Here is a 121896-nt window from a genome sequence, read left to right as displayed (position 1 = left end):
GGTTTTGGCTGCTTTGGAGGCGCTAATCACTACGCAGACTACGTAAAAGAACAGCTAATGTACATTTTTACCTAACTGTTAGTGCCTTTTAACTGACTTTCAAATAAGAAATATCAACGCCACAATGCTTAATCTGCTCAGATGGTCTCATTAAATAATCCACCTAAATCTGAGCATGACTTTGCCTTTTTACTCACCCTGCTGTAATATTAATTTATTAGGCCTCAGATTATCTTGCAAGATTCACCATCTTACACGTGTTTCCATTCCAGTGATTTCATTTGCCTTTGGGTTGTATGGGCGCCACATGGTTGTTTGTCATTAGAGGGAAAAATATATTAAATACACAAAAAATCTATTTTTGCTGGGGCTGTGAGAACTTAAAAATGGACGCTTTAAAACGACAAACCGTGCCCGCTCCATTACGAGCCTTCTGTTTATCGTAAATATTTGGAAATGATCGGGTAAAAAAACACGACCATGGCTACGCCTCCACTGCATGTTTCAGCCAATAGCGTCGAGACTCTTTTAAAGGTGTCAAGGGGCACGCGGTGGAGTCTCACTTCCTGGTTGAAGATGGCGGATGAGAATGAGACAGCACCGATGCCGGAGAAAGAAGATGTAGAGGATCACGCACACTGCAGCGACTGTGAAAATGAAGAGCACCACTTTGACGATGGGTAAGGAGGCAGGCTTACTCGGTCGGTGGCGTAAAATACGTCACGGCTCTGGAGATTTTAACAAAATTAACTTAAACTAAACCTCGGTGAGCAGTCAGGATAGACGGCCATCCTTCGACGTTGTCCAGCCCATTTTCTTTCATCCTATTGGTTAGTAGCAACGTTCGCTTGCTTGTTCTTTCATCCGATTGGCTGAGAAGGATGTCTTTTTCAAATATAGGCTGGACTTAGCGTTTTCCTAAGTATATGGTTAGAAAGGAGAAAGCAAAGTGCGTTTAGAAGCCAATTTTACACCAAGACGCATGTTTCTGTTACTCATAAAACTTGCAGAAAAAATAAACGTTTAATTAAATTGATAGTTTCCGGTGTTCTTCGCACGCCGTTGCTGTGTTGACGGTAAAGGATGCAAATCACGTTTACGCCAGCTGACATGTAGCGTATTAGCTTACATGCTAGCGTACCTGGCATTGTCTGTGTGTGTGTGGATTCGGTGCAAGATCAAAAGTGAAACAAGCACAAACGTGCATGCAAAAAGCACTCAGCTTAAACATAATATACCTGGGCCCCGGCGTTGTGAAGTGAGGGCTTTGAATTCCCTCTTTAGTCACAGAATTGTTCACGATCTTAAAGCAGCCTAGCTCGGTTGCTCTTACTCAGTACAAGCTTTGATAGAAACCCTGGTTTTTCCTTATTGTATTTTTTTTTAAAGAGTGAAGTGGTGTCACATATGAAACGGCGTGTCCGCAAAGCAGCTGACCTTTGTTTTTAGTAGAACAAGTGGAATAAGAATGCGTGTCTTTAAGGTAGTTTTCGCAAACATCTGATCACTAACTGGAGGAAATCTGCCCCCATAGCCACGCGTTTCCGTTTTTAGAGACACAAAGAAGCGAATAAAGATAAAATCTGAGAAAAGAATAAACCTAATGTTGCAGAATTCTACCTCAAACCCACGTTGCTGTATGGCTAAAGTAGGGTGACCATATTTTGATTTCCAAAAAAGAGGACACTTGGCTCAGTCATGAAGAACTTGCTTAAAGAAACATATTTAAAAGATGCCTTCTCTGTGCAGTTAATGGATTGTGAATTGTAAACTATGTCATATAGCTTTTACAAGTCAACAAGTGCAAAAAAAAACCTTAAAAGCCCCTGAATTAAATAATGGTACAGAAATAATGCCTCATCTGCATAAGAAAAATTACCAGTACTGGGTCGGTACGAGGGAAATTTCTTTTGCAGTTTGTCTGAAAAGATGCACTTGCGCTTTGGGATCTTTTAAACAGTTGCTGTGCGCTGTCTGTCCCGTCTGTGAGCGCAGAACAACTCACAAAGCAGCAGTTTGGGGATGATGTCACACACATGGGTCCTCTGTTGGAATATAGGAAAACCTGGCCTTTTTTTAATCAATCTCGAAAATCCCCCCGGACAGAACGTGAAAAGTGGACATGTCCGGGGAAAAGAGGACGGTTGGTCACCCTAGCTAAAGTGAAACATATTCCCCTGCAGGTCTTTGAACCTTCCTGCACTCAGAAACAATTGTTTGGCCCCTTAACTGCTCTACCCTGTTGAAATGGAAAGTGGGAGAACAAACCATTGAATGTTTTGTTGTCCATTGTTCCAGTCACTTGCTGGGCTCTTGTACATACAGTACATAAACACACACGCACAGATACTCTTCTTCTAGATGTCATCTGATTCACCATCTGTGCTGGTGTTTCAAATACAGGCCGCGTACTGGCCTGCATTTCTCCCCTCTTGGACACTAATGAGATTATCCTGTGTAAGTATGTTGCCAGAAGATGAAGTAGCTGGCTGGAGATATGTGGCTTTTCTGGTTGGAGCAGATCAGAAGAGAGGGTTATTCTGAAAATCTGCACTCACTTCTAAACATCCTGCAAACAACTTGGGAATTTCTGTATGTTTTAGCTGAAGGACTGGTTGTTAGTTTAAACACACAGCTACTCCTCAGCTAACAAGGCTTTGCATCAGCAATGAAATGTAAATTGTGTTGGAAGTGTCGGTGGTTTAATAATCTTGGCTGTTGTTTAAAAGCAGATCGCAGAAAATACATTTCTACCATGATTTTCTTTTCTTCTGAGATCAGTTTTAAAAGGATGCCATCTATTTCTGTCCTGTTCCAGTGAGAGGGGTCTTGGGGACGACACTGGCGCCAAGAAGAAGAAAAGGAAGCAAAAAAAGAAGAAGAAATCTGGTGCCACAGAAGCAGCTCAGGACCCCCTTGCCAAGGCATGAATTTATGCATTTCTGTCTTAATGGGTTATAAACCTAACCTAAAAGGAAAGGAGAAACGGTCCAGTTAAGGTGTAAACTACTAAAATCACAGTTTAGATACAGAATGGTTAAAGACTGTTTAGATAGGATCGACTTCTATTTGTTGTTGTCTTGTTTGATGTATATTTGTGTTTACTTCCCAAACAGGTGAATTCGTTGCCAGCTGATAAGCTACAGGAGATCCAAAAGGCCATTGAACTGTTCTCTGTTGGCCAAGGTCCAGCCAAAACCATGGAGGAGGCCACTCGGAGGAGTTACCAGTTCTGGGACACACAGCCTGTGCCCAAACTAGGTATGGTTACAGATGGCGTAGTTCTGTTTTTCATGCCAATATGTAGCTTATAGGTCAAATCTTTAGGGATTGATAAAAGAATGTTTTTGTTGTTGTTGTTGTTTTGGGGTTTTTTTCTGCATGTGGACAAAAGTGGGCTTACACAGATGGTCAGTTAACAGAGTGACCAGAAGGGGAAAAAAGGCTTGTACTTATGACTCAAGTATGCAAAAGCTCGGTACAACAGCATTATTTTGCAATCTGTTGGTGAAATGTGCCTGGAATTGTGAAAGGAATTGATGATTAGGCATGGTTATGAGGAAGCTGCACATCTATTTCTCCCATTTCAAAATACCGCAGATGTGCTCTTTTTGTTTGCAATCTGGTGAATCGGGAGGCCATTTGAGTACACTGACCTCATTTCATGTTCAAGTATCCAGTTTGAGATTACTTGACCTTTATTATATGACATGGTAGCCTACTGGAAACAGCCATCAGAAGATGGGTACACTATGGTCATAAAGGGAATCACATTGTCAGCAACAGTACTCAGGTAGGCTGTGGTGTTTAAATGTTGTTTGATTCTGAGGGGACCAATGTGACCAAGGAAGCTTTCCCCACACTGTTGCTTCACTGCCAGTGTCCTGAGCTGTTGGCAACATAAATCTATGCCGAACTCTGACCCTACCATCTGAATGTCACAGCAGAAATTAGGACTCATCAAACCAGGCAGTATTTTTCCTGTCTTCTGTTCTGCAGTTTTGGTAAGCTGAATTTTAGTCACAGTCTCCTGTTCGTAGCTGACAGGAGTGGCACCCACTGTAGTCTGCTTGAAGGTTTGACTGTTGTGCATTTAGAAATGCTCTGCTGCATAGTTTTGTTGTAACAAGTAGTTAATTGAGGTCCTGGTGCTTTTCGATCAGCTCAAAGGAGTCTGGCTCTATGCTCCTTTGACATCATCAAAGCGTTTTCTCCCAAATAACTCACTGGATATTTTCTGGCCATTCTCTGTAAGTCCTAGAGATGGTTGTGGGGATAATCAGTAGTAGATCAGCAGTTTCTGAAATATTCAGACCAATCCATCCAGCACCAACAACCATGCTACAGTCATAGTCACCTAAATTGCCTTTCCTCCCCATTTTGATGCTTGGTTTGAAATTCAGCAGGACATCTTATCAGTGTCTACCTGCCTACATGCACAGAGTTGCTGTCAGGTAAAGGGCTGATGAGAGATTTGCATAAATGTTGGGAATGTGTACCTAATGAGGTGGCCAGTGGATATGTGCCATTGCTTTCTGGTCTTCTAAGATTGACGGTCTAAAAGAGTGTATATAATTTGCAGGTTTTTGTGCTTTGTCAGACTTCTGTTTACTTTTCCTTCAGGGGAGACGGTGACATCACACGGCTCCATTGAACCTGACAAAGACAACATTCGAGAAGAGCCCTACAGCCTCCCGCAGGGCTTCAGCTGGGACACCCTCGACCTGGGGAACCCCGCTGTGGTAAGAAAGCATATAAACACAAACACTCACAGCAAGCATGCACAGGAGGAATTCGTCTTTCAGTAACAAAGTCCTGGACTCGTGGTGCTTTGCACTACATTTTGTTAAGAAACTAGTGTATTTTTTTTTTTTATTCCAAGTTTGTCCTCTCAGTAATTATGTGACTTGTTTATACAGAAGTGCTTGTTGTTTGGTCAGAGTGTAGTAGCAGTCCAATTAGAAACTTTGTCCTTTTGTCAAATGTTCATTGTAGAAATGTGGTTTGGTTTTGGTTTTTAATTTGGTGCTCTTGACTTTTTAAGATGACTCTTATGTCTCTTATTCTTTTCTTCTCTCTACAACCAGCTCAAGGAGCTTTACACCCTTCTCAACGAGAACTATGTTGAAGATGATGATAACATGTTCCGATTTGACTATTCTCCCGAGTTCCTGCTCTGGTAATTTCTCATATTTAAATATTGTTCAAATATTAATACAAGTGCATAGAAATGTGTGGCATTTTTGACTGACCTTGTCCTCCTCAGGGCCCTGCGACCTCCTGGCTGGTTGCCTCAGTGGCACTGTGGAGTGAGGGTTAACTCCAACCAGAAGCTGGTTGGCTTTATCAGTGCCATTCCTGCCACCATCCACATCTATGACATGTAAGTAAACAGAATAGTTTGGCGGTGGGGGGGGTCAATATGTTATCCTCCGTCCATTATTTACTTCCCAATGGAACATGTTTTGTTTTGTTTTGTTTTTTTTCTATTACTGGCCTATGACTAGTATTTCTAATAGATTGTAATCAGTGTGTTATTCAAATAAATAAATAAATGTCTCATGATTGTTTTTTTTCTGCTTTAGAGAGAAGAAAATGGTCGAGATTAATTTCCTCTGCGTCCACAAGAAGCTTCGCTCCAAACGAGTCGCTCCAGTTCTGATCAGAGAGATCACCAGACGGGTCAACCTGCAGGGAATCTTTCAGGCAGTGTATACTGCTGGAGTGGTACTACCCAAACCTGTGGGCACATGCAGGTGGGTGTGACAGGGATATTTTCTAACCCCAAGCCCTAGGGTTAGATTTCATTCACTGCATAAATTGGTACTTAATGACGTTTCCTTCGTGCAGGTACTGGCATCGCTCTTTGAACCCTCGAAAACTAATTGAAGTGAAGTTTTCCCATCTGAGCAGGAACATGACTATGCAGCGGACCATGAAGTTGTACCGCTTGCCAGAGGTTGTTGGCGATTAACACAAATTTTCAGTCACTTTAGAAATCACCTCTTTCTTCCAGCATGTTTTTTAATGTATTCGTCCTTGTCATCTCTCTTTCAGGCCCCAAAGACTTCTGGTCTGCGGCCAATGACCAAGAAGGACGTGCCCGTGGTGCATCGCCTCCTCCGTGAATATCTGAGCCAGTTCAACCTGGTGCCAGTCATGAATCAGGAAGAGGTGGAACACTGGTTGCTGCCCCAAGAGAATATTATTGACACTTACGTGGTGGAGGTAAAAAATCCAGAAAAAAATCTTTGAGGGGAAAAAAAACCCTTTAAAATTGTCTCCAAGTAACTAAGGGTTACTTTGTTGTCATTACAGAATGATGGCAAAGTGACAGACTTCCTGAGTTTCTACACTCTGCCCTCTACCATTATGAATCATCCTGTGCACCGCAGTCTAAAAGCGGCATACTCCTTCTACAATGTGCACACCACCACCCCCCTGCTCGACCTGATGTCTGATGCCCTCATCTTGGCCAAATCGGTGCATGTTCAATCTTTAAAAACATGTTCTCTGAAATGTTTACTTTCAAAAACCTAATAATTTTTCCTGTTTCTTTATTCAGAAAGGGTTTGATGTCTTTAATGCACTGGATCTAATGGAAAACAAGACTTTCTTGGAAAAGCTTAAGTTTGGCATCGGTGATGGGAATCTACAGTATTACCTGTACAATTGGAAGTGTCCCAGCATGGGGCCGGAAAAGGTGCGTTTCTGAAATGACTTGTTTCTTTTAAAAGATTTCGTTATGGGCTTTTTGCCTTTTAGTGACAGGTTTGCAGTGAAGAATAGACAGGAAATGGGGGATGGAGTGCAGGAGAAGATATGGCAAAGTGCTGCAGGTTGGCAAATGTGGGCTGCTGCATTCCTGTCATATGGGCACCTGTTGTAGCGCATATATGAAACTATCTTAAGGGAATTTTAATGTTTCAGGTTAATTTACAAAAAGATATAATTGTTGTCTGCATTAATTTTGGGTATAAATTGTTCTTGTATCATTGTGTGCTGCTCACATAAGTATTTGCTTTTTATGGTTGTTCATGCAAGAGACTGTTTAACCTGTCACTGCAGTTGGATTCACACTTGTATTGCAGTTTTGCTTGTGGCATCATTTATTTAATTTTTTTAAAGGCTAATTGTTCATGTCTTTGTCATGCATTTAGCTTTTCTGTTACATTTTCATCCTTTTTGCCAGTCTCATGCAGTACTACTACAGATGCCTTACATGTGCCATAGTGACTCCTGCACAAACCCAAGCTACATTTGTGACTGTTTTCGTAACGGCTCCGTTGCTTCTTTTCCAGGTGGGATTGGTTTTGCAGTGACATCCCTTCTAATGCAGAAAGCAAGTGGCACCATCAGGTGAGGAGGTGGCACAATCGCACTGGCCACCTGACAGATGAACTGATGACCTCCTACTTTAAGAATGGAAACCCACCGCCCATTTTTACTTTTTGACCTTTTGAACTTTGACCTGCACTACCGCTGCCAGGCAGGGAGGCAGGGGGGAGTCTTCAGCTCTTCCCTCCTTCCTCGATCACATGGACCTTAAGCCATTGTAGTTACCATCCCAAACAACTGTACATCTGAAAGCTGTCTTGATTGTACCATACACACACTCACAAGAACAGTTTGCACAGGTTACTGGATACCAAACGCTCATTATTGGTGACAAAGCATACCGTAAGTGTAAATAATGTCAAACATAACTGCGAATTACACCCTAACGCATACAGACTAGAGCCTACTGTTTGTTGGAAGTGCTTTTTGCAACTACAATAATTCTGTCATCCTTAAGTTTTAGAGATAAAAATCAAAAGGATCAAAATTATTTTAAAGAGAAAACGGCTGAAAAGGTGAGATAATAAATACCAAAAGTGTACACAAGAATAAGGGCTTCTGTTTTAGAGTTTCCTTGTCGACCGTTTTTTGTCGTTTGTATTTTGCTCATCAGTCGGTTCTGGCAGTAATGGAGGCATTTGAGCAAAGCTTGAAGATGAATTCCAGAGAAGGCATTTTTTTTCTGGAGTTTCTTGTCATTAACTTTCTTCGCCACAGCTTGCTGCACTAACTAGAACCCTGTTACACAGACTGATTAACAGTTCAGACAAAAAAAGTCAATCATTTTCTATGAGGTTAGACTGCAATGGAGAGGTTTAAGGCATTCTGATCAACATTTATAAGCAGGGATACAATTTATAAGGAAAACCTTAAGTTCACAGGGCTCCAGTTGCAAAATCCACCTTAAGAAATCCTTCGATTTGGCTCTCACTGTATACAAGTCTTAAGGTCAAGGGTTTTTTAAGCTCAGTTTGCAGATTTTGCTTGAGGGAACCACACAGGATGTCTTAAAGAGTCAAAAACTTAATGTATAAATGTTGCAAACTGTAATAGACCATAAACAGTTGGAGACAAGTTTACATATTTGATGAGCTGACATCACTGATAAGGTACTTTTCCCTGCTACAAGTCCACAATATTATTAACAATCATAAAATTTTGCACCTCACACATCATATTTAGCTTACACTGACCATGCCATCAGGTAGAGTAGGTGGGTGTTGGAACTGGACCTGTGAACAGCAGTCTGGACTTGCAAGACCTGCAGCGTGGATGGATGATAACTGGGGAAATGCCCCAGTTAAAATATTTTGTAAAATGTTGGTTCTATTTGCAAACGGATGTAAAAAAAAAAAAAAGAATAAAAAATGAATGGTGCAGGAAATGCATGAAAATATGTAGATTTTTCTTTTAGGGTTGGAAGGGTGTAGAGCAGGGGTCGGCAACCCTGGGCACGCGTGCCACAGTTGGCACGCGAAGGGTTAAGTGATGGCAAGACCATAGCTGGACTGGCCATCGGGCATACCGGTGGACCGATGATTTTTTTTTTTTGTAACGGTATAAACAATGAAAGTGGTGGATTGGCCAGATGCTGGTCGGTGTGTAAAAAAAACAAAACAAAACAAAACTAACTCAGTTGTTTGGTGGTGGCTATGGCGGAGCCTCCACAGATTCAGTAACATTAATAAGTGGTGGAGGACAGCAGGTGGATGAGAGAAAGGGGAGGCAAGAGGAGAGACCTGAGGCGGCCGCCGGTCCGAGTGTCAGGTGAACTGAACTTCAGGTAAGAAGTTATGACCTGCAGTCTATCTGGGTCAGATATAAACCAAGTTTAGGTGTAGTTTATTTTCGTTGTGCTGACTTTTTACAGTCAGTTACAATAACTCGTACTGCGTGCTAGCTAGCACCACGGAGTGTCTATACAGCTGGGTGGGTGCTATGATGTTACTGATAGTGAACTTTATTTAATTCATAAGGTTGGTAGAGTTGCCAACCGTCCCGTAAAAAGATGGAATCGTCCCGCATTACGCGTTTGGTGTTGAGCTGTGAAGGGACGCAGTTTGTCCCGGACTTCAGCTAGAATGGAAAAAGACACAAAGGTGGATTTATTCTGTTACGCTGCACAGCTGCCTCTTCTCTCATTCTCTCCCCTCTCTCTCCTGTTGCTACTTCAATCATGAAACTGATCAATCATAAGCTGATCGGCTTTTCTGTCTTGTTTGTTTATCGCCCACTTTGCGCCAGAAAGAGGAAACCGCCGGATGTCGCTAAACAACAGCAGCACGTTTAAGCTTGATCAGCTGTTGTTAGAATTTATTTAATATTTCTTTCTAGTAGCTGATGTTTGCTGGAGCCACAGCTGTAAAACCTGCTGGTCATGATATCGGTTTGGATATCTGGTGAGAGGGAAACATGCTGATGAAACCAGGAGATGTCCTTACTGAATCATCAGAGCTGAACAGGTGATGGAGAAACAAGTTTACCTTTTAGGTGACATGAATGAGTTGAAGGGTTGGGTTGAATATTAACAAACATGCCATATTGGCCCAGTTTATTTCTCTTATAATTGTTGTGAGGAGACCATAAATAGCATTTGTATTTTCTGTTGTACAGTTCATTTGCTGTTGTGGAGTTCTTGTTATGGATAAAAAGTGTCTTTTTTTTTTTTTTTTGTTTCAAAACAGCTGATAACTATTTGCTGATAGCTGCCAACATCTGCGAACAAATATTCCATAAAGTGGTTCTATATATTGTGTAACTGTTCATATAGAGCGTTATTAAGTTTATTGCTAATGCAATCATATGGCACACTGACTTCTGAGGAAATTTTAAATGGCACTCGTCATCAGAAAGGTTGCCTACCCCTGGTGTAGAGCTTACTGTGAGGTTTTGGTAAAGTCTGATTAAATGGGTGTTAAATATAGCTGTACTTAAATAATTTCCTCCCCAAATACACAAATGAGGGTTTTAAGAAGCTTTGAAACATCACACAATGTTCCTCGGCAAATAAGTGTTTTTTAAACATTTAATAAAACGTCTAAGATAAGCTGGAGCGAGGAATTCTGTAACTGCAAAGGTGGAAGGTGTTTACCTTCTAGGGGTAGCAACTTTTTAAAACCTTATTACGCAGAGACAGCCCAATTTTAAGATAATTTTTTAGCATTATTGTAAGGTCCTTACCTTACAATGTAAAGCGCCTTGAGAAAACTGTTTGGTTTTTTTTTGTTTTGTTTTTTTAATAGTTAATTTAATCAGTGGTTTAACAAAAGTAAAACACTGCAAAGAGATGTTGTGGATCATGTACACTACCCTGCTGAAAAGACAAATTTTATGCTTTGGCCATGGAACTTTTACAAATAAGATGAACAGTGCTTTATGTGAATAAAGCAGCAGCAAAACACAAGGACGATAAAAGCAGCAGCAATAAAAACGTAATAAATTCATTAGGACACAGTAAATTTCAACTTAAAAACATAATAAACACCAAAGGAAGCTGTCACGTTGAACTTGACGATAATTGGTCGAAATATAATAACGCGTCCCAAAAGGGAGATTCTGATTGGGCAGTTTCGCCACCTGTCAGTTATGTGGGCGGTACTGATCCGAGCTGTTAAGTAAAGGCTCTGGTTTTTGATGGAACCCAATGAGGAAGTGAACGCCGTGACTGTGCCGAGTGGTTTGGGAAGGGGCGCAATGATGATCGCTGTGGGCATTATTTGTGCGGCGATTGTCATATTTTTATTACATTATGTCTTCGGCGGCCGCGGGCCTGATCCCTTTGAGAAGGACACTCGTGAACCGCTAAAGAAGAGAGTTTACGACAAGAAAGAGAAAAATAAAGTGCTGAAGCAAGGTGAGTAAAAGGTCCATTACACTCGGAGTTATGTAGGTCAAGTGTCAGCCTTTGCATTTGAACTATTCAAGTCAACTATTTGACTCATTCTTATTTATATTTGTTTGTGGATTTTTATAAGTCAGCAGACAGATGCTTAGTCAGAACTGAAACTGGAAGTTGTTGTAAATTTTGCTAATTTTATGCACTCCTACTATAAACATATATAAATAGATATAAGATGAGATCTGTGGGTTTGGAATGGACGTTGCAAAGTTTATAAAAGTGCAAGATTCCTTTGGTACTTTTGCCAAACCAAGACTGCAAAAAAAAAAAAAAAAGGGAGCAGCCTAAAAATCTCAGATAATCTCTGCACAAATAAAAAAAGGAAGAAGGAAATCTGGGCAAAAACTGGAGATCACAGTCTACAAATTTACAATAAACATTACTTGGATATTTTATGTTATTACATTGGGGAAAAAATATGAGGAAAAAAAGTACTACAAAAATGTGTAAATGTCATACTATAAACTAATAAGTCACAAAAAATAGTTTTTTACCCCTCGAGGTTAGAATCCGGGGGCGACCGTGGCTCAGGGGTTTGGGAAGCGCATCTGTAACCGGAAGGTCGCCGGTTTGATCCCTGGGCTCTCTGTCCTGGTCGTTGTGTCCTTGGGCAAGACACTTTACCCTACCGCCTACTGGTGTTGGCCAGAGGGGCCGATGGCGCGATATGTCAGTCTGCCCCAGGGCAGCTGTGGCTACAACCGTAGCTTGCCTCCACCAGTGTGTGAATGTGAGAGTGAATGAATAGTGGAATTGTACAGCGCTTTGGGTGCCTTGAAAAGCGCTATATAAATCCAATCTATTATTATTATTAATCCTATAAATATACCCAGTCTGCTGATTTTTTTTTTTTTTTTTTTACCCCATTAAGCTTCCCATTTTATTTGGTGTTTGGTTTGAGAAATTGTACTAATATAGTAAGTTGTAATAATAGCCTGAATACACCATGGTATGAAAGTGAGCAAAACAGAATATCTGGAGTTTTTGTGAATCTGACACCAATTATGTTTTAAAATGATTCTTATTGGTGGTGCATGACTAGAATTCTCCAATTTATTACTGTTATGCTAAAACCATGCTGGTGATTGAATGGTTTGTTTCCACCTCTTTAGGTTTTGTGGCCAATAGAGTACCGGAGAACCTGGATGCCATCGTCATCGGCAGTGGGGTTGGTGGGCTCGGACTTGCCGTGCTGCTTGCAAAAGTTGGAAAAAGGGTTTTGGTTCTGGAGCAGCACAGCCGGGCCGGAGGATGCTGCCACACGTTCACTGAGAAGGGCTTTGAATTTGATGTTGGTGAGATCAGTGACTCGTGTTACTTTATTATTCCCTAAAATTAAAATATATGTATTTTTTAAAGAGGAGAGAAGATTTGACAGTTTTTGCAATGATGATCTTTGATTTGGCAAATACTTTTCGATCTCGATTAAGGGATCTGAAGTCTCCTCTCTGTGATCTATACAATCATCCCACAGGAATCCACTACATTGGCGAACTGTTGGACCACAAGCCGTTTCGATGCATGCTGGATCAGATCACCAATGGGCAGCTGGAGTGGGAGCCCCTGGAGAACCCATTCGATCACGTTGTGCTGGGACCTCCAGAAAACCGCCGCCGGTACCCCATCTACAGTAGCAGGACTCGCTTCACAGATGAACTGAAGAAGTGTTTCCCAGGAGAAGAAAAGGCTATTGACGAGTTCATGAAGCTGGCCAAGGTAGAATCACAGTTTAGTTTGTGCATCTGCAACTTAGTGACTTTTATTAGCATTGCAAACTTATTTTTTGAGTAATAAGTAGGCTCATATTTTATTGGGTGGACCTTTATTCGTTATTCCAGCATGTGAAGACCTTTCCTGCTGGGAACTATGTGTTTATGCACTTTTATTAGCCAACATCTGTGGATGTTTCACAGATAATCAGCTGGTAATTCAAAGGTGGGATTCATGAGGCAGCATCTTTTTTTTTTTTAGCTGCAACATTACACAACTTCACTCAGACTGAGTTGCGCCAAAGTTTGCCCTTCGGCATGCAAATAAAGGAGCAGATTTTCCTTGGTGCTTTTGGAGGGCACACTTTTTAATTAACCTTCTTCTTCTCAATCGCTTTAAGTTATGCAAACAGTCTTTGTGTCTCTGATTCAGATCTTTTGAAACGTATAACAATAGTTTCTCTCACAAGGGATTTTTCTAAGAGACTCTTTATCTTTCTTGGAACCGTGTCAGTGTTAACTAACTTCTCCCAACAGATACAGCTAAATATTGTAAAACTGATCATTTTTGCAGTACTTTTGGTCTATTTTACTCCACAAAACAAAGTGATCCATTTTTGGGAAATTAGAGCATATCAAATATTGATAGCAATAACAATACATTATTAATTTATCATAACGTTTTATGGAGTAATGAGGAAAGGTGCACTTGGACTGGCCTCATGGCACATGGCACCTTATGGCCAAGTTTTTATGGCCTTATGGCACCACCCATCTGTTTCACAAACGTACTTCTTACATTTGTCCATTCTCCTGTAGAAGTATAGTCAGGAATATATTTCCTTGCTGTTGCCACATGATATGTAATGAGTATGAATATTACGTACATTTAGTGATAATTTAAAAATATTTAATTATCACTAAATGTATGTAATTTGTAAGCACAGGAGACAAGACTACTTTCCTTACACTTTTTTCCACTGTGTGTTTCATGTTCAGAAAACTGGAAACGGAGTTTGGTTCCTCGCTCTTCTGAAGATTCTCCCTCTCCCGCTGGCTAAGTTCCTGGTTCACACCGGCCTAGTCAGGCATCTGTCTTTCTTCTTCAAGATGGCTCCCCGCAGCCTTACAGATGTGGTCAACGAGCTGACAGAGAACAAGGACCTCAGGGCTGTCTTCAGCTACATCTTTGGCACCTATGGTGAGCCCGGCTGTGGTTTTAGTGGTGTAATCAGATCAGTTCTTCGCTATGCTGCTCTCACTGTTGGTTTCCATCTCTGATCTGCAGGTAAAATTCCCAAAGATGCCAGCTTTGCCATGCACAGTTTGCTGATCACCCACTACCTGAATGGCGCCTGGTACCCTAAAGGCGGAGCTAGTGAGATCGCCTACCATATGATCCCCATCATTGAAAAGGCAGGGGGCGCTGTTCTGGTTCGAGCTCCAGTCAATCGCATCTTATTCAATGATGCCAAGGAAGCTTGTGGTGGGTCCTCAGTTTCTCTACACACAGTTAGCTCAACATCCCACAGAGGAGGTGATTCACTGTGTTTGTGTTTTATGGCTTCAGGTGTCAGCGTAATGAAAGGTCAGGAGGAAGTACACATCCATGCTCCTCTGATCATCTCTGACGCTGGCATTTTCAACACATACCAGAAGCTGATTCCCAAAGACCTCCAGACCATGCCAGGTAAGAAAGGACTTTTTTTTAACCTTTATTTGAAGGAACATTGAAGATGTTTTTGACAGTTAAGTGGCAAGATAGTGGACTCAGCTAAGCTTCAGGATCACTCCCATAAACAGTCAACTTGACTGGTCATATTATAATAAGCAGGTGTCAACTGAAAGACCTCTCCAAAACCACACATCACACTCACCACTGAGCTGTTTGCTCTAGTTACAGTGTCACACTGTGTTTACCACAAACAAAGATAGATGCCCATGTGCAGTCCCCACTCTTTCTCAGCAGTCTACCTGCTTTTATACATATAACATTGGACAAGTTACCCAAGAGAGCAAGAGAGAGAGGGAGCTCAGTTTTAAGAGAAGCCATCTCAGATTTTTTGCAGTTTAATCTGGATTACCTTCCCTCTGAGTTGACAAATAGTGAGGTCTTACTATCACCCAGTGCTGACAATAACTGTGATATTTAAAAATATATATATAAATATCTTATTACAAATATAACTTAGATAAATATAACTAACATAACTTTTGGCACAGCTTTCAAAACATAGACTTACTGCATGATAAAAGATCAAAGTTAGCAGACTGTGGGTTTGTGTGAGCACAGTGGCCGGGGATGAGATCAAATTCCTGCCAGAGTTGGCTCAGTCTGCTCCTGGGTCCAGTTACAGTTGAGGAGGTAAAGTTGATCAGGGCTCCAACAGACTTGTAACTGTAACTAAGGATTTTCTTTATTCTGATCAATTAGAAAGCCCCAACACAGAAAAAACGTCTTGCTAACAGTTCCTTTATTTGTATGATTTGCAGCCTAAACCCTGGATTTTCCTAACTAAAACACTAGCGTGTCATGATATAAAACGGAGAAAAGTACCCAGCCCTCACATTTGAGAGGATAAATTTAAGAGATAAGTAAATATCAAAGTTCCGTGTTCGTCCTTTGCTGATTGATTCACTGAGTAATCATGTCAGCACTCAATGGACTTTAAAGTATAAGTACTGATGCTGATGCACAGTGCTACTTGTTGCAGTACTTGTTTTTCCCTCTAATCAGGGGAATGACTCATGCTTCTAACATCAGTTTTATATTGCTTTGCTTTCCAGCTATCCAGAAGCAGCTGAGTATGCTGAAGCATGGTGAAGGTGGTCTGAGCGTTTTCATGGGTATGAATGGGACGAAGGAGGAGCTGGGCCTGAAAGCAGACAACTACTGGATCTTTACTGAGAACAATTTCGATGAACTGTACGAAACCTTTTGTTTTCATTCCTTTTACAATTAGGACCAAATATAAACTTTGGTATTTATAGCCAAATCAGAATATTACAGCATAATAATGAGATACACCAGTATAAATTCTTACTTGTACTTTTTTTTTTTTGCCACAGCAAGAAAGTATCAGAAATGTCAGATTTTTCATGGTGAATGATAGAAAGAAATGTTCAGAATGCAGATGTTGCAGATGCCTAAAGGTAGTTTTTGGTCCAGTCCTTAATGTCAGTATAAATTCAGAAGAGTCTCTTATTTGTATTTTTTTTAAGGGTTGTGAATTATATGAAGAAAGACAGAGAAGAGGCAGCAAAAAATGTACCTCTCCTCTTTGTCGCCTCTCCCTCAGCTAAAGATCCTACTTGGGAGGCGAGATCACCAGGTACAGAATCACGAAATCTCAACCTGATGGATTATTTTATTTAATGTTTTTCAAAAACAGTCTCATTTTTTCTTCACATTAGGGAAGTCTACTTTGAGTCTGGTCACTTTTGCCAAATATGAATGGTTTGAGGAGTGGAAGGATGGCAAGGTGACAAACAGAGGGCGCGACTACACGGAGCTGAAACAGGCATTCATTGACACCATTCTAGAAGTAGTAATGGATGTTTTCCCCAAGATCACCAGAGACAAGGTAAAAACTCTTCCCATGTAGCTTCTAGTAGACAGGTTTAATGATGGAATTTGGCACTTATGTACTATATAAAGCCAAACTTCGGTTACGACCACCTTATTTATATAACTCAATCAAGAATGTTGTGTAAGAATTCTTTTATAATCCGGCAGCCTCGCCTCTGTCAGTGCGCCCCAGGGTCGCTGTGGTTACAATGTAGCTTGCCATCACCAGTGTGTGAATGTGTGTGTGAATGGGTGGATGACTGGATATGTAAAAGCGCTTTGGGGTCCTTAGGGACTAGTAAAGCGCTATATAAATACAGGCCATTTACCATTTAAAATTCTCTGCTGCACAATTTGTTAATAATTGCTCATTTTGAACTGACCATCAAAGCAAAATCACCATTTTAAGACCACTTGTTGCTGAGTGTAGTTCATGAGTTTGATTAAATCCCCACTTTATGTACACACCATCTGTTTATTGTGGGAAAGTTTCAAGGGTGGCTAAGAAGTCACATTGCAGAGCCTCTTGTGTGCTGTCAGAAAGTGGCAAAGAGACGTATTAGTGAAGCCAAAAACAGATTGTTGTTGTTTTGCCAAAGAGTGACAGTGGTGTTGTATTGTGACAGATCTAAGGAGGGAATGGTTCAGGCTGCATAAAGTTGGAGGTTTGAAAAACAGCTAAAACATCTTTCTGAAGCCAAACAGTTCATGACTAATACAATTAGGACCTCTTTACACCACAACGTCGGATTTGAATTCAAATAAACAATATGTTAAACAAGTGCACTTTCAGCTTTAGGCCAAAGGTTTTTGCAAAAGTTTTTGCATTAACTGTTTCAGAGGTTCAGACATAATTAGATAATTGCCTGACAAGCAGTTTAATAACCAAGTGACTTCTGCTCCGTCGCAGATTGTGCAGATAAAAGATTTGGAACTAATTCCAAGGTGAACTTGTTTTGGTAGTTTTTCATTGGAACTCTTAATATGAGGTCACAAGTGAACGAGGTCGTAATTAGGCCAAAAAAACCCAACAAAATAAACCTATAAGTGAGATGGCAAACACTCACTGATAGTTTTTTTTTTTTCATTTGTACAAGGGAAAAGAAAAGTATGGAGAGAAACAGCTCATGATCCAAATAATACCACATTATCTTTCAGAGATGCAGCACTATCGCCGTATGGAACTGTATCACTACTTTTTATTAATAACGTGTCTGCTAATAATAACCCAAAGCATACTGCAAAGACAACCAAAGGGCTTCTCAGGGCAGAGAAATCAGACATTTTTCAAAAACCAAGTCAGTCACAACCCAACAGAGCATGATTTTAGTAACTGAAGACATGCATTTTAGGTTAACTGGTGATCATCTATCTGTGTTAGCCCTGTAATAGATTAGTAACCTGTCCTAACCTGTAGTCCACCTCTTGGCCCATGACAGCTGGAAAATAGGCTCCAGCCGAGCTGTGACCCACAATGGGATAAATGGAAGAAGACAGATGGATGGAAGCAGTCTTGAATTCCTTGTTAAATAGTTCTGTGCAGCCATATATTTGTTTTCTTCCTTGTGCAGATTGAATACATTGATGCTGGTACTCCCATCACAAACACACACTACATCGGAGCCCCCAAAGGCGAGATCTATGGCGCAGATCACGGCATCAGCCGGTTCGACCCTGAGCTGAACATTACAGTGAGAGCTCAGACGCCACTGAAGAACCTCTATCTGACAGGTGTGTGTGAATCTGTGTGTTTAGAACATCCAAACATCCAGTCAGTGTGCTGTGATTTACTTTGCATGTATAACACTTGATGCCTTTGTTTCACAGGCCAGGATGTGTTTCTGTGCGGTTTCGCCGGTGCCCTCGCCGGAGCTCTCACTTGCGGCTCTGCCATTCTCAACCGAAACCTCCATCTGGATGCCATCGCCTTGGCAAAGAGGACAACATTTATTAATTCCAAGCTGAAAGGGGAGTAACTGCCTAACACCATTCAGCTGAGAGAGCGCTTCATGCAGCAATTAATCAGTGCTGTGCTGTGACACTTTTGCTCATCAGTAACATTAAAATACTGGAGAGAGTTTAATAACATAACACTTGGAGAACTCATATTAATTTACATTTCTCTTCTGCGGTTTGGTTAAGTAGTCTGTAATAATGTGGTCCTTATAAAAGCCTACTTGTACTTACTCAGGCTTTAACACAACTCATGTAAATGCTTTGTGAGTCATTCACAAAAACAGAATTAATATCCACTGTGTTGTGTGGTATTTATGCTAATTTTCTTTTGCACATAATGTGCCTAATTATGACATATGTTTGATTTACTTTTTTTCTAAACAGTTCTTTCATTAAACATTAAACAAGGGGTGCAAATAATAAAACCGTTACAACTGTATCTCTGGTGCACTGTGTGTTTTATGAGCAGGTCAGATTAATTTCTCATTGTACTGGGAAGATGGATGGATGCATTTCTCCAATAATTTTAGAAATAGTCCATGTAAAGCAGACCCACTTCAGTAGTAATTATTAGGATCTAAACTCAGCTTTGAGTGAATGACTAAAAAATGGCCACTTGCCAAAAGCTCTTCTTTGTTTATTTGTTTTGTTAATGTCCAACACCTGAACGCAGCATGCTGTGTACAGTGACATTTGACAGCAGCGTGGACACGTGTACCAGGAGTGGGCTTAGCTAAACGCAAGTTTTGTGCTTTCTGATTAGTTGGCGATTAAAAGGGGTGTGATTTTCTCATAATTTCTGTCATGCTGGCGACAGTCACGCAAAGACATTTTCACGTCGTCGCCGGGTGGTGGCGAAAAGGGCGCTGAACACTCTCAGGTAAAATTAAAAAACGACAGTGGCTATTTTAATCTTAATTCAGGGTTTATTAATACATAAAAACAACGGTGTTACAGGTGGTTTGAAGCGGTGCTGTGACAGCTGGTTATTACCGTTTGCAAACCCTCAGTTTACTCGCAGAGCCTCATTAGCTAGCTTACTGTGACTGCCGCTAGAAGGCCGTGTGAGCCGTTGTCACCCTAAAAGTGTGTCTTTCGAGCAAAGTTCAGGTTGATTTATATGGGCTCAAAATGTGGTCATAAATATTTTGTACTTGTAAAAAAGATTTGTATGTGTAAAAAAGATTTGTGTGTGCGTAAAAAAGATTTGTATGTGTAAAAAAGATTTGTGTGTGCGTAAAAAAGATTTGTGTGTGGACTTAGAAAAAAAACCCCAGCAAGTTACAAGTACGAATTTTGACCCTATTTTTCTTCCTTTCATCTGATTGGTCAATGTCATGTCAATCACAAATGTAACAATCCAATCAGAGAACAGATGGGTTTGGCGCTTTTTTGAACTGCAGGTCCTTGAAGGGTGATACAGTTTGAAGCTGGAGGATCTCTATATAAATATCCGATAGCAGCTAGGTCCCCTAACTTTCAGTAGCTGTTGAAAGGAAAAAGTTGTGGTATATCAGTGGTTAGAAATACCATTATTACTTTAGGATTAGTTTAACACAAAGTCAGGGCTGACCCAGGACCATTGCTGTGAGTCACAGTGCGCAGCATAAAAGTCCTTTCACATCAGACGCAGGATGTGCTGCTAATGCTAACTGCTAACTAAAAGCAAAGGATCCAGAATTTGTTACGCTGGCTGCTGGGCTCTGTGGGTTTTTGCAGCAGCTCTACCTGTACTAGATGCACCTGCTCCTTGTCTTTTCTATCTCTGACTTTATGTCCTCTACAAGAGTTTCTGTTTTTTTTGCTGGTTCTTCAAATGTTCAATAAAAACATCTATGCTAATTCATAACGAAGAAAGCTTTGTAATGAAGACTGTCATTTCCAAAACACTGCCCGCCCCCACCCCGCGGTCCGCAGCGCTGTTGAAAAGGCTGTGGAAGTCCCTATATTAAACACGTAGACCTGTGACACAAAAATCACCAAACTCGGACGACCACAGACTGTTTTCCTTCGTGGTGATGAAGGAAAACGCTGGGTTGGCATGTAAAAGGGCATTTATGCCCTTCAAAGACCTGCAGTTCAAAAAAAGCGCCCCTCCAACAGCCAAACCCATCTGTTCTCTGATTGGATTGTTACATTTGTGATTGACATGACATTGACCAATCAGATGAAAGGAAGAAAAATAGGGTCAAAATTCGTACTTGTAACTTGCAGGGTTTTTTTTTTTTCTAAGTCCACACACAAATCTTTTTTACGCACACACAAACCTTTTTTACACATACAAATCTTTTTTACGCACACACAAACCTTTTTTACACATACAAATCTTTTTTACACACACACAAATCTTTTTTACACATACAAATCTTTTTTACAAGTACAAAATATTTATGACCACATTTTGAGCCCACAGGATTTACCCTGAATTTCAAGAACAATGAGCATCGGCACTCAACCTTTGTGCTATGAGCTCTTGGCAGAAGTAGGACAAGGCTACTATGGTAAAGTGTACAAAGCCAGAGAGCTGGGAGAGAAACAGCGCCTCCTAGCGGTTAAGAAGTTCACCATCCACGGAGACACGTCGGAATCCGGAATCCCTGCCTTCATGATCCGAGAGGTGGCGCTGATGCGCAAGATGCAGCACTTTAACCATCCCAACATAGTCAAGTAGGTTTATATGTCATTTACAGTCCTAATACAACACAGTGTGACATAATCTTTAACATGAAACATGAGTTCAAAGAAAGGCCTGTTTTTTTTGTTTTTGTTTTTTAATCTATTTATAAAAAGAAAAAAAAAGCATTTAGTGCTTCAAAAAAAAATTTAATGTTAAGCACTATCACTCAATATATAGTTTTTTTAATTAACAAGACTGGTAATTACCAAAATCGATTTGATGTTTCTGCAGTGCTTAATTTACCATTATGCACGAGCTCTTTAATCCAAATGCTATTTTTAATGCTAAAATATAATTATTGTTTTTAGCTAATGCATTTTCATATTCAGTTCAGTTCAGTTCATTTTATTTCAAACATTTCAAACATATACTTTCACAATCATTACAAAATATCATTCCATTATTTGTTTGAAAAGGAGTAGGCAGAAGTATTTACTTATTTGTCTCTACCCCCTCAAGTTTTACCTCTCATTCATTTAATTTTCTTTTAGTCTTAAATTAAACAAACAACATAAGAAACAAAATAAAGCATACATACAAACATACATAAATCAAAAACAAGAAATAAGCAAGCCCCACCACAGTATAGTTTCTTTCATATGAAAAATACAGAATGTGTAAATTTGCAGATTCACAAGTTATGGAAAAACAAACAAACAAACAAAACCCCCCAAAAGAACTAAAACACCATTTCCAGCAACATTACCATCCTGGGTTAATCCTGTTTTCTTCATTCTTATACTTATTTAAAATTAGGTTTTTATAGTTAAACTGGTTTATGTTTTTACTTTCTTTTATTTCTTCTGTTAGACTGCTCCATGATTTAACTCCTGCAGTTGAGATAGACATAGTTTTTAAAGTTGTTCTAGCACTTTGTATTTTTAAATTCCATTTCCCTCGTAAGTTATACCCACCTTCTCTTTCTATGAACAATTTACAGATTTCTTTTGGAAGCAATTTATTTCTTACTTTATACATTATTTGCACTGTTTTAAGCTTCACCAAGTCTTGGAATTTAATAGCTTGCATTTTGACAAAGAGTGCATTTGTATGGTCCCTGTACCCCACATTATTTATTAATCTAATGGCCCTTTTCTGTATTATAGTTATTGTTTGTGTGTTACTTTTGTATGCGTTTCCCCAGAAACATACAGTAGCTCATATATGGCAGTAGTAAAGCACAGTATAAAATGTGCAGTGCTTTCTGATCCCCAGGACGCCAATGCATTGTCAACACATATTTCTACTTTGATGTTTCTCTTTTGTTTTCCAAATAACATAAATCTGGTTTTATCTAGATTCAATGATAATTTATTTATATCAAACCACTTCTTTAATATTGTTAATTCAGGGGTGGGCAATCTCAGTCCACGAGGGCCGGTGTCCCTGCAGGTTTTAGATGTGTCCTCAAACCAACACAGCTGATTTAAATGGCTAAATTAGCTCCTCAACATGTCCTGAAGTTCTCCAGAGGCCTGGTAACGAACTAATCATGTGATTCAGGTGTGTTGACCCAAGGTGAAATCTAAAACCTGCAGGGACACCGGCCCCCGTGGACTGAGATTGCCCACCCCTGCGTTAATTCCTGTGTGACCATCTCCAAAACCTGTGGCAATTCCACACCTGAACACAGTATATTTGTGTCATCTGCAAATATTACAAACTTTAAAATCTGGAATACTCTGCAGATATCATTTATGTACATAATAAACATTTTTGGACCCAGTACTGAACCTTGACGTACTCCACAAGCTATATCCATCAAATTAGATTTATATTCATTTATTTGTACATATTGTTGCCTATTCCCTACATAGCTTTTTAACCAGTACAAAACCACTCCCCTAAACCCGTACCTTTCCATTTTTTTATTAGAATTTCATGATTAACAGTATCAAACGCCTTCTTTAGATCTAAGAAAACTCAGAGCGCATACCCCTTGTTATCCATACATTCCGTTATCTTTTCCATTAAATCTATCAATGCCAAAGCTGTTGATCTGTTGCTTCTGAACCCATACTGACTATCTGTCAGTAATTCATATTTTTCCACAAAACTGTGAAATCTTTTTATGAAAAGTTTTTCCAGTATCTTAGAGAACTGGGAGAGTATTGACACTGGTCTATAGTTTGTAAAATGATGCCTTTCACCGGTTTTGTAAATGGGAATAACTTTAGCAACTTTCATTTTTTGTGGAAAACCCCCTTTTTGAAACGACAAGTTGAATATATATTTTAATGGTTTTACAATACCATCAATAACTGTCTTTACTGTTACCATATCACTATCATTCCAATCTGTACTGGTTTTGTTCTTAAGTCCTCTAACTATGCCATGAATCTCTTTCTCATTCGTAATGAAAAATTATTTACATGATATTTTTTCATGAGTTGCTACATTTGAATTTTTTACACTAAACACACTGATGATACACTTTTACATGTAAAATCTAAGTATGAGATGCTATTTTTCCAGTTTGTTAGACCTGATGTTATTTACTCTGTAGCTTCATTCTGTAGCCTCTGAAAGCTCTTCGTGTTACATGCACTATGCTTGATTTGTTCCTTTTAATTTTATGGGAACGCTTACAGGGTAGCATTGGAAAATCATTTCATGGGTATCTGTGTACAGTCTTTCAATCCTCTATTATTGTTAACATCCTGCCACAACTCCTGTCTAGCCTCACTTTAAACATCCCTTTGTCCTGTTAATTTCAAGCTTTCCACAATTCTAAATTGATTTTTTGACATTTATCCTAAACTGGTTTCATTTTACTTGCGCACTAATTGTGTGCATTGACTTGTTTCAACACTACTGCTGTATACTACTCTGCAGGCTGTTGGATGCATCTGCTGTACCAGTGGGTGTGAGCCTGGACCTCACACTGGTCCTTGAATACATTGACCAGGACCTGTCTACCTACCTCTCAAAAGCTCCTGCTTCTGGACTGAGCCGTGACTGCATAAAGGTGTGAGTCATGATCTGATATTGCTTTGCAGTCAAAGCTCACAGCTTGAGATAGAATCGTAATTACTGCCATGCTGCTCCCAGGATGTGATGCAGCAGTTGCTGCAGGGCCTGGACTTCCTACACATGAACATGGTGCTGCACCGAGACCTAAAACCAGAAAACGTCCTCATCAGCAGCCGTGGAGAAGTCAAGATCGCAGACTTTGGACTGGCACGGATCCTCACCTTTAATATTGCTCTTACCCCAGGTGTAAGTGAGACAACAGAAATTTGATGTTAAGCATTACGTTTCACTACAATAATCCTATCTTAACACAGTTTTCTTATACTCGGCACTGTTCTTGGGCCTGAGGTGAAAAAAACGCATTCCTTTTCTTTGCTTCTTCCACCCCCGCCTGTAACTTTATGTCTTATATTCTCTCCCGTTTCTGCTCAGGTGGTGACACTCTGGTATCGAGCTCCTGAGGTGCTGCTGAACTCTGTTTACATGTCCTCGGTGGACATGTGGAGTGCTGGATGCATCTTTGCTGAGCTCTTCCTCTTGAAGTAAGAGCCGCTCAGATTTTGTATCGCTGGAAGACATATTTGACGCTGGAATGTTATTCTAAATTTAGAGATAAAACCTTCTGTACAGTTGTGAAAATAGAGATGAAGTTGGCGTGTGATTTGAGCTGAGCTTTGTTCCCACAGGCCGTTGTTTCAGGGATACACAGAGGTGCAGCAGCTGCAAAAAATCTTCCAGTGAGTGTTTTTGTTTTTTGTGTATATCTTTAAAAAAAAAGGGGGGGGGAGCTTCTTTGCTCTGCACTGCCTCTCTGCTGTCATGCAGGGTTGTTTGTAACAATAATACTGAAAATGCACCAAGAAACACAGGAAGCGGTCAAGCATTTGAATTTTCATCCCTGTGGTGCATGTCATCGTTGGTCCAAACCCAAACCAATAGGGATAAAGCCAACCCAGAACCAAAGTAGGCCTTTCTATTGATGGACTGGGGGCTGCTGGAGGTTAACTTTCTCATTTCTTAGTTTGCTTAATCCTTTATTGCTCTTCTTGGGTCTTAGTCTCCCCACAGAGATGGAAGCAGAGGAGGCAAAGAAGAGACAAGGTGAAATTAGAAACGTCTATAGTCAAAGATGCGGTCAATGGCAGTTTTACCAGTTTTACAGCTGACTGCAAGAATACGCAAGACAATTTGTCAAAACATTAGTAACCCCCTCCTCTAATCCATGCAAGCTATCCTCCTCACCAAAAAGTTTGTAAATATATCCAAGTTTGTTTACCTTTGTTGTATCAAGGACAATGAAGAGAACTTTGACTGTTAACCCTGTTGATTTATAACATAGTCACATGGGCTGTATGCAGTCTTGCTTTTGTCCAGATGCAACTTTGCAAACTTTAGCCGTGGTTTTTAGAAAGAAGAGGGAGAACCCTTCCATACAAATCATACCTTTTCTGATTGCACCATACTCTGCGTTTTGTGCTGCTGCACGGTTGTTCCTTGCTTTATGTTTTTCAGGGTGATTGGTTTGCCTGTTGAGGAGGACTGGCCCACAGACAGCCCGATCTCATATTCAGTCAACTGGGGACCTCAAGGCTCTCTGACCAAGCTGCTGCCCAACCTGGGCCCAGATGAGGATGACCTCTTGTCTGTGAGCAGATCTGTGTTTGTGTGTTCACGTTGCACTTATGACAGCTGTGTCCACATCCCCTCCGTAATCACTCGTTCAACAAAGTATAAAAAATAGAATAGTTGAATTTGTGAAAAAAAGGGCATGAGATGTACACAGCCCTGCTGTCAGCGCTATGAGGCTGTTTTTAGTCAGAGCGGTGCATATTTAGCTTATGTTGCCATGGCAAACATGTTTGCCACATAATGTTTACTTTGTTTATCATCTTAGTTTAGACCGTTTATATTTGCAGAGCATTAAAAAGCAGCAGAGTTAAAAAACAAGTTATTTTTTCAGGACACATTGATGCCACTGCATTTAAACTCAGGACTGAAAAAAATGTGCGTCATTCTGATGGAAACGTTACATTTTAAACCAAATGTCAGAGCAGTTCTGTTCCTGTTACACAGCTTGCAGCCAGTGTTCCCTTATCCACGCTCTACGGAGTACCCAAACTGCTCAAAATAAAAAAAGGAAGTTAATTAATTAAAAAAAACCTTGTCATTAATTATTATGCCATTTATTAAATTAATATTAAAACTCACGATAATTTTTTTCTAAAATTTCTACTTTTATATTTATTCCCTTTCTTTCCATTTTATTTTGTTGAATTTTTTTTAATTCAAATATATTTGCATTATTCCGCCTAATTAAACAAGGCTGTTTCATCTCCTGAAATTATTTAAAGAATAGCCCAAAAGTTAACCTACTGATAAACTTTGAATGACGGCCCCTTATTTGCATAAAGAAACAGAAGTGCATTAAAAATTATAAAATTTAAAAACATTTGAAAAAAAGTACAAAAAGGAAAAAAAGAATACATAAATAAAATAAATATATAAAAATAAATAAACTATTTAATCGAAATATTAATTATACAAATTAATAGTAAACAGTATTGTAATTACACTCAGTAAAGTATTGTACTAATTAAATTTTTTAAATATTTATTTATTTGGCATTTTTGGTCCTCCATACTTGTGCAGTGCTTTCTTGCTTGGTTTTGTGTCTTAATATAAGTAATATTTTGTTCTTTGTGTTGCTGATTTGAATAAGTGATAATTCAAAAATTTGAGATTAATCAAAGGCAACAAACAACTTTGAGAATGTGGTTTCACAAAGTAGTAGGGATAGTAATTGTCTGTAAACTGTTAGTAAGGTGTAACATCTCCTCACCTGCAGCAATGTTTGGTATTCAGACCGAGTCGCCGCATCTCAGCCGCCAAAGCCCTGGCTCATCCTTTCTTCATGAAGCCCTGAAGATCTCGGTCGAATGAGGAGAGGAAGAAAGAGCAATTCAGCTGCTGCTGCTCTGAGCTTCTCCCACCTACATAATAGTTTTGTGCCATAAAATCCACCGTCAACTTTGTTCAGAGTTGATTATTGTCTTTGAGAGGTTTTAAACTGCAGTCATACCATCACGAGAGACTGTGGTCAGGTCTGAGGTTTCCACCTTTTTATACATCAGTTAAATTAGGATGCCTGACTCGCCGAATATGGATGTTATGGCACACAACCTTGAAGACAGTAGGTCGTATTTCGATAAATTCGATACATTTCAAACATGAAGCGGTTTTATTTTACACTGTTATAATTTCTTATTTCAACTTCATGTGTTTTGTGCGTGTTCTTTGATTCACAGAGTGTGCTTGTTTTTTGTTGTTTGGTTTTACTGTTTCGTTACATGCTTCAGAAACCTATTATGAGCACCTTTAAGTTTGTTGCTGTTTCTTTTCCACAAAAAAATCGTTCTAGAGTTGATTGAAAAGGAGGAAATGTCACACTTATTTTTTTATAATTTTGTAAAAAATATTTACTGATAACTGATGGTGTAATCAGTATAGAGCACACTGGTATTTATGTGTGTATTAACAGATTGTTTTCTTTTTCTACATAAGTTGCACTGTTCATTTCAAAAGCATTCCTATAAATAACTGTCTCTTACTGAGTTTGAGTTTGAATTTTGTTCCTTGCTGTGTGTTCCACTTGCACTTTCAAAGTGCGAAGAGAAGGGGGCGCTGTTATAACACTTTTTTCCAACAGGAAGGGAGCCGTTACAGTGGAGCCTGCCTTCACATTTACAGGTTTCACAGTAGGGACAGGTTAAAGGAAAGCCCTGAACTTTTGACCCCTACCGTGCTCTGGTATATTCAGAGGAAACACTTGTACCCTTTAAGGGAAGAATCACTGCAAACTAATATTATCCTGAATGATCACACTTATCCTTTGGAACATTTACATCATGATGGGAAAATTCCTTCCAAGATGGCAATGTCCTCCAGGGAGCCAGTGGTAGCTCAGAACCTTATTAAAACCCTTGATGTTGTTTTATCTGCTTACAGTCACCTGTGTGCCGGTCGGTGAGATATAAATCAGCCTCTCGCCTCTCTTGGATGCTCTTTTTAGGTGTAGGTGGTGAAGTTTTGAAGATCCCTGAGAGGAGCAGGTAGAGAATCAGCTTACTAAAAATGCATCCATAGGGGTCATTATGAATACATACAATTAAGAATGAACTTTTTTCATTTATGTATATAACTAATTATTTTCCACTTTGATTCAGTTAATTTAAGGATTGACGTACACAGGGTTTCTACATTACACAGCAGTTTCACTTCACTGCGTTCAGCGGGTTTGCAGTAATTAATATGGGGAATTTGTACCACGCAGGCGCAATATAAGACATAATTAACATCTTCAAATCAGGTTTTAACAGGTGTACATTCCTGAGGTTATTACTTCAAAAGTGAAATAATAATAAAGCAGACATAAAGTGAGTCAAAGGCTTCAGAGGTCATTTAGAGGCTGCAGCGGTTGTTAGAAACGTCTCTCACACAGAGCAAGGGGCGTCCCCCTGTGTGTCCATCTATTTATATTCTCCCCCCTTAATACGGTGCGCCATCCACAGCTGCCGGTGCGACTACTTTTGGAGCGACAGATCGTTGGGGAGGGACCGCCGGGGCTGAGGAGGGATCTCGAGGCGAGCAGTGCATGTAAGTACAAATGAAATACTTAATTCTGCCATTCTCATCTTCAAAAGTACAAAATCCTAGCAGGAGGCAGCTTGGAGAATATTTCAAAGTAGGTCACTTGTTGCCTGAGTCACCTGTTCAGTCTGACTTGGGGAGACACGGGTTGTGCTTTGCACATTAGGGAGAATGGTTATAGTCTGGGTGTTCATTCACTTTAAATGCCCCGTGAGTAAAAAAGTTTCATGTGGAAGATTAAATATTGCTGTTACGCACAGTTTACGCATTAATCTAATGTCTGTGCCAGAAAGTTACTTCCGAAATGTACCAAAAAAAAGATCGAGTGTCCGTATTCAAAGTGCTGGAAATTACTTCTTGTCGTATAATCCGTCAAACATACGTCAAACTTATCTTTCATGAATGATATCAAGTCACAAAGTAGTGACCTTTATTTATCTAGCTAAAAAGTTTCATTGACGTTACAACTGGCCATAAGCGCCAAAATCTAAGATAATAGTTGTATGAAATACTTAAAGTGGGGGGGGGAAAGGACTGCATTCATTATAATGTAGGTACAATACCGTAGAGCAGGGGTGTCGAACTCCAGGCCTCGAGGTTTTAGATATCACCCTGGGTCAACACACCTGAATCACATGATTAGTTCATTACCAGGCTTCTGGAGAACTTCAACACATGTTGAGGAAGTAATTTGGCCATTTAAATCAGCTGTGTTGGATCAAGGACACATCTAAAACCTGCAGGACACCGGCCCTCGAAGCCTGGAGTTCGACACCTGTGCCGTAGAGTCATAAATATAAATGCAAAACAAGTAATTTCTTGATTTTATATAAAACCCCTTCTGCTGATTACAGTCTATTTACCAATATAAGCAAAGACATTACGCATAAAAAACACGGAAACACTGGGAAATCACTTTTTGGCACAACACTGGATTCATGTAAAACGTAATATTTGCGTCCTGTAAATAAGTTAAATGACTCATTGTTCAGCTCTTTGGTAGCTACGTATGTAGGCTGCTACCCTATGCTTAGTTGTTTAGACAACAAATGAGTTTTGATATAAAAAATGTTCTCCCCAGCATGAGGACTTTGCCACAATGTGAGTTTATATATAAAAACAGACGCATCGTGTTAAATCTCACGAGGAGCTGATGAGGCTTACAGTAGGTGCACGATGTGAGAAAGCTGCTCTTCCTCTTCGTTCTCTCTCCCTTTAATATATTCAAAGGCTTAACACGTTCTTTTGCTGCTGGTGTTAATATAAAACATCCACATCATGATTTATAATCATAGACTGTTTTTGAAATGCTCCTCTGATAATTTGCCCTTGAATTATGGAGATTCATTAGACGAGGTTGGTGCAGGTAGATGAACAAGGCAGGTGTAATTGGCTGAGGGCTTTATCTTGGCCAGCTTTTAATCTGGTTTACTTTCCTGCTGCTCAGCACCCAGTGCCTATTTTTTTTAAATGCATACTTTTTTTGCTTTTGCTTTTTTTTTTTTTTTCCCAGTCTGTCAGAAAACTAGCAGTTAACTTAAGCATATACCGAGTGTGGGTCCAGAATTTTGGGGTTTAATTGCTACAGAGAAAGTCATGGTTGAAAGATAACACTTTATTCCCCCAATTCAACAATTAGAGGCTGTTTGTTTAACTTTCATCGCCTATTCATTTGAATATTATAGCTTATGAGTTCAGATCCCTGGGGCTGTGTGCATATCCAAAGCCAGTATCAGCTAGTGTCACTGGATTAGAACCCCATGATCCTCGCTGAGCCTCAGTGGTGCTCTCCCTTCCAATCGACAATCCTCCAGCTTGTCACATGACACATCGCTCTTTACACCTTTACTCATGTTTTCTTCACAAATGCATACATGAGAGTGGCATCAGTGTGACTGGGGATGCTGGAGTGTTGCTCTTCCTGGGTCTGGACAGGTAGGTGAGTCTTCTGTGTTGACTTCTTTGTTTAAAGGATATGTGCATGTGTTTTGAGGTGACAACACAAATCCTTCAGCTGGTTGTCTCATGCAGGGATCACGGCATCTAAATAGAGCTTACTAAAGCTCTCTGTGGCATGGAAATTTGGGATCTGCAAACACTGCTGACAATGTCGCCTTCAGTTTCTATCAAATGTGACATCTGGATATTCTGAGTGGGGTTTTTTATCAATGAAAGCTGGTTATGGATTTATGGAGACTTTTCTTTAATAGAGTAATTTGTTGAATCTATATCCATTTTATCAGTGCCTCAGTGTTTTTTATTTTTAATCTACAAGTATAGGAGCAGTGAAACCCACAAATTAATAATAAAAGTTGCATCTTATACTTTGTGAACTCTGCTGCTGCCAGCAGCATTGAGCCCTGTGGCAGATCCATCTGGCGGACTAAGTCTGTGGCTCATGCCGCTTTGTTCCCGCTCCATTGTGCTTCCTGCACCAGGAATGCTGACATCCACAGTTTTGGAAAACACACAGATACATGTGCAAACACACATTTATGTGTGCGTGTATTTGTGAGCACTCGTTTTGGGAAACTAGCAGACAGTTCGTTGCTCTTTTTAAATTTTAAATGCTATATTAGAATATTCAGTTTTGTTAATGTTGTTTGTCACAATGACGCCATCAGGGACTTTCTCTTCCTTGTACGTATTTGGAATATTATAATTCAAACAGGTTGCTATACCAAATGTTTTAAAAAAAAAAAAAAAAATTGGAGCCATAGCTGATAAGATTTTGTTTGTGTTTTTGATGCAAAACATGCTTCATGTTGACAGGTTATGGTAAAATACCTGATGGAATTTGAAAAAGAAACGGGGACTTGTTCAGCTTAGCGGAAGAGACCAGCACGCCTGCAAACTGCCATCGAGACCTGGACCCGGAGAGGAGTTGAGCTGTGGTGTTGAGTTTCAGTGCAAGGGGAGATTCCTGCATGACAGGCTGGAACGGGTCATCTTACACAGACATGAATATAAGAAAAGGACTTTGATAAGACTTTGATGTACGCCACTTTTAGAAGAAATGGTTAATATATAATGAAGCTCATTGGTGTTGTCTCTGACTTTTCTAGGAAGCCTGAAGGGCACTAATGTAATGTATAGTGAAATGTTTCTTATTTAACTAATCTATTTTTTATCTTTCAGGAGAAATACCTCATTCACTGTGGAACAGGCTGGATTTTAACCTTGGATTAATGTAATCTGTGAGGAAAACCAAAACAAGAAGCTCATGGAAACAAAATTGTACTGGAAGAAAGTTTGGCTCTCATGTTCTGCCCCAGCTGAAAAGTGGAAGAAGAACAGCTCATCTGTTTTTTGTTCCTATATGCTTTTTGAGGAGCAAACAACCATCTGAGTCCTTCTACGATGGAGAACGCCGTCCTGGAGCCCAGATCGGAGCGGATTGCCCGCTACAAGGCTGAGAGGAGGCGAGAACTGGCCGAACGCTATGGCAGCATTGACGAGCTTCCTTCTAAGTGGGTGAGAAGGGATGAGAAAAAGGTTCATGAGCCAGCGAGCCAAGCGCATGGAGGAATGTTAAGCTCCCATGATCTGAGTGAAAAAGTGAACAGCAGAACACAGGATGTTACAAATGGATTAGAGACTCCTGCTGAGCCCGACTGCCTGAGAAGGTGAGCCATGTCAAGGGTGAAAGATGACTTCATTGAATGCCTTGAAGACTTAAATTTCAATCATAGCTCATTGTCATTGTTTTATTTTAGAATTACAGGAATTTGGCTGAAGTCTTGCAACAACTTCTTAGTGTGCAAAAACGATACAATTAGCACTTCAGGACACACACAAGAAACATGATAAGCCTCTTTGATGACCTTAGATACAGCACTGTCTTCCTGCTGTGGCTGTACAGGGTAGCAGGTGCTGCGAGCCTAATTTGCTCAAAAACAATAAAACCCTAATTCTGGCAACATGACCATGACACTTGTCACCTGTTCACAGCTTTCAGAACTTGACAAGTTGTTGATACCTTCAATAGTTTGTATCATGGTAACTGCTAAGAACAGTGTGTGGCATCATATTAATAGTCAGTCAGATGACAGCGAGCGTGCATGTAGTGCAGATGGTTTAGATTTGCAGGTGGCTTCTTCTCTTCTGTGAAACCATGAAAATGGGCTCATTTGTTTGATTTGAGAATCAAGCATGAAAAATGAGAAAGGGATTGACTGAACCAAAAATACGAAACATATACAGAAATAGATTTAAAAACACTAAATCCAGGAAGTCCGTGCTTTTACCTTTTAAACACGCTTTTTTCTTGACTAGTGACCTTTGAGCAGCACCAGATTGTTGACTTCACCAGTTGCTCTGGTTGCTAGTTAAAACTGAGACATCTAAATCAGTCTGTCCCAGGAAAGACAGTTAACCTTCTAATGCCAAATGTATCAAATTTGATACATATTTTTGTGAGTTTTTGAGCCTTCTGCATTATTAATGTGAACTGTGACAGAAGATTATGTTTTGTGCTCCTCATGTCATGTCCCCCATATCTGCAATCTCACCTCCTTCCCTCACTCATACCCTCCCCTCTAGGCAGGATTCCCAGAACTCTGCTAGCATGCAGAGTGGGGAAGAGCCTCATGTCCCTCATGGACTCGACGGCCCACAGCTCCACACTCGGGTGTCCGTGGGCCAGTTGAGAAGTGCTCTTCTACAGCAGACGGAGAGCGGAGCACAGCCTGAGAAAGCGTAGGGTCGCCTGCATGCGCGTGTGATCCGGCCTGTCACTAACAGACTGTGTTCCACTGTGTGATAATATTTCTCTTCATCTCAGCATCTTCTCCCCTTCTTACTTTCTTCTTATCCTACTTTGTGTGTGGATAGTAGCTTCCCTGATGCTGGGCAAGCCACATCCTCTCTGGATCTGGCTGTAAACCCGGGCTCTGAGGGGGGTCGGCGACGCACTCGGCGTTACCTCCCTAGCTCGTCAGGCGGTAACAGAAAAACTAGCGAACGCTTCAGGACACAGCCAATCACAGCCAATGAGATGGAGGAGAGCAGTGGGTAGGGACTGTTTCTTGTGGGCATGATAAAATAAATAAATAAATAAATGGGAAGATGAGATGCCTGGCATGGCTAGGACTAAAGAAAATATTGTTTGCTGTGTTTTCATATATTTAAATTGTGTACGGCTAACATTTCATGGGAAAACTCATTAGGAACAAAATATCAGCCTTACCTGATGATACAGTACCACAACTTTTCTCTTATAGGAAACACTTATTTACCCTTAAATGATGCTTAATATTTGTTCCCCTTGATAAGAATGCACTAACCCTTCAGCTGAGGTGTGGCATGTGGAGCAGCTTTACATAAAAAACCAATGGGTGGTGTATTTTGCATGAGTTTATCTTCCTTAATAGCCTCCACAGTGTTGCTTTACCCAGCATGCAAAACAGCACAGTGTGTTGACTGTCTGAACTGCAAATTGAAGCAAAAAGACACATACTGTAAACACCAAGCTGGATCCAGATCTCCATAACAACATTATCTAAAGAGTCAAGCATATGTCACCAACCTGTTCACCTGATGACCTCATCCTTTGGCTATTTTCCTCCGATTCTTCTAGGTGCTTGGATCCAGAGAACGAGGAAAACAGCAAAGGTAAAGCTTTCTCCCCTATGTGTTTGTCATCATCTGTTTTTTCCGTGTGCTTTGCTGGTACACTGTCTGGTTGAGAAGGAAGTAAAAATGACAACAGGGAAAACTTACATGTAATATATTACGTGAGGTATGAAAGAAACATAAACAAATTGAAAAATACTGTGTACAATATTTAATTCTTGCAGAGGGCTTCCAACTTGCACAGTTGCCTCCATAAATTCATTTAATGGCTCAGGAAATAAACTGGGTTATATTTAGAGGATCACAATGCTCAATCTCTTCTGTAACGACAGACCAAACCATTTGGGCAGTGGACCGGTGTTGTGTACATCTAACTCTTGACCCCGTCATAAAAAGATGACAAGCAAGTCTTTACAGAGATTGACTCACTGAGAGTTTACACCACAGATAATAAGACAGCAGACACAAGTGGCCTTTATTGCTGTATGGATGTTTAGACTGTTGTTTTCAGGTCACACTGTATATCATTAAAATTGTTCTTCACAACTTTTTACTCACAGCTATCATCAATACAGAGATATCCCCAATTCCTAGACTTAGATGCAGTGTATTTAAGCACAGTTCACTAAGAAATTGCACCTGTGTTTGCTCTGTCTGCACCTGTGTCTCTTCCTGCTGTTAACTGTTTAAAAGTTTGATGAACCAAAATCTCTTAATGGCTGTTTTTTTTTTTTTTTTTTTTTTTCAAATGATGGTGTGTATTTTTCCACAGCAGATGTAAAAACAGATGACAGAGCCAAAATGAGTGTGGCAGCCAAGATGTCTCTGTTTAAAGTGAGTTTGAATTGTTACCTGCTTTGTTTTTGTTAGAATGTGAGATCCCACATAAACTCGCCTAAACACACACAGTAAATGCAATCACTCTACGGTGTTAAAATTAAAGAAATGTATTCAATCCTTTATCATCTACTGTCACCTCAGCTGCTCAACTTACAGTCTGAGCGCTGAGCACGCAGAACACTACCTGGTCCTGTTGAAAGAATATGAATGGTCAAAACAGGTGCTCTCCTTGGATCCACACTTTGGTTTGATGCTACAGTGTGTCCTTTAGTACTTATTAAAGGAAAGACCAAGTCTGTAATATGATAGATACAGAGCCTTATCTCGAAGCTCTTTAAGCTCTTTAGTCTCACACAGATGATGCAATGCACTGTGGATTTTTCTATTATTCCAACATTTCAGCTGAGGCACACTTTTAGCAATAAGGCATCAGGTGAGAATGTGCCAGACACTGTATTAACATTAACAACCACAGCAGCTGTGGTATAATTAGCCTGCTGCTCTGTAGAGGCAGCAGGGGAGGTAACTGAAGCCAGCAGGTCTCTTGTTACATTGTGACCTGCAGCATGCAGCAAGTGGCCAAGATGCTGCACCTTAGAGCTCGCTGCTTTATTCACCGGCTATCTGACCCGCTTTACCTCCCTCCATCTGTTTATACAAATAGAACAGGGGACATCTTGAGGGGACTTTTTACTGCCATTTTTGTGGTCTCCCTCATTATTTATGCAACAGGTGGAGGCTGTAGATTGAGGCTCCTATTTGACCTGAATGTTGTCGTCCATCTGCATCACAGACTGGGTTCAAACTGATTTTTTCACGTTAATGTCCTCCCCACATCCTTCTCTGTAGGAGCTGGAGAAGTCTTCAGCCTCTGAGGCCTCGGCATTCCTCAAGCCTCGCTCAGGCTGCGTCTCTCATGAACGCAGGAGCCGGCGTGGCAACGACCATCGCTTTCTGACACAGCCAATCACCTGTGGAGAAATAGTGGCGATCAGGTGGGAGAGCTGTAGTGTTACCAAAACCACATCACATAATTAGCTATTTGACTTGATTGACAATCACTAAAAAAGTCATCTAGTTTTATTTAAGATTATGTATGTGTAGTTTTTACGTTTTAGTTTTGTGGGAATAAATAAATACATGCTTGATGATTTAAAAACTTAAAATGTTTAAAAACTCCAGCTTATTAAAGTCAAATCTGTGAAAGCAAGAGACCTTGCTTCAGTGGAATTAAGTACTTACTGTATGTCTTATTTAAAAGCAAGAACTTCTAGAAGCGTGTCTTATCTAAGCAGTTATTTTTAGGCTCCTATGTAAATGAGTAAAGAGAGAGTTGTTCAATGGTTAGGGGGTAAAAAAAATCTGCATTTTTAGAATCAGTAGTTAAATGTGACAACATTTTCTTCAAGGCTTTGGTGACATATCTCTTCAAAATAGCCTTTTTCCCTACAAATTAAACTTAATATTGCAGCTACATTAAAGCTTGGTTTATTTTCTTTGACTAGTCTCACCAGATCACTGAGTTTTTTCATGTTATGTTATGCTTCTTTCCTACAAAAACGAGTAGACCAAGAAACAAGAAACAGTTTAAACTGTCATAAACCCATGCATCATGCAAAAACATGGTTGGCTCATACGTTTCCCAGCCTTTCTGTTTGGTGAAACAAGCTGCAAGGAATTTGTTCTGTCACATTCCTGGCCAATAAAGAGCCCCTGATTGGCTCAGTGTCACCATATTTGCTCTTATAGATTTATCCCATGTGTTTCTGTTCAGGAGTTTTTCGGTGCCTGGTTTCGTTTGGCTGTAACTGATGGCAATGGGTCACAAATATATGCTTTTTTTTTTTTAAAGGAATGAGATTGTTGGAAACCAAACCAAAATTGGGATTGGATCTAGTTTGTTCAACCAGAATTATATGAATTTCTTAGGGGCTATTTTCAGTTACACATTTGCTGTTGTAGGGAGCAGCAGCAGCAGGACGATGTCTGTCAGATTGACTAAAAATAACCTGTGTGTGTTCATGGTAATGAAAAAACACCCACCGTTTTCTCCACTGCTTTTGCACAGCAGTGTAGATCAAATGTGTAAGGCATATGAGATTTTGACTAAACATAAATTCTTCTCTGACTTTTTGGTGTCATGTGATGTTACGCCTCAGCACTCCCAAACCAGCACCACCAGTGGAGGTCCAGTCTGTGCAGGCTCAGTCAGACGAGGATGGCGATGAGAGCTGCAAGCTGAGCATGAGCGAGAAGCTGGCCCTCTTCAACAAACTGTCCCTGCCTGGGAGGGAGGGAGCCGGGCCTGCTGACGGGCCCCCAGAGAGACGAAGACAAAAGGGGGCTCGGTACCGCACGCAGCCCATCACTGTGGAGGAGGTCAGTCTGGTGGGTAGAAAGCAACAGAACAATAAATGGGAAACAAATGTATTTAGAACTTCATAGACCAGAAAAGGGGCAGGAGTGGTTATTAATAGCAAGGTTAATTTGTTGTCTTTCTTCACTTCTTGCCTGCTGTCCTCTAAGTAAATCTATTATTGATCTTCTTTACCTTCTTTTTTTTTTTTTTTTTTTTTTTTTTTTTTTTTTTACCTTCTTTGCCCCTTTTTAGCTCCAGAAAGGCCCTGTTCAGCTTCCTGCCCTCTGTTTGTCCCCTCATCTGTCCGACAGACAGCAGGCCTCGTCTGTCAACCTGAAACCCAGTGAGGTACGTCTTTCACAGTCCACATCAGATGCTGGCACTGGACTCGGAAAATCTGGTCCGACTCAACAGGGACCACAGTGCTACGACTCTGAGCCAGGCTTAAAAGGAATCCTGAAGAAGAGCCGCTCTGCAGGCTCGGAGTGGAGCAGGACAGAAGCCAGTCAGGTAGACGCATCATACAGCCATGAACAGAATGGTGGAGGCTGTAGAGAAGCGGCGATACACGGGAGCAAAGCGGGAGGTGAGAGGGAGGGAACTTCTGCAGCACCACAGAGAGACAGACGAGAGACCTCTGGAATGGAGGAAGGTTCGCAGTCTGCTGCTCCCTGGAGGCAGAGGGCTAGAAACAGGAGGGAAACCATTGCCTGCACACCAATAAGAGCCTTGTCAGAGCAGGATGCTCCACAGCAGTCCTGCCAGTCCAAACATGAACTGAGCTTTTCCTCTGAGAAAAACAGCGTAGACATCAATGGAAGAGCCAAGTAAGTCATGTAAATAAAATGACATGATCTGATAAGAACTGTAAATGCTTTTCTTCTATAGACTCAAACTGTTGATATTGCTGCATATTGGAAAGGTTTGCTAAAGACTTTGAAACGTATATTATTGTGACATCTGTGAGTTAGATAATAAAAATGATTCTTTACAGTTTTCACCAGAATTATTAACAGTTTTCAGCAGCTTGTTGTTGTTCTTTGATATGTTATATACTTCATACTGTGTGTAATGTGTCTTAAAGGCAGGAGGAAGACCAAAAGGCCATGAACAAGATCCATGACAACACCACAGATATTAAAGCTGTCCGGGTCACCTCAGAAGAGTGTGCGCCTAAAATCCAGGAGACAACCAACGGCAGCAGAAGTGAGGTGAGCTACCAGCTCCGTGTCCACGTCAAGGGTTTTCATGTCTTCGGTGTCCAACTTATTCAGCAGCAAGGTTAACCACGTAAGACATGGACCATTTAAAAAAAAAAAAAAAAAAAAAAGTTTTTGTCAGCGTTTACTTGCATGTCATTCTGTCTGATAACACTGAACGAATTCTAATAAAACTTTGTATTGGTGTAGAGTACGGTCATGTTATAAATCCATTAAAATTTAGCTTACATCCACCAGTTTCTTCAAGGTCAACTTTATGAATTATTGATAGTTATTGACAAAAATCGGTACAACTCAGGAACTATGATTCTTACAAGAGTTGTGTGTCAGCATACCGAAAGTACAGCAGAGGATAAAATATCATGTCACATTTAACCTTTGACCCCTCCTTCAAGGTCAATAGATAATCTGAAGGTCAAAGTATATAATAATCATATGCCACTATTTAAAATATTGTTTCTTGCTGCCACTGTTTGTAGTGACGACATATAGGAATAAAGGGAATGATATATGGTTGTAAACAGTGTGTTACTTTTGAGATCTGACCTCTTCTCCAAGGTCAGATAAGGTCAAATATTCATAAAATGTCTTTGATCTTTAAAACTTTGCTTAAATTCTGCTTTCTTTCTTTGTATTGGCAACATTTAAGAAATGATACTTGTATATGGGGACTCTACATTATAGTTTAACTGAATGATATTAGACAATTCTATAAAAGCATTACAGAAGTTTTGCAGCATTTTTATTTCTCTGAAAGAATTCAGTGAGAAAATCTTTGTTTGCATCACAGAGGTTACAGAGTTCACGCTTCTTGCCTGGTTTAAATTGAGGCAGAGGTTACATTTGTGGTTACATTTGGGTATTTGTCATACCACTGAAACCAGATATAGCATCTCTTATCTGCAGCACTCTGAATGTGGTATGTGCTGAATGTCCTGAGATCAGACTCGAGTTACCGCGGAATATATTGAGTCCAGTGAGTGTTTATGTACCAGGATGGGATTGGCTGTCCTATTACACGACGTGGAATGTAAACACACTGATTATTTGGCAATTAAATGATCTCAGCTTCACCATGCCGACACTATGTGTGGGATTTGTATATTAATCATTGTCCTACTTCCTTTTTATTTCTGTCATTTTTATATTTCTGGTAAAATTTATGTTTGTTTTGAATTTTTTTTTAAAATGCATCTCCCTGTTTTCCATAGTATCATGTGCAGGACGAGTCAGAAAACACTCATCTTGAGAATGACAACCTTCAGTGCTGGGTAAGCCTCAAACTAATGATTCAAAACCCATGCTCCCTCATCTTGATTTTGAAACCACAGCCCTTTAGATTTTGAATAGCTTTGAACATCTGCAGCCTGCCCCTCTCTCTTCTCTCCCAGGAGCCCGTCTTTGCCTCTGTCTATTCTATCAATACGCCCCAATATATCATGTGTTTTAATCAGGTAATTGTGTGAGCCGGTGCATGGCATTGCTGCTGTTTGATTTGGAGTGTTTTGTATGCTGTGAAAGGCTTTTGTTATCTCACAGATTCAGGCGGATGTGATGTGACAACCCTGTCACCTTGTCTCAAAATTACAATGTGTCACATCACAGCTCTCAGTTCACACTTTCCATTTAGCTGTGTGCTTACCAGATGTTCATTTTGGTCATGAAAGTTATATCTTACTCCCACGTTTCTTTGTGCATGTTTCTGATCTAGCTCTAATGGACAAAAGTAAATGTGCATTGTACAAAAACTCCTTATAATATCTAATGCAGGGCAGGATTAGGCAGAAAGGAACAGACTGAATGAAATGTTACACACAGTTTAGCTCTATGTAAAATCTGTATATTTTGTACCTTCTGTGCAATCCACTCTCACTGTCCTAGAATGCAAAAGTCACCATTTCTGTGTTTTGTTTTCACCTCCAGACTAACCTCTCCTTTGAGGCACAAGAAGTCTCCTCTCCTACGAACAATCAGAGTCAGCCTCAGTGGAGACATAAGGTGACGCACACCTGCATTTTTTTCATATTTGTGCGTGTATCTGCAGAGAAGCTGCATTGTAACGGATGCATTTCTCGGGCTCTGTAGGATAAAGGAACTGAGATTCAGATGACTGAATTTGGAGAATTGAAAACACAGCAGGAAAGCAAAGAGCAGGAGGCTGGAAGCACGGCTAAGACAAGTAACTCACTTATTCTCCAGTTCTCATACAGTTCTGCTGAGCATATTTTGGCCTTGTTTATGAGGTTTTTCTCTCCTGTGTTTGCAACATCTAGGCCTTGTATCTGGTGAATCACAGAGAAATGGTATCGCTCACAACAGGAGACACTCCACTGATGCTCCATCATGCAAAAATGAAGGTCAGAGCAGTTTTACACCACAAAACAGAAGCAAACAAATAAACAAACAAGTCTGTGTTGAGACTCAGTGCTTGTTTTATATATCAGAGCTATCCATCATGCATTCATCATCATATGGGCAACGCTGGTTCCCACAATGTAAAAGCTCATTGAGGATCAAAGTATTTTAGCGTTTTCATTTCTTTCCCCCTCAGTGACTCCACAGAGTTCTTCACCAACAGTCACTACTCAGGAGGTAAAGGAAGAGACGCCTGTTGATGAACCAAACATGTTTGATGGCAGTTTCTACTGTGAGCAGTCACCTCCTTCAGCCTGCCCCCCACCTTGTGGTGGAATTGCTGCCTCAGAGGGTGAGCAGGACCTGGGAGTCTTCTGCCAGACCAACACACACATGTAAGCATAGTTTTTTCCTGCAAATGTGAGATTAGATTGAGTCCGTGCAATTTCTAAATAGTAAATGCAAAATATATTTGTGTATCTAATGTAGTTTTTATGCTAAAACTAAAAGAGTAAAAAGCTATTTTCCTGCAAATTTATATTCACACAGTAGCTGATATCTTCAGTAACAGTGTATTGTCTGTGTGTGCTTGTTTGCAGATTGACCTCAGCAGTAGCAGAGCACAGGCGGTCGGTACGTCCGTCCCGTCGGACTCAAGGCTCCAGAAACCCTCTGAGGGCTCTCGCAGCCAGAGAGGACATCAGGCAGGACTTCATGGGAGAGAGAGTCAATTCATCAGCTCAAGAGAGGATCCAAGCTGAAAAAAGTATGCTAATTTATGTTGTTCCCTTCTCCTGTTACTTTTCCTTCTTTTATGTTGCTCAGCTACCTGATATTGCGCTTTTTTTTTTTTCTCACTATAGAGTCTAAGAACTCGTCTATGGCAGACTCACCTCCCTTAAGATCTGAAGAATCCTCCTCAGATGCCGAGACAGCTAAGTCTTACCCGCCCTTCAGCAGCCTGATGCTAATTCACATCAAAGGTCAGGAAAGGTTTGGTTCATCTGTGTGATGATCTGCTTGTGGTCAGGTGTTAAGGTTAACCAACACCTGTGATGACAGGTAGGCGGCATGTTCAGGTCCGCCTGGTTGAGCCCTCAGTGCGGTCACTGAACAGTGGAGACTGCTTCCTGCTGGTCACTCCAGAGCACTGCATCCTGTGGAGTGGAGAGTTTGCCAACGGACAAGAAAAAGCAAAGGTACCACCCAGGACAATGTTATGGTGTAGTAGCAGCATGGATGACACATAAAATTACAGGGAAAAGGTAAAGAGGTGGATAATACAATACAAAATAAGAAAGTAGGATTAAAATTATTTCCCATTGCCAGGAAATATCTGGCCATCCCTTAAACTTACTCCTCTTAGAAATTTACATGGGAAAGGATGTTTTAATAACTTCATACATATACCAAATTGGTTTACATTTATGCACAACAAATAAATGCATAAAATATTACCCTTCAAGACCCAAAGAGCATTCTTTGCATAAAATGCAGTGTTTGCAGTTCTTGCAGTAAATTGTAAGCATTAAACCTTAATGGACTCATAAAGGTTGGTTACAGTTTGTGTGTTAAATGCATAATAAAGGACAGTGATGATATGAATCAAGAACGTCATACATCACAGAGTTCAGTTAATGATTATCTAAGTATCACAGTATGTATGTTTACTTTTAAACATTAACTTTGGTTGCGTTTTAAATGTATTTATATTTTATTATGGAACAGTGTACTAAACATATATGGGGACAAAGTGTGGAGACAAAGCACTGAATGAGTAATTAAGTCAACATTTTGAGATAATAACCCAAAGTCTTTCCTTACAAGCTTCCATAAAAAAGTGATATTATTGAGAGGACGGTGTACACTGTCACAGACTCTTTTTAATAGTTATTTGTACGTTTCTATTATTATAACAAAGGTTCAAATATCTGTTTGTCTAAAACTATAGCTGATTTCACACATGAACGGGTTGTGACACTTATGAATTTATTTCTTTTCACGTGTAGCACTCAGCCATGTTCTTGTTTTTGGAAATATTTTGGTTTGGTGAGGCAAGTTTCCTGCAAGATTTCTAATATAGGCCAGCAAAGACTGCAGTAGTAAAATAAAAAGAAATTACAATATGCTTTTACTATACACTATGTTCTGTTTGGGTTAGCACAGCAAAAAGGTCCTAGGTTCTAATCCACCATCTGCTCAAGGCCTTTCTGCGTGGAGATTGCATGTTCTCCCTGTGTCTGTGTGGGTTCTCTCTGGGTACACTGGCCTCCCTGTGACCCTGAATGGGATAAGTGGCAGAAAATGGGTGAACTATATTCTGTTACTGCTGATTATCATATTATTTCTTTTTTTTTGTCAGGCCTCTGAGCTAGCTTTGTTCATCCAGAGCCAAAGGGACCTTGGTTGTTTGGCTTCCCACGTTGTCCACCTGGAGGAGGGCATGAACTCTGACAGCAGTGTGGCTGCAGACTTCTGGAGTCTACTGGGAGGAAGAACACAGTACAGAGGTTGGAAGTAAAACATGTACTTTTCAAATATCTCAGAGAAACACATTTTGAATTGCAATTTTTCTCCTTTTATAATTCACCTATTGTTTTTCATCCAAAACATTAGAAAATGTTTTTTCTTTTCTTTTGCTCACAGGAGCTGGTGCTCCAGAGGAGGATGAGCTCTATGAGCGCGGTGTGGTGGAGTCCAACTGTGTGTACAGGCTGGTGGAAAACAAACTGGTGCCTCATGAACAGGCTTGGGCCTCCATCCCCAGCATCACCCTGTTGGCCTCCTCTGAGGTCTGAGCTTCAATTCTCAGCTTCCTAATTACTTATATTGTTGTTGTTTTGGTTTTGGGTTTGTTTTTTTGTTCATTAAATGCTTGATTGTAGAAAAATAATGAAAGAGAAGTTAATCTCTGACTCTGTTCATATCTCTTTGTCATGTATGCCCAGGCCCTGGTGTTTGATTTCGGCAGTGAGGTCTATCTGTGGCTCGGACAGGACGTTTCCCTCAGGAGGAGAAATGTTGCTCTCCAGTTGACTCACCAGGTGTGGGTTGGAGCTTATGACTACAGCAACTGTCAAGTAAACCCACTGGATCCCACTCAGTGTAACCCTGCAATTCAGCTGTAAGTCACTAATATATTACACATAAAAAAAGGAGCAGAGTAAATGCTCACCACATGAAAGAAGCATGGATAATCCAAGCAGTGGCTCTTTCCTCTGTATACAACATTAAGTTTGCTGTCCATTCATAAAATGCACTCTGTAGAAAGTAATTCTTGGTTAAGTGTGCCCATGTGACATGCTCTAAAAACCCTGCTTGATGTTTAAAGTCCAGCCTATATTTTGACATTTAAAAGACATATTTTAAAGCAAGCAAGTGGACATGAACTACAAAATACTTGCAGAGAGTAAAGCTCTTCTCTCAGTGTACCATATTCCACAGTCAGAAAATATATTACAACTTATATATTAAATACGGTCTTTAAAGGGCTTCCTTTCTTCATTTATTTCAAGAGGGTTTTTTTTTTTTTTTTTTTTTTTTGTTTTGCAGTTTAATGAGATTTAAGCTTTTAAAGTGTGTATATATATATAGTGTGTGTAATTATGTCTCTTGGGAATGGATGTCTGTAAAGCTTGAGTCTGGACTAAGGCAGACTCTCTTTTCTATTTTGTTTAATGCTTGTGTTAATTCTTTTATCGGTTTCATGGCATAACTTTGTCCACAGACGAGGAGAAGGCCGTCCCAGCTGGGCTCTGTTCGGCGTCCTCACTGAGAGCAACGAGACAGCTCTGTTCAGGGAGAAGTTTCTGGACTGGATGTGCAGGGTTGGAGGCAGAGAGGAAGCGGCTTCAGGGACGGATCAGACGCAGGTTCATATCATTTTCAGAGATATGATGTGGCACATGCAATTTTCAGACACTCAAACCAGTGTGTTTCAGTTATTACACTGTCTGTGTAAAATTATAGATGTGAAGAGTATATCTAGATCAATTAGTTTTATTAAGTTTCCAGCTTGATAGAAAATTAGTCTCTATTAAAATGTTTTACTAAAAAAAAAACACATTTTTATTACTGGAAATATCTAAAACCTATTTATAACTAGCTACCTTTTATTTCTACTGAAACTCATGTGCAGATATCTAAATTTCAATTTTGACTTTTGCTTTTTAAAAGTGATTTTTTTTTTTTTTTTTAAACCACTGAAATTCAGTGTCTGCGCTTCCTCTCCATAGTCCATCCCAGTCCAGTCATCCCAGCCGCTCTCCCCTCCTTCAGACCTCTTGAGTCCCTGCGATGCCAAAGCTCTAGTATCGGGTCAGTGCTTAGAAGGTGACGGTTTGGTCCGTACTGTGCTGGCTGGGGTCGATGTCCAGAGAGGTCATGGTGTCATCATGCTGATGGAGGAACGTCAGATGGAGCTTAAAACAGTAGCGGTGGACACCTGGCACGTCCAGGAGTTTGACGACAGTGAAATCCCAGTGGAGAGCAACGGACAGCTTTATGAAGGAGACTCTTATGTAATCCGCTGGAAGTACAGCATCAGTACAGCTGGTCAGTAACCTTTTTTGTTTTGTTTTTTTCTAACTAGATTGTACTTTTAATGTTATGGCAATATTTTGTCTGAGGCATTTTAAAAATGGTTAACACTCTCTCTCCGTCACAGACAGCTCAGATGAGTGTGGGACGGATCCAGCACCAAAGGAAAAGACGGCCTTCTTCCTGTGGCGAGGCCGCCACTCCAGTGTCAGTGGACGGGACACAGCTGCTTTCCTTTCCATCGGGATGAGGAACCACGAAGAGTCGCAGGTAAGCTCATAGCAGTCAGATTAGATCACCTTCTTATATACAGGGAGTGCAGAATTATTAGGCAAGTTGTATTTTTGAGGAATAATTTTATTATTGAACAACAACCATGTTTTCAATGAACCCAAAAAACTCATTAATATCAAAGCTGAATGTTTTTGGAAGTAGTTTTTAGTTTGTTTTTAGTTTTAGCTATTTTAGGGGGATATCTGTGTGTGCAGCTGACTATTACTGTGCATAATTATTAGGCAACTTAACAAAAAACAAATATATACCCATTTCAATTATTTATTTTCACCAGTGACACCAATATAACATCTCCACATTCACAAATATACATTTCTGACATTCAAAAACAAAACAAAAACAAATCAGCGACCAATATAGCCACCTTTCTTTGCAAGGACACTCAAAAGCCTGCCATCCATGGATTCTGTCAGTGTTTTGATCTGTTCACCATCAACATTGCGTGCAGCAGCAACCACAGCCTCCCAGACACTGTTCAGAGAGGTGTACTGTTTTCCCTCCTTGTAAATCTCACATTTGATGATGGACCACAGGTTCTCAATGGGGTTCAGATCAGGTGAACAAGGAGGCCATGTCATTAGTTTTTCTTCTTTTATACCCTTTCTTGCCAGCCACGCTGTGGAGTACTTGGACGCGTGTGATGGAGCATTGTCCTGCATGAAAATCATGTTTTTCTTGAAGGATGCAGACTTCTTCCTGTACCACTGCTTGAAGAAGGTGTCTTCCAGAAACTGGCAGTAGGACTGGGAGTTGAGCTTGACTCCATCCTCAACCCGAAAAGGCCCCACAAGCTCATCTTTGATGATACCAGCCCAAACCAGTACTCCACCTCCACCTTGCTGGCGTCTGAGTCGGACTGGAGCTCTCTGCCCTTTACCAATCCAGCCACGGGCCCATCCATCTGGCCCATCAAGACTCACTCTCATTTCATCAGTCAATAAAACCTTAGAAAAACCAGTCTTGAGATATTTCTTGGCCCAGTCTTGACGTTTCAGCTTGTGTGTCTTGTTCAGTGGTGGTCGTCTTTCAGCCTTTCTTACCTTGGCCATGTCTCTGAGTATTGCACACCTTGTGCTTTTGGGCACTCCAGTGATGTTGCAGCTCTGAAATATGGCCAAACTGGTGGCAAGTGGCATCTTGGCAGCTGCACGCTTGACTTTTCTCAGTTCATGGGCAGTTATTTTGCGCCTTGGTTTTTCCACACGCTTCTTGCGACCCTGGTGACTATTTTGAATGAAACGCTTGATTGTTCGATGATCACGCTTCAGAAGCTTTGCAATTTTGAGACTGCTGCATCCCTCTGCAAGATATCTCACTATTTTTGACTTTTCTGAGCCTGTCAAGTCCTTCTTTTGACCCATTTTGCCAAAGGAAAGGAAGTTGCCTAATAATTATGCACACCTGATATAGGGTGTTGATGTCATTAGACCACACCCCTTCTCATTACAGAGATGCACATCACCTAATATGCTTAATTGGTAGTAGGCTTTCGAGCCTATACAGCTTGGAGTAAGACAACATGCATGAAGAGGATGATATGGACAAAATACTGATTTGCCTAATAATTCTGCACTCCCTGTAAAGTAGAACCCTCGTAACTGTTAACTTTCACAGCAGTGAAAAGCTTTGTTTTATCCTCACTTATTGTGTATAAAGAAAACACAATAAAATAAAGGCAAAGAACGCACGCACTTCATTTAGTAGAAACATTGCATTATGCGAGTATACCCAAACAAATTAAGAGAAACAAAGAGCAAAAGTCTTTTACTTTATTTTATTACAAGTATTTTTTTATTACAATGCAAAGAGGCAGTGTAGGAGGAGAAAATAAGCCTAAATGGCTGTGTAGAAGTGAAAGAAATGCATAAATAATTTAACAGACAATAAAAATGGCACCAACAACAACAAACACCCAGCAAAAGCTTCTGAAACATTTTAATGTTTATTAGAGTATATTTCAATACACAGAGGCATATGGTTGGTTTACAATTGCAGCAAAAGTTGAATGTAGTTTAGAGAAAAGTGGCTTGTTTTAAAGTCCATGGAGTATTTAAAGTATTAAGAATGAAAAAACAGACAAAGGTGATGACATTTTACTTTGTAAACCACACTACAACTTTTTGAACTGTTTGCTGTATGAGATCATTTTTTTTGCTTTTGTGTGATGGAAAGTAAACTGGAATAGGATTTATATATATCTTTTCCACCTTGTGGTCAGTGTTATTGCTGTTACTGGAGTTTGTTACTAGTTAGATAGTTACTAGTTCTGCCTTGGTGCCTTTTGAGAACCTGCCCACACACTGACCCTTTTGAGAACAGATTATTACACAGTGTTAGCCACAGAAGTTGAGATTATTTCTGCTGGCATGTGCACATCGGTGGTGAATTTATTATGAGGTTCCTTTGATAGCCACTAGTGTTCAAACTCTGGGACGAGCAGTATTATAGTGCCAGTCCGTTGTAGTGCCATTGGCCCTGAAAGGCATTGAAACCTTAAAAGCACAAAAATCCAGATCCCATAAAACAACTGAAGCATGAAAAAGCTCACAAAGGACATATGAAATGCAATTAGAACACATTCACAGACCTTCACAGACATTAGAACACATTCTTGCATCTTTTTCTTCTTCACAACACCAACAAATCCTTCTTAAAAAATAATATTACAAGAGTAAGAGGAACACAGGACAGAGTTTGAGAAGCCAGTACTATTGATGATATATCCAGCAGACATAAGTGCATGCAGCTGTTTACCATCTTTTGTGTGGTGTGTTTTGTAAGGTGGTTGTGCCTCAGGGAAAAGAACCCCCCTGTTTCCTGCAGCTTTTCAAGGGAGGCTTGGTCATTCACAAAGGAAAGCAAGAGGAAGCTTCCATCAACACAGGTGGAGTAAAATCAGCTTTTCAGTCCATTTTCCTTCTCTTCTTTGTTTGAATGTTGTGATTATCAAAACACAGAAAGCTGGCGTCTGTTTTGTGTGCGAGGGGAGCTCCCAGAAGAGGGTTTTCTGTTAGAGGTGGACTGCTGCTGTGCGGGTCTGAGGTCGAGAGGCTGTGTTGTCCTGCTAAATGGCCAGCAGGGAGTGCTCTATCTCTGGATTGGTTGTAAGGCTCACAGCAGCACAAAGGAAGTCGGCAAGAGGGTGGTGGAGGTCCTCACTAAAATGTGAGTCACATGTTCTTATTGTGCTTTTTAAAAGTTCTCAGTATCAATTTTTTTTTATTTTTTATTTTTTATTTTTTTTTAGCTTGAATGTACTTTTATTTTTTGTTTGTTTGTGTGTTTTAGCTGTCCATCAGAGGTGGGTTTAAGCAAAAGCAGCTCTGTAAAGGTGCAGATAGTACAGGAAGGTTCAGAGCCAGAAGACTTCTGGACAGCACTGGGACAAAAGGACAGGAAGGCCTATGACTGCATGCTGCAAGGTGCAACGCAACACACACTGTGCTTTGCTGTGGACTGTAAGCCTTCAAATCATAGTAAGAAACAACTCTTTTGTAATGGCAGATCCAGGAAAGTATAACTTCACGCCTCGCCTCTTCCACCTGAGTGCCTCTTCTGGGAGTTTCCAGGCCGAGGAGCTGCAGAGTCCAATGCAGATGCCGGGGCTTGTGATGGCAATGCCTTTTGTCCAGGAGAGCCTATACAGTGTACCACAACCAGGTGAAAACAGACACAAAACAAACTAAATTCAACTCTGCTTTTCAGTTTCTCACCTCTGTCATTTTATCTGGAAAATAAACACATTTAAAAGTAACAGAAAATTGCTTCCCTATACACTCATCTACTGTTTAACTTCATCTATCCTCCCCCCTGCCAAAAACATCAGTCTAATGTAATTCCACTTTATTGCCCAATTTCCCTCTTTGTTGTCTGCGTGCCAGCTTTGTTCCTTCTTGACAACCGTCTGGAGGTCTACTTGTGGCAGAGAGGTCAGACTGAGAGCTCCTCAGCCTGGAAACTCTGGCATCACGAGAGGAAGTGTGCCATGCAGACAGCGCTGCAGTACTGCAAAGGTAGTAAGAACTGAGGGAGAGGAGTTGGTTTCATGCAGAACTGCCTGGAAGTAAAGGTACTGCCGATTCTTGATAAGTTTTAAAATGTATTGTTTATTCTGTATCCCAGAAATAAACCAGAGAAGGCCGCCACATGCGTATCTCATCCTCGAGGGGGCCGAGCCTCTCACCTTCACTAATATCTTCCCGCGCTGGGAGAAAAGCCTTGAACCTCATGCACAGGTATGAACATGTTTATCCAGAAATGAGCTCAAATATTATAATTTGGTTTAATTTTAACAACCTCTGAATCTCGTCTAATCAATATTTCTTCCCACTTTGTGAACATTAAAAAGCATTCCTTTTTAGGGCTCATGTGCAAACTTTAACTGTGTCATAGAAGAAGGCGACCTTGTAGCATCTAAGATAAGTTAGCCAACGAGCAGCACCTTTTCCAACCAAGATCACAACACTATGTGTGTTTGGTACTTTAGATTTAATTATGCTCATCACAAATGATACAGAGGTTGGATAAATTCATGTTGTCTGGGGATAAAAAAGATTCATTGCTGAATAACCTGCAAAGCTTTCCTTCTTTCACTCTTATTTTATTGCTTATTTTTATTGCCTTGTCCTTACATTACATCCTTAAACCTCATTTATATAAGAAAAATTAAGATTAAAGTTGCAGAAGTGATATCTGTGGTTTTAAAACTTTAAGGCCACACACAAGAATCAAGGTTAATTTTTTGTTGTTGTTTCTCTGTGAATTTTAAAAAGGAAATTATTGTAAACAATTTTTTTAGGGGGGTCTCGGTGACTAATATTTTTTTTACATTTTTTTGCACATGGTTCAAAACTTTAAACATCACCTGTGGAGAACCTCTCATATCTGAAAGTGGTCAGCCCCACCTTCATGAGTCCCCTCAGTGTGGTCATTAGTTAAGAAAGGGCACCACGTGTCAGTCACAGGTCGAATGTGGCAACACAAAAAAAACCACTGGTATTTGGCAAAAAATTGTTTGTCAGTAACTGAGGTAACAAATGGCTTAAATACATCTTCAAGCATTGTGGAAATTTACAGAATACACATTTAATGTCTAATTTTTTGCCATGTCTCACTCCTTGGGTGTGACTCAGGGTGATACAGGGCGAGCGAAGCTGACCTTGGTGCAGGACACCCTGGCCCAGCTCATGAAGACCCAGTATCCTCTGGAAGAGCTGCTGCGGAGTCCCCTTCCTGAAGGAGTGGACCCCCAGCGCCTGGAGGTCTACCTGTCCAATGAGGACTTTCAGGTAAACTGATGGATGATGTCACCATCTTGCAGTGATGTCCCCTGACCAGCAGGCTTCAGCCTTCACCAGATTTTCCGAATGAAAATACTGAAGATGCTCTCATGTTTATAAGCTAATGATAAATATAGAGCGGAAGTTTTGCCACAACTTTAATGTTTACATTTGTATTGGATTTAAAAATTGATTTCTACTTTGTCTCCTCCATAAATAAATTACTTCAATTATGTTTCAGACAATTTTGGAAATGAAGAGAGATGAATATGCCTCCCTCCCAAGCTGGAAGCAAATTGATCTGAAGAAGAGCAAAGGGCTGTTTTGTTAGACAATGAAATAAACTGGAGGCTGACTGATGCTGTGACATCAGAGACTTCCTTGTCTGATGCGAAAGGAAAATGGCATGGGGGGACATAAGAACCATGTTTCCACACAAAGAATTGCTCACAGCATAATAAAACTACAAAGAGATCACTTTTATTTATGTCAAATTAGTGTGTGGACTTTTTATTGGACATTCTTTAAAGCTACCAAATGGTTGAGAGAAAAAAAACAAAAACTTTTTTACTGTCTGTACAAATCAGTGAAAGATAATAAAAAAAAAAAAGGTTATATGGGAGTAAAATAAAGACATCAGTAACAAACATTGGAAAGAAAACATAGGAGTGCTTACAAAAAAGATTAATGCTAATAAACAATGTAAACAGACAAAAGGCTAACCACTTCCTAAATGTTTCCTCCTTGATCAATATCTTTCCATCAAAATGTTCTGAGCTGCAGTTTTTCCTCAATTTTGATTCTTCTTCCCTACATAACGATTGCCGCAAGAACCTTAAAATAAGAGTGTATTGCATTGTAATCTGTGACGTGTACTTTACAATCATGTGTCACACTGATGTGTTCATTTGTCTGGAAGCCTTGTGTGCACAAAGCTTTGTGCCATGTGTATTGTAGCTGTGGCCAATGTGCTCATTGTGGCTGGGAGCGATGCCTTATTAAGGCTCCTTGGGGATTCACTATTAGCTATGCATGAAGGGACAGGTAGACATGCTCCAATAACGTCCCTTTAGCTCAAAGCAACACGCTAATTCAGTTTCACCTCAATCAACACACTGTTCCAAACACCCTCATAACACAGCAGTACACAAAGACATACTGTATCTCTCAATGATGCATGGAAGCCCATTATTTATTAAAGGAAAAACAATCTATGTAACACATGTACTGCTTAACAAATTTTGATGTGAATGTGTCAGTCTAATGTTTGTGGGTTTTTTTTTTTTTTTTTTTTTTTCTTTTTTTGTAGTATACACATAGAAACGGATGCTACAGCTGGATTCTACAGCAATTTTTTTGTTATTTGTTTTTAAGATATCACTCTCAGGTTGGTTCATTGTCCATCTCTGACATAACCCCCCCAAAAAAGACCCTAAAACAAAACAGAAACAAGAGTAGCAAACAAAAAGAACCCCTAGTATTTTGTTAACATGATCACATTGACAATGCTAGCATGCTAATATTTAGCATAATGTGGCTGCGTTCGAAAAACTTTTTTTTTTTTCTTTTTTTTTTTTTTTCATTTTGTTGTCAGCATTTCTTGATTTACTGTCTAGCAATGACAAAGTCCAGTCACCGGAGAGAAAATGCTCTTCGGTGACTCTGGACTAATGCTATGCTAATAATAGCCTAATTAGCAAAGATTAGCATGCTAAGATTTTTTTTTCCCCATCTAGAGTAATTTATATTTTACAATATGGCTCTACGTCTGGAGAACAACTTCCACAGAAAATAAGGTTCCTAAATGACAACAGACGAGATTGAGTCCGACACTGAACAATGCAAAGTGATGTGCACATGTGCAGCAACTGTAACAACAACCTTAAACATCATGTCCTATGCAAGATTTGCTAATATATGTATAATAGACGAACAGTCCGCAATAGTGGGCTGGCTTGAAATCAGCCATTCTTGGCCTGTGTTTGATAATCATCTTATAGCAACTTTCATGGTAAGTTGTTGAGGAATCTCTCAAGAATAAGTCAAAGAATTAAAACATTGTTTGGGGTCTTCTACAATCTGTCTGTACATGTTTCTTTTTTGCCAAACAAACTACTGAGAGCTTAATTGTAAGACCAGCATTGCAATATCTGAATTAATATTAATATTTGCCAGTGTGGCTAAAAACTTTCAAGAGGAAGAAACAACTAGAAGAATCTTTTTCTGTGGTAATAATATCTAAATCCCTTGCTGCTGATCTTAGAAAATTCACAGTTGGGTGATTTTTAACAGCATAAGAGTATCTGAGGGATTTAAAAAAGAAAAAAAAAAAAAAAAAAAAAAACATCCACGACTAGCTGACCTCCAAAATTGGAACCATCTCGGGTTAGTCTTCAATTCACCCAGTGTGGGTTCACTGGCTAATGGGTATTATTTTCCTAAAAATGGATTAGCTGACTAAGCCACCATGTGACTATGCAGGCCTAGTTAGGCTGGATTTAGGCCTACCGCTCAGTGATGGCACACTCAAAGACATTCTGCTGTAAAAATATCTGCTGTAGGGTTACATAAAAATGTATGTGTGTCAGCCTGAGAGATCTACTTTGAAAATATCACTATGCAGGTGTAGTAAAGTTACTTTAAAAATATTTCATGGTCCTTGCATCTATGATCACAACCTTTTATCTGGAATGAATAATGAGTTTGGGTAGTGTGCCTTTTTGACTCTTCAGACAAACCAGGTGGTTTGCTTTAGATGGCCTGTTCTCTCTGAGCATCAGCTACAGGTATGCATCGTTCTGGTTCAGAAGCTAGTGCTGCTTCTCGCAAAACCACCATGTGATCTTCCGCCGCATGGAGTGACTGGTCGATCCAGTCTAAACTTCCGGACATGTGACAGGCGTTGCGGGTGACCAGGACCAGGTGGCTGACAGAAAGGAGGAGAGCGGTGGCCCTGAGAATGAATAAAACAATCCATATTCAAATCAGTGAGCTGCTGAAGGAAGAAAAGCATTTTTTTCCCCAACCTCTATCATCCATTTGGCCATCTCCAAAATTATTACAGATAAGTCAAGTCATGTTGTTGCTCCCTCCTGGCTTCTTCAGGCACCTAACTAATCACTGAAGCTGAAAGTCTTTTGCATTAGGCTATCGAAGTCACACCTCTCTGGAAAAATAGATCAAATTACCTGGCATCCAAGAGGATTGGATCCAGAGGAGGGTACATAGATCTGACTACGTCATCCACCCTGTGAGACGGACAACGATAAAAGACGGTCAGTCCATCTTAGTTACAAGATAAAGTTATAAAGAGTGTATCACGTTACCTTGGGCTGATCCGCTTAGCCACAGTGATAATATCACTCAGGCTGGCTGGTGCTTTAACTTTTGCCCCTGAGCCCATCGTCATCGCAACCAGCTTTTCAGTCAAAGTGTGGCAGATCTATATGTGGAAGTAATTGTAACAGCAGCAGTTAGCCAAGTTAATAACATCTAGCAATTAGAAAATTACATAAATGTCATTAAATCTCAATATTTAACTTTAACTTTGATGCTTAGTAGACAACAAGTTGCTTTTGTGACTTAAACGAACGGGAGCTGACAACCGAGACATTCTCAAGTCAGAAAACCCTTCAAGACTTTGATATGCCTACTTAATCTAAACAGACATAAATTAAAGTTAGAGCTAAATCAGTAAGTTAAATATTTCTGTTACCTTCAGGATAGAGATACAGTGAGACACCAAACCACTGTTGGAGAAAAGAAAACTCAAGAAATTATTTGCAGTCTCTGACAGAAAACAGTACATGCATAAAAGCTGTAAACTTCTATAGTTCTACAATGACACGTGTAAGACATACGAGGCATCCTCTATCCAGTCCTCATTCTCTAAGATTGCTTCAATGTGAGGGTTAGTGATGACTACATCATCCAGCTCCAGCTCAGAAGGTTCGCTCTGAGTCTCCATGGCTCCAATCAGATCCACTGTGGGTCTGTGAAACAACAGAAGTAAGAGGAAGCTGAATAAAAACTCATTACAACAGAGAGTAACTGCAGATTGGGGATTATTTAGTATTTACATATATGTGTTGCAATATATCAAAACACTTTTTAAGAAATAAGAACTTTTTAAAAACCAAATGACTAAATGCTGAACAGACACAACCTAGCTTGCTTCCACCAGTGTGTGAATGCGAGAGTGAATGAATAGTGGCATTGTAAAGCGCTATATAAATCCAATCCATTATTATTATTATTAAACCATGTCCCTTAAAAGGAGGTATTCTACTCTGTAAATCAGATTTAATCTGATTAAAGTGATTAAATGGTGATGGACTGTTATTAATTTAAATCATATTAAATTCATTTGTTAAGGCCAAATTATATTCCTACATGCCTAGATTATTACGATGAAAGGCCTGATTTACACTTACCACACACTTTATTAGATAAACCTCTTCAACTGCTTGTTAATCCAAATATCTAATCAGCCAATCACATGATTGCATTGCACCCGTCACTGCATTTAAACATGATCAAGACGACCCGATGAAGTTCAAACCGAAGACCAGAATGACGAAGAAAGGTTCTTTGAGTGATAATGAACATGGAATATTTGTTGATTCCAGGCTGGCTGGTCCAAGTACTTTAGAAACCACTGTTCTACTGGCACTTTCTCACACTACCATCTTTAGGGTTTACTAAGAACAGTACAAATTTTTAAAAAAAGGGAAAATATGCAAGTATTCTCTGGAAGAAAATACATTGTTGCTACCAGAAGTCAGAGGAGACTAGCCAGACTGTTTTAAGCTGACAAGAAGGCAACAGTAACCCAGTTAACTACTTGTTACAATCGTGGTATGCGCTCAACACATGGGCTACAGCAGCAGAAGACCACATTGGGTACCATTCTATCAACAAAGAACAGGAAACTGAGGCTATGATTGTCACAAGCTCACCAAAACTGTCTGTCTCAATTTCCATTGTGGCATTCAGATGGTAGGGTCAGAATTTGGAGTAAACCAAGAAAGCATGGATCTATTCTGCCTTGTATAAACATTACAGGTTAGTGATGTAAGGGAGTGTTGGGTATTTATTTTGGCACATTTTGGGCCACTTGGTACGAACTGAGAGTTATTTAAACCGCACAGTCTTCCAGACCATCTCCATCCCTTTATGACGACAGTGTACCCATCTACTGATTACTTCCAGCAGAATAACACTAAGGGAATGGGAGATTTGCATCATCTATGTGCAGCTGACAAATCTGCAGGAAATGTGCAATGCTATGATGTCAGTATGGAGAAAGATCTCTTAGTAATGTTTCCAGCAACTAGTTGGAACTATGTAACACAAAAAATTCAGGTAGTTGTAAAAGTAAATGGGGTCCAACCCAGTATTTACAAGCCTTGTCAAATGTTGGTAAGTCCCAAGACAAAGTGAAAAAATAGGGTGCACTTCTAAATTAATAAAACCGGATGTTTTTTATTTTATTACTGTTCTATGTATATAACAAAAATGCCAGATCAAGTCTGTGGAAAATTACAGTACGGATATTTCTCTTACTTCAAAAAACTTGAATTGTGGTAAAAGTTTTGTGACCCTGAATTCAACTGGAAGAAACTCATGTCTCATAGATTTAGAGGCTTTGTGCTGATTCACTGACTTTGAGTCGAAGTGGTGTAGCAAGTCGTGCGGGTGGCAGTAGCGGTGTCTGCACACCACCACCAGGGCAACGAAGGACGCCAGGAATATGGTGGCCAATACCCCGATTGCCACAATCACCACTGTCTCCATGGCGACTCTGGCTCCCACAGCTCCTGTAGATGGCAACTCGTCGAGGGGGAAAAGTGCCCAAGCTCAATTACAGATGGGCGCTCATCTGTTGTGGAAAGAATAATTGGTAGGTTTAGTTTGATTGAATGAAAACACAGAGGAGAGACATTATCACAACACTTCTGGATATTTCTCTCACAAATTTTTGTTGCAGTACAATTTAGGCATGCCAGAGAGGAGAATACAATAAATGTTTTGTCTCTTTCTAAATTAGGTACACCTATAATACACACATAAAAGAGAACCTTATCTAAGCATACTAAGTGCACTTGCCCTTTTGTTTTGCACTTCAAACAGTATTTGTAATGGGAACAGACTGTTCAATGTGCATAGTCTTATTCCAAGACTGGGTAAACATCTTCAGTAGCAAGTCACAAAGTCAACAGCTTAAACGTTCCTACGTGGCAAAAAGCCTGTTAAGACTCACTTTGATTAATAGTGTAACTAATATACATGCAGACATGTCGCTAAGCTCACAGTCTAAACAAAAGAGAAAATCTCCTGACCTCTACTTACCGACGTATTTTTGGATCATCCACAGTTTAATATAGATGGCATTTAGCCTATCAGATTGTAAAGTATACACCCTCTGCCCAGTCTAGTCACTCATTAACTTCCCCTGCCATACCTGGAAACTATTATGTGTGCAAACTCTCTGTAGCGCAGCTGTCACTGGATAATAATGCAGGCCTCTAGGTGCGGCACAACTGATTTGTTATTTGTGAGGTCGCTTAAAAAGCAATGATTTGGTTTTGTAAATGGTTACAAGCACATTTTATTAGGCAGGGCATCTGAACTTTCAACATTACAACATTGTAAACCTGCATATTTGCCTGGATGATTGTGAGTGTGTGCCATGGAATGCTGTAATTCTCTAATCAGATTAATTTGTGTTACACTCACCGTATCATACAGGGCTTTCTCCTGCCTGAGAGCTTTTCTGACTCTTTGTCTTTTCACAGGCCAGTGGTTTCTGAAAAATCAGTAAAGCCTTCTGCTAAAAGAGAAACAGAGGTAAACAGATTGATTTGAGGTATTTTAGGGCATGGAAAATCTCTACAGAGTCGCTCCCACATTCCTTAGTGCAGTCTGTGTTAATAAGAGCAGCAACACAGCTTTTCATTACACTTCAGTGAAAATTTCTGACAGCTACAGTAACTAATTAGATCTCAAAAGTCAGGCAAAAACCGTAAATATGCTTAAAAGCAAAAACTGTACTCAAAGTGGCCCTCTATAAAAAGTCAATAAAAAAATACCATGCCATTTTTTTCCCTCTTAAGTAAAATTGTAAGTACAGAGCCAGTTTAGATTGTGAGTAAAGAGCTTCCACAGGTAATACAGCATTTCGGTAATTTTATTTATTTATTTATTTAGGACAGTGCATGTTAATGAACATAAATGTAAAAAAAAAAAAAATTACATGAATGTAAACATGCCAGATTATAGCCAAAGGCTAATTTCCATCTGTTGTCCTTAAACATAAAAAAATAGACATAATAATTCATAAAAATTCATCATTCATTCATAATAAAAACTCCATCACCAAACTTACACATACACACCATTCTGTAATGAGGAATAATCATGTCTCAGTCAGTACTTTAAAACTGCACAAGCTGTAACTCTTCAAGGGAAACTGTTCGGGGCTTCCGAAGAGGAAAAAAGAAGAGCAACAAAACTTAAACACCTAAGTTAAAAAGTTACTGGAAATGGTGAAAATATTATGAATACTACATATAGTCCATCTAAACATAAATCTAAACTGACACACACACACACACACACACACACTACAAGGCCTTCATTAGAACAGCCGAGAAGAGCAACGCAATTAAACATCACCACTGCAAATGTGAGTTTGGGTTCCCTTTTCATATTCATGCTCTTATCGTCTTTTCTTGAACAAGAGATCAATGAAGACACACCTCTACTCTGATTCTCAGTTAATAATCAAATCCCAATAAAACCTTTCTACTCTCGGTGTTTCACAATTAGAAACATCGACTTTCTAACTTTTTAAATAAGGCTAAAACTTAGTAAATACTTCTAAGGTTACGCTTTACTACCCAGGCCACTATTTGATCTAAAAGAAGATTGCAAATTATGCATTTCCCGGTGACTTACCTGGACATTTTTGTCCTTTTAGTCGTTTCCTGTGAGGAGACAAAACAGTTTACGCTCCACCGCCAGGAGCGCGGAGACGGCACCGACATCTCCAGACCTGGCACGTGAACGCGCAGGAAAGCAGCTCATTAGCAGCCACTTGAAGGCGCTGCGCTGAAGCTGTCGGTGAGTGACTGATGATCAAACTTTTCCCAGCGCGCGCCGGACAGCGTAGCGTTTAGTCTCGCGCGCATGCGGAAGGCTTGAACCGTGTGTGCGTGCGGCGCGCTCTTGCTGGGCTGTTAAGCTGCTTTTGGAAATATCTACAGCGAGTGTGACACACACGGCTGTTCAGCTAACACTGGGTGGCGTACCCTCACTGCTCATCTAACACCTGTGCGAAGGTGACTCGCCACACCCGTCAGGTCCCGTGCTGAAGTTACTGCAGTATCTGAAACTAATTAGCAAACTAGGGCTACTAGTGATGCTGTTACCAATACACCTGTAAAGGTAATTAATTACATTTATGTAAGAACTTTTTGCGCGTTTTTCTTTATATATGTATCTGCATATATACTCATAGGCAGGAAAATATTTGTACTTCATCGCATTTAGTGTATTCAGTTACAATGTTGATCTCACGCAGCTGCGGCATTTTGTCTCGAAACAACTGTTATCTGCACATTTCGACTTTTTTCTTGAAATTTCGACTTTATTCTCAAAGAAGATCACAATTTTTTTTCTCAATGTGGTCCTAATACTCTTTTATACCAAAGAGCTATTAGTTGAAAACATGTCAGCATATTTTCTAATCATTTTTATTTGATTTCATTTTTTCATTTAGTTCATTTTTAATTAGTTTACAGAATTGATTTTCTTGTTTCAGTTTAGTTGTTTTATTGTTTCCAAATGTTTAGTTTTTTTTAAATTAGTTTTTAATTATTATTGTATGAAGGGCACATATTAGTAACAAGATTTGAGAAAATCTGTACAAGTATTACAATAAAACAAAATTATTTGAAAACCATTACCTCAGGCTTGTAGTCTCTAAAAATGTCCGTCAATTCCTCGTCAGACAAGTGGTAACATAATTATTTACCAAAGTAATGGATACTAAAACTAAGGATATTTTCTTTTTTTTTTTAAATTTTAGCTTAGTTAGTTTTCCAAGTTCACAAATTGCTTCAGTTTAATACTTTCCCAAAGACCCATCAGAAATGGTCTCAGTGGAAGAGTGGCAGTCAGGAAGCTATTCTAAAGGAAAGGAAACGTGGAGACAAGCATGAGTTATGCAAAATTCACTGGAATGAATTGGAATGAAAATCAGTGTCAGCAGGTTTCACAGAGTGCTGAATCCAATTTTGAATTTTATTCATGTCATTATCATTGTATAAGTTGGAAGTCAGAAGAGTGGTACAAAAATGAGTGTCTGTAAAGACAGTGGAGGCGCTGTCAGTGCTCTTTGAGATCCTGTCAAAAATTATAGAATTATGAATGCAGGAAACTACAGTCAGTTTTCGATCCACCATGCAATACTATCTGGAAAGCATCTGATTGGCCACAGCTCCATTCTTCAGCAGTAATGACTGTAAACCAACAGACTCATACCTGGATTTAAAAAAAGAAACATAAAATGGAACACTGTTAGTGGTGGATTGGTCTCCTCAGAGCCCGGACCTCAACATTATTGAAGCAGTGTAGGATCATCTTGACAGAGACTGGAACAAAAAGCAGTCAACATCCAAAGAACACCTTTGAATGTACTTCAAAAAGCCTGGAGAACTATTCCTGAAGACTGCTTGAAGAAATGGCAAGAAAATCTGCCAAGAGAGTTCAGACTGGTTTGAAGAACAAAATTGGTCATATCAAATCAAAGTGCTGTTGTTTTATACACTGTATTTCCATGTATTTTTTGACGTTTCAGTAAATTGCTGAAAGCAAAATATAAAGAAATGCAGGGTGGCTCAAGACGTATGAACAGTATTGTATAAAATCTAAATTTATTAGAAATATAGAAAACAAACTGAGGAAATAAAAGTAAAGATGAGATAAGACTAGAAAGCAGCAATAATTCAATTGTCCCCATATTTAAATAGCCACATGAAACCGGTAGTGCATCTTTGGGCTACATAAATGAATATATTCACATCTTTATAGTGCAGATCAATACAAATACTTATCAGACAGTAATGTATTTAAAATTAAAAAAAGGCCAAGTATCATACCTCACAGTCTGCCTATATAACAGCCTACACTTTGTAAAATGGACTATTCTTCATAATGAAAGTTTTTAAACCGTTGCCGTGCTTCAAGTCTTTATATTTTTACACTAAACACTTCTACATAGTGGGCTTTTATTTGGGTTAAAAAGGATCAGCGCTTCCGTTTTTGGTTTTAAATGCTCTATAAATAAGTCTCTAGCTTCGCTCACCACTGTATCTGCATTTTAGACCCTTGCTGTGTTTTTCATGGCCAGAGAAGCATAGGTGGAACTAATAGCATTAATTAGCAGCGGCTTCATTCCAGTCAGTCGTCTGGAAAAGCAAATATGTGCCATAGTGTGGCTCTGTTTAACAAACATCAGACTAAAGCCATAATTAATGTAACCACAGGAGTTTTGTGAAAGCTTTTTGCCGTTACGTGTCAAAATGCTGTCTGTTTTTCTTTGTTCTGTTTTGTCTGACATTTGGTCAGTTACACATTTCACTGTTAAAATCATCATAAAATGTATGGATTATCTTTCTTTTTAAATATCTAATTACAACTAGTTTTGAATATTGAGTCATTGGTGTGCTTTCTCCTTATCGAGTTGAATAAATACATTTCCTGTATTAGTGACCCGTAAAACGGCACGATCTCAATTTTAGTCAGAAGGCTGTTTTTAGAGAATGGCATTTAAAACTTCCACAATACCCTGATAAATGACAAATCCCCTGATGATATGATCTACCTGCAACTTTTGCAGCTCTTTCAGTCCATACTAAAGTTGTAGAGGGCCATTTCTCATCCCAGACTTGGAGAATAATTAATAGAGTACAACCTTAAGAGGCATGACCCCTGTGCAAAGTTGTAACATGTGTTTTTTGTCATTCAATCCAACACTGGTACTCCAGTCTGGTGCTGTTTCTCATATATTAATGTCTTACATCCACTGTGTGTTCTACTTTATCGGAGCTGATCCATACCACTGGCAGAGATAATTATTCTGAATTTGGAAATTAACATTAAAAGCAGAGTACCTCAGCATAGAGCCAGTAAAAGCTGCTTTATGTTTGAGCAATCCTGTCAGTTACTGCCGTGCATCATTAGGTGTTTGTGCTGCATCCTGGTATAGCTGCATCTTTGAAGTTTATCCCTGCACAATAGTGAATTCGCTGACTGGCAAGAGAGAACTAGGCCAGCTTTTGGCTAAAATAAGTCTTTTTATTTTTGGACTCTGAGCCGCAGTATCGATTTTCTTAGTTTCACTAAAATATTTTTCATCTCAAAGCCACAACCACAAAAAGTTGTTCGGTATGTGCTGCTCATTCATCTACCTTGCCTGAGGGCAGCTGCTTATCTTTGCTCTCATGGAAGTAGAGTACTCCAACTTATGTCTGTTAAAGCAAACTTTACTCTTACATTTGCAATACTTTATGATCATTATCAGCCAGCTTTGAAGTGGCACCATGTGTAAGGTTACATTTAGCTGCATTTAATCTTTTTTCTCTCTCTTGTGGACATATTGTGAGGCTAAGGTTCTGTCTAGCACAGGGGTGGGCAATCTCGGTCCACGAGGACCGGTGTCCCTGCAGGTTTTAGATGTGTCCTCGAACCAACACAGCTGATTTAAATGGCTAAATTAGCTCCTCAACATGTCCTGAAGTTCTCCAGAGGCCTGGTAACGAACTAATCATGGGATTCAGGTGTGTTGACCCAAGGTGAGATCTAAAACCCGCAGGACACCGGCCCTCGTGGACTGAGATTGCCCACCCCTGGTCTAGCAGGTAAGACATTCACTGATTTTTCTAAAGCTACCTCTCAAATCTTGAATCTTAAACAGCAATTACTGTGCTATCAAAATGTGGGAAGGTTTGCCTGCTGTTCATAATCAGAACCAATGGACTGTATCGTAACAGAAATCTCCATCTGCAATGTTTTTTTCCTGAACTTGTAACAAACTGGTGCACCAGCTGTAGAGTCCTGCTGCCGGCAGGAGGTTGTAAAAAAAAAAAAAAAAATGCACAGTTCTCTTGCTACTCTTTTGTTTTTTTTTCTCCTCACTATCTCCTTAGAACATGAGCCGATTCCTGACGATAATGAAACACCGTGTTAGTCTTTCTGGTATTGTCCTTGAACCCTTAACATAAATGTAAAGGAAGGGTAGTAGCTGGCGATTATCCACCTTCAGCTGATTGATATGGAAGGAGGAGGTGCTTTCTTTTACAGAGCCTGTGCCCTTTCATGACTCCTGTGGCCCTGTGCAGCTCTGCGGGCAGGGGATGGAGGGTCATTAAGGGTTCACATGTGGAGAGGAGGGCGTCTGTCTTCTGTAATGGATGGTTGAGGGTGGTCTTAGCGAATCTGTGGATCTAGAGCAGCGCTCTGGTGATTTTTATTTAATCCTCGCTGTCTCCTAATCGGAAACGGTGGGAAACATTTTTCACCATCAGTGGTTGACAACAGTCTTTGTGTTTGATGCCTGCTGCTGAAAGAGCGGCTATACAAATATGTTTCCATCAGCCTCCCTTGCAGGTGCGGTTGTTTAAGCAGAAAATCTATTTTGTCAATTTTTTGCAGGGTTATTTTATATTATTTTATTCAAATTAAATTCAGTGCTTTCATAAACAGATATATAAAATTTGTTTTCATCCTTTAGATTTAATCAAATGCTCTCTCTATACGTTTTTAAACCTAATACTTTTCCTTATGTTTTCCCATATGAATTGAGCCGTTGCTTTCAAACATGCTCGGGCCAGAAAATGAGAATGTGTTTGCTTGGAAATAAAGATGAAGAAAATGTTACAAGCACCTCCAGCAATATAATGGAAAATGTTATTGTCCAGTCTACCCCCTATTGTATTCTCTATGCCTGTCTTGTGTGTTTAGCGGGGGTGGTATTGCTTCCCAGATTTAAGGAAAAAAAGTTTTGTTTTCTCTGTTTTATCAGCACTCTGAAGCTGGGAGGAAAGCATGACAGCACCATCTGTATCAGAAATGCAGGGGAAGCAGAAATACAACAAGAGAGGCTTTACTTCAAAACATGTTGTGCAAAAGGTAAGATTAAAGTGCAAACCCAAATGTCCCAGTGACCTGAAGTGGTTTGAGAATGCTCGTTACATGAGAGGAGTTTATGTATTTTAAGAATCATTACACATTAGACACGTTGGCCAAAAAAAAGAAGTCCTTAACACCTTAACAACTCCACTTCTATCATCAATACAAAGAGGATTGAATGTATTTGCAGCTTGCAGTTTTTATTTTAAGTTACAAGATTTGTGGATCTTTCAGTTGAATGAGATGGTCTATTGATTTCAGCCAGTAGTCACGAATTCTGTGTAGTGCCTATAACAATTTAGTGAATTACTTGCATGGGAAAAATGTGGAGCCTGTACACCTTGAAGGGGCTTGTGTCAGGGCACTTTTTTCAGCCACTTGGGGCAGTGAAAACAAGTTGGGAGCACACACTGAACACTCCAGTGGAGTTTGTGCTTGTTCAGCCAAACGGGGTCGTTGAATAATGTAGCTGTACTGTGATTGGTCTAGACATATGTGTACATTAATTTTCTGAACATATAAATGCCATTTAAAAAGAAGCAAAAACAGCCCAAACAGTGAAATGCATTCCAACAAAAACAAGCAAGTCAGTCCAGTCTTTAATGAGCTTATATACAATGGAGAAATCTTTGCTTCATGCACTATACAGTGAAGCAGAGACTGAAACAGGATTACAAGGAAATTAAGGACCACTGCGAGAAGATTATCAGTGCTGACAGACTGTTACATTACATCAGAGTCATTATTGGTGTTGAAAATAAAAACTGTAAAAATATAAAGGCTTGGATGGTGTCTAATTCCCCAGGGACTTGAACAGGTGTTACGAGAACTGTTTGGTTTGAAAGTAGCTTAAGAGAACAAAGCCAGACTCAATGTTTTCCTTTAGAGAAGGTACATTTGGTGTCATTCATACAGAAGTTGCTGTTGCAGGTAGTTCAGGCCTCTATGTTCCTCAATTCCAGCTGTGACTCAGATGGTAGAGTGGGTAATCTATCAATTGGAAGGTCAGTTGATCAATTCCCCAGCTCTTCCAGTCTGTATAGTGAAGTCTCCAGTCTGCATGTTGAAGTACTGAACCCGTAGTCTCCCCCTGAATGCAACTTTACATTTCGATGCATTTGTATGTGCACATTAGAAAAATACAGATATAGATAAAAGCTCTGGGTAAATGAGATTTGTAGTAGGAAGTGCTCAACTTGAATAGAAAGCAAGCTTTAGTTACCTCGTCATAACAATTTATTATAAAGAATAAGTTTGATCTAGAGGTCCCTGGTGCTAGGGCACTATATCTGTTATTAATGGTGGAAGGCTTTGTTATATGGATAACAAGAACAGAATAAAGGTTTATCTTTATTTGCTGTGTTTTCTTCCTGAACTGAACAGAATGTTTCAGCTCATCATGTAAACTATGGCTGGGCGTGACTGAATCACTGGAGTGGATATATCGATATATCGAGTATTTCCACACACAGCTACCATATGATATACTTTGCCTTTAATGACCCTATTTTATAAGACCTGTGCTGCTTATAAAATTCTTTTAGCTTTTCAAATGATAATTTTCTGTGACGAGGAACTTAAAAAGAGAGCGACCCAAAGAAAAACTTTTTTCCTGAATGTTCCCAGCTTTACTCCAGGGATCTACAGCCCCTGCTGCTCCAAAGGCTTACATGGCTTTCTGATTTATAAGCAGCTGGAATTGCAGGAAGTTCTCTGCAACTGAGAACAACACAATGGAGCTCGGTAGGGTGGGCTTAGATAAAGGGTGCAGGAATTGGTGGAGGATAGGACATAGAATTGTCCTTGAGAATCACAGAATGGAGCAGGCTTTTAGCCAAACGGCTCTGCTTCTTTATTGTGCTCATCCTAGTCTCCTCAGTAGTGCAGAAATCCCTTTTTTGGCAGGCAAACAGAGAAAAAAAGGCAAGTGTTTTGTTGCTTTTGCTGCAGATTAAAGGGTGATATTAGGGTACTGCATGATCCTAGTATTTGTAGATTACATGTATTAAAAATACCATCATGTGACCTGATCTTAAATTCTAAAAATGTGAATTGCCATCTTGTAAAGGCATACCACCAGAATAAAGGTTCTTTTTTTAGGAGATTCATTTGAACAAACTGGCTCAGGAATAAACGAGGCCTGGCATATTTGAGAGAGGGTCATTTCTATAAAGGCTTCTATTGATATAAGGTTTCACAAACATTGAAAATTCTGTCCATGTGTAATGATGATTTGTCTAACAACACCACAGTAATTGTGCAATAAGTCCCTCAAGCAAATTTTGGTTCAATAAAATGTGCCTTCAATGTTACCAGATTGCCTTTTGTCACATTTAGTCTTTATTGATTAGAGAGACCAGATTCCACATTGGTGTGCTTAACAGCTTTTAGGGTGTACTTTTACAAACGTGAAAATGAAAATATCCTCACAGTAGAAATGATTGGATTGGTGTGTGTGCGTGTGCGTGCATGTGTGTCTCAGCTACTGAATCTGTGCACAGGGCAGTTAATATAAGCATGGTGTCTTCCTTACATTTAAAAGGGGAAAAATGGGTTCGAAGCATCCTAAATTTAAGCAAAGGAACAGGAAAGCCAGGAGTGTGAGAGGTGGCACTTATAGTAGAAAACTGTTTACATATCTAATGCATAATGCAAAAAATTACAAATCTGTTGTAATGCACCATGGCACTATTTAACTCTTAACTCTGTCTTCTGCACTGTGTAAATGATAGTTGTTTTATTTTGTATTTTTTTTAAACGGGATAGAGCCAACAAGCTGACAGGACGATTCTTCAGACATTTTGGTCCATATTGACATGATAGCATCACATAGTTGCTGCATATTTGTTGGCTGCATATCCATGATGTAAATTCCATTCCCCCACATCAAAAAGGTGCTCTACCGGATTGCGATCTGGTGACTGTGTACAGTAGCGTACAGTGAACTCACTGTCATGTCCAGGAAACCAGTTTGAGATGATTTGAGCCTCGTGACATGATGTTTTATCCTGTTGGAAGAAGCTATCAGAAGATGTAGCTCAGGAGGCACAGCAGGTCATCTACTGATTGGAAGGTTATTGGTTCGATCCCTGGCTCCTCCAGTCTGCATGCCAAGTATCCTTGGACAAGATACTAACCCCAAATTGCTCTCCGATGTGTCCAATGTGTATGAATGGTAGTTAGGAAACACTAAGAAACTTGGAAGACAGTGCTTGTGTGAATGGGTCACTGTGGCTTTGAGTATTCCGGGAGAGTAGAAAAGTGCTATATAAGAAGCAGCCCAGTTATCAAACTGGTGGACATGGTCAGGAACAATACTCGGGTTAACTGTGGCATTTAAACAATGCTTAGCTGATAAAAGTGACACCTCACATGGGCTTCTGCTTGCATAACCCATCTTCAGGGTTTTTATTGTGCATTCAGTGGATTTTTTTTGACCATTATCTGTAAACGCCAGAGATGTTTGTGCAGGAAAATCCCAGCAGATCAATAGTTTCTAAAATGCTCAAACCAGTCCGTCTGACACCAGTGATCATGGCTTTTCTGCTTTCTCATCTTTCCTACTAGTTAAACAGGTGCACCTAATAAAGTAAATTGTAAATGCTTGTTGCCATCTTAAATGACATCTATCTTAATAGTTTGATGCCAGTGTGATATGTGTGTAGATGATCATTTTAGAGTGAAACCAGCTATTTTCTTTATTGCGCTGCTGCTCTCTGAGCCTACTGTCTCTTTGCTTCTCTTTAGGCTGAGCTAAAATCTACTTTAAAAAGGAGAATTCAGTTTTTTATTGTATATTTGTGCAATAATATAAAAGGTACTGAGTCACGTTTAATGTGAGAGAATACAATAATAGACAATTTATCGTCTCACAGAAGGAAAGCACAGGTGTATTAATTATGATCATTTTGTGTTTAGTGGAGGTTCTGATTTTGTGCACTCTGCAGGTTTTCTGCTCGTGTATTACAAACCGGTGACCCACCAGACCTAAATTGACCCCTTGCTTTGTCTGAGCACCAAAATGATTAGTGATTGGCATTTTAGCATTAGTCTTTTATTTCATATTATATTTTTAGAAAAAGCTAATGTTTAGTTTAGTTATCTAATTGTTCTCTGCATTTACCCATTTCAAACATAAAAACACAACTTGAGAGACTTGTATGAAGAAATAAAAGAGGAAAGAAAAGAAAAGTCCACTAATTAACATGGGCCTGTGCCACCACACAATCAGCATTATAATAGATGGATAGCCCTACATGAAACATGTATATTGAATTAATGTTACATTTTAGTTATGAAAATTGACCCGAAAATCCTTTTTGAGGACAATTTAATGATTGATGTCATCAGTCACGTGTCTCCTTTAAATGCACACTGTATATAAGTTTTAAAAGATGCATACAGAAACTCTGGTGCTGTGTTTCAATCCACTTTACAGTAGTAGAACTACTCATTTCAGATGGTTAATGTGGTCCTGCCTCTGCAGACATTCAGTTTTTACGCTCTGTTCACTCATCTGAGGCGAAGCCTGCTGTAATTCGACGTAACCAGCAGAAAATTCACTTCACATTTGTAAAGCTTACATGCAACGCAAGTCATTTATCAGAGGAGGTTTCTTTAGATCTTCACCCGACTGTGGTCTTTGTGAGTTTCTTTTTTCTTAATAAACATTATCATGGGGAATGCAGTTTCTGTGAGCCAGAGGCAAAAGGCTGAAATGTAATTTTGAAATCAGAGTCGAGATCAAGTCACTGCAGACTTGGAATATCTCAAATATGTTTTTATTAAAGGCAGGGAAATTGTAGGACAAGGGCGTCCTGGAAATTGTTCTTTGTTCAGCGTAGTATAGAGCCTCCAGCTTTTTGAACCGTCCACGTGCTTTGACCCTGTCCTTTGTTCGTCCTGACTTCACATGGGATTTCCAGCTTGCAGGCAGAACTGTGTGTTTTTATTAAGACATCTGTCTACTGTGTTCCCCAATTAGCCAGTTATTTCTGTGAGCTCTGTGTACATTTTGCATATTTACAATTCCTCAGCAGTTTACTTTTGCTTTTTAATAGACACTATGACTGAAAAGTAATACAACTAACAAATGAATATACTCTACTTAGAGAACTTCTTTCTCATTTCACTTCATTTTCTAACTGCACGTCTCTGTCCATTTATCTTTTTTTAATGATATTGCCTCTTTTGTATTCCTCCCAGCATTTACATCTAATTGTATTAAATTGAATCAAATTTGATATAAGGGATTACTCCCGTCTCGATTTCTTATCACTGCACCAGAGAGCTGAGAAATTGCTTCCTGCTTAGATTCTGTCCTTAATCTTTAAGCAATTTCTTGCTTCCCAAAACCCGAAGGGAGAGTGAGAAGATGAGAAAGCCAAGACTTTAAATTGATAGATCCGCTACTTTACTATTCATATAGGAAGTTAGAGTGGATGGACCTGCACAGATGGATAAATTAACATAATGCAGAGTTAACCCGAAATTGGTACCATGCTTTTAAACTAGATTGCTTAGACTAGACTAGTAATAACCATAATTATCCAGTATGAATACATTAAAGCTTTGTGAAATATGAGTAAGAAGATGAAAAAAATATTGGAAAATTCAAAATCACTTGTATTGCCAGTCAACATTTAAAAGTTGGCAGCTTGGCCTGCGTGAGATTTCTTTACCAACTTATCCCTGGAGAACCCATGGGGTCAGAGCCGACCCCATTGGTTTTCTAGGGAAACCATGGGGTCAAATTTGACCCCATGGGTTCTCCAGGGTTAATAGCATTACCATCTGTTTAGTATTCATGAAAGTAGGTTGGATATAGGAACTACTGACATTTGTGGATATCATATGCTTTAATAAGTAAAATATGTAACTGGGATTTATTGTTATTCAGAGTTACTGAAAGTTATGACTTGCCTTAATTTTATCTTTAGTTTAATCTTTAAGTGTTCTTTTAAATCTCTGTAATTGGTTTTTTTTCTTTTATATGGCGAAGTTTGTGGACCGTTCAGAAGTTTCGGTCTGTCGACACTAATATAGACCAAAAAATTAGTCCGATTTTAACACATCCTGAAAAATAGAACCCAGTTTAATAAATGGGGGGGAAAAAAACAACTTTGGAGACTTTTAATTCCTTAAGGAGAAGTATGATACAGTATTATAACTCTGTATGTGAACCTTTGCATTCACTATATGGCAGAACTGAGTTGTTATACCAAAATTGCTGCTCAGCATTTCCTGTAACTGTCTATTATTCCTGCACATCAGATAGGAGGGATTTACAGAAGCATTTTTAATTCACGCGAGCTGCTTGTTTCAGACTTTCTTACAGCATTTGTAACCTTTCCAAAACATCAACTTTATTCTGCTGTAACCATTTTTTAGTGGAATAGCTTGTGTGATTTGTGTTGTTATAGCACAATTTGCATTACCCTTTAAGTTGTTCATTTTTCCTTATAATTTGCTGGTTTAATTCAAAATTGAGTGATGGCAGGTAGTGCTGGCTCAGATGCATCAGCACAAAAACAAATCATAACAGAGCCACTTATGGAATGGTTTCAAAGAAGGAAAACGCTACTAGACTGCAGTGTTTTCCTTTCACTGCTTCTCATTTAAACCTAAAAAGTTGTGTTTTAGCCTCAATTTAAAAGAAAATATTGCTCAAACAATCTGGCTCTTAAAAGGGAAATCTTTAGAAATCTGCAGATGGACAGCAGTCTCCTGGAATTATACAATGTTAGAGAGGCTTTTAGTTGCTTTGAAGCTGTCCTGGGTTCCTTTGTGATCTCCCAGACTGCTGCAAGCCCTGCTCTTGAAGTCATATTTGTTCGCCGACCACTTCTGTGGAGGTTAACAAAGGACTTTAACTTCTTTCATTTGTACACAGTCTGATTGCAAATTGGTCGAGACTCTTTCGTTATGGTTTTATAACCTTTTCCAGCCTAACAAAAATAAGCCACTTTCTGAAGTGACATGCCACATCATTAGATATGTGTTGTGAAGATTGGACTTTTTTTTTTTTTTTAAATAAATCGGTGTTATCTACTTAAAAGCAGGGCACCCACTCACACGTCACTGACATTCCACTGAAAACGCTTAATCCTAATTTTACCTTCACATTTATCACTGAAGGTTTACATGCCTTTTCCACTTGTGTATGTTGGAAGTTTTATATCTTTGTCATATTTTTCCACCCATTTATTGCATCTGTAGCCACAAGTACAGTTTGCCATCTATGACTTAAAAGAAAATAAAACACTGGCAATGTTTGTGTGTGTGGTAGCTCAGTTTGTATTGATTTCTTGGTAAATCGCTGCTGGTACGCTGCTAGTTAATGACACTGCTGGACAGGCCCAGGCTCAGCTGTAATTCTAATTAAATGACATGGATGATGGTCAATAGCTACTGTGGTGAAGGTCTGACTGAGTGGATATCAGATGTCCTAATTAACCATGTTGCCAGACAAACAGTACTGTGTAGAAGACACCCTGCCATCATAAGCACTTAAGCTCTTTAATAAGATTCTATTACTGGACAGAGCAGCCTTAGTCCTGTTGCTATACTCTTGGTTGACTGCCTTGGTAACTGTGGAGCTTGGCTGAAGTGAAAGGGTGCTTGTCGCTTGACAGTGGAAACAATGTTTATACCAAAAACCTTTCTCCGCAGTGCTGACGAAATCCACTCTATGGTCTATTGATCTGGCCTGCAGTTTGATTGATGCTGTCTTTAAAAATTCATTAGTTTGAGGCATGGGGGAGCTGCAGGGCGGCACTCCTGTAGGATACATTTGTCTATGTTTACAGAACCAGCAGCATTCAGTCAGTGGCAAGAAAAGAGGCCTGACAGGGCCACCCAGGGCCAAATGAGTCACAGTCACTGTTTACCAGCACACATTAAAACACACAGTCCCACAAGAAACTCGTGCCATGCTCATTTAGTATGCACCTGCATATTTATAAAAGGATCTTTTTGATTGCTTTGTGTCTCATGGTTTTCCTGTGCAGTTATTGTGGGCTCCCTCTGTGCATGCAGCTGTTCTTAAACTGCAGTCAAAATATTAACATTAAAATATTAATGTAAAGGAAAAAAGTCATCTGGAGACTTTTGTTGTTCAGTTATCTCTGAGTCTCACATCATAAATCAGCTGTAGGGGGTTCTGTGGAATGCTGTTCATGTGTTTTGGAGCTTTTCACTAACATTTTTAGAGTGGCACTCATTAGTAATGCTAAGCATACATATGATGGAAGAAGGTTTCATCTCAGCTTTGTTGCTGCAGGACTTTCCTAATTGGCCCTGGGATGTTATGAAAACTCTCAAAGGCTGAGTTGAAGCTCTCCTTCGTTTAAAATGTTTTTGTAGTCAACAAAGCAACGTTCATAGACAGTGATGCACGAAGAGGTGCAAGTGAATTGGAATATATTAGCAAATGTAAAAGTAACCTAAATGAAAAGTTTTTTTGGAAAGATTTTCTGTATATAAACTACTTGCTTATCAGCAGCTAAAGCTTAGTAGAAATTTTTCATTTGCACTGCTAAGTATTTGTTAATCTGTTACTTACAACTCAAGTTTTCCATGCAGGTTACATACACATTAGGTATGAATGCAGCATGTCAAGTGTTTTTCCTGCATGCACGTCAAAGGATCAAATTTAATAATCCCGAGCATGAAGAGAGAAAATTTAAAAAGACTAAAGTTTACTGCACTCAAAGCTTACATTTTTAGTTCTGTTTTGGGTTGTGTGAATATTTTACATGCATTTATTAAATGAGGAGATCTCTCTAATCTTAGAAATAAAACTGCACTTGTGGCTGATCCCCATATTAAAATGTCCAACTTTACAGCAGAAATAAATTACACTCTGAACGCCCCCCCCCCAATAAAATGACATAACTCTGTTGCTAAAACAGATCTCACCAAAGTTGTTCCTGATTGTCTTGTAGTTCATTCTCGTCTATAGTCTTGTCCCCGATGTCCTTTGACAGCTCTTTAGTCTTGTCCATGGTGGTGGGCAAAACTAAAGAGTGAGAGGACTTAATGGAAAAAATTAACTCTGGGGACAAACTTTATTTACATAACAAATTGAGGTCAGGAGATGGCAATCTGTTGGCAGGTTATAAGGGATTAAATACTTATCTCACTTATTGACATGCAAAAATTTACAACTTTTATGCTATTTCCAGCTATTTCCTGGAAGGGCATGAAAACTACTTATATTTTTATTCATCATTTTTTCAAATGCATTTTCCTTACAAATGTGGCACAGTTTAGGGGGAAATAAACAGGCTTTCCAACTGTATAAAATATATTTCCAAGAAGCGTTGTTATAACAAAGAAATAATATATCAAGCACAAGTCTCCCTACTTTTTTTTTAGTTTATAATGCAGCTTTATGTGAAATATTGCTTTGGATTCACTTTCCTTACTAGCTAACTTGGCACTCCAGCCAAGAAATCACTTCATACTCCAAAAAATGGTGAAAGTGGTAATAACTATGATGCAAAATTTAGGAATTGCTTCCTTCCCACCGTTGCCAAGTGCTCATTCATAGATTTTCTTATTGTTGGGATTTATTCTTAATATTATAGAGCCTTTACAATATAAAACTCTTTGAGATAATTGTTGTTGTTGTTGTTGTTGTGAATTAGCACTTTATCATTATTATTATTATTATTATTACTAAATCCTTTTATTGAGGCTATTTGCTAATTGCTTGTAAGATCTCTCTTACACGCAATTTCATAAAGACAATTAATTATTAGTCCAAAATGTTTTTTTTTTTTTTTTTTTTTTGTGGGTGTCAGTTCTCAGCGTGTTTTCTGCAATAAGAGAGGGAATCACCAAAAGCATCATATTTTTCTGTGTCTGGTGAAACCACTGAGGGCTGGCAGTGAGACGGAGTTAATCACCTAAAGAACAACACATGCTGTGCAAAATAGTCAGACTTGATAAACAGGAACATTAAGACGTGCAAATGAAGCATTTTTCTTCATTATAGTTGTTATTCAAATGTTACTTATTGGTAACGGGTCCAGTTTGTACTTAGTGGTGAATAGCGAGTGAGTAGGACAGAGCTCTGGAAGAAAGACAAGTGAAAGGACGGAGGTTGGTGATGTAGACCGTATCTGTGAGTAGGGATGGGTATCGTTTAGGTTTTATCCGATACCGGTACTTTTGAAACGGTGCCGGTGCTTAAACGGTGCTCGAACCGGTGCTCGAACCGGTGCTTAAAGAATAGAAAACACAAACTTTGTCCAAAAACCTCTCATGTTTAGCTTTAGCCTTTTTGGCCAGGGTGAAGGGAGTATCTGCCATCAAACAAGAAGACAGCCGCATGTAACTACGACGGTCTTTGCTAGTTCACCTTACATGCATTAATTTAAAAAAACGCTATACGTCGCCAGGTGTTTCATCAGATTCGAGGTGTTACCTCTGCACAGTATCACCTTAAAGCACTTGTTGCAGGCTGCTGAGTTTGCATCTTTTGCTGTGAAGTACAGCCAGACTTTTGACCGCTTCACCTTGGGCATTTTTAATCTGTCGCTCTGCTTTAAAAGAACATACGTACCTGGGCCCGCCTACTATCCTTGGAAAGGTAAAATGATTGGCTAGAATCCAAAGTGTGTGACATCGCAGGAAAAAAAAGCACCAAAATGTGCGCTGCTTTTCGGTCTGGTTACTACAGTTTATGTCAGAACTGGTGCGATAATGGCACCGGATACCGGTACCCATCCCTATCTGTGAGTGAAATAGTCAGAGAAGCAAAAATGGGAATGACAGACTTTTGCAGGCCTAATTATCCTACTGCTTTAATTATACTTGTAGTGAGTATCACATTGAAACCCTACACCCACCCAGCTACTACCATAGACAAGTGCCCACTCTCACTTCCACATGAAAGCAGAGACTGAACAGAAGGCGATCCCTGCAGTCTGCGCTTGCAGCTCCCCCGCAGTGGATTCTGGGTCAGGTTGTATTCACCAGTGGAGCAGAGGGAAAGCCTCGACTGGCAGGGCACGAAACACTACAGAGCTGCTGGCTTTTTGAAGCAGGGAAATGAGAATTTGCCACTGCCTGAGCTTGCATCACCCCTGCTCCTCACCCACTCCCACGGTGGAGTGGGGAAGAGTTCAGACACACCGTTTCACTCGGGCTTTGTCAGTGCGGACCGCAGCCCACGCTTTGTTCTTCAGTTTTGTGTGGATGTACAGGTGATAGACATAGTCAGTTTGAATAGAGAATTACACAATGAAGGATGCGCAGTTATTTACAGGGAGTGCAGAATTATTAGGCAAATGAGTATTTTGTCCACATCATCCTCTTCATGCATGTTGTCTTACTCCAAGCTGTATAGGCTCGAAAGCCTACTACCAATTAAGCATATTAGGTGATGTGCATCTCTGTAATGAGAAGGGGTGTGGTCTAATGACATCAACACCCTATCTCAGGTGTGCATAATTATTAGGCAACTTCCTTTCCTTTGGCAAAATGGGTCAAAAGAAGGACTTGACAGGCACAGAAAAGTCAAAAATAGTGAGATATCTTGCAGAGGGATGCAGCAGTCTCAAAATTGCAAAGCTTCTGAAGCGTGATCATCGAACAATCAAGCGTTTCATTCAAAATAGTCACCAGGGTCGCAAGAAGCGTGTGGAAAAACCAAGGCGCAAAATTAACTGCCCATGAACTGAGAAAAGTCAAGCGTGCAGCTGCCAAGATGCCACTTGCCACCAGTTTGGCCATATTTCAGAGCTGCAACATCACTGGAGTGCCCAAAAGCACAAGGTGTGCAATACTCAGAGACATGGCCAAGGTAAGAAAGGCTGAAAGACGACCACCACTGAACAAGACACACAAGCTGAAACGTCAAGACTGGGCCAAGAAATATCTCAAGACTGGTTTTTCTAAGGTTTTATTGACTGATGAAATGAGAGTGAGTCTTGATGGGCCAGATGGATGGGCCCGTGGCTGGATTGGTAAAGGGCAGAGAGCTCCAGTCCGACTCAGACGCCAGCAAGGTGGAGGTGGAGTACTGGTTTGGGCTGGTATCATCAAAGATGAGCTTGTGGGGCCTTTTCGGGTTGAGGATGGAGTCAAGCTCAACTCCCAGTCCTACTGCCAGTTTCTGGAAGACACCTTCTTCAAGCAGTGGTACAGGAAGAAGTCTGCATCCTTCAAGAAAAACATGATTTTCATGCAGGACAATGCTCCATCACACGCGTCCAAGTACTCCACAGCGTGGCTGGCAAGAAAGGGTATAAAAGAAGAAAAACTAATGACATGGCCACCTTGTTCACCTGATCTGGACCCCATTGAGAACCTGTGGTCCATCATCAAATGTGAGATTTACAAGGAGGGAAAACAGTACACCTCTCTGAACAGTGTCTGGGAGGCTGTGGTTGCTGCTGCACGCAATGTTGATGGTGAACAGATCAAAACACTGACAGAATCCATGGATGGCAGGCTTTTGAATGTCCTTGCAAAGAAAGGTGGCTATATTGGTCGCTGATTTGTTTTTGTTTTGTTTTTGAATGTCAGAAATGTATATTTGTGAATGTGGAGATGTTATATTGGTGTCACTGGTAAAAATAAATAATTGAAATGGGTATATATTTGTTTTTTGTTAAGTTGCCTAATAATTATGCACAGTAATAGTCACCTGCACACACAGATATCCCCCTAAAATAGCTAAAACTAAAAACAAACTAAAAACTACTTCCAAAAACATTCAGCTTTGATATTAATGAGTTTTTTGGGTTCATTGAGAACATGGTTGTTGTTCAATAATAAAATTATTCCTCAAAAATACAACTTGCCTAATAATTCTGCACTCCCTGTATTTGCATGTTGCTTTGCTGACATGCCATTGTAATACATGGGATTAAGGGACGGACATGACTGCATGTGCATGCATTTGAGAAGCTGCCTCTGGCGAACGTTAGAGTGCCGTTTTCATCCTCATGACTCAGTTGAACAAAATGACACCTCAGGCTTCAACTTGTTACACAAGAGACTTGTGTGAGAACATAGGATGGTAATGACTTATCTTTTCTGCAAATAGGACTGTGCATATCATACTCTCATAGGTAATGCAGGTGTGCTCAGGGGAAATAAATCTGTATGGTGTACATGTCTAAACACTGATTAGTTGCTTGCAGAAGGGACAGTATCATCTCACAGAGGACCAGGTTGGAAAAATGAGATCTGAAAATGGCTCAAGTCTTAACAATAATCTAACATGTTGCTAGTATGCTGATTTATTTTTCCTGACATGAGCATCTGCAGACTCGGACCAATATTTACAACCATCTCCTTTCTTGTCTTGAAACAGTTATGCTGGCTCCCAGAGTTTGAAAGATTTTAAAAGTTAAAATACACATTTTAAAAAGACACACTTGGATCTTTGAACCCTGAACTAAAACTATTATGTACAGTACATTTTTGTGTTTGTTTCACCTCTACACTTATAGCATTGTTCAAAAATATCGATACAAAAATCAGAAATTCAAGTTGGCTTTTTTTTTTTTTTTTTTTTTTTTTTTTTAAACTTTCTGACAGGCACCGTTTAGAACTCAACAGGGGTCTTAATTGAATCTATCACTGTAATAAAAATATGTTGGCTTGTCACAAACATGATGGTGTGTCATGTGTTTGTAGGCTAATAAGAACTATGACATGCTCTAATTAGCACTGCACTGCAAAGCTTTAGTTCATCTATTACAGTAGCAATGCCTGCTATCTAATATTGCTGCCAAGGGAGATGCTGACCTGGAGGCTTCTGTTTTTTTAAATGCCCAAATATTAGCAAAAAAGCTTTTATTCTCTTCCAGTAATTGGCAGTTGGTGGCAGTGATGTGCAAAGAAGAAGAGAGAAAAAAAAAAAAAAAAAGTAACAACCCAAGAAAGGCAAGTATGGTTGCAAATAAAGTATATACAACAAAGCTCTAAAAGTAAATGTGTCCTTTCTTAGCAAGAAACTACAGAATAATTTTATGTTGAATTAAAACTGTAGAATCTGAGGCCACATTGAGATTCTGTCATGACTTGATGTAAATAAAATAAATAAATCTATATTTTTTGCACTACTCAAGCAATTAAGCACCATTGACACTCACATGAACTCTTTTATAGAAGCTGCCACATTTCCTTAAGCTTTCTTTCCACTAATGCATGACTTCAGAAGACACCCAGATAACTAATTCAACCTACAGCTGTTGTTCATCTGTTATTTCTCTCAAGTTTTCTGCAAAAGATTTCTTATCAAGTAGCACTGTGATAGTGAGAAATGTGACATTGAATGTAAGGGAAAGTGTCAGAAGATAAAGTGTTGTTTTGAGCCAAGAGACTCATCAAATCATGACTAGAGTGAAACATGCAGTGTGTTGCACTATAAAGCACTTTACAAAAACTGGATCAGTTTCATCCAAAGCATGATTAGTCAGATAAAAAAATGACTATACCATCATGAAATCGATACATAAAGCTTTGGAAAAGAGAGAACAGCAACTTCACTGCATGTAAAGCATTTGTTAAATACATATAGAAAGCTTTATATCTGTACAAGGATTAAGTAAAGCATGCCTAGTTTTCTGAGATGATCAGATACAACCTCTAAACCACAAAAGAAGGAAATAAGGTCAAATGTTGTGATGGGCTAAGGAACACCAGTATTTCACAGCAGATGACGGTAAAAAAAGACTTTTTACTGATGAGTCCCAGTTTGAGGATCATGGCATTAACAGAAATGTATTAGACTCACAGTAAACACTGTGTTTTACCAGTGTGTGGGTGCATACTCTGGAATTGAACTACCTCTTTTTTCTGTAGTCATGCTCCACCTTTTTGGTAGTGCAGTTATGGAGAATGTTTTATACTCCAGCAGGATAAGTCTAAATGCATGTCAGAGAATTGCGGAAGTAAACCTGAATACAAGACATGTCTGTCAAAAATGGACAGAATAAGTTCTACAGACATGATATTGTTTGTATTTCAGGTTCCTATTGAGGAAAAAGTTATTTAGTGACAATTATCTTTATTGCTTTAGTGCCCAGCTGTGGTTAGTATGCAGCACTTATCTAATGGAGTATGACTTTAGGTAGCCACCATATAACTGAGGACTGTGCAGAAAAATATACTCATCAAACCCTTATTTTTTTTGAATCACTCAATAGTTTAAGTAGTTTCGTGACTCATAAAAATAAATCAGATACTTGGAAAGGGGTGGAGGGTTCATTTTGCTTGAGCTTTTGTTCATCGACTCTTAGAGATACTAATGAAGGTTGCTGCACATGGGTGATTAACTCACAGCATCACAGCACCTTTGAGGTCTTTGTTCCAAAGAGTGAAGGAAAATGACTTTCATCGCTCTCTGTAGCCTCCTCAAGATTTCCTATTTAATTTTCAAGCTTTTATCTACATTAGAAACTCCTTCCACTGAATATCTGGTAGAGGTAGTATGTTTTTACCCATACTCATACCCCGTTTTTTAAATGAAGCAAATTTTTTATTTATTTATTTATTTATTTTTATAGAGGAATGAGAGCATAGAGGGTAAAATCAATGTTTCCAAACAAGATTCCCAGGTGATCCAAAAAAGCTTCTCAGCATTAGTTAAATCCAGTGATTGCAGACATTAGACATTATCAAATTATTGAATATTTGTGCTCTACGTGTTTCCCTTCATATCCTTAGTGCTTTTTTTTTCCCTCACTGAACTTCAGTTATTGCATATCCTCTGAATTTCACTGGTTGTGAATATCAACCCCAGAGTTGTGGCTCTGACAGAGGTGAATCTAGGAGGGTACAGAGGTGGGTGGGCTGCTGGAGAGACGTGCCCTGATAAATCACATCTGTTCTGGAGATGTGAGGCTGATGCCTGAACTGAAGCGTGACCGAGTGTTGAGGGGAGAACAGCTGATCAGGAGTGGGGGGGTTGCAGAAAATTCAAACTTTTGACTCCTTCTCCTCCACTTCATCTTCATTCCCTTGGGCATGTGTTCTTTTGTGTCTTTGCAAACAGGAAGCCACTGTAAGTACTTTTAAGGTGCATGCATGAGTAAATTCATCTCTTTTTCCAGAGTAGTAGCTGAGGTGAACAGATGGAGCATCAGGGAGCGTTACATAACGTCTAATATCGAGCATCATGAGGGTAAAAAAGTGGCTCAGGATAACTCGATGTGTGTGGCTTGGTGTGAAGTTTACTTTCAGCATTTTAACATAAAATCTACCACTCCAATAGACACGCTGTGAACTTTATGTAATTCATGTTATACTTATCCATAGCAGCAACACAACACCTTCTCTTAGAGTCTGACCTGTTTATTAATGCTGGCTCGTGGCACCACAGGGAAACCATTTAATATCAATCTGAAGATCCGACCAAGGGCTCGGTTAGGTTGTCTTGGGGTGACCGTACCACTCAATTCCTTTTAGTGGATGTGGCAGAATCTGGTGTTAAACTCTGGCTTAATTATTGTACTGCACAGCTCCTTGGACCAGAAAGGCTAAATTAGCAGAAATACCTGCCTGTGGTGTCACATTAATTGTAAGGCGAACACTTGTCGCTATAAGAGATAATTTAAAAGAAATAATCTTTTTGAAATATGAAGAGCTATTTTAAAGTAAGAGGGGGCACTGTGCCTGAGGCTTTTGCAGACTCACGTGAGTTAAATGTGCCTGAACTCTGTAATGCTTCCTCCATGGATTGAATTTCTAATAAGGCTGCCGACAAAAACCTGGACTGTTTGTATTGTATTAAAAGGTAAGCTGCTGTGCTTCCTGATTTAACTTATTTATTTCAATTGTCATAATAAATGAATACAATCAAAGCAACAAGACAGATTTGTTAGTGTAAAACCGAGGCAGGTGCAACAAAGAGTAGCAAGTCTGTTTGATTGGAGAAGCTGAAACCAGATATTATTTGGCTTTCAGCTCGAACAGTTATTTAAATAACAAACACAGTTGGATCTCTGCAATGTCAGCATGAAATATCTGGCAAAAGAAAGCCAACAAACATGAAAACAGGCAAAGGCAAAATATGGTGACTGCATTTAATCAAATATGCAAAAAAACTGTTCCAGGAATTTGAAGCTCCCACCTAAATGCTTTCTATAAAGGATATACAGCCATAGAAGCAGCAGTGAGGTTCACTATAAGATAGCATTGTACTCTTCATAGTGACTGTGCAGTGGTGCTGTTTGTGCTGCGTGCTCAGCTGTGATAATTAAAAGACTCCCTCCCCTCGTGTCCCACCCCCAGAGTGCTCGCTGTTTCCTACACAACTCAAAGAACAACTTCTCTGGGTTACCTAACATCGAGATATCGAGGGCAGGAACACTAAAAAATCCTGCTTCAGACACCGAAATTAACTTTAATTAAAATTTAATTATTATTATTATCCTTATTATTATCACCAGCCTCTTCTGCTGAAGGGGAGTAATTTCACCTCACAAAAGCAAGTTAGTAGCTTCAGGATTTGTAATCATGAAGCGAAGACTAGCAGGAAAAATATGACTAGCAGGAACATTCCACCAAAAGGTTTATCAAGAAGTTATATTAAAGTTTGCCTCTTTATTATTTAAAAAGTAATTTCCAATATAATATTTACTTCACAGTATATATTTTTAAGCCTTAGCTTGAACAACTTCACATATCTGAAAAGTTGTTCAAGTATCTCAAAGGAAAGGAAAAGCATCAATTATGGTTTCCACTCGAACATATTATCCGTCTGTTGGAGTTGCATAAATACAGTTTCCTCAATCTGCACTTTTTTTTTTTTCTTACGCAGTCTTTTTGGCACACAGAGAATTAATGTAACCATAAAACGTCCTCTTATTTGGAATACAGTTCATTTATATCATTAAACTAATGGGAGATTTTTTTCTTCTCTTATGATAGTTAACTCTGGTTTAATATGATACACAGAAGATTTCATAAATAATGATTATTTGTAATGGATTGAGAACATTTTAGGAATAAGCTGACTGGAAAGTGTGCACTACATCTTATGGACATTGTTTTTCTTGTCTTCATCCTGACTCTGCCTGTTTTCCACAACTGGGGCCTCAACTGGTTTTGTTTCCAAATTAGAATTCATATATTCATGCTAACTGGAAAAGCAGATACGAGAGCAAATCTGAGCATGTAGCTATGAATATTATTTAACATGTTAGAGTCATGCTTATTCCCATGAGCTTCCATAAACAACCGACTGAATTAAGTAGCTATATGGTTATTGACAGTAAATCTGTTTGTTGAAATGAAAATGTGGACGCCTGCTCGTTTAAGTGCATATCACCTTTGGGGAAGTAAGAGAAATAAAAGCAAAGACGAGGATGAGGATATTTCAGAGTGAGTTAAAGGAAGACAGTAAAGGTAACAGTTAGTGACAGAAAGGCAGGGAAGAACATTTGTCAGACTGCAGGGTTTCCTCTGAGGGAGGTCACTAACCCTGACGTTTACCTCTGTGCAGCTTGATGTCATTTGCATGTTCACACGTTCGCATGTCAATTATCAGACCTCTAACAGTGCTGTCACATGTCGACTGTGGTTTACGTCTACCCTCCCTCTGAGGAGAAAGACGAGACGGCAGGAGGAGTACAGACAAACGGTAATGCAAACTAGAATGATTAAAGATTTGTATTTTCTAATTATGTTTTTGTTTTATATCAGTTTCAGTGTGCTTTATTATTCTTATTGCATCTTATTAAAGGTATCTTCTGGATTTGGTAAGAAAGTAAAATGAATGTTCATTTTCTATGAAAAATTAAATGTGTGCATCCTGGAGTAACGCCTACTTAAGACAAATTTTTGGCTAATATGGATACACATATTGTTAAAATAATAGTTTAATAATCTTTCATCCCTTCATCTCACTGTGGGTTTGTGATTTTTGTGTTTTGTTTTTTCTTTTTTCTTTAAAGGGAAATCGGCACCTGCAGGACTGGTGATATGTTCACTGTCCACAGGATACTCATCCAGGCTTCATTTACACTGTAGATGAAATGATGGCGTCCCGCTGACTGATGACTGAGTAATAAAACCAGTTTACCCATCACACCGATTTTCTGTGCAATACATATTTCCTCCAGGTGTAAGCAGTGGCTGGCTGCCTTGGAAAAGCAAATGCATATTGATGCATGCAGAATGATTTCGTTCTTAATGACTTTTCTGCTTCATTCTTCTGCTTTGATTGAGCTACAAAAAAATCAATATACACCAGCAGCCTTCCTCCTTTCATATCATTGCAATTTGTCTTTACAAAATACATCCACACATGCTTAATAGACAAATACATAATGTAGCACTTATTCCCACAGTGATTTCAGCTATTCATGGTGACTCATGCTCGCCACAGTAATGAGTGAGACACCTCATAAAAAGGATGAGAAAAGCATGCAGGCCTTTCAGCCGTCCTCTGGCTCATCCTCTCATTGCCTGTTACACGGATATTTCAGCAGTGATATTTCAGCCCTCCACTTTAATGCTTTTGTTGATGGCAGCTGAGCGTTTGTGACACACACCTGAAGATACAGGCTAGCAGTCATATCAAATGTCAGGACTGGGGAAATGGTTTAAGCATAAGCCGCTACTTCAAACCGCATCTCTGCTCTGTCCTTTTGATCTTCTCGGATTATCAGTGATGTCTCCCGGTTGGTCTGCATCAACGACAGCCTGTTGGTTGCTGATCTGATTTTTAGTGCACGGTTGAAAGGAAGCCTGTAGGAAAGCATTGAGTTCCTGTTTGAGTTTTGGATGAAAGCCCACATGACAGGCTCACAGTGCCTTGTGTGTTGTTGTCCATAGGTGGGCAGTGTTAGAGAGGTAATAAAAGGTAGATCCAACCCACTTCTCCCCCCCTCAGAGGGATAATCAATCTGATTTTGCTGCAGTTTTTCCTGGAAGATCCATCTCTAAACCGGAGCATCCAGGCAAGAGGCCAGAGACTCAGGTGCTCAGTGCTCAGTGAAGCAGAGAGGAGCTCTGCCTGTGTGTCACTTTGACATGAATGTACTGTTTCTGACTGTGTGTTGCCCTGGATGTGTAGTTATATGAGTGTAGTTTTGAGTCGTACTTTGGAAACCGTATTGTTTTCTGCAGGGCTGTGCAACTTAAAAGGTTGTAAACCACAGCACCTGCACCACATGCTGTCAGTCAGGAGTGTGCTTTTTGTTGTGGTGTCTGCATAAAAGCTTTTACATGTGCACTTCAGCTGCCAGCTTCACTCGTGAGTGAACTGTCCCAGTGAGGAGGTTATTTCTCGGGGGATTCCCACTCTGACAGTGGGTTGCTCTTGCAAGCTGAGCCCAAGAACCCATGGGACAGAGAGAGACTGTTTTTAAAGTCTCCCCAGGCTCCATAACATAAAGTAGTGTTTAGGATAGTTTCTAAAGAAAGAGGTTATGATTGAATCAGGGTTTGTGGTATATCTGCAAAAAGCAGAATCAAGGGGAAAAACAGTTGAGAGCCATATTACAGAGAAATTGTAGCAGAGATTTTGGGTGGTGTCCAAAATTTGGGGATATTGGTTTCTACTTCCCCTCCAGTGCAATAGAGATAAAGGAACAAAACTGAAATTATTACCTCTTTCAATAAACCCAATAATCCCAAAGTGGAAGATTTTAGGGAATAATTTGAGTTAGAGCATTTATCTCTGTTAAATTTAACTAAAGGCGTGTATGAATGAACAGTGGTAAAAGTTTGCACCGCTATGCAAAAGTCTTGAACCACACCTCAATTCTTTGCTTAGCTGGGAAAATTGGAAATGGATGCAATGATATATTGAAACGTGCACAAATATGAATGGAAATACAGTATATGTATTTCAAACGGAGTTTGTACAGTTCTAACAAGCTTGAAATTCAATTCGGATGTACCCTTCTTCCAGGCCCAACCGACTCTACATTTATTAAGCCTTTTTTAACATGTTTTAATGCTTTGTATCTTGTTCTATTTAATCTCAACACCCCCTAAAAACAGTCAGTGATCACTGTCTGCCTCCCTCGGTTTTTATTATCACTGTTCATTTTAAAGCTGTTTTTAAAACCTTGCGATGTAACTACAGCCCAGCCCATGCAGCAGTATATTAAAGACTAACCTTATATTGCAGTTGTTCTCCTGACTTAAGTTTGGTCCGTTTACAGCATCCTGCCATGCAATGGCATTTGTCCCTGACCATCGGGAACCCTCATGTTAACTTTTATCGAGTGGAAAAAAGTTAGCGTTCGTCCTCCAGCTTCACTGTGTTTATGTTATGCTAACATAGCTGTGTCGCTAGCGATCACATAGCACATCGTTATATACCAGCTAGTCCAACTTCAGTAACCCTACAAACGTCACTGGTGTTTCCTTTCCTGTTTTCATTTATGTTGGAAGTTATAGCAGAGCTGTACGTTTAAATTTTTTCAGAAATCTCTCAGTCAGAACATGATATATTATCTTTAGATGGAAACTAGCGAGCTAACTTCTAACTCCGTTAAATTTCATAAATTCTGTTTTCATGGATGCCTGGATGTTAAACTGAATTGTTAAACCTGGTAGAGCAGCTACACTGATCATTTTATTGCAGATGAAAGAAATTAGACAGTTTCTCTAGCTCTCAGTGATGCCGCAGTGTTTGTTTGACTTAGGGACCTGCAGTGGAGTTTGGGCCCAGACATGGCTAATGACATCAGACTTAAAGACCGGATATTGAGTATGACTACCTTTATTCTTCTACAATGCCAGGACTCACTTAGGCAAGCTTTAAACAATAGTTTGTTTGTGTTATATTATATCTGTGTGAAATATACCTGATGATAGTGTTACAAATCGGCATGCTAGTGTTCTAGGGTTAGGGCCCTGGTAAGGCCAGTCCAGGACTGATAGTTTTCCACTGAGTGTGTTGTTATCTGGGTATTCTTTTAATGTACTGGCGATGTATTTGGGATCATTGTTATGTTGGAAAATGAAGCCATTGCCAATCTGATGCTTTATAGCATGATGGATCAGAATCTGACATTACTTCATTCATATTTCCATCAATTTTTACCAGATCTCTAATAACACTGGCTGAAATGCAGCCTAGTGTTTTGGGATGCGTGTTAAGCCATTTACCCTGCTGTGTATGGCTGTGCAGGTGCTCAAAGGTTATCATGGCACTGTTGGCCCATCCTCGCCTTTGTTGCTCATTCGCTGCGACTCATCTCTGCATTCCCTATAGTCTGTTTATTGTGGTTTAAAGCTTAGTTCCAAGTCGCATGCTCAGATCTGTGCGCCACATAAATCCTTTGATGATCTTGCGTTTGGATGTCCACTGCACAAACATTGCTCTGCTCTGCCAAGCCTGTCATTCTGTTTAAGCTGCAGTGCTGTTTATGAGAGAGAGAAATTTACCACAATAATTGGACTTGAGGATGGGGATTTATAAATATTACAATGTGCTGAATCTTTACCAATAACTAGTACTGCTATTTGCTGTCATGACCCCCCCAAGCTAGGAAAGATTAAAGATTGATCCTCTCCAACTGTACTGTAAAAAAAACTCTTTGTGACATCTCTGTGCTACTGTGGTTGATCAAGACAAGATTTACAAATATTACATGGGAAAGAAAAAACCCCACGCACACAGAACGTTAACTGAGTTGGCAGCACAAACGAGCATCAGCTTGCTGTTTGGATTTTCAAAGCAATTATCAGATTTTCTTCCAAGCATCTGAGCCAGGTTTATACAACTCTGAATCTTCACAGGCAGGGACTACAATCGCTGACAAACAGCTCAGTATCAAGCATCAAGTAGACACATTTGTAGCAATATATAAATTGTATATCACTGACGTTTCTGTGCATTTCTCTGATGTCCAGTTCATGGAGATTTACAGCACAAACAGTACAGACCTTTCAAATGTTCATATTTCTAATCCTCAAAAGAACAAAAAACAAAAAACAAAAACGAAAATCAATAAAAAGCATGAAATAACATAATAGTGGAAATTTATCAGCCATTCCTCAGGTTTGCTTCTGCTCATCAAAGAACTTTTTCCCTCTGTAAATCCTAGTCTGTTCTGCATTAACATTTTTAAATTCAATGCAAAGAGCCAACCAATTTATTTCAGTTATTTACTTATAAACAATTTCGAATACGTTCAGTGGCAAGTAAAGTTTGGTTTCTAATTCATGTTAATTATTTTAGTCAATTTTCTGCGGTGGCCCCGAGAGGCCAAACGGACTACAACTTAAGAAAACACCAGCAATAAGAAAACCACTGCAAAAGCTAACAAAACACAACGGAAATAGGAAAAACGAAAGCGGAAATGGGGAAAAAAACTGTTTTCCAAAAGCACAAGGGAAATGTTTCTGGGGAGACAATAACCCGACGGACCAGTTGCAGTAACTAAAATATGCTAAGAATTGCGCTGGGAGACACTTAAAAGAAGTGGAGGATCTATCGGTTTTATGAGGAAAGAAAAGATGAGAGGTAAGCCTAACTATTAGCCTAAAAATCCATCATCAGTATTATATAAATCATGAGATTAAAACACACTTACCTAGCATATTTTGGTTCCTGCAACTGGTCCGTCGGGTTATTGTTTCCCCAGAAACACTTCCTTTGTGCTTTTGGAAATCAGTTTTTTCCTATTTCTCTTTTCTTTTTTCCTATTTCCGTTTTCGTTTTTCCCTATTTCCGTTGTGTTTTGTGTGCTTTTGCAGCATTTTTCTTATTGCTGGTGTTTTCTTAAGTTGCAGTCCGTTTGGCCTCTCAGGGCTACTGTAATTTTCTCTTAGACTACATTACTATAAGTGCTACTCTTTAGACAGCAGGTCTAATATCTGAAACATTAGATTTACTTTGTCATAATCTTCTTTCGGCCGGTGACTTTAGAAGTCACCAAATGGGATCACCTGCCTCCAATCTATCCCTTGTATCCTCTTCTGTCACCTAACCCTCTGCATATCCTCCTTCACTAAGTGCATGAATCGTCTCTGTGGTCTTTGTCTTTTTCTCCTGCCTGGCAGCTCCATATTCAACATCATTTGCTGGGGTTAAACTGGGTCAGAAAGATCTGGAATAGCATTCCGGCACCTTCAGTTAATAAGTAATTAAATGTGATAGGTTGATACAGGTTACTCTTAAATTAGTTTAATTTTGTGTGTGGGTGAATGTGGGTGTGACTAAGTGAACGTGCGCTGCAGCTTGTCATTGCTTCCAGTGAGGGCATAGATATATTTGCTCAGTAATAAGAAAATAAAGATGTCCCACAGCTGCTAACGGATTAAGCTCATCTTTTCTCCTTCTCATCTTGTGATGTGTTTTTTGGTGTTAAAATATGAAGTGCCAGGTCATTTCAAAGCTTTCAATTTCAGCTCAACAACCAAACACCGAAACTGTCTGTGAGCTAAATGTATCGTTGCTGTATTTCCCATGGAGAGAAAAAATGGTAATGAAGAGAGGACAGGAGTGGAAGACCAGAGTGCCTTTCTAACTTTGTCTCCATACTGCTCGACCTGAGCTGTCCCTGTGATACACTACTTTCTAATCTTCTCCATTCTGGTCACTTCCTATGAAAATTAGCTTAGCTTCAATTCTGCCACCTCCATCTTCACCTCCTTTTTGTCAGTGCCACTGTCTCCAAACCAGACATCATAGCAGGTCTCATTACCATCTTATAAACCTCTCCTTTCACTTTTAGTGCTGTCCTTCATTGACAGATACCTCCTGACACTCATCTCCACTCTTTCCCCACCTCTCTTGTGCACTGTCTGTTACTTTTAGATAACTGACCCTAGCTATTTTAACTCACCCACCTTCACTACCTCACTGTTACACCTGCTTCCATGTCCATTTTCAACTTCTTTCCTCAGAACCTAAACAATTGAAAGATCTAATTTGAGACAAAGTCAAGATTCCAGTCCATTTAAACTGAATTGTAATTAATATTATTTCATAATGAAATCATAACTTTTTAAAATTTTATCAGCTTTTTAAAAATACTTTTGAAAAATAATGTATAGAATTAAAATAAATTTTGAAATGTTTTTATCATGATAATAGAAATAATAAATTAAAAATACATTTTATAACTTTTATTAAAAATATAGAAAGAATAGGTTTTTTTTCTATTATCATTATTATTAATTATATAATGCCAGACTCTTATTTTCATGTTGATAATGATGATGTTTGCTGGTTTATAGCTCTTTTTTTTGTTTGTTGTTGCTATCATAATAATAATAATAAACTTTATTTATAAAGCACACTAAAAAACCAAGGGTATACCAAGGTGCTTGACAAAAATAAAATAGGAAAAGGGAGATGGGAGGGAAAAGAGAAAGGACCTGGCACGTATCAATTATAAAAACCTTGACAATCATAAGATATAAAAATAGTTCACAAGCATAACAGATAAAAATGTACAACGCCACCAAGTGTTAACTAGGTGGAAAGGCAAGATTAAACAAATAAGTCTTCAGCCGTGATTTAAACAGTGGCATAGAGTCAGACGTCCGGATAGCAACAGGAAGGTTGTTCCATAAGACCGGGGCAGCTACAGCAAACGCACGGTCACCACGAGACTTCAGCCGAGAACGAGGTTGCTCCAGAAGAATTTGGGTAGCGGATCTAAGTGCTCTGACAGGAGTATGTAACCTGAGAAGCTCATTGAGGTAGCTCGGCGCCAAGTTATTAATGGTTTTGTAGGTGAAAAGTAATATTTTAAATTGAATACGGTATTTAATTGGGAGCCAGTGCAAGCCAGCAAGAACAGGAGTGATGGAAGAAAACTTCCTGCTACCTGTCAAAAGGCGTGCCGCTGCATTCTGGACAGTCTGCAATCTAACGAGAAGGGTGGAGGAAAGGCCAATGTAAAGAGAGTTGCAGTAGTCCAACCTGGAAGTCACGAATGCGTGAATGAGTTTTTCCAGGTCAATGTGCGGAATATAGCGCTTAGCCTTAGAAATGAGGCGCAGCTGATTAAAACTAGACCTCACAACAGCAGACACTTGCTTGTCAAATTTAAGCGAGCTATCCAGTAGTATGCCCAAATTACTGGCATAATCAGAAGGAGAGCTAGCAAAAGGCATCAGAGCAGCACAGAGTTGGTCGCGGGGGATTTTACTATCAAACACCACGATCTCCGTTTTCTTTTCGTTCAGGACAAGAGAATTACTCTTGAACCAACCTTTAACCTCACGCATGCATTCACGAAAATAGTGAAAAGACATAGCAAGATCGTCAGTAATCTCAAAATAAATCTGTATATCATCAACATAGCAATGAAAGGCAATATTATACTTCTCAAAAATTGCTCCAAGAGGGAGCAGATATAGCGAAAAGAGAATAGGGCCTAATACAGATCCTTGAGGCACACCACAGCGTACAGGTACCGAGGAAGATGAAGTTGCCCAAATTAACCGAAAAAGACCTGTCAGCAAGATAAGATTTAAACCAGTTGAGGGCAGTGCCTCTTATACCCACAGTATGCTCAAGTCTTAGTAGAAGAATGTTATGCTCAACCATATCAAAAGCAGAGGAAAGGTCCAATAAGACCAGGACCACAGAGCGTCCAGAGTCAGTGCTTACAAATAGGTCATTGAGAACTCTAAGCAAGGCCGTTTCAGTGCTATGCCGTGGCTTAAAGGCAGACTGAAATTTCTCTGCAATGTTGTTCGCGTCTAAGTACGCCTGAAGCTGAGAGAGAACTAGTCGCTCCAGGATCTTGGACAGAAACGGAAGCTTAGAGATTGGTCGATAGTTCAAAAGATCATAACAATCAAGATTCTTCTTTTTCAGAATAGGCTGGACTACAGCATGCTTAAAGGCCAGTGGGACAGATCCAGAGAGTAGAGAAAAATTCATTAAGAATAAAATGCTCGGTCCAATTGCATCAAAGCAGCCCTTAACAATGCGTGATGGGAGAATATCAAACACAGCATTGGTGTTTTTCAGTTGATCAACCAGCTGCTTCAGAGTCGAAAGCGACACGGGCTCAAATTGATGAAAAGTTGAATTACACTCAGAGGAAAAGACAGGATAAGAGGCAGACGAAGAGGAAAGCTTAAGGGATGAAACCTTATCTAAAAAAAAGAATTTGAAAACGCTCACAAAGAGCTTGTGAATACAGTAAAGGCATATCAGGACAGGGATTAACAACAGAATTAAAAATTTTAAATAGCATACGGGGGTTAATGTTTCTTCTTGACGCTAGCTTTATTTATTGATATTATGAAGAGCTGATCAGCTATTATAGCTAGAAAAGAACAAAGAGTTAAAATGATGAGAAATGGTCCTCTAATCTCATCTTAATGTGACATGAACTGTTGATCATTGAATTGTATGGTACGGGTACCCTGCATAGTTTCCTTGTCTTGCTTGGGTGTTGCACTGTGAGGATTTGGATGTTAATGCACTGGTAATACTTATTTGTCAATATTCAGTATTATATTACTGTAATACAACAGTTTCAATTTTTGTGTACTTTTAGGTACAATGTGGCACCATTGCTTAAACAGTATATAGTCTTACTAAAGCTAGAATTTTGACATTCTTATATTTATAACATGTTTCTGAGCTTTATGCGTCATCCTCCGCTGATCCCAATAAACATTTTCGACTTTACCGCAGCTTTTCAAATTAAAGCAAATCTTTGCAAAAACTGTGCAGAAAACATGCTCAGCAAAAATATTATCTATTTGCTCTGAATGTTGAATTGTTATATTTTTGTTGGATGATGAGGAAATCTGTTTGCGACATAGTATTTAAATGCTATTCATATATTCTTCATGATTATTGGTGTGAGAGCAGGCTGCTGCCTTAAGACAAAACTCTCACAGGGACTATCGCAGTGTGATGGGTCTGACTGACTCCTCAGAGCTGAACCGTGGCTTTGCTCTGTGACAGGACCAAGAGAAATGGAGGAAGCAAGTTTCTGTGGCAGATGCTGGGCTGTCTCATATTGTCTCACATGGGACTTAACACATTTAGCACCCCATGGGACTCAACAAAAAAACAATGGCCTCTCTATAAAAACACAGGCGCATCCCTCAGCTGTTCGATAGGAAGCAGTTTTATTTTTATTTTTTGTGTTTGGTATATTTTAAGACGGATCCCTGTCGTGCCCTCCTGGTGCCCCCTGAGGCTGACTGCACACCACAGATTGCTTTCTGCTGGCTCTCTGGATACTGTGAGACTGGAAGAGCCTGTGAGCAGTGCCTGTTCCAGCCTTTTCCACCCTGCCGTCTCTTCTCCCGCTTTATGGTGAAGCTGCCCTGACCAGCTGGTGGAGCTGGGTAGCTGCAGGCTGCCTTGGACTCCGATCAAGTATTGATGTCTGGCTTTTTGTGCTGGCTGACTCACCAAAGATGAGCTCTATGAGACAGAGAGAGAGAAGCATTCTGGAGAGGATGGTGGTTCAAAGGAAGTTTGCATAAAAATTAAAGAGCTAATTGCAGTGTCTTGTGCCAAGAAGATTTCTTACATGCATATTTAAATAGAAACTTTTACCTAACTTATTGAAATACACCCAAGTCCCTGATATACTAAGATTTGATCTTCAATGTATTTGTAACATGCGTCACAAATTTTCTCTTTTTGAAAGATATACCAGCAGAAGAAAACTGCACGAAATCGCTTACTGTGTATGCCTGTGTTTACCCGCTAATATGTCCAGGCTCATCAGCGGCGGGTGCTTTGGCAAAGGAGTGTGCGAAAACTAATCATGGTTGCTGACCTTTTCGAGTTCCATCATGCTGTGCATGGATAATCTCTAGGCAGGCTGTTGTCAGTGTGCATGGGTCAGACGAGGAGGCTAAGGTTCCAGAACTGTTACTGATTGGTTTGGGTCAATTTCTTCCTGACCTGAGGGTGTTTTTACACCAACCCTGTTGTTTTATCTGTTTATATGAGCTATTATGTTCATATGAGCAGACTCTTGAACCCTGATTATTAACCTTTGGAGTTTAACTATAAAACTTTGGTGTTAAAAAATACTGTGTAACACTGGTATAAGTCACCTAAAGCAGGGTTGATGGCAGCTCAATAAAGGTTTTCAAAGAAATTGTGTTTATTACTACAAATCTAAAAGTCAGAAAATTAGTCAGGGTAGAAGGGAGGTTGTTGGTTTTCTTTACTAACAGTAACATAATAAACTTATAAAGCATAATTGTTTGTGTTAGTTTGCTCTCAGAAAAAGTAAATTAAAAAGACATAGTGATCCTATTTCAGAATACTGACCTTTAAAAAGTGCAGACTGAGCTAAATTGCAGCACTAATAATCCTGAAAAAAAGGTTATTTTTACAGAGTTCCCTCTGCGTTGACAAAAGACGTACATAAGAAACTTTTAAAACTCTTTAAATGTAATCCACATTACACTAGTGGTACACCATGGTGTTTACTGCCAAGTGGCAAACCATCGGGACTAAAAATGAAGCCAATGCAAAAGTGTCTGCTCCTCCAATAGCCACGTCAGGCTGCCTCTAGAAGCAAGTTAATCCCCATAGGCTCACATGTTAAAGTGCAAAACTTAAACGATGAAACTACAGTAACATGTTTGCATCCCGGTTCAAAAAATGGTTATAGTCTGTAGCTTACTTACCCTCTCATTACAACAATGTTTAATTCTTCCCTTTTGGATTTGGCTTAAAGTTACTGACCTACGTGCAGTTGGTGCCTTTTGTAGAAGTTTTACTGCAGTTATCTATAAGAAATAACAGAGTCGTGGGAGATATGTTGTCCAGTTTTTGGTATTGCAGCAACTTATTAGTCTGTTACTTTGTGTTTTTGAGTAACAGACTATTAGTTATGTCACAGTAGCTAAATCCTGTATATACAGTTGACGGTTTCCAGTGAAGTCCAAACAAACATTGGCTCTAAAAGGGGAAAAAATAGAAAAGAATATGGTTACAATTAGCAGTTTTACCTTTGTGCTGGTCCTTTTGATTACAGACTAAACTTTCATTCACAATGCAAAATATCACCTTTTTTTGTGGAACCAAACTAGAGCTTTACAAACTGTTTGTTTCACTTCAAACAGAAGAACATTAGTGTTGCTGACTTACTAGATTGATGAGTTGATACTCGCTGGTTTGTATAGTTTACTAATGACATCAAACCTAATGTACAAACTAATTCTCTTTAAATTTCTTCAAGCATTTTTGTTTTTGTGGTGTCTCCCCACTTTGCTTCTGTGATATTTTCAGCAAGTAGAAGATAAAGAATGTTTCTAATTTTCTGTGGACAAATGTAATTTAATATGATGTAATATATGATACTGTTGTCTCCTGAGCAACTATGCCATGCTGTTTTAAGTTGCTACCACAACTTTATATAATCTGAACTTTAAAAAAAAGCCTACAGCTTACATAATCGGGCCATCATTCCGCCACTTTCATAACAATTTGTTTTGCTTCGTTTGTATAGAAATGAAAACACTTTCATTTTTTTCACATTTCTTTTTTCATTTTTTCTTTTCCCATATCTTTCACTTCCTTGTGCAGACTCCTGCATATGTTTTCCTGTCTTTTTACTTTAGTGTGATACAAGTTTCTGCATTTTATTGAGAAATGTTAACGTGTTTTACTCTGGCAGACCTATATTTACATCCTGCTTTGTATCTCATGTCGTACTGATGGTGTTTTTGTACCTGCTGCAATTTAAATGGTTTCACTTTCGTCCTTTTCACCCCATTTGCTCAATTCTGCTACTACACCATATATTTTCTTTTCTGCCATCACTTGTGGAGTAGACACTCAGATTCCTCAAGGAATCATTACACATTCTTTCAAGCTTGGCACAACAGCAAAAAATAAAATCTCAGGCTTCTTTACAACCATTCAAACAGAATGAATTCATAGGTGTCTGCTCTTATACAAATGCCTCTTTGCAGTGTTTGTTGTAAAAATTAGACGTATTGCAATTTCACAACATTCATGTCATTATAGTACAGTTAACTTGTTTAGAATAAATTTGATTGCCGGAATCTACAACTTTTTTTTTTTTTCATTAGTTCAAGGAAAAGTCTTTATCTGTAAAAACCACTAAAATCAGTAAGACTACACCTATACAGTCATATGAAAAACTACCAACTCGCAGACTGCTTCCACAGGGTTTAAGAGGTTAAGTCAGATACAATTTAACCTAATAATGAATAAGACTGACCACTTCTAACCGAAGTTTTTGTCATTTTACTGGTTTGGAGAACTCGGTTGTGTTTTAACTCAAACTAATTAAAAACACTATTGCAGAACCTCGAGAGCTGAGCATAAACAAATGCTTTCAAATCTCAATGAGCAGAACAACGTTGTAAAGAGGGGGTCAAAATTTCTCTGTAATAAAGTAAGGGCCTGATAATGTCACACAGATCAATGTATTGTTGCTAAATGTGGTTCGACAAGCTACTGAGTCAGGTGGTGTACTTAGTTTGATACATTCTGTATCACTTTTAAAGATTTATTGGTTTCTTTTCTCATTTAATATTATCCTTACTGAGTCAACACACATATAGACAGGATTATTTTTATAGAAGCGAGGGTGAGAAGGTAATGTGTTTGTAGTGTCCGATATCAGCCTGCTTTTGTATAATTTCTTTGGGGAAGTAACCAGATGATATTGTGCGTGTATCGCCGCCTCATGTCAGTGATGAATCAACTTGAGATGCAGACGGACACATGCTATGTTTTGCGGTAAAAACGTAAATCACTGTATCATATTCTCAGCTCAGACCACAAATGTGTGTATTACTTGAAGGCTACTGTTGGAATGGAAGTTTTCCATTAAATAAAGCCTGCAGACGAGCAGTGAGTGGTAGCTAACATTCTTTAATCAAAACACACAAAGAACAGACAACCAAGCTTGTGGAGAGCCTACATGACCGCGGGGCAGACGGTCAGCAGAGTCTCCCTGAGCCTAGCATGGCTCTCAATTAAATACCTTCTTCAGGAACAAAAGGCAGTACACAGCTGTTTCACACCTTAAGGTTCACACTCCCTTGCTACCTCCCAGGGTCTTCGAAGAGACAAAAGTTTCTTCCTGTGGAGCTGTCTGCTTCCCCCAACTTCCTTACTAGACCCCCACCATTTGTCTTAATGTATGAGTGTGAGACTTGTTAAAATCCAGTGGCACCAAGGCATTATACAATAAAATAATGTGATTAATTCATAAGTAAAAGAAATTCCTATGCACTACACTGAGGCTTTAAATGCCTTTTAGTTCCTGTCTGTTACCTGGAAAGTAGAAGTGCACCTCTGCCAGACACAGGATGGATGAAAAGTGTGTGCTCGAACTTGAAAAGTGAAAGCCTTTTACTTCAGTCTTCTTTGCAACATTTATTTGAAATATTTATTTCCAAATGTGATAAATCTATATGAAATTGTCTTAATATATGAAGGCTGCAAAACAGTTTTGATGTTAGTAATAAGCTGTACTATGGTTAGCTGGATGAACTCGAACTAGCGACCTTTTACTTAACTTGAAGTGAAGTGAAAAAGTGGTACTGTACTTGAAGTGGTACTGTAAGCTGGATTTTGTTATTTTAAGAAGAGGCTTAGGGTAGCTAATGTACTTTAGGCCCGCTGGCCTGAGCTTCACATTTACCACATATGATAGTAGAGTGGTTTCCATCTTCATAGCTTTGAAATGTGTCCCAAAATGTTCCTTTACTTTGTTACATCATCAGAGAGTAAAAACTGTGCTCTCTTTGTGAGCATCTTACAGACATTTCCCACATGTCCTATTTCACAAAAGCTCGAGTTTTCTTTGATGGGCTGAATATCGTTTCATTGAAATCTGCAGATGAAACATGTCTGCCTTTGGTAATGTTTATGCTAATACAGGATGAGCTGCAACTGTACTCGATGCTTTCTAAATCTTGAAGTCTACATTAAAACCCTTCCACGTGGCTGCTTTTTTTTTTTTTTTTTTTTTTTTTTTTTTTAACCAAAAGATGAGACAAATCATCCCCCTTGTGCTTTAGGTGGTGACTCACACTGTGAAAAGTGATCAAAAAAAAGGTTCAACCAGGAACGAAGACACAGAGAGGCAGACACTTCTGCGTCAGATAGATTTTGGGAATTCTCTGTGAGGCTTTTATGTTGTTTAAACTCCATGCTGGGTGTAAATTTTCCACTACTGCTGCACAAATAATCCCCAGGGTTGCAATAATTAAACCAGCAGGGGAGAGTGAAAGAGGATCAGTGTTTCCTATGTGACAACAGAAGCATCCCCTCTGTTGTCAGACTGGCTGACCACAGCAGTCAGGAGCTTATTGACAACATTTATGGCTTCACGTTACTTAGTGCTGTGCAAAAGGCATCTTGTTATTGTGTAGTTTTACGTGTAATTTCTAAGAAACACTTCAGTTGTGTACACGTAATGTGTGCACCTGTTTGTGATCAGGTTATATTTGAATTAAAGAATCATTCTGTGTGGACGCGTGTACAGTGTTTCCAAACAGACCGAGAATATGAAATCTGTGCATTGTTATTGTAAACATAACAATGTAGAATATTTGATTTTGATGAAATGGTGCCATCACATGAATAATTCATGGTGAAAACATATTATTTCAGTAAAAAGATAAGTCAGTATGTGTACACGTTGATATAGAATCTGCATTTACTGCTGCCAGTCACTGTAGAATAAGGTGATTCTAAGATGATTGTATCCTGCAAGCTGAAAATACTCACTGATGAGCTTCACCTTACAGGCACCTTGTAAGGGTACACAATTCTGTGAAAAATATGTATATTTAAATAGCTTCATCAATGTTTTGAGAGAAGAAAAATACCTTAAAATGTTTGTTAGACCTTAAGGATAAACAGGGTGCGAATCAGTGAATGTAGCATTGCTGTTTGTCTGCAGGAAAACTCTGTGTAGTTATTGTGAACTAATGAGTAAATAGAGGCATTTGTTTGAATTGTAAAAAAAATAATAGATCACTCGAGTTTCTGTCCAGCCAATCAACTATACCACTTTACTCGGTACGCCATGCTTTAAAAGGGTTGAGCCCTCTTTTGCCTTTGTTTTAGCCTCAGGCTTCTGCTTCGATGTGTTGTGCATGTTTTGGCTGTAACGAGTGATGATTTGAGATACTGTTGCCTTGCTATTGGCTCGAAGTAGTCTGACTATTCTCCTCTGACCTCTAGCATCATCTTGTTTGCAAGTGGTCAATATATACACACTTATTTATTTATTTTAGCTTTGTTTTTGGAGCTGGCAGCTACTCAAATGTCAGGATTTTGATTTCTGTCTGCTTTTCATTTACAGTTCGAGTAGCACTGAGAGATTGGATTTGAGCAGATTTTGGTTGCATGCATGAAAAGTCCTGAAGCCAATTTTGAAAAATTCAGCTATTGTCTGATGGATTTTGTTTTTTTAATATTTACCTGCATCAGTTGCTGGCAGCGGAAACGGGAAGTTTTTTGTCTGGATGTTTTCACTGTCTACGCCACAGACCTTGAAAAATTGGTTATTAGCCCACAATGCTAAATACACACACATATGCAGACACATACTCTGATTTCTGAGCTTTTCTGGTTTAAAAACCACCATTGCAGACAAAAACAAGTAAATGAAAGCTCTGTAGGTGTGAACTAAAATGGTAACATTACAGCAGTGAAAGGTGATGTATATAGATAGATAGAGATCTGTCTGTCTGTCTGTCTAGCTTTGCATGAATGATTCAAGGTTTCTGAGGCATTATATAAAGGCATAGTATATATTTCAAGGTTTTCCCTCTGTATTTCTCTTCATCCCACTTGGCATGGCTGTCAGTAAAAGTAAATTCTTCCCATTTATCCTGAAGTTTGCCAGACCTTTAACTTCACAGAAATAAAGAGTAAATAGCATGTGGTTGAAGCTATCCTTTAAATATAAACTGCACCTGAACTTTGTTTTTGAATATGGCTTATATGCAGCCAGGTAATGCTAATCAGATTAATTTGATTAATTGATTATCAGCAAGTGTGACCACCGCTATGAAAGCAAAAGTTTGGGCATTATTCCGGTCTGCATCACTGAGGTATGTTAACACAATGCCACAGTCGTAAATGTTCAAGACAGAAAAAATTGAACACATTTATAGATGTTTGGAAGGTTTACCAGGAATATGGTAGCCTGGGTCATGCATAAGTTATGGTTCTGTGATTATGTCTGTTTGCTTGTCTATTTCCTGGTGGATTTCATGCAGAGAGAGGTTTTCGTTCAACGCAAATATGCTCCTGTGCAGTCCTAGAAAATCCCAACTGCACGTTGCTGGATATGGATAATGCCGCATGTCAGCTGAATGCTTGACAAGTGAGCGGGAACAGAGAAGGGAGTAGCAGCAGAATTTACCAGGAAAGGGAGATCAAAGATTTAAAAAATACAACATGAAAAGTACAGAGTGGCTTCAGTGGACACTTCATTCTGTTTCACTGGAGCTCTTTGCATGTTATAACTCTGCTCTCCTCCGCAGCTTTCTGATGAACCAATAACAACACAAACAAGAGTATCCCACAGATCAGTTGTCTCACACTCTTTATATACTGCCACTATCAAGAACAGACACTCTCTGTGTGCAGTGTTGCATTTTAATAAATCCCAAGACTTCTGGGCCAGAGGACACCAAAGTTGAGGTGCTTGGTTATAATGCTCAGTAACGTGTATGGAAAACCCAAACAAAGCATATCAGCACAAGGTGCTACAATTGCCCAGTCAAAGTCCAGAACTCAAATTAATTAAAATGCTATTGCAGAACCTCAAGAGAGCTGAGCATAAACAAATACTCTCAAATCTCAATGAACAGAGCAACGTTGTAAAAAGAGGGGTCAAAATTCCTCTGTAATGGGAAAAGAATCAAGGTGCTGCGATGACCCAATCAAAGTCCAGACCTCAGCCCAACTGAAGTGCTGAGAGAGCTGAGCATAAACAAATGCCTGCAAACCTCATTGAACCGAAGTAACATTGTAAAGACGAGTGAGTCGAAATTCCTCCACAGTATTGTGAGAGACTGATAAAGCCATTTTTACAAAGTTGTGTGTGACTAGTCATATTTTGACCATCATAATAGCCCTGGGGCAGACCCAAGACATGCTGAAGAGATTATATCTCTTTGTTGGCCTGGAAACGCTTTGGTGTTCCCCTGGAAAGGCTGAGGAGTTGGCCGGGGAAAGAAAAGTCTGGGCTTTTCGGCTTAGGTTGCTGCCCCCTCGACCTGGCCCTGGATAAGCAGAAAAGGATGGATGGATGGTCATATTTACGTGAGTGTGACTGTGGTACTGCACAGGTACAAGAACCGTAAATTGGAATTTGTCACAGGTTGTAACAGAGTGCTCAGCCCTGCGTACAGATGAACTGTTGTAATCTGCTACCTGTATTGTAATGCTTGTGTTACTGTTTTATAGGCTGCTTTAATTGATATTTGGCAGAAAGCAACTGTGTAAAATAACTTAAAGTTTGTGTTTTCTGATCATTTTATTTCAAATTGTTATTCAGTCCGTCTGAGAGTGTGTGTATATGATCCCATTTTATTTTGGCAAAAAGGGGCTTTTTAATCAGACAACAGATATTATTTAGAAAAGCTTTATGTTGAGAAAACTATCCCAGTTTAAGATTTCAGTCGCTTACGATAAATCCAAAGAAGCACAATACAGGGCTAATTTGACTGCTAAGGCTGAATTCTTTTGAAGATTTTTGGTACAGATCACATGTATATTAACACATTATCCACTTGAAAATGGAAAAGAAAGCTGCAGATAATAAATTTAACCCTAAATTTCCAAAGTATCATCTGCAAACAGAGAAGCTTAAAGGAGGACATTTACCATAGCCGGCAGTTATTTAGCTCAAACTAAAATTCTAATTCAGAGCTTTGGTGGATTTATGAAACTGCCATCTCTGTTGACTGTTTGTACCTGGTCAGCAGAGCTAGGATAAGTGAAAAGCTGACAACCAGAAATTTCCTTAACTGAAAATGAAATGGGCTTGCCATCAATGCCTTCTGTGAATTTCTCACACAGAAAGAAAGCTTGCTAGAACATAAAATCTGCAGTAGATCCTCTGAGTCACATGATTTATTCATGTCATTTTGCTGTCAATTTTGCCGACTCTGGTATGACTCACAGGACTTCAGATGTTGGGGCAAAATCTTGTCATGCAAAGAGGAAACACAAATAGAGGCTTTAATCACAGAGCCTTGAGCATATACACTACACACAGATACACACTTCACTGTAGCCTCAAAAGGTGTTATGATGCAGAAGAAGGCTACAAATGAGTGACTTTGTGATTTGTAAAAGTCAACAGAGTCCGACGGGGAGGTGACAGAGCTCTCCTTCTAAATCTGGGCCCCCATTAACCCGCTTGGCTGTGACTTCCAGTCTCCTTCGCTGCCATTCTGTGTGACTCCAAGGCTAGTGGGATGCCCAGACAGGGCTTGTGATGAGTGGGGCTGACAGTGGGCCAGCCCCAGCATGTTATCCAACATCCGGCTTGTTTTCCTCCATCTCCCTCTCTTCTTACCTCCCTCCGGTTCTGCATCTAACTACTGAATCACAGATGAACATCAGCTGATGGAAGCAGACAGCCTGTCTGACTGCCTGCATGTGGACGTACTAAATGTCCTGACTTTTACATACTAATGCAGAGGTCAGGGATCATGAGTGCTGCAACACGTGACTATTAGAAAGAGAAAGGATGTCCTAGCATGCATGTGTATGTTGTTAATCTACATTCAGTATATACAGACTGTTCTGGAGAAAATTTGTTTACCTCTTGCGATTTTCTCTATTTCTGCATCAGTATGACTGAAATCATCACCTGATTTTTAAACAAATTCAAAAAAGTAATATAGGAAAACCCAATTAAACAATAATTTAACACAGTTATCCATTTATTGAAGAAAAGGTCCAATGTTGTCTGTCTATGAGGTCAGAAAGTATGTAAACCTTTGCTTTATATATCTTGTGTAACCCACTTGCAGCAGTCATAATGGCAGTCAAACATTTTCATTTAATAGTGATTAGTACTGCACACTGGCTTGGAAAAATTATTGCGTATATCAGTGTTCAGAACATCTTCAGTTCCAGGATTTTGTTTGTTTGGTTTGTTTCAAAGCATCATTTTTTTTCTTCTGTAACTATTTTTAATGGTTTAGTGGGGGAAGTTGTGTTTCTGCATGACCCATGTTCTCTTTAGAGGCAGATAACAGAAGTATGTATGACATTTTCCTTTAGAATTTCATTTAAAACCCCATTGCTCCATCAGTAGAGTGACAAATCTTCCTTGGCCAGATGCAGTGGAACGGGGCCGGCCCACGACTCTCCCATAGCCAGGTTTCACAGATGGAATAAGGCTCTGATGCTGGAATGCAGCGTTTTCTTTTTCCAAACAGAACACTTCTCATTTTAACCAGAAATTTCTAATTTGGTCTCTGATATGTCTGCAAAACATTGTTGAACAGCCCTCTGACTTCTTCATGCAATCTTTATGCCGCACTAGCCACTTCATTAAGTACTGTCTCATCAGCCAATCATATGTCAGCAACTCAATGCAAACCATGTAGACATAATTAAAAAGACCTGATAAAATTCGAACCACGCATCAGAATGGAGAAGCGAGGTGATGTCAGTGATTTTAAGTGTGGCTTCAGTGTTAGTCCCAGACAAGCTTGTCTCATTATTTCAGAAACTGCTGGTCTGCTGGGATTTTCCCACACAGCCATCTCTAGGGTTTAAAGAGAAAAGGAGAAAATATCCTGTGAGCAACAGCTTTCTATGTTTATATTCATTCCCTGGATGAGGAGCATGTAGTTATTCATAGGTTACAGTATGTCGCATCTTTACTTGGAAGGAAAAAAAGACTTCTTTAGCCTGATAGGTTTCTGTGAGAAAATATCCTGTTGGTCCCTTTGACAACTTAATATAAGAGGAAGGCAACGCTTCAATAACCACTCATTACAACTAAGGTATGCAGAAGAGCATCTCTAAATGGACAAAATGTTAAACAACAGCAGGAGACCACACTGAGTGCCACTCCTGTCAGCTAATAACAGGAAGATGAGGCTACAGTTGACACAAACTTCGAATGGGTCAGAGTCTGGTGTAAACAACAAAGCATGGATATATCCTGCCTTGTATCAATGGTTCAAGCTGGTGGTGCTGGTGTAATGGTGTGTGATATTTCCTCACAACACTTTGGGCCCCTCGGTACCAAGTGATTGTTCGAATCCAGACTCTTTAGACTCTTTAGAAAGAGAAAAATGTTCTTTACTTTTTCTAAAGACCTGTTTGTGTTCTTTAAATGGAAATTTATAGATCTGTTTTTTCTGTTTTGAATAAAACCTTGTTTTTGTTTTTCTCCTTGTAGAGCTCCAAATCTCTTTATTCATCATATGAAACCTTCACCCTTAAACTCTATGGATGAGGTGAAGCTTCACATTCATAGAAAACCTTTTTAAGCAAAATGTTTTGAGCAAAGATAGTAGGCAATTATAGGATGCCATCAAGAGCTCCTATGCTGTGCACTTTTTTCTTCCCTTTCTTCCGTACGTCCTTGTGCGATCTGAAAGAGCAGCTTCAGTTTCAGCACTCAGGTGTATCAGAAAATGATTTGCTAAATGAACAAGTTGAATGTGCATGCTCGAACACCGAAGGAATGGTAGAAGAGAAAACGCATGTGCAGACGGGCAGAGAGGCGTCATGCGGAGAAGAAAATCTAATACGTGATGTGGAGTGACACGTTGCTTTTATGTCGCAGTGCTGTAGTGGCAGCACCCAGCGGTGAGCCTGACACCCTGCTGAACATGAGACGTTTGGTTTAAGAAACTGAAACTGGGCTGAGAGAGGGAGATGAACAGGGCCTGTCACCAACATCATCATCATTATCACCATCTGGGCCAAAAGTACTAAGCACTTATCTTCTTTTGTTATCTTGTTTTAAAACATGTTTTTGTGTTTTGTTTTGTTTTTTTTGCCCGTCTTTTTTTCTTTTGGCTTTCGATATATACTACAGATGTGTTGCACATCATGGTATTCAACCAAACCAAAAAATGTAGTTAAGTTTATTCAAATTCCGTAGTTTTATATTAAATTGTTGAGGGGCAAATATAGAATGAGTTTTCTATTCCTTCCCTGGATGAATTTTTCAAGAGCATGCAGGGTTTTTTTTTTTTTTTATTATTATAGTTTACATTATGTCACATTTTACAGATGCGGAAGGCGAAAGAAGACCTTTTTTCTTCAGCCTGACAGCTACAGTGGGGAAAATAATTATTTAAACTCCTGCTGAAATTGTATGTTGGCTCACTTACAAAGAAATGAACAGTCTCTAATTTTATGGTAGTTGAACTTTAATGAAGGGAGACAGAATATAAATCAAAAACGCATTGCGTGAAATTTATCAATTGGTTTCTATGTCGCTAAGTGAAATGAGTATTTGAGCCCCAAGTAAAACATGACTTGGTACTTAGTGCTGTGCTGGTAACAAGGGTTTCTCTAAGGTTTCCAAATATCTAAATTCTTTAGGTTTCTAGGCTGCTGCTTGGCAACTTAAAGCTTCAGGTCTCTCAGCTGATTTTCTGTAATACTGAGGTCCAGAGACAGTCTAGTCCACTCCATGATGTTTTATATTTCTCTATTAAAATGAAAATCTGACTATTCCTTCCTTTTTTTTGAGCAAGTTTAGCAGCGGATCAAATAATTATTTCCAGCCAATGTATTTTTTAAAATCCGATTTCTATAGTCAAAATGCCTGATAGTTGTGTTGAACTAATGTTTAGCCACTCCGTTTACACCTGCAAACACATTTATTTTTTATTTATTTATTTATTTATTTTGGTAATCTTGCCTTAATCGCAGCAATCTGTTCTTCTCATTGACATTTCATATAAGTTTGAGTAAGATTTATTACATCTAACCTATAAGAACTATTGCTGTTTGTCACTATTGCTCGAGAACACTGATTTCAGTGATCCTGAAAATGACCAGCAATGGATCAATGCCACCACTTGCTTTTACTTTGACAGTGAAGAATTTCTTGCCCTTCTAAACCATGGTCATCAAAAATATATTCAGCTGTCTGAGCTTTTGTACACTTTCATCCTGCTGGCAGTATAAGGTGAGGTATTCTTTTCAAAATATGTGTAAACATTGCTAAAGTCGAGCCCTGTCATGGTTGTGATGCAGATCTTTTGTCCTCTGGGGCTCTCAGATCATCTGCTGCCTTCTCACCTTATCCTTATCTCCTCTTCTGTCCCATCAGTCCTCTTCATGTCCTCATCCATGAATGATTTCTGAAGTCTTCTGCTTTCCCTCTGACCTAGTGGCTTTATATTCAACATCCTTTGTCCTTATATTGACTATCCTATATACATGTCAAAACAACCATACCTCTAACTTTTCTTCTAAAATTCTTGACTTGAGTTCTCTATCTGAAATACTCCTTTCTAATCATGTCCATCTTGGTTGCTACCAGTGAAGCTCTTAGCATCTTCAGTTCTTCCACCCCCAGCTCAGCCTTCAGACTTTTTGTTAATGCTACCATCTCTAAACTATACATTGAAGCAGGTCTTACTTGCTTATTTTTCTGTCGCAAATTACCCCTGACAATCTCGAGCCACGTCACTCTGCCTTCACTCTCTCCTTCACCTCTTTTGTACACTGTCCACTGGTTTGCTGTTGACCCCAGGTATTTAAAGCCATCTACCTTCACTACCTCTACTCCTTGCCCCTTCATTGTAACACCCGTTTACTGACTTTCATTAGGTTTCTCTCCAGAGCATACCTCCACCTCTCCAGGTTCTCTTCTACCTGCTCCCTTCTCTAGCTGCAGATCACTGTCATCTGCAAACATCATTGTCCACGGTCACTTCCGGCTCTGGCTAACCTTCCCTGTCAACCACTCCATCGCCATTACAAACAAAAAGGGACTGAGAACCACTCCCTGATGTAATCCCATCGACAGTTTAAAATGGTGTAATAACTTAATTCACTATCTAATTTTAATGTTGAAAGTATGGATATCTATACCAAAAGGGCTTGCTTCTCAGATTAAGTAGAGATTATAAGTTTAGACCCTTTTATATGACTGCTTGCTTTTAAAAATATTCAACATATCCTCAGTTGCCACTTTTAATTTTGAGTTCAAAACTGCCTTAATTATGTGGTGCGTTAAATTTAACAAGGTTCTGAAATACTACTCAGACATTTTTGATTATACTGACACAATGGCATCACGCAGTTGCTATCGATTTGTTGGCTCCACATCTATGAGGCAAATCTCGGATTCCATCGCATCCCAAAGGTGATCCGTTGGCTTGAGGTCTAGTGACTGTGGAGGCTATTTGATTACAGTGCACTCCCTGTCATGTTTGAGATGATTTGAGCTTTGTGAAATGGAAGCAGCCATCACAAGCTGAGCAAACGGTGAATATAAAGGTCAGCAACATTGCTCAGGCAGGGTGTGGTTTTTAAGCAATGCACAATTGGTAGTTTTCTATTCAGTTTTATTTATGTAGCGCAATCAACCTACAATAGGACAGAAAAAAACCCCCAACTATGAGACAACCCTTTATGATGAAGCATTTGGCGACAGTGGGAAGGAAAAACTCCCTTTTAACAGATTGAAACCGCTCACAGAACTGGGCTCGGGGAGGACCAGCCGTTTGCCATTACAGGTTGGGGGTGAGACGAAAAAAGAAGAGAGCCAGAGTTTAATACTAACTAATGATTAGATGTAAAGTGGTGTCTGAACACAAAGTGAAAAGGGATGAATGAAGAAAAAACAGTGCATTGCAAGAAGCTAATAACTAATAAATTATTTGCTAATAATTGATACTGAATTACACTCAGTGTTTGATGCCCCCATTGTACAGTAGATTTACCTTATTCTTGATTTGAAGACAGAAATCAATTTTTGTTTTGTTTGGCTGAGAATATTAAGGATAATAGCTAGCATTAGTTTCAATCTAAGCAGTAAAAATTGGAATGGCATCAAAAATTGACAGCCGCTTTTTTAAATGCTCCAGCTGTCACTGTGACGGTGGCAGGAAGTGTTATTTAAAATGAAATTTTCTCTGAAACAGCAAATCTGGCAGATCGTTTGTCACGTGGTTTTAACTATGAGGCCCAGTCGTCTGAGGGGAACGCTGAAGGTCAGTGCTTTTGTTTAGTCTGAGTGCGTTTGTGATCTATTTTCAGTAATTCCATTTTTTCCTAAGTGCGCATCCAGTGTCTGTCTCTCCTTCTTCACTAAGAGGGTCCCCTGCTGTGAGTTCACCGCTGATCAATTTAATTACCAAAAAAGTCCTATATGAAAAGGTCAGGATGTGGAAAAATTGAAATCCGATGATGCTTATCCTCTTTTATTTGCTTTAATAGAATAGATACATTAACTACAAAAATTAAGTTGTTTACATTTTATGTCATCATTATGATGTTTTACTTTGTCCTCCCTGTACATGTAAAGTCGTGCTTTCTAACAGTAGACTCTTATGGCAGCCCATGTATGTCAACAGATGCTCAGTTTCTCCTGCATGGCCACTGACTAGAAAAATCACCTGTCAGAGCAATTCATGGTGCTGCCTTTCAGGCCGATGGCTCGCTGTTGTCGTGTGGTAATTAGAAATGACAGCTGTCACAGATTTTTCCATGTGCTGGTATCTGGTTTTTGTGCTTGTCAGCTACTTCTGCGAAATACAGACACATGTTAAATGCTCAGCCTGATGATTTGTAATTTGCTTTGGCCTCTAGGTTGCTTTTAGTGCTTACAGGACCTGCTTGAGTGAAAATCCTGTAAGCCATACTGACTTTATTAAAACACACACACACACACACACACAGCAGCTTCTATACGAAGAGTTAGTTGTTTCTGACATGTGTCACATGACTGGGATTGCCTGTAAATTGTTTCATATAACAGAAAATGTTCCTCTGTTCTCTGTTTGCTCTTCATATTCCAAAGGAGAAGCAGTTAATCAATGGATGATGTATTAGAGCGCATTATGTCTGATGATGTTGGTAGGGCTGCGAGATGAGTTGTGACCTCCACAGTAATGGTGTTTCTGAAGCTGTTTTGGAGAGCAGATTCATGGTTCAGGGGTATGTGATGGGGCTCGGTGACCCAGACACAATTGCTGGTGTAGTCCATGCATAAAGAACCCAGTGTAATACCAAAAAACTGCAAATCTGGGTTATTGTTCCAGTGTGGGCATTTTATTAAACCCATCATCAAGTTTTACTTGAGCTCCTTTTTTGAGAAACATTTTGCTTTTTCTGTTTTCTAAATTCTTTGAAAATCTCGTCTTGAAGGTAAGATGGAAAAAAGAGATCGTGTTTCTTTTTTGTTCTTCTTTTCTTGCTTAAAATATTAAATATGCTAATGAGGCATTGGGTGTGTAACAAAATTTCAGTGCTGCATAAAGTCGGCATCAAAATTCCTTCCTCATGCCTACATGAACCAATTCGGCTTGTCTTTAAAAATATCTTTTAAATATATGCAATGTAAAAGGAATCTTGACATTACCAATTCTTTTGTGTTTTGCTAGTTTTCAGGAAGTTTATGTTTAAACAGATCAGTATGTCACTGTTTGATTACATTTGCATTAATTTGTTAAATATCTAATAGACGAAGTGGAGTTGAATTACCAAATAAGCATAATTCAGATTTAAGTAAAATTTCTTTCCGGTAGCTTAAAGAAGATTTGCTGTGGAAGCAAAATACTACAAACTCTCAGTGCATGGAAAATAAAATTGCCTGTGGTGCGTCGTCTTAACGGTGTGTGGCTTTTGACGGTCTCTCCTGGAACTCATTCACACACAAAACCCCAACAATGGCTGTGTATAGACGAGAAAAAAGACAGCCAGAGGTTGTGTAAAGTGGGTGTAAATTTTGGCTGGCCTTTTTAAAAAGCTGTAGTAATTGTGGGCTCTAACCCTTTCCAAATTCAGACATAGGAGACGTGTGGGAGGACATAGTTTTCACATGCTGCTCAACAAGGCTGCGTACTGTTTAAAAACCTTCATCTTTTATGCTTATTTTCTGTTCCCAAGGCATTGATTGTAACCAAAAGTAATTATTTTGCACATCAGGTTGTTAAACTCCACTTTTATTTAATAGTTCTACTTGATAATTATGCTTGCTAAAATGCACCTCATAGCACAAAATACAAAACTGGAGCGTAGCCATGCAGGAACAGAAAAGGGCCTTCCACAAACCGTTTCCACAAATTTGAAAGTATTTAATTGTCACAAAGATCTTGCAATATGAATTTTAAGTGGAACAAAGAGGCCGACTCCATAACATTTCCCATGCCACCAAATTTTATAGTCATCACAGTGCAGTCATATATTTGCCAAACTCACACTTGTCTATCAGACGGCATTTTGTCGCACCACAGAACAGATTTCCATGACTTCAGAGTCCAGTGGTGGTATGTTTTTCACCTCTCCATCTGATGTTTGGTATTGTTCTTTGATGTAATAGAAGCAGTTGCTCTTTCCTGTGTTGTTGTAGCATTATGATACATAGCCAAACAGCACCATTATCAGAACTTGCTCCACCCCTACTGTATACTTATGTGCTCCCTGACGAGGTATACGCTTTAATTATTTTTAATGAGCAAACTCTGGTACCAAATTTATTCGTTTCTTGATGGTAAAGTTGGCTGGTCTTGGTCAAAAGTCTCTTGATGGTGGGCTGAGTACAGTGACTTGGTTGGGTTTTCTTCTGGCTTTTGTGAGATTTCAACTCTGTAAATAATTAACTTGTTAAACACAATTGTTGAATTATGCCACAAGATAATGCTGTTTCTCTTTATTGCATTTTGAAGTACCTAACACAGTCCCTCATTGCCTATAACATTTTAGCATGTTGTTTAACCCTACTTGATAGTATGTGATGGAGTTTGTTTCCAAAGTTTGGCCATATGACACTGTTAACATCACCAATCACATTTTCTTCATACGTGTTTGGTTGTTATTCAGAGCTGTAGCTGGGATTTACATATATAGATCGAAATTGACTGGTAAACAAAATCCTTTACTAAAATTGAAAGTTTTATGCACCTATATATATTTACACATCGATAATAAGTCCGGTGTTTAACGTTTCATTTTATTCACTTATTTTCTGTGAATAAAATGAATTATAAAATTAATATGAAACAAAATTTGATCTATTTTCTTTCTGAGCATCAACTGACTGTTGCAGTCCTTGAACACACATCAGATTTTCTTGTGTGTAACTGAGGATCTATACATGCTGTCAACAGTGCCTGGAGAGTCGGGGGGGTTGCGTGCGCACTGCATGGGCTTGGATGGTCTTTTTGATCATGTTTTTCTGAGCCACACTGTGGTGCGCTGTGAACAAAGACAGAAGGTTACGTGAGCAGCCAAATTGTTGGTGAACATTCAGGGTGAAATTATGTTTACTTTTCTCTGTAGAGATGGTTGAATCAGTCATCACATCAGAACAATCTAGATTGAATGAGATAGGTTGGCTGACACAGAAATTGCTTCCAAATTACCTTTGCAGTGACGAACAAGTTATCTGAAAACGATAAAACAATTATTCTTTACATATTGTTCAGTCAAAAAAGTAGTTATTTTAAGTTATTATGTATTATCAAAGGTGATTCACATGTTTAGAATGAAAAACATTGTGTGTTAGAAGCAAGCAGCCCTATTTGACCATTAAGGAGCAGCAAACTTGATAGTCCAGCTGCTGCTTGAACAAAGAGCTCCTCAGGGGTCCCAGGTTACGCAACCTTTAACCCTTTAGACCCTAGGCTACTGATTGAAATATTGATGTAGGAGAAAAAATGCAGAAATGTATTCACTAAAAGCTACAAAACTGTAAGGTCAAAATGATTAACCTCAGGCTGTATCAATGAGAAGTGCTTAACAGTTTAGTTTTTGCTTATCATTCATTCTAACAGAGCAAAACATGATATTCCACATATCTGTTAAAGTTCTCAGTCATTCAAATCATTGTAGTCTGAGGAGCTTGGAAAGAAAAGCATCTGGACTTCTTTGAGTTTCTTAAAGATGTTTCACCTCTCAACCGAAAAGCTTATTCAGTTCTAAGAGCAACTGGTGGAGAGTCCCAGATTTTAAGTCCTATGGGAGTGTCCCCCAAGACGGTCATGAACCCCCTATTGATCCTCTACCTAATCACATGAGCCAAGGTGGGAAAATGGATGTGAGTGGGCATTAAGGCGTCTGGGAAGGGACCTCAAAACTGGATTGTAGATGGCAGACAGTTGGTGTTGTAAGCCACCGCCTCTGTTCAAAGATGGTCGTTCACAGTGGACATAGAACAGAGGCGGTGGCTTACAACACCAACTGTCTGCCATCTACAATCCACTTTGGGTTCTCCTGTACTTGTCTTTCTGTTAAAAGAGAGTTTTTCCTTCCCACTGTCGCCGAGTGTTTGCTCATAGGATGTTTGATTTTGTGGAGTTTTCTGTATTGTTGTTGGGTCTTTGCCTTACAGTATAGAGCACCTTAAGGCACCCGTTGTTGTGATTTGATAGTATAAATAAAACTGAATTAAATTATATTTTCAAGTAATTGAAAAAGATAAAAGTAAAAATCTGTGACACTAATTGAATTTGTAATTTAATGAACTAGTTAAAAAAAGTTCTCAAAAAAAATATTATTGTCCATTTTGAGAAAAAGTTTAAATGTCGAGATACTACCGTTGTTTCAAGCCAAAACTACTGTACCCTCTACAAAATCCTTTGTATCGATGAGATAGTGAGACAAATTGATTAGCCATCTTATCATATCTTGTAATACAACATACATACGCTTTACTGCACAAGGCTGTAATCATCAATATCCTTGCATCTGTCCACTATCAGCCATTTCATTTTGTACAAATCCAACCAACTCTTCCATGTTTGTGTGTTTTTTCTTTTTTTTTCCCTTCTGACCATATGTAACAAAGAGAAGTAATCTCCTTGTAACTAAAACTGATTCTGAAGTATGATCTCAGTAACTCATGTACACAAGGCATTTTGTAGAGGGTTTAGCATCCGTGGCAGGTTGTAACTGTAATATCCACTGTTACGGCCCTAGCTGGGCCTCCTGATACTGCCCTTGTGTGGGCGTGGTGCTTTTCTCCGCCTCCTCCTCTCTTGCTCCACCCCTCTGTCTCTCTCTTGCTCTTCTCTCTCCCCAGGACACAGCTGCTGCTCATTGGACTCATTTACCACCTGGGCCCAGTCAGCAATCACCTCTCTGAGGTCATATAAGCTGGGGATGAGCTGTGAGCAGGGTGGGGGTGTTCTCTGGTGTCTCTGCTTTGTGTGCAGGTAGCCTGCCTGAAGTGTGGAGTTGTGGAAACAGTATAGCTGCTTTACGTGAGTAGTGTGGGCTTGTGGGCCTTGGCAGCAGTAAAGCCAGCTGCTGTTAGTGACAGGGTGAGCTTGTGGGCCCCTGGAAGTGCCTCCTCGTGGTGTGGAGTTTTTGTTTGGTTGTTGTGTTCTTTGTTGTTGCAACCTTTTTTTTCCCTTTTTCGACGTGTTATTGGTAATACGGCGTTGCCGGCTCCTTATGTTATGATTATCTATAATAAAGACTATTTTATTTACTAAAAACACCTGTCTGTTTTCCTTTCATTGTGTTCTGGACTCATTTGTTACTGGTCCCCTCACTTGCATGCCTAGACCCCTTCGGGGGGACGTAACACCACTTTTCACAGTTTTGTTTTTTTTTTTTTGTTTTTTTGTTTTTTTTAGAAATTTCAACATTATTCTCAAAATGATCAAGATTTTTTTATTTCTTAATGTGGCCCTAATACTCAGCCATAGTTTTATAGTGTTGCTTTATTAGTTTGTTTTTATTATATTGTATGGTTATGTGTTCATGCTTTTATTTTGAAAGTTTACAGCTTCCTATCTGCATCTCCCTAATTTAAAAAAAGAAAGAAAAAAGAAAGACTTGTACCTGTACATGGCAATTTAAAAAAAGAGTTGGCCAGCACAGGGGGTCTGGAACAGGAGCGTTGGCAGAGGGTGTCACAGCTGAGAAAGCTGCAGCATGTAGTAACAAATTTTAATTGGAGCAATGGCAAAGAGGCCATGGTAGGGTTTGTGAGGGATCGTGCAGGCAGGGGAGACATGTGTGGAAGCTATTCACAATGATTAAAGTATAATGACATGAGTGGAGTAGATGTATGGGACACATTGTGGTTGGTAGAGTCTGGGTAGATTTGGAGAACATTCTGGCATCTGTCGGTGGAACAAAGAGGTGAATGGATGATAGCAAGAGGAGAATAGCAGCAGACAGACCTCAGACCTCTGCCCATCTCCAGCCAAATACCAAGTTTTAGACCAGACCAGAGATCGGTGTCAGAACCAAAGAGGCCGCCTCGTGCGGAAATGCTATTTTTTTAGTAATGTAAGATAAATCTTTGCTATTTTCTTGGCTGGCCAAACACTTTTTTGCTGCTCTCCAGGTACCTTGGCTCACACTTGCATTAAAATGTCCAACTTCAAAGATAAAATGAACTGTTGTTAGCTTTTGTTTTCATAAGAGCAGAGACTGACAGATGAGTGCCGCATTTGCTGTAAGGTTGCTGTTGCACTGGTCTTTTGTGGCAAAGCAGGAGCTGAGCATGAAAGCGAGGTTGTTGTAGATAGTCCTTGTTCCCACTCCCACCTATGGACGCAAGCTGTGGGTAGTGACCAAGGGTGAGATTTGCAGATACAAGCGAAGGGTGTCTGGCTTCTCTCTTGGAGATAGCGTGACATCTGACATGTTTCCTGGATGCGTGTTAGTTGAGCTGTTCAAGCATGTCCAAGTAGAAAGAAGATACTTCAGAGGGATTATTTTTCTAAACTGGCTTTGAAAGCACCTTACTGCCCTCCAAAAGAGCTGGAAGAGACAGGGAGAGAGATGAGGCATCTCTGTTTGAACTGCAGAAAATGGATGTGTGGTTTCAAATGCTAACTAACACTTCCATAACAACTGCACATGCAGTGCATTTTTTAATATACCTCTTGTACTACTCACCAGTTTGGATTTCTTTTTTTAATCGATAGATTTGCTGATACAGGCAACTGAAGCTAAAAGCTGCTGGACCTTAATTTGTGTAACTGAACTGGACCTCTCTACCTTGTTTGTTTTGTCCAAAATCAGCAGACCTACAAAGTAAATCACTAGGTGGTATCAAGGCCATGTCCATTTTTTGTATACAGCTTATGCTTACATTATAACTATTATAAACTTTTACAAAAAAAGCAATCCAATTATTGTGTCATGCGATTAAATATATTATATGCGAGCCCCTATAAAGCCATTAGAATCATTAATCTTGGATGGGTTGCTCTTAAAAACTGTCAAATATCATGAATTAAATTACATGTAATCCAGTTATGTAACTGAATTAATGATATTTATTACAATATATGACAATAGGAAATATTTTTATAAGAACAACACATTACATAAAACCTCAGTCTACACTATTTCACCACCAACACAGAGAACAAAGCATTTTTGTGAAAACTGTATATGACAGTTGACGGTGTGCAAACACGAATTTATTTTGAAGAAGCTTCTAAATCCATCAGCCAACATGATTGTATGTACTGTGTATTTCTTCCCACTATTTTAGGAGGCAGAAAAAAATAAAACAAAAAACAACAAAATTCGGGGCCAAACTAATGTTGTTTAGGCTTTCACTCCTTTTTTTAGTTGTAGCTTCAGAACCACAGACAGCGTTTATTGTGTGTGTGTGTGTGTGTGACTCCTAAACAGTGATCTAAAAACTATAAAAAAGTATATTTTATATAATAAGATTGAAAAGAACATGTTTCATTTTATTATCTATCATTCTTTTTTATTTTCTCTTTCACTCAGATTATAATTTGAACCCCTGAACTAAATACATATTGTATTTCTCAGACTTTGACTTTGAAAAGAGAAACATTCATGACAAAATAAAGTATTGGGAGAAAAATACTTCAAAGTTAATTTACAGCCCGTCCACAATTTATGTTTTCAGTCGAATGGTAAGTGACGCAGGGAGCCCAACAATTGACTTATAGAAGCGTTTTATATGGGAGTATGTAGTGTTTCTGCTGTTGAATAACATGATAATAGTAAGATAATAATGTGGAAATAAGCAACACAATACTTTTGTACCTACTTGGTATCAGGTGTGGTTTTCAGCTGAGCAATACTAGACTAAAATTTTTAGTAGTGTGCTAATAACTGGGGGTAATAACGTGAAGGAAATTGTAACAACGTCTCTGATGCATAGCCGTATTTTGGTAACAATTATATAACTTACTAGTAAAGAAATGGCAATTTTATATATTCTAATGCAAACCTTTTAATATAGTGTCACCAATGTGGTAATGAGTTCATAATAAAAAGGCAATATAGTTTGATGCTTTTACATGTTAGGATACCCCATATTATAATGGTGGAATGAATCCTACCTTCTACCCTACAAATTATCCTTTGTTTGAAGTTATTACTAATGTAATAATAAAGTAATTATTGTGTTTAATGCTGTGGCTTACTACAAACATTTGTGGTAGTTTCTGTAGAATAACCATTAAGAAAAACAGTAAGAAAAAAAGACCATATCTGATCAGGGCTCCATCAGCATTAACTTTAGCTCTCAGTCTGTGTCTGAACTTGATTCTTTTTTTTTAGCTTCATTGTTACATATTTGACACTTTTTCATTACCTCTTACGTGGTTACAGTTGAGGGGATGTGCAACTTTTTATGAGTTTGGTTGTGACTTCTAGCTGGGACAGCTGCTTTAATAGCACTTTATCAGCACTGATGTAGAAACCCATAAAGCAGCAAGTAAGATTGGACTTCAGCTGCACGTCTTCCTGGCAGCAGTTTCAAGAATTATAGTCATACATTGACTCACCAGTCTACTCTGAAGGCAAATAGATAGATAATATTACTTGTATATGAGTAATAGGAAAGTAAGTGCTTGGTTTGTCTTGGAGCTATCACAGTCTATAGGTGAATGTAATGGGACCAAGCTGATGTGGCACAGAGCCCATTACATTCACATCAGCACGTATCTTCTCCTACACGTTCTCTTTTTTATGATTCTGCACTGCTCTTTGTTGTTGCCAAGGAACGGTATCAGATGAATGCTGGCTCTTATCTTGTCACACTCCTAATTTCCTGTGGACCGGTTCTCCCCTGTGGCTGCTGTGGTGTGTGTGTGTCTGTGTGCCAGTGCTGCTCCCGCTAAGATGACAGTGTACTCACACGGGATAGATAGGTCTGTAATGACTGGGTAAACAAATGCAGAACATATGGAGCCCTCCATTGCCAGGAACACCACCACTCAACAAATGCATCTCACATTTCATATGCAGATCCAGGAGGACAAAGGATGTGTTTTGATGTTTGCATTCAAAAGGCCTCAGCAAAAATACAGGTTTCATAGAGGCACGTCCACTTATGCTCAGCACTGAATGGTCCCATTCCTCTCATCAGTGTGGTGAACACAGCCGGTGTTTTGTTAATGTCGGAGATTTTGCAATAGGCAGGTGAGGCCCATTTTACTATATCTCACTGGAGCTGAACGGTGAATACTATTTACACCCCGGCCTAAGGCAGATAGCACAGGCAATTTTAAATCTAACCATAGATAGATGGATAGATAGCAGGAGCTGTTTTCAGGGAATGTTAAGGCTAGAGTGAGTGAAAACAGGTGATAAAAGCAGAGTAATGATGTTCCAGTTGTGGTGTCTCCCAGATCAGCAGCAGGGAGCCCAAGATTGAATGAAATCCATCTAGTGCAGCCGGATATTCTCCCACTTTCCTGAGAAAATTGAAAAGAATTCAGAGAAAACTACAGCATTTTTCCCACTTCCCATAAAAACACTTTAAAAGAGGCTTGTCTGTCTCTTTCTTTCTCTGTCTGATCTGTAACCATAAATGTGCACTCTTTGTCCATAAACATCTGAAACCATACTTATTAAAAACTTGGTCGATCTTCCCTTCAAGGTCATATCCTCGTGCCCCTCTGGATTATTCCAGTATATTTTCTCCCTGGAAGCCTCATCCTTTTTTTTTTTTTTTTACCATGGATTTACACACAAGATGCAAAAATAATTTTCTGTGTACGACTTACCTAACTTTTGTGTCTGGCCTCTGACTACAACCAAGAAACCCAGCAAGAGCAGTGTTAAGTGAAAAAATCCAAAGTGTATGCCCAAAGGTACTGCATCAGGTCTGGAACATGACCAGAAGCATGCTCTTCTTTGCCATGAATCAATTTGTGAATTCCCCTGGCTCAAACTGTTGGTGGCAGATTCCACCGTAACGTTCTGTGGCATCAGAGGGAAAAACACCTAAACATGTATTTTGCCTGTGCCTAGTCCATTAAAAGCACTTTTAAAATAAATTATCCCTGCAATGCCAAGTGTATCATACCTAATACATGTGTTTTTGAGACCTCTATATCACCATTGTGATTTTTTTGTAAAATAACTTTAACCCTGTTATTAGTTTCATTTGTTTAAGCTCATTAAACTCATATAGAAATTTATATTTAGTTTCCTTTGTTTTAACATTTTTTCAGAAGATTTAACAAACAGAAATTTTCTGGCAATTATTTAATAGTTCAGGATTTTCATGGGTAACTTTTACTAATAATGACAAAGACAACAACCAGTCATTGTGTTAGTACACTGAAGGAGATACAGAAGAGCATGGTCGAGGGCTGAATTCAAATCAGTTATGATTTTGATTTTTTAAAAATTATATATTTTATTAGTTATAAATTTAAATAAGCCGAGGCATAAAAATGTGTGATTGCAACTCCTATACTTGAGAAAGTGATAAGGTTAGCAATAACGTGGAGTTATTATTTATTTATTTTCTTAATCAATATTGAATATAATATTGTTCCTCAGACTTTGCTTTTGTTAAATAATTACCTGTTTGTAGTAATCGCAGCCTTATAGAACTTTGGTATTCTCGCCGTCGATTTGTTGGTCAGTTCTCTTTTTATACTGCAAAAATCCCCAACCTTACCACCACAGAAGCAATCCCAACCATCACATTTCCTCCTCCCGAGGGCTGCATGTTATTCTCTTTGATCCATATTCCTCAGACTTTAATTTGTCTTACCCTAACATTTCAGTTTTTTTTTTTAGCAATTTCCCACATGAAATATCCTTTATTTCTTACAAGAATGCTCTTGCAAGCATTGGGGGAAAAAAACACCTTTTTTCTGAACATATTGTGACTTTGAGACAAAGGGTAGCTGCAGACACTCCAGCTGTGCTAACTTACTTGTTATCTTGCAGTTGGGGACAAAGTGAAGCCAGCAGAATAAAGAACCAATAGTGGCTGAAACTAAACCTTTTTATGCCTTTTTATAAGTACATTTGATTAAAAGTGTTTGTAATAAGTAGTCATTTATTTATTCATATAAATATTCTACTTGTAGTTGTAAGATAAGTAATTTATTAACTAATTATAGAAAACACAAACCTTATTCAGCAATATCAACTGTGTGAAATGAGTTCCACCTCAGTAGACTCATTAAAACACTTTTCAGTGCACTTGTATTGATATTCTAGTATGTTAATATAAAAGGGGCATTGCACATAACAAAATCGTTTACTTATCATAATAATATTGCCCTATTGACAGATGACACACTCAATGGCCACTTCATAAGGTACACCTTCTCTCCTATTTGCCTTCAGAAATGTCTCAATTCTTCATGGCACAGATTCAAGTGATGTTTCTGAGGTCAGGGGGTAGGGAATTCCAAAGTTGAGGGGCCGAGTGACTAAAACCCTGCCCCCCATGGTAATAAGACGAAAGGAAGGAACAGAAAGAAGAAGAGAAGAGGAGGATCCGAGGCACCGGGATGGAATGGAGATCTGTACCAAATCAGAAAAGTATGGTGGGGAGAGAGAATGAATAGCCTTACATGTATAAAGGAGTATGATGATGGCATCACAGTTTCAACAGGCTTTTCTGCAGCACATCTGTAATGGGGAATATCCTGTTCCAACACATCTCAAATATACTATGTACAGTTCCTTTAATTCTGAATTTATTTAAAAAACTAGATGGACACAGAAGGCATGGTGAGTTTGTATCATACAGCAAACATAAACAGAATATTAAAAAGAGGAGACAACTGAGAATTTCTACTTGTCCTGTCTATGTGAGGCTGTTTGTGTGGTTTCAGTAAGGCTGCTCAAGTACAGGATCTGAATATTTATACATCTCACTTACACAGTGACTTGCCTTTCCACATTCGTTTATCTACACATCCTATACTTATGAATACACGATTACATGAAAATATGCAAATGCCTGTTTAAAACAAACAACAGAATTAGAATGAAAACAAGGGAATTAGAATGAAAACAACGGAATTAGAATGTACAGAACAGAGTTTGAATGAAAGCAACAGAATTCTAAAACAAACAATAGAATTTGATCAAAAACCAAAGAATTTGCATGAAAACAACAGAATTTGAACGAAAACAACGGAATTTGAAAACAAACAACGGAATTAGAATGAAAACAACGGAATTAGAATGTACAGAACAGAGTTTGAATGAAAACAACAGAATTCTAAAACAAACAACAGAATTTGAATAAAAACAACAGAATTTGAATTAAAAGAACAGAATTTGATCAAAAACCAAAGAATTTGCATGAAAATAACAGAATTAGAATGAAAACAAGGGAATTAGAATGAAAACAACGGAATTAGAATGTACAGAACAGAGTTTGAATGAAAGCAACAGAATTCTAAAACAAACAATAGAATTTGATCAAAAACCAAAGAATTTGCATGAAAACAACAGAATTTGAACGAAAACAACGGAATTAGAATGAAAACAACGGAATTTGAAAACAAACAACGGAATTAGAATGAAAACAACGGAATTTGAAAACAAACAACGGAATTAGAATGAAAACAACGGAATTAGAATGTACAGAACAGAGTTTGAATGAAAACAACAGAATTCTAAAACAAACAATAGAATTTGAATAAAAACAACAGAATTTGAATAAAAACAACAGAATTTGAATTAAAAGAACAGAATTTGATCAAAAACCAAAGAATTTGCATGAAAATAACAGAATTAGAATGAAAACAACGGAATTTGAAAACAAACAACGGAATTAGAATGAAAACAACGGAATTAGAATGTACAGAACAGAGTTTGAATGAAAACAACAGAATTCTAAAACAAACAATAGAATTTGAATAAAAACAACAGAATTTGAATAAAAACAAAAGAATTTGAATTAAAAGAACAGAATTTGATCAAAAACCAAAGAATTTGCATGAAAACAACAGAATTAGAATGAAAACAATGGAATTTGAAAACAAACAACGGAATTAGAATGAATAGAACAGTATTTGAATGAAAGCAACAATATTCTAAAACAAACATTAGAATTTGAATAAAAAGAGTAGCATTAGAATGAAAACAAAATCATTTGACTGAAAACAGAGGAATTTCAATGAAAAGAACAGAATTAGAATGAAAAGAACAGAATTTGAAAACAACGAAATTTGAATGAAAATAATGGAAGTTTAAAACAAACAACAGAATTAGAATGAAAACAACAGAAATAAAATGAAAATGACGGAATTTGAATAAAATCAACAGAATTTGAGAACAAACAATGGAATTTGAATGAAAACAACGGAATTAAGCATTACCCCTTAGCCGGACTTCTTGGGTCTTGGATATTGAGATTTTATGTCTTAAAAATCGTTTATGCAAAGCATCTTCCACTGAAGTGGCTCAAAGCAAAATATAAACACTTAACTCTGGTTTTTTTATTTTATTTTAAAGACGTCTCTGCTTGATTATCAAGGGCTTCGATAACCCCTTGATGTATGATTAGGACATTTAAATTGCTGATTTGAACAAGGAGCTCTCAGAGAAGTAAAGGAGCAACGGTATTCTTTATCAACGCTATTTTGTATTGTCTGCGTCAGCGAGGCTGTCCAGTTCATCGGTTTGTAATTGCTCTCCAGCAATCACATATCAGGCCTGGTCTTGTGTTTAAGCACTTACCAGATTACAATCTGTTGCAGTACACAACACAATAAGTCAATTAGTCAAGCCATGTTCCCATGCTAACCAGTCAACTGTACATGAAAGCAGACCAGCCCGTGCACCACTGAGTAAAAGTGATTTAAATATCAATAGTCAATCACTCTTTCAAAAAGAGTAATCTTTAATTCTCGTTATGCCAGGTAAATGAAAAATGACGCACCTGAAATGGAAATTTTGAAACACGAAGTTTCGTCTTGCATGTAAATTTGCATAAGTGTTATTTATGTTTGTTTGTCTGTTCTTGCAGAGGCTCGTTAATAGCACTCTCAGTCAAGATGTAAATAACTTCTGGGTAATGTTCCAACCTCTGTCCCTTTATATTTCCCCTCCTTGCAGTGCTGATATAATAATTACTGTGTCCCGCACATTTTGAAGCAGCTTTCATCCATAAAGGGTTATTAAAACATCCCAGAGCTTGTGTGGATTTAGCAAA

At 39.1% G+C, this 121896-nt stretch overlaps 5 protein-coding genes across 12 annotated transcripts; 4 read left to right on the top strand and 1 right to left on the bottom strand.

Moving 5' to 3' along the window:
* Nucleotides 1–547: 547 nt before the first annotated feature.
* On the top strand, nucleotides 548–8722 carry LOC146388187 (glycylpeptide N-tetradecanoyltransferase 1-like). Its single transcript, XM_084925334.1, has 12 exons — nucleotides 548–680; nucleotides 2819–2924; nucleotides 3117–3261; nucleotides 4624–4742; nucleotides 5088–5179; nucleotides 5267–5383; nucleotides 5586–5756; nucleotides 5851–5959; nucleotides 6058–6228; nucleotides 6319–6483; nucleotides 6566–6703; nucleotides 7302–8722. Exons 1-12 carry the CDS (start codon nucleotides 577–579, stop codon nucleotides 7320–7322), a joined length of 1458 nt encoding a protein of 485 aa, XP_084781460.1. The 5' UTR covers nucleotides 548–576; the 3' UTR covers nucleotides 7323–8722.
* Nucleotides 8723–10951: 2229 nt separating this feature from the next.
* retsat.2 (retinol saturase, tandem duplicate 2) lies at nucleotides 10952–18908 on the top strand. The gene is made up of 11 exons (XM_084925332.1): nucleotides 10952–11191; nucleotides 12349–12531; nucleotides 12711–12952; nucleotides 13945–14146; nucleotides 14234–14431; nucleotides 14516–14635; nucleotides 15733–15871; nucleotides 16168–16277; nucleotides 16360–16529; nucleotides 18085–18244; nucleotides 18341–18908. Exons 1-11 carry the CDS (start codon nucleotides 10972–10974, stop codon nucleotides 18487–18489), a joined length of 1893 nt encoding a protein of 630 aa, XP_084781458.1. The 5' UTR covers nucleotides 10952–10971; the 3' UTR covers nucleotides 18490–18908.
* Nucleotides 18909–19010: 102 nt separating this feature from the next.
* cdk21 (cyclin-dependent kinase 21) lies at nucleotides 19011–27726 on the top strand. Its single transcript, XM_084925336.1, has 8 exons — nucleotides 19011–19349; nucleotides 20883–21136; nucleotides 23982–24114; nucleotides 24198–24365; nucleotides 24552–24661; nucleotides 24806–24856; nucleotides 25632–25764; nucleotides 26965–27726. The coding sequence occupies exons 2-8, from the start codon at nucleotides 20907–20909 to the stop codon at nucleotides 27040–27042; spliced, it is 903 nt and encodes a 300-aa protein (XP_084781462.1). The 5' UTR covers nucleotides 19011–19349; nucleotides 20883–20906; the 3' UTR covers nucleotides 27043–27726.
* A 919-nt stretch (nucleotides 27727–28645) lies between these two features.
* On the top strand, nucleotides 28646–51710 carry svilc (supervillin c). Of its 7 annotated transcripts, none has more exons than XM_084925308.1 (34): nucleotides 28646–28772; nucleotides 31539–31762; nucleotides 31905–32392; nucleotides 33309–33464; nucleotides 33600–33779; nucleotides 34345–34379; nucleotides 35113–35174; nucleotides 36030–36175; nucleotides 37340–37559; nucleotides 37792–38366; nucleotides 38624–38750; nucleotides 39971–40030; nucleotides 40151–40213; nucleotides 40683–40757; nucleotides 40845–40938; nucleotides 41033–41116; nucleotides 41311–41509; nucleotides 41714–41880; nucleotides 41978–42097; nucleotides 42177–42313; nucleotides 43477–43624; nucleotides 43761–43906; nucleotides 44063–44238; nucleotides 44842–44986; nucleotides 45350–45668; nucleotides 45781–45923; nucleotides 48729–48831; nucleotides 48905–49112; nucleotides 49236–49369; nucleotides 49452–49607; nucleotides 49829–49960; nucleotides 50070–50182; nucleotides 51080–51235; nucleotides 51468–51710. In XM_084925308.1, exons 3-34 carry the CDS (start codon nucleotides 32127–32129, stop codon nucleotides 51555–51557), a joined length of 4935 nt encoding a protein of 1644 aa, XP_084781434.1. In that variant the 5' UTR covers nucleotides 28646–28772; nucleotides 31539–31762; nucleotides 31905–32126; the 3' UTR covers nucleotides 51558–51710. The 7 variants fall into 7 exon arrangements, with proteins under 7 accessions (XP_084781434.1, XP_084781433.1, XP_084781431.1 ...); XM_084925307.1 differs by having other exon boundaries at nucleotides 28647–28772; nucleotides 35116–35174; nucleotides 37340–37568; XM_084925305.1 differs by having other exon boundaries at nucleotides 28647–28772; nucleotides 37340–37568.
* tmem98 (transmembrane protein 98) lies at nucleotides 51685–59389 on the bottom strand. Of its 2 annotated transcripts, none has more exons than XM_084925312.1 (8): nucleotides 59186–59389; nucleotides 57965–58058; nucleotides 56892–57107; nucleotides 55087–55218; nucleotides 54942–54975; nucleotides 54553–54668; nucleotides 54415–54474; nucleotides 51685–54179 (listed from the first exon to the last, which is right to left on the bottom strand). In XM_084925312.1, the coding sequence occupies exons 3-8, from the start codon at nucleotides 57020–57022 to the stop codon at nucleotides 53978–53980; spliced, it is 675 nt and encodes a 224-aa protein (XP_084781438.1). In that variant the 5' UTR covers nucleotides 57023–57107; nucleotides 57965–58058; nucleotides 59186–59389; the 3' UTR covers nucleotides 51685–53977. The 2 variants fall into 2 exon arrangements, with proteins under 2 accessions (XP_084781438.1, XP_084781439.1); XM_084925313.1 differs by having other exon boundaries at nucleotides 57965–58055.
* Between the last annotated feature and the right edge of the window lie 62507 nt (nucleotides 59390–121896).

Source organism: Perissodus microlepis, chromosome 4 (assembly GCF_051167445.1).
Source record: "Perissodus microlepis isolate ML-2025 ecotype Zambia chromosome 4, ASM5116744v1, whole genome shotgun sequence".
Classification (NCBI taxonomy): domain Eukaryota; kingdom Metazoa; phylum Chordata; class Actinopteri; order Cichliformes; family Cichlidae; genus Perissodus; species Perissodus microlepis.
The sequence above is the reverse complement of the archived record's forward strand: the minus strand, read 5'-3'. Positions and strand labels throughout refer to the sequence as shown.

Excerpts from the sequence above, each read along its gene's own strand:
- LOC146388187 (XM_084925334.1), top strand. The coding sequence starts at position 577 with ATGGCGGATGAGAATGAGACAGCACCGATGCCGGAGAAAGAAGATGTA. Across the intron at positions 6,229-6,318 it reads TTGACACTTACGTGGTGGAG|AATGATGGCAAAGTGACAGA; the intron begins GTAAAAAATCCA and ends TTGTCATTACAG. Across the intron at positions 6,704-7,301 it reads CCAGCATGGGGCCGGAAAAG|GTGGGATTGGTTTTGCAGTG; the intron begins GTGCGTTTCTGA and ends CTTCTTTTCCAG.
- retsat.2 (XM_084925332.1), top strand. The coding sequence starts at position 10,972 with ATGGAACCCAATGAGGAAGTGAACGCCGTGACTGTGCCGAGTGGTTTG. Across the intron at positions 16,278-16,359 it reads TTGGGAGGCGAGATCACCAG|GGAAGTCTACTTTGAGTCTG; the intron begins GTACAGAATCAC and ends TCTTCACATTAG. Across the intron at positions 18,245-18,340 it reads GAAGAACCTCTATCTGACAG|GCCAGGATGTGTTTCTGTGC; the intron begins GTGTGTGTGAAT and ends TTTGTTTCACAG.
- cdk21 (XM_084925336.1), top strand. The coding sequence starts at position 20,907 with ATGAGCATCGGCACTCAACCTTTGTGCTATGAGCTCTTGGCAGAAGTA. Across the intron at positions 24,366-24,551 it reads ATATTGCTCTTACCCCAGGT|GTGGTGACACTCTGGTATCG; the intron begins GTAAGTGAGACA and ends GTTTCTGCTCAG. Across the intron at positions 24,857-25,631 it reads CAGCTGCAAAAAATCTTCCA|GGTGATTGGTTTGCCTGTTG; the intron begins GTGAGTGTTTTT and ends TATGTTTTTCAG.
- svilc (XM_084925306.1), top strand. The coding sequence starts at position 32,127 with ATGGAGAACGCCGTCCTGGAGCCCAGATCGGAGCGGATTGCCCGCTAC. Across the intron at positions 43,625-43,760 it reads AGGAAGAACACAGTACAGAG|GAGCTGGTGCTCCAGAGGAG; the intron begins GTTGGAAGTAAA and ends TTTTGCTCACAG. Across the intron at positions 44,987-45,349 it reads CAGGGACGGATCAGACGCAG|TCCATCCCAGTCCAGTCATC; the intron begins GTTCATATCATT and ends TCCTCTCCATAG.
- tmem98 (XM_084925312.1), bottom strand. The coding sequence starts at position 57,022 with ATGGAGACAGTGGTGATTGTGGCAATCGGGGTATTGGCCACCATATTC. Across the intron at positions 55,219-56,891 it reads CTACACCACTTCGACTCAAA|ACCCACAGTGGATCTGATTG; the intron begins GTCAGTGAATCA and ends GTTGTTTCACAG. Across the intron at positions 54,475-54,552 it reads GCTAAGCGGATCAGCCCAAG|GGTGGATGACGTAGTCAGAT; the intron begins GTAACGTGATAC and ends TCCGTCTCACAG.